The sequence below is a fragment of the Hippoglossus stenolepis genome, chromosome 10 (assembly GCF_022539355.2).
Source record: "Hippoglossus stenolepis isolate QCI-W04-F060 chromosome 10, HSTE1.2, whole genome shotgun sequence".
Lineage (NCBI taxonomy): Eukaryota > Metazoa > Chordata > Actinopteri > Pleuronectiformes > Pleuronectidae > Hippoglossus > Hippoglossus stenolepis.
In genome coordinates this window covers 16,553,996-16,698,174 of record NC_061492.1, presented here as the reverse complement: position 1 = coordinate 16,698,174, position 144,179 = coordinate 16,553,996, and the positions used below count along the sequence as shown (strand labels likewise).

Below are 144,179 nucleotides of genomic sequence, written 5' to 3'. Positions count from 1 at the left end.
ATACAAAGTGTGGTGAAAAATGCTGGAGAGAAAGGTTGCCTGACAAATGGTGGGAGAGATACAAAGAAGAGAGAGAGAGAGAGGGATCAACAGACTGGGACAAAAGAAAAAGGAGAGGCTGAAAAATAAGATGACGCAGCATGGCTGGCTGGTGAGCTGGTTCCAGTTGCCACAGTAACACCTGTGCGATGGACCATAGAAACTGAGCCTCAGTCTTCCTCTTCCCGTCACTGCATCACCACAGAGTTACTTAATACCTACGAGCCTGACTCACTGTAGCACTCGTCTCTTCATCCCACTGTCTTCCGTCTATCAGACTCTACATTTCCACTGGAGCATGCACAGAGTGTACGTTCGTGAGGGGAACGGCCGCCACAGAGCTCCTGCTCTAAGAGACTCAGTGAGCACAGGTAGTGATCAACTGATGGAGAAACTGTTCCCATCAACACACTGGTGTGTAAAGCTCAGCTAGTATATTTTGTGTGTAGAGAGAGTGTAAGGAATGAAGCTTTTTGAAGGTCACCTTAGCAGAAAGTCTTCTTCTTTTATTTTTATTCACTTTAAAATCATTATAAATTATATAAAGACATAATATTTGAGTCAGTTCAAGTTTGCATTTGTACTGCCATAAGCTGGAGATCTTAACTTATAATATTTCAACTATATTATGCCATTATCTAATTACATATCTGATAAATCGATTATTCTTTATTTAGCTGTTTATGATTTTCACCATTCATTTATTCCTTTTAATGAACTATTATGAGACTTATTTCCAGTGTTTCATTACAGATTACAGAGTGCATGCCCTTAAATGTAAATTGTGAGGTATTTCATTAGCTAACTAAAATTGAGGAACATATTTTATATACCTTGGACTTGTTCAACATAGTCTTAAAAGATAAAGCTCACTGAACTCATGAGTCACTCTGGTGAGGTTTCATCTGGCAGACTCAATCTTTTATTTTCCACAGCATATTTTGGTATTTCTCAAATGGTTGATTAAAACTTCCCACATTCCAATAGATATATACACAATAGAAATAATTGGTGGAAAACATAGTACACATCATGCATATTGTATATTGGCTTGTCTCCACCCTGGGCTTTCTTTGTGTGAGGTAGACCAACGAAGTACTATTCTGACAATGCTAATGGGCTAATCTATAGTCAGCAAGGAATTTAGCTCAGTGGGAAGCTAGGACGGCAATTTGACAAGAAAGCTCATCTCAATTCAACTTTTAAATTTCAAAGTGAATAATGAAAACAAAAAAAACCCGTATTTGTCTAATCTATTGATTTGATCAGATTACCACCTATTTAAATTGGAAATGTAACTTAGCCGTTGCTACTCATAGTTTGAATTCTAAATGTATTCTGTAGTCTAATTTATCTGATACATTTAACTATTTCAGCCATTTATTTGTTATTTCACTAAATATTAAAAGGATTTACATTTAGTTAAAATGTAAATTTTGTGCATTGTAATTTTTTATTTCTTTACTTTTGGCTGAATGATTAGACATGTTGATATTTCTTTCAATCAAAAAGAATAAGTTCTGTTTTCCCCACACAAAGAATATAGTTATTCTATAAGGTGTGCATGTTGCCCCGGGTTGGGGATCACTGAACTCTCGGGGTGGAGGGTGGTGGGAACCTTGGCTCCACTTCCTCACTAGCTGCCGCCTCCCGATCCTCCGTGTGTCAGCACGGTCAGCAGTAAGCTGACATGACACTGTTGGAAGTAATCGTGCCAGACTCAGCAGAGCCCAGCTCTCGCGCTCTCAGATCCCCACCTCTTAAACTTAAAGCACATATAGATCCACATGTTCTGTCCTCTATTGCTTCTTGTAAGGGATCATCCACTTCTGAACACCACAGCAGGATCAAAAGGAAGCAAAATACATTGACTCCATTAAAATCCATTTCTGAATCTCTAGATCTGTGTGTCCGTTGAAACCCCCCCCCACAAAACGAGCAATCATCTTCAGAGGGTGTTTCACATGATGCTGTTTACGCCTGCAAGTGATAGCTTAAGGAGCTGCAGCACATTCAGAGTGAGGGAGGACTGGGGGTGTACTCAGACTAACTGAGCAGACTTACAATGGGGAGAAAAATCAGCAGTGTTAGTCATTTTATTGCCCATAAGTGCTTTTGGCTCTGAGTGCCTTTCAACATACTCATATAGAGAGGGAAATCTCAATGGAAAGGTATTGGTGTTTCAAAAAAAATAAATAAAAGATTAACAAGCTGAGAAGAAAGAAGAGAACAGCTGTGATATGCAGGTATGTACAGTGAATGGAGAGGAGGCAAAGGTTGTGCATGAATGGAGACAACACACAACATTTAAGGACAAGGCAAACATGCTAAAACAGACATAATAAACAGAGGTAAAAAAAACAAACACCCAGCCCTCCTGTTGAGCGACAAGCCCTGCAGAGTGCTCTGTGCATCCTTGAAGCTCGTATTTCTGGACCAAGTGACTCACTCTCATTCACAGCTGCCTCTCGCTTTTTTTCTGGGCTAGGGGGGGGCTAGCGATAATAATTAGGGGAGGGAAAAAGGAAAGTTGTCCGAGGGTGTGCAAAGGATTTCTAATGAGCTGTTTAGATTCCCTCCTCCTTGGTGAAACACTACAGGCGGCACTCAGGGGCACTTGTAAACCGTCGCACTATCTCTTATCACATCTATAGATCCCTGTGTAGTCCAGGGATGCGTGGCTGCTGCTGAGTTTCCTGCCGCAGTGGCGTTTAATGGGACGGCAGTGGAGTGGTGGAGAGCGTCGACAGCCCTGAAGGCTATATGTGCAAATAATATATAGGAGAAAGCATGTAACTCCTGTGAGTGTGCATGTGGTATACAGCTGTGAAGATGATCCGATGCTTCATTTTAATATAGATTTTTGTCTCGTTAAACACAGTCTAATATTGGGTGATGTCTTTGTGGTTTATTTGTATAAGCTGCATCATTTGATTTGGAACCGAGTTTCGTGTTATGACAATTCGATTGCTCCCCCTGTCACGCCGACATGCAAAGCATTTTGGTCGGGATTTTCTATCTGGATTTGCTTCTCTCTGCGCTTTGGTGATGCAAGATCAGACCACCATCTGTTAGGAAGGAGCAATAAAAAAGGAATGCCTTTAATTTCACTCTCTGCTGGAATAATTAGGCCATTTATATTCCGCACTTCATGATTTAGGAGGAGCACGGGGGAAAAGTCGATATTGGGACTATACGGGCAACAGCATTTCAGCCATCAGCTTGTCCAAGTCACTTTGCTGTTATGATTTATGGATGGCCTTGCTACACGGCTTCACTAGGCAGCACCACTGTAATATATCCCGCTCGCTGCCATTAATCCTCCCCCTGATAACCTCAACATGCAAGGAAACTCCATCTTAAATCACACGGTGTCACCTGGGCCCTCCACCAAGCTGCTAGGAAACATGCCTTCACTCATCCACCCCTCCCCCCACAAAACCCCTAAAATACTCTGAACTGGGGTAGCAGACTGACTTATTGACCCTATTTGACAAGCTTAATATCTCCCCCCCCCCTCAGTGCAGACTCCTTTTCTCTCACCCCTACCCTCCCCTTCTCTTTAAAGGGTGGCAGTAGGATCATAAAGCAGACAGAGGCTAGAAATGCTCAGATGGTAATCACTTCTTGTTGGCTTGAGCAAGCAATCGTGTTTAGCGAGTGAATCATTACCACTAATTTGGCCACAAAATTAGACTGTTACGTAAGGACCTATACACAAGCTCAGGATAATTCCTCTTTCTCCGACTCTCGCAATCCAGCTAATTTCATCAGAGCTTTGTAAAATGAGGACCTCCAACATTCACATGGACTGAGAACCTGCTTCTCCTCCCATGTATGTAAAAGTAAAATAATTTGCCAAACCGACAGTGACTACGTTTACATGGACGCCAATAAGCTGAGCCTGTTTAAGCCAATAGTCTGAATAAGACACTGCCATGTTAACAGCATTTTCTAAATACCTTAAACTGAGGAATAATCAAATTAAACATGTGGAGTAATCTTATTTGCATTATCGACATGGACACATGGCAGTTAAAAACTACATGATGACGTATTCTCCGGTGGAAAAATAAGAAGGAGCTGTACCGTAAGCAAAATTAGAAAGAAAACAACTAAGTTGTATACGGTAGCATTGTACATTCAGAAATTTCAGGTTGAGGTTTTACAACTGGCGGTTATAATCAGGCTATGCTCTATAACATGTAAACAGGAATATGAATGTTAAATTCTATTAGGAAGTCAAGTAATAGTCAAAATATTGTCTTCTTGTGAATAAGGTCAATAGTCAGAATACTACTGTAAACGTAGTCACTGACAACCTTGCCAGTCTTCTGTAAAAATGTATTATTCTGCTGAATAGCCTAGTGGAGCTTGAAAAGGGCAAAATGTGACAGATCAATCTAAAAGTCACGTAACCACTTTTGTCCGCAACTCAAGACCTTTGCTGACCCAGTTGAGCACAATACTCACACGTCCATCTTGGGCATTACCATATTTCTTGTGTTTGACCTTCCCAAAGCTCAATGGGGAACTCTATTACCCCAGCTTTGCCCTGTGGTTCTCCCAGCTCCCCATTCCCCATTCCCACCTCCGATGTCTCCTTCTTGGCGAGTTCTTGCCCAATGGCATGTGAGCAGTAATTTGTCATGTCCCTTTAAGCGTAACCAAGATGGGATGGCAGGGGCCCTGGGGCACCAGCCACTGCGCTACCTGAACCACCGACACTTGCGCTTACATAATGGGAGGTTCTGAGAAAGAGCAAGAGGGGGGGATGGAAGAAAGCTATATACGGCCCGGGAATGCAAGACAGCTCACAACCAAGGGGGGAAGAGTTGCATTAATTATGACAATACCTCCATTACATCAGAGGAGCGAGACAGCCACTCAGAATGGAGAAGGCAACAGTCAATGCCGCTGAACACACCAGGCTGATGTCACTTGAGGCGTTTGGGGAGGAAAGGCTTTGGCATACTTCCCATGAAATCGCCCCCCAGCATGCACACAGGACACTCAAGCCTGTCGCCCTGGTCTTTGACAAGAGCAGCTCCTGGGAGAGACGCTTTCGTCATAGGAGGCCTGAATTATGCCCCAAAAATGCGAAGTTTACTGGACCAGTGGAAAAGACAACAAGGGCAACATGGGAAACATTTTTTTGATGGGATATTTAAAAACTCATAAATGCCAATTCACAATGTTCACTAGGGAGTTGATCTTATAAGGGAGTAAGCTGAGACTATTTCATCCAGCTAATGCCGGTAATTTCACGACATGTCACAAGTGTTTTGCCTGAGACAGGTTCACACCCATTATGCGTGGTGAAACTGAACCCGGGCCCTGCTCCACAACAAGATTGCATTGACAGCCACATCACAGCGATGACACGACACCTTGCATCACCGCTGTGAACAAACCGCCTTTGCGAGACGATGGGCGCAAAAAACAATTATGCAAAGGGAGGACATAAAAGAGAAAAATGCAAATGGCACGATAAAAAAAGCCTCTAATGTGGGCAAAAAGAAAAGCGTGGCTGGTCCGGCTGTGCCTCAAGAGCTGTGCTGCAGAAAGGGTGCTCTGCTGCGAGGTGATAAAATAAAAGGGGACCTCGCTTATAATAGTCCGCAATATCTTCACACATCACAGCGTCACACGTCTGCACTCACCGGGTGTATGTTAACTGCATTTTGCTTTTCTCTCCTTCCGTCTTTTCTATCCCCCTCTTCCTTTCATCCCTTCCCTCTATAGTCTATTTATTTATTTATCTTGCTCCCCACAGAACAACACCAGCATCAGCACTTAGGATCTCATCGGTTACAAGGAGATAGGTCACACACGCCATACTGTAGTGTGTCTACAAAAAAACAGGAAAAAACATTCTCCTGTTCCTGCTGCAGAGGTGTCCCAGGAGGAGGTCTGGGGATGTAGTATTGAAGGTCGACAATAACATCCCACTGGAAGGTGTGCACCATTTCTGCATGCTGTCCAGATCTCATTTTAAGAAAGGGGTCTCTGAGGGGTTGTTTATGGGAATAAATGGAGCGACCACTGGGCCATAGTAAACAAACAGATCAATAGCTGAACAAATCAATTGCTACCAACCTATCAACATGTAATGTCTACACATCAACCTGGTCAATGCCTGGTCGTTAAATTGCGAGTGGGTGGGTAGGCAAAATGATTTCCCCCAGCTGGCTGTTTTTGCCGATTTGCCCATGCAGCAAAAATAATAGCAACACACATCTGCTTTTCCAAGGTTATCAGGTCTATTAGTTCCGTCAGATTTTTTCCCCCCTCTCTCCCCGTTTTGTCCTCTTTGTCATTCATGAATCAGGGCCATGCTAGCCACTCCCTCCCTTGTTTTGTATGTCCTCTACAGAGAGAAGAGGGAAGACGGGGTAAGACAGGGTAGCAGCTGGGAGTTTTAGCCTCCTGCTGACTGACGCCTGATGAAGATGACGCTCCAGGGAGGGTCAATTTTTGGCATGGTGGGGTACTCACGCTCTCCTCGACCAACACATAAAGACACAAAGCTTTGTAGAACACAATCTGGTCGTAACGATAGCAGCTTTCCTTCTTCTTGTCTTAATGAGATTACTCTTCCCAGTTGTGTAGTGGGGCTATGTTTGGAAATCTTATCCAACTTTGCATCTTGGCAATTTCTTATCTTCATACAGCGTCAGTACTGTGTTATGATTACCGAGCAACTGGATGCAAGGATGGGGTGGGGTTCCTATGTGGGTTAGTTATTTTACATTACAGTGCAAAGGAGTTTTTTCTATCCAAACTCCGAGGAGGCAAAGTGTCAGTATTATTCGTGCAAACACCATTCTACATAATTTATAATAATAATCTTTATTTATAGAGCACTATTCAAAACACATGTTACAAAGTACTTTACAAAGGCAGCAAGTTAAAAACAGACGAAGAAAGCAAGTAAAATTAATTAGTGTATAAATACAGAAAAATTGTGTAATTTCTGTCAATTTTAGCTTTATTTGATGTAAAGAAATTACAAAAGGATCTTTGTCTTTGTTTATTCTTTATAAAAAAATATATAATATATTTTCATTTTATTACTTTCCTTTACAAAACTCAATTCTCCAGGTTTATAAAAATGTTTACTAGAAGTCTACTAATCCCTGCTTACAATGCACTGTTTAAATATTATATTTTGGTCTTTCCCCTAGAAAAATCATCACACAGCTGCAAACTGACAAGAAACGACATCATTTTAATACAACACAATTTACCTTGAACATAATTACAAGCTGGCTGAAGAGGTAAGGTAGCCTATATGGGCTGGGCAATATAAAAATATCAATAATTGCATGGTGTTACATTGAGTAAGCACAGTGAGGAACACTTGATTGATCGACCTCAGATGTTGTGCTGTTTGTCATTCTCTTTATATTTTGAATAAAAACAGCTAGGATTTTATTGGTCTAGACAAATTCCAGTTGAAATTTGTACAAATCATCTATTTACTTTAAATGTTTGTGACAAGGTAAACTGGCTCTTACAGCTAAAAAAAAAAAAGGTGATTCTTGAAATGAACTGTTCTTTTAGCTATATGCGCTATAACTGTTGTTTCTGAAGTTGTAGTGTTGACACCACACACACACACACACACACACACACACACACACACACACACACACACACACACACACACACACACACACACACACACACACACACACACACACACACACACACACACACACACACACACACACACACACACACACACACACACACGAGCGAGGGGGAGGGAGAGAGAGAAAGAGAGCGGCTCTCGCGCTCTGCTTCATTTCTCTCTGGCTCGTGCTGAGTGTGTGTGGTCTGTCTATGTGTGTGTGTGAGTGTGTGTTGGTGAAGATGGGGTGTCCTCCTCTCAAACACTGTTGCTAAGGAAATGGACTTGAATGGATCCGTGGCTCGGGCTCAATCCTCCCGCTCGCCCCCCTCGTCAGCCCGCTGCTGCTGCTGCTGCTGCGCGTGTCGGTGTGTGACTGTGTGTGTTTACAGGAATCACTGCGAACAGCGTGACGCGTCAGAGCCAGCTCTGCACCAGCCAGGGTAAGAGATCATTCCAACATCGCTTTCTTTCTCCCCTCTCCCTCTCCTCCCTCTCTCCCATCGCATCATAAAGCAACAGCAAACACTCAGACGAAGCTTCCAGGTTATTCATTCTAAGCTGTAACCATCTATTTAGCCAAGATTAGACCGATCACAATGTAGAAAGTCAGACAAAATGATAATAAAAAAAGAGCTGTACATCCACAAGTTTAATTCTAGCGGCTCACTAAATCGCAACCAGTGATCAACCAGAGGATAAGCAGCTATGATTGTTAAAAAGCATTCTCAGTTTGTTGGATAAACAGCAGTGGAATCAAAGTGCTACAACATACAGTACGTGAGAGAACTGAGGGCGCTGCAGCTTTAAGTCCACATGAGCATTGCAAATACCACAAACTCATTTCTCCCTCTCCAATAACACCTCTATGGGGCGCCGGTAAGGAGTAAGGAGAAGGCAGTAAGCACATAGAAAATGCACACATGCACAGCCACCCCCGGTGTTTTTGCTTACCTGTAGTCAGCCATTGAGCCAGATCTGATCTCCCCTGCCTCATGCTCCCCCTTTGTTTCCAGTCAGAAAAAAGTCTGCGCTTGTATGAGGGTGAATGAGGGGGAGAGAGAGGAGGGAGTGCAAGGAGACCCGCTCACTTCAGTTTCTCATTTCCATCACTCTCCTCCAGTCCAGTGGAGCTGCGGCTGAAGAACTGAGGAGCTGGGGGATTTGACTGGCAGCTGGTACACACCACCACCAAGGGAGGGAGAGAGAGGCGGCTGGGGCAGTGGGGTCGACGAGCCTGGCTGGCGCTGGGTGAATGCTGCCAAGCGAGGACAACGGCTGAGGAGGCGGCATCAGCAGCAGCAGCATCCACTTTTTTAAAAGGAGTATGGCATCCACGGGCATGCAGATATTTGGATTTGTCCTGGCTCTGTTGGGCATCATGGGTGCCATGGTGGCCACTGTGCTGCCCAACTGGAAGGTCAGCGCAGACGTGGGCTCCAACATCATCACAGCGATCTCCCAGATGCAGGGACTGTGGATGGACTGCACATGGTACAGCACAGGCATGTTCAGTTGCACACTCAAGTATTCCGTGCTTTCACTACCTGCGTACTTGCAGACGGCCCGCACCACCATGGTGCTGTGCTGCGTAATGGCTGCCATGGGCCTCTGCCTCGCATCCCTGGGACTAAAATGCACACGTTGGGGAGGTGGACGACGCTCCAAGCGACACGCTGCAATCGCAAGCGGTGGCTGCTTTGTTGCCGCAGGGTTTCTGTGTCTGGTTCCTGCTTCCTGGTTTACCAACGAGGTCATCACCAACTTTCTGGACTCCAGTGTGCCAGAGAGCAATAAGTTTGAGCCTGGGGGCGCTGTGTATGTTGCCTTTGTTTCAGCAGGATTCCTCTTTGTTGGGGGGTCCATCTTCTGTATGTCCTGTTCAGGGAAGCGGCATGGCCCCCAGGACCTGGTCCTGCTGCCTCCCCCTGACAAACTGCTGCTCCAGCAGCAGCAGCAACAGCTGCTTCAGCAGCAGCAGGAGCTCCAGCACCAGTACTGCTCTCTCTCCCCATTAGACAATAAGACGGGCTACAGCCTGCAGGACTATGTGTAATAAAGCAGCGCTGTGTATGCCACGGCAAAAGGGAGATGAGCCTGAGGGGAAACCATCACGGCTTACGTTGCACACTAGGCTCTACTTTACATGGAGGTGGAGAAAAGACGAGGGAGGAGGGCAACAACTTTGAATTCATTTTCCCCCCTTCTCCTTTATCTGGCTCTTCTCCTTTTCTTTCTGTTTTGCAAGCACAAGCAGTGGAGGTATTCCCTAAGCAGCGGCTTGGAACAAACAGCATGAATGTGTAAGGAGCCAGGATAAGGTGCTGCAGAATCGGAGGACGCCGCTAACCAAATGCAGACATCCTTCATCACAGAGAGAGTTCCCTGGGGAATGGATTAAGCAAATAAGGAAGGCTCCAGAGTAGATTTTTTTTCCTCGCCAAAGGTTTGAATTAAAAGAGAGAGAAAAAAAGCAATCATTTAGCTGCTATTTACAATCGTTTGGTACACTCCCATTTGACGAACATAGGCAATATAATGTCTGAGAGCAGGAGGTGGAAGCCCTCTCATTTGCAAGCCATTGTAGTTTTTTCGTATACTTACCCACTAGAATGCTACACGGAAATGACTGAAATAAATGGTCATACTTATGTTAGCTACTGATGTTGATATGTTGCCTCTAAAGCATGCTGTGTGGAGCCTGTCTGTGTATTAATACAGAGGAATGCCTGGTTAGAAGACTGAGACATAGCCACACAATGCCTGTGCCTGAAAAGCTGTAGAAACATTACCCTGCTGTAACTGTTCATAGAGGACTGTCAGGAGGAATAGATGTGGGCTGCCGGGCTGGGACTGAGACCCACAACGCAGACAAACAGATGCCTGCCTCTCTTTTTCTCTGCAGGTGGAAATATGAGAGAGATGGAGAGAAGAAAGATTGATAGAAAGATTCAATCCTCCAGCAGAGGGGACCATCTGATATGCTGTTTTCATATTTCCGTCCGCACCGAAAAGAAAAAAAAAAAAAAATAAACATCCTGCCTTTAAGTGACAGCCACCCATCTCAATCCATTCCTGCACCCCCTCCGTCATGCACGCCCACCCCGCGCACACTTACACATGCTCTTGTGCGTCTCCGTTTACACAGTAAACACTCAAGACACGCCGGCTTTTTGCATGTGCTCTTCACTCTTGTCATCCTCCTCCACACTGCCATGGAAACAGAATTCTGCCTTCAAATATCTTTATTGTCTGAGGGTATGTGCTTGTCAGTCAGTGATTTCGAAGTTGTTGTTTTTTTGTGAAGGGGGGGGGTGGTCTCTCTTTGTCTAGCCATGGCTCCATAAGCTTTAATCAGAGCCTCTGCTTATGCTACATTTACTAATCCCCCTCTACAAGTCAGGGACAAGAGGCAGCATCCCTGACACATGGGTTTGAAAAATGCTTTACTTTGCTGCCCACTGCTGCGGTGTCCATACCATAGTCTCACACACAGGGGTGAGCAGATGTTTAATGGTGCAGTGGCAGAGAGGCAAAAAATAAAATGAAGCAGAGAGGGGAGACGCTTCTTGAGTCATGGTCGACTGGGTGGCTGTGTGGCAGGCAGCTAAAAAAGGTTTGAGTCATTCTCCATATGTGACTTGTTTTCCAAGTGCGTCAGCAGTGCGCAGACGCCACCAGCCTGCACCTGCAAGAAGGTCTTCGTGACTTAAACTGTGGCCACTTGGCTGTGCCGCCGTTCCCTCCATTTCCTACCTGTCAGTCTCATCATTTCATTTTCAACCCACACCCTGTCCCTGCTTATGTCAAATGTCACATAGATGTGATCGCTGACAACAGAACGCTGATGCATGCTGAAAAGCGTGGCTGCCCAACGCACACCAAGCACGCATAAACAAAACTCGCACCTACTCATATGTCATCAGCACTGTCACGCTTGTAAGCGCTCGTGCTCCAGAGTGTGTCTGCTTTTTTTTTTTTTTCGGAGGGAAGGATATTGGAGGAATATTGTCTTTTTGTGTGTAGTCAAGTGATGTATAGAGGTGCACGTTCCCTCCTTCTCTCTCATAAACATGCTGCTTCCTGGGGGAGAGCAGATGGCTAAGCCCAGCTCGCCACCTGCAGGCTGCTTCCTGCACGCCACGGGCATCTCTGTGGGTAACACTGCCAGCTCTGGCAGCCCTATAAGGTTCAGGGTTCCACCCCACCCTGAGTTACACATCTTTGCCCGGCACAGACTTTAGAACTGGCCTCCTGACAATAACTCACTGCCCAGGCACCATTACCAATGCAATAAACAAAGTAAAGAATGTGCCATGTCATCAGCTAATACTGACACGATATGTGTTTGCAGAATGTGCCAAATCGTCTCATGATGACACGTTTTAATACTATCTGGAGTTATTTCTGTTTATTTTTTTATTGCGTTGTTTGTACATGAATAATACATTAGCAAATGTTTTATGGATTTGTGATTTGTTCTGCCAGACTAAGTCTCAAGTCGACTAGATGCTTGTGTATAGTCCAGCGCAGCTTTTGAGGGTTATTTTAAATCCTCTTTATTCATCTTTTTCCCAGAGCAGAGCGAAGACCACTCTCAATGAGTTTCATCTGGGTGACACGAGTGTGGTATTTTATAAATGAACACATGAAGAAAGTATTTTGTTTTAGGAAATCTGTGACATCTGTACACAAGTATCTAAGCGTTTCGATGTGTTTTTGTTTTTACCGAGACTACCCTCTAGATTATTTCAATATAAGATACAATACCATGTTCATACCATATCTTCTTTATAAGAAGACCTTTACTTGTGTTCCTTTATTTGACAGCAGTTTGTTTCAAAAGGCTGAGCTCCCTGGACCAGTACAAATTCATAACACAACTGGCACTCTGGAGAAAAAAAAAGGAACCATCTCTGTCTGCTAGGATTCAGCAGGGAAACAGGAGCTAGAGGTTTCTCTTTTTTTTTTGTGGCTGTGCAGCTTGATCATCAGCACGCAAATATCATTAGCTTATAAATGGCCAGAGTGCAAAAGTGACTAGGTCCTAAAAAGTCTGAAGAGTAACATCTCTCCTGCGTCTACTTGTACCAAGACACTGATTTATCATTTTGATAACTGCAGCTTATTTTTGTGGATGCTTTAGCACTTCTTACTTTGCCAGAGCATATTTGTGATGATGAACAGTTCACAAGTTCTGATACAGTTGTCTCAATGTGCTTGTGCAAGTAGTTCTATTTTTTACCAGTAAAACTATTTTGTGAAAGCAACGTGTCTGGTGTCTGATGTATGTTGTGTGTTTATGTGTGCTTTATGTGTGTGTGGCTGAAGAGGATGGAGATGGGTTTCATCTCCCAGCCAAGACACTGTTGGATGGTACAGGCTGTGCTGAGTGGAGGCTGCAGACAGGCTGCTGGTACGCGTGCAGCACCCAGCAAGAGAGCAGCATCGGTCCAACTAAAATATGTATCTATAAAACATTACTATGTGCAAATGGGTTTTGAAAGAGAGAGAGAGGGATTCTTTTAATACCACAGCCAACCTGTCCCTGTCATCCCTGACTGACAGGACAGCATTAGACAATAAATGAATTAAATTATAATGGCACCCAAGGGAGCTTCATGGAACGCAGACTATCCCAGTCGCCCAGTTCATCTCGTGAAGCCACGAGTTAAATGACTACATGTAAAGTAGCTGATATTAATATGCAATTAAATTGGCAGAGAAGGGAACAGCTGAAGGATCCACTTTGCCTAGTATAAATGACAAATTAAAATATAAATACAAAAAGAAAGGGTCTCTCCGAGAGTGAACATTCTCACAGAGCCAAATAACGACAACTGTAATTAATAATGATATTAGGGAGAAGCATGGATGAAATTAAAAGCCTGGACGTAAAGACAGGAATTATCTAGAAGAAATGTTTGGGTCAATATTGAAATTGAGCTGAAACAATAAGTCAGTCAACAGAAAACCTATCTGCAACACTTTTGACAACCGATTCATTGCTTCATTGGGTTTATTAAACAAAAAAGGCAAATATTCTCAGATTTCAGCTTCTCAAATACGAACATTTCTCTGTTTATTACTAGACGGATCAACATGAAACCTGGTGGAAGGATGCAGTATAGGTCAGAGAAGAACCCATTTAATTTTGGTATGATTCTGGATTTATTTTCTCTCTTTCTTTAATGTTGTGGGAAAGGGCCTTTTACAACAGTTTTGCAGATTTTCTATGAGAATAATTCATGGATCTTAATGAAAGAAAATCATGTTTAGAGCTATTAATATTTATGAGTGTGTGAAATGGGGTGCAGAGTCAAATAAAAATCTCTATATATCATGTACTGAATATAAATGTGGTTTCATAAGGGGACAGTTGGGCCGTGGCGGAGGTGCGCACACTACTGAGTTCTATTCTATTTTATCATCACATACAATGAAATGAGGCACATTTGTAACTAGGGAACATTTGGTATTTTTGCTTTAAAAAAAAATCAATTGTCAGATTAGTTGATTGTTTCTTTTTTGATCACATATCATAAATGTTGGTGTTGCTCAAACAACTATTCCAGCTTGTAAATTAACATAGCATCACATTTATAACATTTATTTGCAAAGGAGGAAAACTTGGATGTAGGAAAAAATCTGAAAATGTTGAAAGCTTTAATGCTTCAACCAGAGCTAGTTTCAAATCAGAATACTCCACAGAAGGTGCTTCAAATTTTATATCTGTCACATATAACCTGATATACGGTTCAGATGGAGCGCTTGTTAAATAGTTACTTTCCAAGAGAAGATTTGTGGGCTCTCATTACAGCTGATTGGACCCTCACTGACACCGGCAGAGTGAGAATGTGCTTTCTTGAAACAAACATGGATTATTCAAGGCTCTCTCTCTTTCTCCCTCTTTCTCCCACTCCTCTCAGTTACGCAACAAGAGTGCAGATCAAATAACTACTCCTCTCGTGGGGAAACACTAATAAGATCTGCTCCTCTGTGTATTTAACCTATATTTTCCATCAAAGGCTTTCACCCCCGAGTCGCTGCTACGACAGATCTGGAATGTGAGCTTAGATGAGAGGAGGTGAGCGCCTGTCAATTTGAGGCAGGGGTTAAGCATGTGTAAGAGTTTTTCCTTTGAACCACACTGCCACAACAGATTTACAGATTATTTACCCTTTTCTTTTTTTAGATTAGCAAGCTTCTTGACCAGCAGATACCATTTCAGAATGTCAGCCAAGGAAAAATAAATGGGAGACAAAAAAGAGAAAGACTGCTCACAAAAGCGTAGATGCCCTCCACCACTCACGCTCACACGCCGACACAGAGAGGGAGACATACTGCATCCTTGTATGTATGTAAAGGAACTCTCAACCTAAAACGCTTGGCGATCAGCTCATTGCTCAAAATGCAAGCACCCAAATCACACCAGTATGTCACCATACTTAACGGGTGTCTCTTTGTTTTGGACGGCTGTTACTCTGAAGAAGGTTCATGCTGAAGATATAATGTGGCCGTCAACGCTGACGGAGAATGACCTTCCTTTGTTGGAGCCCCCTCCTCTGGACCCAGCGCACATGTGAGGCTGTAGAAATAACAGCAACGACCTTGGCTGTGCAGTAAACTGCTGAGAAAGGCAGTAAAAGCTATGGAGATGACAAAAGGGGAGAGCTTGTAGGAAAACAATACACTCTGACAGTTCAAAGAAGGCGCTTTAATATTTCAGCTTGGCGCACGGGGCAGGAACGCGTGGCTGCGAGGATTCTGTAGGCTGAAGGTGAGTGAGGCTAAACTGTTGGAATGTGCGGACGCAACGGTGGAGATTATTGTCTTAGATTAGAGACGAGGAAAATGTATTCATGAGAGCAGAGAAATGCAACAAGAAAAAAGCTGAGGCACAGGCATTTTCACACAGAAGCAATCAATTCGATTTTTTCCTCTTCAGTCGTCTGTACAAAACCTTCATCAGCACACCCACAAAAATCAAACATTCTAGGGCTGGGCATTATGGCCAAGATTAAAATCCTCTTATTAGTCGATAATTATCATGATAAATGTCACATTATTATTTCTTTTATCGTTTAAAGACAGATTTTTGCTCCTGAGTGAAGGTTTGGGTTTTAAACTCTTCTTTAGAGCACAGTGGCCGAGAAGTGTCACACAAGCACATTAACGGAAAACACAAATACAAAAGCCACAACTCTGCTGCAAAAGCCACACACCGGAAACACAATCACAAGGCAAGTGATCGACAACAGATGATGACAATGAAAATGGCTTATTAAAATTTGATGTTTGTCTATTTGAGGTGTTACGGTAGACATGCTTGGAGCAGCCAAAAAGGATGACTGCACCTGTACTGCAACACCTCAAATAGAGAAGCATCAAATGTTAAGCGGCGGCTGGCTTGTCTGGGTTTTCACAAACGACAACCACAGCTGCATTAAGTTACTCTGCTCGTTTCATTCAACATCTGTTGTCGCTCACTTTTGTTGTGTTTCCATTTTGTGGGTTTTGTAGTTGTGTTGTCACTTTTGCATTTGTGTTTTTCAATAATGTGTGAGGCATCTCGGCCACAGTAGCAGAAAATGACAAACACTTAAAGAACAGCAAAGTATTTTAAAAGTCTAAAGTAGATAAATTATGGGCATTTTGTTATATTGCTATTAATGAAAATCATAGTGATAATTATATCGTTTCAATACCCAGCCGGACTGCAGCCTCTAGCTCTAAAGATTCTGAAATGAAGTCATGAAATCGCTCTATGTGACGAGTTTTCTCTTTCACTTCTCATCAGTGTGTCATTGCACCACTTGCAATTTAGTTCATTAGATTGGTTTATTTGAAGCAGACCGCGTTTCTTTGGGACATTGGTTTTAGCATCGCTCCTCAAAAACATCTGCGTATTCTCCTGACAGGCTCACTGAGTCAACAGAGCTAAATCTGCTAAACTCCGAGTGCGCCCGGCACACTTTCTTGTTAGGAGGAGAAACTGATCTCTGGAGATGTTCGTACGCCAACTCTGCCAACCTTGGCGTTTTGTTTCGGGAAAAAAAAAAGGAGGAGGAGAGTATTTTTAGCTTTTTTCTTTACCTTGGGTCTAGAATACATGGAGATTGAGCCTTCAGGCGCTTACTGCACTGGCTCGAGTCATTGAAATAACTTTCCCTCAATACTCTTGATACCGTGTTTGACCCCGTTTACGAGATAGGCCTAGATGAATTGTGCGACGGCAGGTGAAAGAAAAAGAAAGCACTAGGGCAGAGCAGATTCTCGCTCTTCACAGTTCAGGCGAAAGCTGGGCCACTTCGGGTCACAGTGAAGATATCCATCACTGCCAGAGCAGCACGCTGGACTGAGGCAGGTCACATTCAACACTGAAACACCCTGTGACTTCAATGAATGGACTTATTATGATGCTTGAAAACACCAGCTGACCCCATATAAAAAGAAGAAGTAAGAGAGAAAGAAAAATCATCAGCTAAAATGTGTTTATATATCTGCTAAATCTTTACAGCACAAGCCAAACACTCCCTGACAACTGCCGGCCGTAATGGATGCTCAATGCAGCATTAACAAATTTAATTTAGGCTCCACTCATCTGGCCTGTGCTCTTGGTGGATGATTGTGTAACAAGGCGAACATCTGTAGGGCTCTCCTCCTGCGAGGCTCAGTTAGTTGGTGGATGATGGCTGATGACTGGCCCAGACAACCATATGCTGGAGGTACGCCTCACTCTCCTCTCGGATCCATCTCTGCCATGAATCTGCTGCTCTGCACTGGTGTGGAGGAGGCTTTGCTGTGTATACGTCCCATTTATCTACTCCTTCTCTTCTCTTTTTTCATTCAATACATCACATCCAGGCCAAAATACTTCTTAATTTCATTTTCGTTCTCTTACATTCAGTCTCTATCTTATCTTGCCCTTTTTCTTTTACTTCGCTGTGGTTTTAGTCAGTTCCCAGTGTGTCCTCTCCATCCATCTTTTACTTTTATTGCCATCCCCCACCTGGTTATCGCTCCATTTTTCCTCCTTCGCATTTTCTTTCTCCAACTCATTTTCTGGAATCGGTTCTTTCAGCCATATCATTTGGTATATCTGTCTCCCACTACCCTTTTTTCTCATTATCTGCAACAATGAACACCAAAATTGTACAATATGGAGCATCCCTCCAGAAGAAACAACAGGTCGCTCATGATGGAGCATCCATTGTCTGATTTACAGCCCTCAATGTGATGGAGAGAACTTAATTTACGTAAATCACATTCTGCCTAGATACAGAGAGGCGCAGGGGAAGACACACTCTACTCTTTGCAAATTAGCTACTTTCTATGTTAAGAGCAAGTGACGATGTATCTGGATTGGATGATGCTGATGTTCGTGCTGAAGATGCAGACGCCTTGATGGCAGCGTGCACTCTAAAACTCCTTGACCCCTGCTCAGGCTAGAATATAAATTGGAAATTTGTATAATGACTAAAGCAGACGAAGAGCTTGTTTATACATTCAGTTTACTTCCTCACAGAGATCTTTCGGATATATGTACAGCTGTGAATGACAGAAGGGACTAAAAGATCTCTATCAATTTGTCCATTTATGTGAGAACTAGAATGTCTCTCAGAGGAACGCAGAAACGATTTGTCATAAAACCCAATCCTAAGCAGTGGAAAGTCAAGATCTGTGCATTATTCCCTGCTGGAGCAATGTAAGGGACTTTGTCAGCCCCAGGTTGGTAGATTTTGCGTAATCCTGCTAACAAATAAACTAACAAATAAAAAAACAGACCCGGGTGAAAACATAACCTCCTTGGCGTGGGTAATTAACAGGAGATAAGTGACTAATAAGAAAAGGGAGGCAGGTGTGATCTGCAGCAGCACAGATTGAGGGCAATCTGAGCCTGGGGGGGACGCCATCGAAGTAGCCAATTGCCACTCACTGAAACCTTCAAGGACAATCTCAGTCACTCAATGTGACACGCGTGAGACCAGGGGCGAGAGGAACAAGGCAGACGGATTAAACATCAAGGATAAGAGCCTATCTGCCCACCTTATACGTCAATATGGGCCCCAGCAGCTGCTAATGTAAAATGGATTCAACATTTCCCTTCTCATTATCCTATTAGCCTGCATCGCTCCGGTCCTATAGGTTCAAGTCAACCAGCCAATCAGCCGCTAGTTTTCCCCTTCCCCCCCGCCTTTAAATAATGCTATTTTCACATTTTAGAAAGGTTCAGTAATTCCATAGCTTTGTCCGTGGCTCTCTGTGATCTATGTTTGTCTGATTACAAAGTATTAAATGAACTCAGATGGTTTTTCACACTCCACTAATTGCCGTATGCGTAGTATAGCACCTGCTGCTGCATATTTTACCCTTCGCAGTGTTGGAGAGGTGCCATTGGCGATGTAGAGGGACGACACGTGAAACGACTGACCGATCAGAGAGGTTATTTTCTGACAGAGATGTTCAGAATTTCCACAGACAAGTGTGACAAAATCACACAAAAGGAAACAGAGCCTTAATTGACATGGCAAATACATGACGAGGGCAGACGGAAAGAAAAACCAACTGTGCTTCAAACTGAACAAATCCCTCTTCATTAAGACAATCACTGATGCCAAAGAGGGAACGAGATAATACGAATAATCAGACCACTGAGCGGATTTATTGGCTATAGGTATAAGGGGTGGTTACATATACGCTCCCTGAGAAGACATTGGAGGTAAACAAGAGATGCAGAGAGGAATATAGAGGGAAAGACCTTTGTTATTGGCAGTTACTCCAACAGTAAAATTAGCTTCTGCCAGCAAAAGGCGCCATTCATCCATTGTGATTTGTATAAGAAGCTCTATAAGCAGCATACAGTATAAACACTCAAGACAGAAAACATTAAAACGTGCCATGTCCTTTATGTATTCTGACAATATATAGGTCTGTTTGATCATTAACCCATTGCTTAAGCTATAAGTCTAAATTCATGTGTGTCACAACCTCAATCCCCCCTCCAACCAGCACTTTGATGTCATCCCATAAATCAGGCAGGACGTTTTTATTGTTTATGCAATTGTGCATAATTACTCTGGTGTGCACCAATAAACAATACAGAGCCATAGGGCTTTTCATGAATTATACTATGGCACATACGAGTAAAAAGGTTCCTGGACAATGTAGTAAGAGTGTGATAGTCTCAGCACACGATGTGCTCTCTGCTCTTTATAGGACGCCAGTAGCAGGAGGCCTGCTCATCAAAGAGCCATCATCTCTCCTAATGATATCAATTCGACCAAGTGCCCATTAAAACATTTAGAGGGGATAGATGGCCTGTGTGGGGACGTGGGAGGTGCTGATTCATCGCGTGTGCAGTGCAAGTCCGCTCTGTTCATGTTTATACTTCCAACATGCATGCGTGTCAGTGCACGATCACGGCACAAACAAAGCCTGCTGAAATCCATTAAGCTGCAGTTTGACATGCATACAAAAACAAGATTCAAGAGTAAAATAAAAACGAAAGGAATGGCAGCTTAGTGTGATTAAATAAACATGGCAAGCCATCTCTTCTAAGAGAATGAACCATCAGCTCTGGTCCTATTCACTCTGCTGGATTTCAGTCCACACAGGAGATTAAATATTTACCAACTGTGGGTCACCTAAAGAGCCACCACTTCTTCAAGGGACTGGGAGTCCGTCTCTGACATCCACCTAACACCTATCCTCTAATTCGGCAAAAGAAAAACATGGTCTCAGTTGTACAAAGATGTGAGTGAGCCTTTCAAAAGTCTGGCGTGTCTATCCTATCAAAGGAAATCTCTGCAGAGCTGTCTATTAGCAAACACTGATGTTTGAGATTTTGCAGCAGTACTTTTATATTTTTTTAATGTGGCCCCTTTGTCCGACTACAAATGCCAACCCCCGAAAAATAAAAAACATTGCATTCTCATGTTAGATAAGAGTGCACGCCTTTCTTTCACCGCCGATACAAGCACACGGGGCTGAACCACACACAGAGAGATATTGGTCCTAAAAAAAGAACCAGGCCCTCATTACAAGGCGCAGTGTGATCGTGACACATCTGAAATATCCACCAGGCATCATTACAACCTAGAAAGGGTCCAAAGACAGAACAGACACAACACTGATTCAACACAGTCTTAATGAAGCCTTGAAGCAAGAAGAGCGAGGGAGTGATGAGTGATTGTGACGTGACGATGGACTCTGACAGAACCAGGGGACCAGATGAGGAGCAGAGATGAGGAGATGCGAGAGGGTCCCGCTGTTATCACGGGGCTGAGAGCTGTGAAATAGTAATGTGTCCATTTGGCACTTCTCCAATGCTAGTACTGACAGCCGGATTCAACATTAAAACTTTTAAAGCATTCATAACTTTCTTAACATTCTTCACTATTTGTATGTGTAGGCAAAAAAGAAGAGAATGGAAGACAGAGAAATGTCTGGAATAGACAGTAATGGAACAGCTCATGCCAGTACACTGCAAAGGTCAGCACAAAACTAAATTCAAACACACCATCACACGTCGGCCAGAAGCACAATCTGATTTTCAGGTTTATGAAAGTGGTCCGAAGTGGAGAAACTATTTATTTTTCCAAATACAACCTAACAAATTAGAATCCCTGAATTAAAACTGCTTAAATACACTTAAAACACTGCTTGGTTGCTTTATTTTGATTCCTACCTCTGGTTTTGGGACGAAGGCCCGTCCGGGGATGGTAAAGCAGTTGCGGACAGTGCAGAGATACTGAGCCATGACGGACAGACGGCTCCTCTGTTTGCTACCCGTGCTCGCCGTCAACCTCTGGATGGAGAGAACAACTACTATCAATTGTTGCTACATATATTCAGTAAGAGCAGGCAATTTGTTAAAGTCACATGATCTTGCTTTAAGAAAAAACAGGGCCCAAGGTACGTAAAGACAAAACAAACGGAATTAACAGAATATTTAAGTTGAATAAATCCACCATGGAGGTTATGTTTCACGCCTGTTCATTTGTAAGTTTGTTCGTAAGCAAGATTACACAAAAACAACTGAATGGATTTCTATAAAACTTGGTGGAAGGATGCTGTATGGGTCAGGAAAAAAAGTCATAAAATGTTGGTGTCTTTAACATTGTGTTTTTTGACATTTTCACAGTTCTACCAAGGAATAATTTACAGATCTTGGTGAAAAAGATCAGGCATTTTAAGGGAACTGACACCTATGAGCAGCTAAGACAAAAAACAAGTCTTCATAATTAAATCCTGCTCTAAATGTTTTTGACTGACCTAAATAGCAACACAATGCCCTGTGTAGACTTCATACTTAGTATTAAATGGGTATCTCAGCTTCATCGGTATCTAGTTTTCACGCACCTCCGCCACCTCTTTCTGGAACGTGAGTGTGAGTCGTGTGCGTCCGTGCATGAAGGGCCCTGTCCTGTTGGCTATGTCCTCCAGCCACTTGATGATGAGGGGGGTGGAGACGCTGAATGGGAGATTCCCTATGATGTGAAGGTTTGGTGGATCTGTGGAGCCACATTTTCACACTTGTTAGTCACGTGACTTTTTTCCTTCACACCCCCCAGCAACAGCTTACACAATTTCCAATTCTCACCTCCTTCCCATGGCTTGGAGATGTTTGATGGGAATCCTCGGTCCATCCTGTAGGTGAGTATGTCCCCATGGACGATCCTGAGCCTCCCTGGCGCTGCCTCTGACAACAGCTGTGGAGACGAACGTGATATGACTGAATGAAAAGGTACTACGTGGTCATCAGTCACTCTGCGGGATGCTAATGATGCCACAGCTGAGAATAGATTAACTGGGTTTATGCGACTGACAGATGAAGTGGTGTTAGAGGCTTTTCAGGGGAATGACCTTATGACCTTGTGCGTAAGCGAGTATCGTTGTAGCTGCTCGTTTACCTTAAGCCCAGGGATGAAGCGTGTATCTTTCTCCACCACAAGCAAGTCTGTTGCACCAGCGTTGAGGATGGAGCGGGTCAGGCCCCCAGGACCGGGACCCACCTCACACACATGGGCATCCCTCAAACAGCCTGCCTGACGCACTATTTTGTCTGAAAAGATGGAGACACATGATCATGCTCGGTGATAAGAAGACATTTACCATCTTTGCGTTCAATCTGTTAATTATATACTCACCTAATTTAACTCATGCATCATATAAACTAGATCATACAAGTGGTTTCATCAGAGTCTCAGGTATCTAAATTGTGATTAATGGCACGTGAGGTTGCAATACCTCTCTGCCTGTGTGTGATGAAGATGGGACGTAATAATCTAACAGTCACCTTGTCCAAGGACAAGAGAGCAGATCAGACCTGCACTGCATCACTGGAAATTATATTAAGGTCTGAGCTACGCAGGGGGCTGCAAATAATTGGCTCAGTCCATTCACTTAAGAATGAGATCAACTCAACCTCCCTGTGTAGAAAAGCCTGTTGATTTTTGATGCCTTAAAACAAGGCTACCTGGAGCTGTGCAATCAAGTGCGCTGACAAAAAAAACTGTGTGGTGGAGAGAAAGGGGCAAAGAACACAAGCTCCCAGCGATTGGTGCATTGCAGACCGAGCGAAGGAAAAAGAGTGTGAGGCGAGAAGAATACTAACCTGTGAGCCTCAAGTCCAGGAGAAAGTTCTGGGAGAGCTGCTTCTCAGCTCGCAGGTTGTAGAGCTTTATCAGCTCACCCACAGTTGGCAAGGGAGGCAGACGGAAAGATGCCAGTTTCCTGGAGGCAGACATCGTTCAGGTGAACTGATAAGAAAAGATACAGACACACACGTTGAGAGGAAGAAACTGTGACTGATCAGCTTCGTTCAGAGGTTGAGAGAAAACAATATAATAAATGTGAGGCATTGATGGTGATAACAACCTGTCAGTAATAGCATTTTAAAGCTGTTATGTATAGCACACAGCCTTTTAAGTCAAGAGCGACCTTTTGAAATGCATACACAGAAAGTCAATGTATTTACAGTTGAGTAATTTGGTCCTTTTGCAACAGTGATTCTGCATAATGATAGAGTCAGCTTTGCTTTAACCTTTAAGCTCACAAACACATTCATGTGTTCCCACAAACATGACACAGGATGTTGCCTGGTTTCAATCGATAGGTGCCTGTCAATTCTGGCAAACTGTTACCAATTCCAATTACTTCTTCATCAGGTCATGAGATTGATTTCCATTGTGAGGGCTTATGATGAGTTACTGCTGAGGGCTGCTACAACGAGTCTTATAATAGGATCTCTGGCATCATCTAGTGGACAAGTAGCAGAAAACTAAATAACCAGGATTAAGACATAACATACAGGAGGCCTAGTTTTACAGCACATGGTGAAAACAAGAAAAATCAATATGTGATGTTTACATTTTAGCTGCTGCTATTGTTCCGTCAGTAGCAAATAACTTAGCACAACACCTGTTTGTTTATATTAGGAATGAGTCACATTATCGGTAAAGACAACAACAACAAGGGATCAGCGTCACACTGACGCGACAAACAATCCTTCAACCCTTCCATGTCCAGCTGAACACTTCCCTTCAAACTCTTGTTGGTGTTTTACACCACACAGTTGTTAGCATTTACAGCTGAGGTTAGCTTAAAGTGCAAACACCCTCAGCACAGCGCGTTATAAACGGCTCAGAAATTAACCGGGAGACTTCGCATTGTTTGTGAAAACCGACCAAAGACAGAGGACGAACTAATAAACACAACAAGGACACAAAGCAGAACAACACACATCAGTTACACACGTTTCTCACCGGCACCGCTCTCCTCACTCCTACATTTCCTGTTGCGTCACTCAGTTGACGTCCGGGTGTCCAATGAGGCTGCGAGAGGTCTACATGGACCAATCAAATTGGAGTAGGCGCGGCCGAGCTTTGCCCTTGAAAAGCCGTTCAGAGTTGATGTAATGAGACTTGTTAGCCAGTAGGGGGCGACATTTCAACCTTGATACTGGACTGCTGTTTTATTTTGAAGCTGGTTTGTTGGTTGGTGTATAATAATAATACTACTAATAATGATGATGACGGTTACAATAATAATAATAACAAAAACAATAATGATAACGAAAATGATAATGATGATGATGATGATGATGATGATGATGATGATGATGATATAATAGTAATTATTATTATTATTATTATTATTATTATTATTATAAGTTTTCTCTCTTTCTTAATGAAACCTTATTGCATTCTTGTGAAACAATTATATTTTGAAATAAGCTTTGAAAGCTGACAGAACTGGACAGAGGTACTACAATAAATAAAATTCCCTGTTCAATTATGAAAACCAATAAATATTATTTAAAAAAAAGAAATAAATTAAATGCATGATACATATATGCAAAAAACGAATAAAAAATGCAACTGATATTTCATATAATAACATTTATCTCCATCTTTAAAAGCAGGAGGTATGATGGCCATTATAAAGCATTAGGCCCACTCATGCTTGTAAACCCATGTTATCCATCAGCTTCCACTGTTATTGTCATGCCATAAATTCAGCTTTAGATGTCATCATCGTGTTAAACTAATCGAAACCTCTCAGCTCAATGTGATGGCCATCCTGCATGCCCATAATCCACTGCTGGCCACAGATTCATTGTTCAAGTATTTGTCATGCTGGGTGATGCACAGCTGCTGAGTGGAATGAACCTTGTTGCCCTGAGGTCATCTGGCTCAGCTCAGGCTCAAAGCTCACGGGTGTCGGGACTGGAAATACCCTCCTCCTACTCTGGGGTTTGGCAGATGAGTGGCAGCTCTGTCTCCTGGTGGCGGCTGCTCTAAACAGAACACCCAGAAAAATACTGGAGGTCAAGGGCAAGGATCATCCTGGGTCTCCTCCTTTTGGAGTAGTTTCTGCAAAATCACCTTCTCGACAGTTTACTTACCCAGTAATGAGACCAAGCTATCTCTGTGGTTAACAGAGTCATGAATAGATTGTCAGAATATCAAGATTCATCACCTGGAATTCTGTTCAACAACTGTTGAAATATGTCAGCTGTCATGGTTGTCATCATTCAGTGGTAATATGGAACACATACATTTCATATACACTGATAAAGGAACAATTTCATGTACTCACAAAGTCCCACATCTTTCTCTAAACAGGCTTTCTATAGTATATGAGGGTTTCATGTGATTGTTTCCCCATCTTACCAGAGGAAGGCGTCAGAGAGTCACTTCCTCAGTGCAGCTCCACAGTGTGTGATCAGCAAAAACAGGAAATGAACCGTAAGTAATCAACATTTCTGAGATGGTAAGTCATCACTATAACTGAAACACCAGAAGGAAAACAAAGACTGAAATACTTAAGTGTATATAATTTCCCAACCAATTTATACTTACATCAACAAATGTAACAAAACCACACAGGATGTGATGTCTACAGTGAGGTCAGCAACAACTCATGCTGTGATGATCATACCGAGTTGAGTGGGTTTAATGTTTCCCTGCATGGATGTGTTACTGATGCTGAAATTCAACAAGGTTAACTGCACAAATAGTTTCACTAGTTGGATACTTTTATGAATCCAGTCATTTGGATGAGTCATTTCCAGTAATATTTACTATGCTGCATATTCTACGGAAAGCAAAACTATTCTGATAAATTGGTGGAGTAAACCATAATAGTTATTCTAATCTAATACAAGTCAGTGATTGTGATGTATATTATTATATTTGGTTTCAATGTCGCAGTAGTATTAGTAGTAGTAGTAGTAGATTTATGCTGAGCAGAAGTTTGAAACCAGTTTTAGTATTAAAGTTGTGGTTTACCATATCAGACTATTTTTTAAATAGTTTTCTTTCAATAATAGTTCATTATCATACTTTAAAAAAAACTAACTAACTATATTTTCAACAAAACAAACAGCCACACTAAACAAACAAAAAAACAATAAAAAAGAAAGAAAATAATAAAAAACGAATTTACTCTGCACATCCAACAACCAAGCAGAACTTCTGTATCTCAACATCTGATCAACTAAAATAAAATATGTTAAATCTAAATAAACATACATGTACATCATATATAATCATAATATATCCTACATATAACTTCATATTTTATCCCTCAACAGCAGAACTTTAATCACAACTCCAACATTTGTTCCTAAATAACATTATAACATAAAGTTATATGAAATCCGATTCTCTAGTTTTAATCTGTATAATCTTGGGTTCAAATAGCCTAAGGTAGAGTCTGAGCTGAGCTTTGTTAAAATGTTGTATGAATGTAATTTTCCTTTTTATAAAAAAAAAACCTAAATTATGTTCATTTTTCATTTTGGACAGGACACTATTACAGTGTACGGAAGTGGAAAATCCAAACCCTAATTAGACATACTTGTCTGTCAACCTAGGGCACAGCACCACATAAAAGACGCTGTGGTACTTCAGCATTGGCATTCCTGTGGTCGTCATTGTGTTCCTGTGATACATGCGCTGTGGTGTTTCTGTGGTACTGTGAGATTGGCTGGCACGTTGAGGAGAATTTACTATAAGACGTTTAGTGTTCTGTGGAACTGCAGTGTTATATGAGTGCTGACATGGTACTTACTGTGAACTGAATAAAACTAGTGTTTCCTGTGCGCTGTGTGTTTCATGACATACAAAAGAATCATGTCTCAGGGAAAATCGTCCAAAAGTCTGGAAGTTCTGGTGACAAATAATTCAGGTCATTCTGCTGATGCCACCTGCTGGTGGTTATGTCAAAGGGATCATTCGATATGTTGGGGGAAAGGGTTTATTTGCTCTCATGCTGAAAGTTACATGGCCAGGCTCCATCCAAAGGTAACAAAATCTGTCATTACGTTGTATCTCACGTTAATCGGATTAAATGAAGGTTTAGGAAAAAACTAAAAATCACTGTATGTACAGATGGATGATGCGTCTCCACTCACTCACACTATCCACAATTGAAGCCTAAATATCCCGGGCATGAGTGCCACCATCTTGTGCATTTAGAGCTAGAGTACAGTAGCGATCAAGAGGTGGAGCTGCTGTAGCGGGGTCACGCCAACACACATGCTCAGCCAATCACGAGTCATTCTCAGCTGTTTAACATCATTTCCATAGCATCAAATAACTAATTAAAACCAAACTTACCAGAACAATAAGAACTTGAACATACATCAGTGTGATAAGAACTAACTAAAATGACAGGAACAATCTTATAGAAAATTTGATTGGTACTTTGTTTGGTCCCATCCACAAACATGGGGGAGGCGGGATTTATCTATACTGCAGCCAACCACCAGGTGGCAATCGAGATGCTCTGGCTTCACTTTTGGGGAGCATCATGTGGTCCATCTTTAAATAAAGATTTCAATCTTAATGCTAAGCTAGCTGGCTGCTGGTTCTAGCTACATATTTACATGATCTTATCCAACTCTCTGCAGAAAAAAACAATAGGCTTTCCTTTAAAACAACACGCTTTACAGAAGTGACCACAAGAATAAACATGGGTATAAAGATCTGCTCATGTCCTCTGACTCCCTGACTTTTCTTCATCATTTTTCTTTGGCCTTCATCTCCTCTGCTTAAATCCTCTGTAGTCCCTTTGTGGCTCTGGACCAGGAACAGCATGTTCCCTGTTGTCTGGTCTAATCTCACAGTGCTTGGACAGCTCTGGCTGCTAATGTTGCAGGCTGGAGCATTTTTGAATGGGACCTCTGTCGTTAACTTGCTTTGCTTCCACGCAACTGGATGACAAAGCTCAAGTCCCACGGCAACACTCTATCATCCATCTTGTGTTCATTAAATCTGAGTGCTCCTCATTCTGATCGCATCGCATAAGTGTGGGAATGGCAGCGACTTCAACCGACCCACATTTCTACCATGATTCCCAACAACCGCAGCCCCAATGGGCCCGGACAGCACCAGAACTGTCCTGTGGGCATTATATATACAGAGTGAAATCATAACAAACCTCGTTCTAAACTGGATCCCCACCACATGACTTCATTCTGGGTGTGGGAATCGTGGTGTTCAATCAAAATACACTCATGACCTCAGTTTGGACAGATCTTCCTCTTCGATACCACATGACTTCATATGTGGGGAGGAAGGGGTCTGTCAAACAAATGCGCTTTGTATTTTAGTTTATCTTTGCTCAAAATCACCCTGAGTGTCACACACAGGACAAAGAAAAAGGTAAAAAAGAAAAAAAAAAGTCTTTAAGGTTGTTCCAAAGCTGGAGAACTCTTGGATGACCCGATATCAGGTGCTTGGGAAAGTCAATTGACAAATGAACAAATGAGGTCAAGGAATGTAAAGAGACAGAAACTGTCCTTCCATTTTCTTCATGCTCATCTCTGGATACATTTGTGTCTGCTGAAGTGTGTTTTCATTTTACTGAAACATTACGTCAGACCCACACCCTCATATTTCAGCGGCGGCTGAACGTGTGAACAAAAGCTGCTTTTAGGTCAGACGTATGTTCACTGCAACACAAAAGAGCTGAGGAGGGAGTGAATGTGTCCGTCTGACATAATTCCTCTGTGAGTTTATCTGCGTCTTTTTGTTTGCTTTGGTTTCCACCTAGTGATAAGTGTCATAATGTTCGCCAGGCATCTCCCTCGGGTGACCAGACAAGACTTTGTCTATAAGGATAAAAATATACTGGCTGAGTTGAAATTCTCCTGCATCATATATAAACTATATAAATATAAAAGTCAGCAGACTGAAACCGTCATAATCATGAGCTAAAAACACGATAAACATGAAGCAGAAGCACAGAACGAGGTCCAGCTGGAAACACTAAGATTTGACACGCACATATTTTTTTTTTGCTTTAGTATTTTTTAAAGCCATGTCCACACACCAAATAATAAAACTAAAAGGAAAATCAACGACCAATTAAATCAGAGGCAGAAAGGCAAAACTGTTGTATTGTCTTTTCTGTCTATGATGATGAGGATGTAGAAAATTATTTTACCTTGAATATAGAACTCACGATATTGTCGATATATACTGTAAATCTCATAAGTTATTTGACTTCACAAAGTAAAATAACTTTCATTATGATAATTTTGACACAGCATTCAGGGAACTGCAACTTTATATCCTGACACATCAGTGTTAATGTCTGAAAAGATTAACAAAGGTTAGCATGCTAACAGGGTAAAGTAAGATGATGTAGTACATGGTAACCATTATGCCTGCATCAGCTTATATTGTAACTGTGAGCATGTTAGCATGCTTACTTTAGAATTAAGCATTTAGCACAAAACACTGTTCTTGGCTTGTTTGCCTGTGACATTTTAAAGCTGAAATGTTGTGTTTGTCAGTATGTCTTGGATCTCTTCCGGACCCTGGAGGCCCCAACATTCAACCTAGTAAAACAATACACTTCATTATCCTCACTAAATATTAACCTGTGTTTTACAGCTTCCTCCATTTTGGACTCTCCAGCTCTCAATTCCCACACATGTCAACACTTTCCACCAGGCTTGATGACTATAATTCCCTTTTCACCTTTGGTCCTGCTCTGACCTGGAACGTCCATCCTGAGGGATCTGGTCGCCAACGGACAGCTCCAAGTTACTGGTGTGAACAAGCTCAACACGCATTGGCGACGCATTTGAGATCCGATCACTCAGACCATATTCGGAAGGAGTAGCCTGATACATCCCTGAACCGCTTACATCTGGTTCTAACACAGAAGCAATTCTACTCCTCTGCTATGTCTACTCTTAAAGGTGCTATACATTTTCTGCAGAGGGGAACCTGAGCCAGATTTTTTCACCACCACAAACAAAGCCACTGATTGCAATTTATACTGCACATTTCTGGGATTTTAAGGACGGGGTCATCAGTCATGGTCTTAATTCTCTTTTATTTTAAGGGCCATTTAAGTAAATTTACCTTGTACTGTACACAACTACAAGATTTTTGTTGGCCTTAAAAAGTGGCTTAACATGATCCCAAAAGTAAAAAGGTAAACCAAGATTAGGCGTGTTTACTTCCCTTGAAATCCTGCACATATCTTGCCCAACAGTACCCTGGCAGCAACTGTTACAATTTATGCGGAGCACAATTACTGTACCTCAGCTTTAGCTCCCTGGCCTGATTTAGATTTCTACAAGCAGGGCCAAAAAGCCAGTCTAGCTCCCAAGGTCCACGGGAATTTGGCCACAATCACTCCTCCTAAGTCAGCAACTGGTGGTTCCTTGTACCACTGTTATAGGGCTTGAGTGGCTGCTGTCACCGGACTTTCCCGGCATGAGAAAATGGTACGGTAGGGTTCAGCTGTCACCAAGGGGTCAGCAGCAGTGAGGGAGAATTAGATGTGCAGCCAGCCAGCCAAGACATCTAGCATTCAGCTAGCCTCAGCTGCTAACAGCACCCGCGTTGGCAAGAGTGGACAAGTTAAATATAGGGCCATACTTTTAGTCTCTGTGTGACTCTGGTCAAAAAGAGCTGGGAGGGAGTATGGAGGATGCAGCTGAGTGAAAAGATCTGGCCCCGTGACAAGATCAGACATCACACCGCACCTCTGCTCTTGCACCGGGTAACGGCCCCCTTTCAACCCTGAGAGGCCGTGGAACAGTGCCTGCCTTTACCTCCTTCAACCCCCCACCCTGTTCTGCCTTTTTTATTCTCACACACTCGTCCACTGGCTTCTGGGAAAGATAGAAAGGGCGAAAGAAAACGAGAGGTGTGTTTAGTGCTGGGCAGAGCAGAACTGGATAGGCTGTGGGAGTTAAAGCAGAGAGGGAGGGTGAGAGAGAGGGAAGTTACAGTGCTGTGTTAGTTCTCTCTACCATTTCCTCCCTGACCTGAAGAACTGATAGAGGACAGAGAGAGAGAGAGAGAGAGAGAGAGAGAGAGAGAGAGAGAGAGAGAGAGAGAGAGAGAGAGAGAGAGAGAGATGGCTCTTGGCACCACTCAGTAGCAGACGCCACAAGTGGACCACACAAGCGAGAGGATATTAGTGGATACTCGACTCCTCCGACTGCCTTTTTTTTCTTGGATTACTAGTTGTGGCTGCTAATTGCTTAAACCTGGGAACAACACAACGGCAGGTAAGTCAGCTTCTCCTGAGTTTCTTAGATGATGCTCCTGTTCCCCTTGGCCTTGTGGGATACTGCCGGACCCGACAATGTGCTTCTGTCCATCTGGTCTTCATTACAGTAAAGGGCTCAGGTACAGGTGCTGCTGTGGCCGGACTGTCATCAGTTTTACGAACCCCAACAAAATCCAACCTCCTGGCTCCACTTGAGCTGAATTTGAGCCATGTGAATGAAACAAGTCTTCCCTTGAAGCGTGTAATCAATTCAGCCCATTTTAATATATTCAAATAGTATGGATTTCTACATTTTGAATTAATTACTCAGCCACGAGAAGACAAGGGACTACTCTTAGTGCTGTCAATGGCAATACAGATTTGGCATTGTGGCTATGAATGCATAAAAGAGAGCGGTATGAATCACATGTTATATCACTGTATGAATAAGACAGTTTAGTACGAGGGATTTTGGGCATTGCATGTGGGAAGAGAAACCCACAACGTCTCCAGTCAACATGGGTTATGGTGCACTGAGATGATATGATACTGAGCTTATAGGTTGGTTCATGTTTGGAAATCATATGCACACACACAAATGCAACCTTTGTCCTCCCACATCCGACCAACTCCGACACCTCCGCAGCACCATCCACCTCTCACTGTTGTACATTAGGAGGCATTCATGGGCTGCAGCGGGATGACATCTTTCACCCTGAATATTTATGGGTTGTAATGACCCCCAAGATGAATTCCATTTCATCAACGTGAGGTCATTGGCCTTTTGGAGGAGACACATGACTCCTGCTGCAGCCGCTGTCCGTTTATCAAGGCGCACATCACCTTATACCTCAGTGAGAAGACAAGAAGGAAATGTGAAATGTGCCTCACTCACAAAAGGGGAATGTAGTGCAGGTGTGGTTCAGGCTGCTGTCAGTGTCCAGGGCCTCACCCTTCCTCTCCCCCGCTGCCTCCCACCCTGTCCAGCTGATGTGGCCTCTTAGCACCCGGTGATATCACCGCCGAAACAAGACGAAGAGAGCTGGAGCAGAGATATCACTCATTAACATTTTTGTGCGTACTCCAGCTTTATCTGAGCACATCCTCTCTCGCTCGGCCCATGTACCCTGCGAGGTCGGCGGTGGAGCTCCGTCAGCGAAATGGCCACTTGAAAAAGACAGATATGTGAGAGTTGACTGGGCAGTTGGTCAGTCTCAGCATGTAAATCAATCAGTCGTACTGTAAATCAATATTACAGCCCCTGTTTAAACTGAAACCAAGCTGGCTGCGCATGGGTGTTTGCCAAAGCGGCATTGATTTGAGATGCGTTAAATGTCTCACTGGTTACATCATGACATGACTATAGCTCTGTGTCGCCTGACTTGTTGCTCATGCAGATGGTGACATAGTTTATCTATGAGGTGTAGCATTATCTCATCAAACACAAAATTTAGTGTCTGTGGGATTTCTGTGGATCTCTTTATTTGGGGGGGTTTCAATAAAGTTACATATATAATATGTGTATATTCTCTAAAGTTTATACAGAAATAAACAAAAGCAAAAAAATGATGTCATAGATATTTCTTTGCACACCATAGACTGTTTATATAGTTGGATGACATGACAGCTCCCCAAAAGTGAAGCCAAAGTGTTTCCCCCTAGTGGCTGGCTGCAGTATAGATCTTAAATCCCTCCTCTTGCTTGTTAGTGGAATGAACACTGACCAAACTAAAAAGTTACTCTACATCAAATAATTATTTCTCAAAGATTGGTTGTATCATTTTAGAAAGATCTTACCATGGTGATGTGCTTATTTTTCAAATACGCTGTTGATGCTGTAAAAAGGGGGTGAAGCAACACGAGCTGAGACTGACTCGTGATTGGTTGAATGCCTGTATCGACGACACCTCAATACCTCTGCTCCATCTTCAGATGGCTACTACAAAGACTCTGGCCACAAATATGTGTTCATATCCAGGATATTTTAGATGTGATTAGACTAGATAGTGGGAGGAACTGGAGACATGTTGCTTATCCTTGTTGCTTATTATAAAAGATCGCCATATGAGTGCTTCTTCACATCTTTTGGGAATATTGTGTGGGGTTGTGCGTTTTTCTGTTTCCAGTTCGACAAAATCAGTGTTCATGCTGAGGTGTAGTCTGTACAATACTTTGAAGTTCATCAATCCATGTGTGCAGCACAAAGAAGAGGAATGAACGTGTTCTTGAGCCTTTGTTTTGAGGAATTGCTCACCTCTTAACACAAAGCTTTGGACAATATACAAAAGAATATAAGTTCTAAAATTCTAACGTCAGTATTTTAGTAATAGTTGTTATTATTATTATAATTATTCTTTAACATACACATCAACCCCATTCCTTTCTTACTACTGTATGCATTTGTGTTGTATGCAGTTGTCTGTGTGCGCCCATAGGCCACTTCATTCAAGGACATCTCTATGTGCGTGCACAGAAACGCACTATAATGGGAGGTGGAGCTGCATCGCTGCCAGCATAGTCGGTGTCTTTCCCATACGTCTGGTGGGCCTCAACAACAGCTGTCACTGACATATGCACAGCTCCAGTCGTATGCAGGCCTCTGGACTTGAATTCCAAAAATGCAGTTTAGACACATTTGGATGTTTCGCAGAACTGCCGCGCGTATAACTCATGATCTCCTGGGTTTAAAAATAAGTCCTCAAACTCCACAGCAACCCAAGATCTTCTTAAGACCATTTGATATGTGGTGTGAGATACTGGCTATAAACAGTAGATTGGTTGTTAATTGGTTCTTGACATGGAGTAAAATTAAAAGTAGTGAGGTCATTCACCAAGTTCACGTGCAGGTTTATTACGTTGTGTTGCAAATGTTTCAGGTTCATTGAAGTTTGTACGTTAACAAGTATTTTCCATACACAGTTTGTGTCTGGCTTTCTCTTAGAAGAAAGGCTTGATATAAATTCAACAAGAGGAAATATGATTTGAATTCATTCCCACCCTTTCTATCCAACACATGCTTTCCTTCTATCAGCCATGTTTTTTTTCTCAGGGGAAATTACATAATCATGACTCTTCCAGTGGAGCAGTGTGTGATGATGACAGCTACCCCAACAGAGACCTCATCTGTCCAGTGATGACTCTGAGTATGGGATAATAAACCAGCGCATATTTACTGACCGCACAGTAACAGTTAGTCTCTGTGGTTGATTGTTAGTTTGTGTTGCAGATTCAACACCACACTGTTATTTCACACAACTGTCAGTGAGACAGAGGTGCTCCTTTCTATTCTACTTTATTGTTGTTCCACCTTAAACTATGCACTTCATTGTTTTTATGATAACTCGTTTTTGTCCAATACGAAAAAGGTAAACAACCAGAGACAAAAGACGAGAGTCACAATAGCAACACCAAACAATACAGTGGTTAAGATTTGAAAAAGTGCAGTAAGCAAGAAGTCCTTAAAAGCTCTCATGACGTCATTGGTATAACATTATGATTCCAAGCACAAAATGTTTACTGGTTGAACCAACTTTTAGTTTTAAGGCTGAATGTTCATGCCCTCAGGTTACTAAAGACGGACAAAAACAAGCTGTCAAAGATGCATTTTTCAACCTTAAAATCCAACACTCATGCAGCATATCATTTCCAAAGTTGTGAAGCCGTTGCTCAGACTTCGGTGTGTGCATACGCACTTTCAAGTGGGAATGTGGGAAAAACACGGAGGCTTAGAATTAAATGTGTTTTAGTTATGTGTTTAAAACATTTAAAAAAACCCTGTCCACTCTTTCCGGCGGTAGAACAGCATCAAAATGGGCAAGTTTATGAAGCCTGGGAAGGTGGTGATGGTCCTTGCTGGAAGCTACGCTAGGCGCAAAGCTGTCGGACATGCCATCGTCAATGGCACGGCTGACCGCCCTCACTGCCACGCTCTTGTCGCAGGTATCGACCGCTATCCCCGTAAGGTTATCACAACCATGGGCAAGAAGAAGATTGCCAAGAGGTCAAAGATCAAGGCCTTTGTCAAGGTGTTCAACTACAACCACCTCAATCCCATACTCTGCAGATATTACTCTGGACAAAACTGTCATCAACAAGGACGTCTTCAGGGATCCTGGTCTCAAGCTCAAAGCCAGGTGGGAGGCCAAGATCAAGTTTGAGGAGAGGTATAAGACGGGCAAGAACAAGTGGTTCTTCCAGGAGCTCAGATTGTAAATTCACTCCGTTTCACAAATACAACCCCCTGGCTCCACTTGAGCTGAATTGTGGCTATGAAGTTTTCACTGAATAATTATTAACATTGAGATACTTCAGTCTGGAGGACCAACCAAAACTGACGCTGACAAAACCATACCAGGTTCATTTAATTGTTGTTTTGGGCTCAGTGGTTTGGTTTTACTGAGACAGCATTGCAGCCAGTTGTTAATACTGTATGTGCTTTTCCTCCTGTGACATCTCAAACTGTCTGCTGTGAAAATGGACTTTTATCTGTTGGTTCATCGCCAGTTCCTATAAAACATCTCATAATTAAATTCAGTGTCTATAAAAACAATACAGTATCACGAGGGAAGAGAGTTCCATCGAATTTAGATGCAGCAGACTTTGCCCCTAATAGGGCCTGTATGGCCATAAGCAGAAAATGATCTCCCCACATATCAGAAATTGAGGAAGTGAAACCACAAAGTGACACGATCCAGAGGAACAAAAGTCCAGTTAACCCTCGGATTGAAACAGTGACAGAGATGTTGTCTCAATCTATGACCTCTAATGGCTGTGATATAGCTGTGGCATCGGCATAATATAAAATAATATTAAACAACGTGTCACGAAGTCAACAGGCCTTTCCAGTCAAAGAACTGCCCTTAATTGAAAAGGGTCATCAATCATAAGCTTAACGTTCCAAAAAAGTCACAAAAACGTCTATCTGTGAGCCAAGGATTTCTTTAGCTAACAAAGGAATTACCCTCAGTGGAATTCCGATCATGTAGACGTGGAGACAAGAGAGTTCAGACAAGTGGCTCGCCCCATGACATCGAACCATATCTCAGTCTGTTTCATCCATATGTTGTGTTGCTGCCTCTATTCATAGAAACAACCAGAACTTGATCTCCTACTTCATCTGCATGCTGCGAAGACGATATCCACTCAAGCCGTTTTGTCAGTTTGGTTTTTGGACCCTCCTGATAGAGCAGATAAAACACTGTTGCTATGGGGACCACTCCCTATTCTGAGGCCACAACTGGTTCAAGTCTTACAAATAACGGATGCGTTCATGTTTCCCATTATGTAGGGCCCACTGTATATGAAACTAATTTTGACAGATGGGGGTGACTCATGTATTCCAGCAGCTGCGGCGATCCATATGCTCGGTGACGGAGTGGCGCTTTAAGAACAATGGCGGTTGCATGTTTGTGCGACTGAAGTCACACACGCACTCCAATGTTCATAATTCACGATTGCTCTCATGACAAAATCCTAACCCCTAACCCTATACCTAACACTCAAAGTGAATATTTAACAAACTGCAACCAGCACAACTGTCATAAATATGTCATAATTCATATGTTACTGATTCAGGAACTGCTCAAGAGGAATTATTTATGATGCAAAGAGAGTTTTTTGCTTAGAGCAGTATGTAAGTAATTGCACATGGAGAATTACTGACCTTCCTCCTAGTTCACTCATTAGTGAAACCTTAACTGCTGAAGCTCCAGTCAGTGAGAGGATCAGGTTCATTTGACATCAGGAGAATACTACAAGATGAAACCCACCACCTCTGCTGACATTTTGCTCCAGTATGCTACGTCATGTTTGAGGTATTGTCGCCATGAGGTATTTATAGAAGCTTTCAACAAGCTGTAAATTCTTAGGTTCTGTCCATGAATGCTCTTGACACTTCAATTAGGTATAACTGGAGCAAAAAAAGGTCCTGAAAAGTTCAATCCTGAGGGAATGTGTGCAGTCTGAGTCGGGGTCAGGACAGAAAACACTGTCATCCTTCGCTGTCTGATATTTTCCTCAAACATGGCTGACCTCAGAAGTCATCGGCCGTTGAGTTTGGAATGTGCTGTCCGTCGCAGTCCGGGAACAGTCTGCAGCATTGTACCCGTGCATGGGAAATAGGTGTCTCACAAAACTTTCAATATCCAGACGGATTGTCTCGTAGCTTCGGAATCTCATCTGCAGCTACAGCTTTGATTGAAATTCCCATATCTTGGCGGCCGCGCGTGTTTTTCTTGTAAGGACGGAAGAGCCTCTCGAGCGTAACCGCACTTTATCAGTGTCCTCTGGCAGAGCGGGCTGCCAAACGCTCGCATGCAAAGAACATTTCTAACACCTTGTTTGGTCACATTAGGTCTGCGGCGTGAATACGTGGTAGCTCGCTGAATCAAACTAATCATTTTTTTCCCTGTGGCACGTTGTTGCTTTATTTGCAGCTGCTGTTCTCATCTTTCATCTCTGGCAAATTAATATGGCTGCACGCCAAAATATTAAGTCCTGACCTCCCCTGTTACTCGCGTCCTCTCTCTACATGAACTTCACAGACGTGGACTCGAGATTCCAGACCTCATCGTGATAACAGTGAGCATTTCTGCTAAAATAGTAATTCACATTATCTTCAGTTTTTTTTAAAGCTCTGAACAATAAACACACACAGGATTTAAATTCAGACTATCTGCGCAATGATACATTCGTCCTTCACTTTACAATTGAAGTCTGAAACACATAAACCTATTAATCATGTAGTTAATGATATATCAAAAAAGATAGGGATAAACACCTTTGATAATCTCCAAAATCCCAAGGGGACATATTCAGATGAGCAACAATCCAAAACCCATGGATACGAAACTTGAAAAAATATAAATGTAGTATTATATAATCTAATATAATACTACAACAGCACTCAGTAAAGCATGTATCTCTGCTAAAGCCCAACAGTCCCATAAATATCAATCAAGATGCACTAAATTTCTCACACTCAGTTCCCTAAATATGTCTATTCCATGAATTACTCTCTGAGAACATAATAAAAAAAGGTTGCTATCTCCCAATAGATGGATCCGCCCCCTAATCAAGACCAAACCAAAATTGAATGGGTCCTTTCCTGACACATACCACATCCTTCCACTAAGTTTCATGGAAATACATCCAGTCGCTTTTGTGTAAACTCATTTACAAACAAACAAACTAACAAATAAATGGACAGGGGTGTAAACATAACCTCCATAGTGGAGAAGTCAGTTGATATTTGCATTTTTTTCTTGATTAAATAATGTAAACACTTCAATTAATCATCTAATCATAACTAATTAATCTTCTGTTTGTCAACTAATCAATTAATCTGCCAATTGCTTCCATTCTGAAGCTGCGGGACTGTCACCGAAAATATGAGAGCTATCTGCCACATGCTCTTGTTGACTTGCTGACCAATGACAAAATTTATAGCCCCTTTTTTCCTGCTGTGGAATGGAGGCATATGTTTTTTGGTGAGGCCTATAAATACTCATATATGTGATGTGACAGCTGGACTAGCCCAAACCTTGGGATAGATTTAGGGTCCTGCTTTAAATTTAGACTTAGGCCTTGACTGGGGTCTCGCCGGGTATTAGGCCACCCTTTCATATTAGAAGACATCAAGGTATTAGACGGTGGGCGGTCGCATAGTGCAGATGGCTCAGATGCCATGAATATGTGTAGGCATTGTGGCGGGCATAGGGTCAGAGCTCGGTGTAATGGCTCATTGTCTCCCGGCTCTCCTTTATTTTCCATAAAGACAACTGGGAATGTGGCGTGTCAGACTGGAATTCTGGACGCGTGGCTCACGAATCCCCAAATGTTCCTCTGGAGAATTCACTACAATCGGGACAGCAGCGACCAGTCAATGTGGATCAAACAGTGACGACATCATATTGATGCAAAGTGCTGTTATCAATAGGCTGCGATGACAGATTTACTTTGCTGTCTGTCAAACTAAATCTCATCATCAATAGAGCCCATGAAACTGAAGTGACTGTTACCATCTCCCACAGCTGTCCAGGAAATGTCCTGTGTGACATGTTGTCGATATGTGCAACCTCAGGAAGGTCGGAGATGTATGAAGTCCTTTTAATGAAAAAACTCTTAAGGCTGCTATTATGAGGATTATTATTTTAATAATGCATCAACTGACAATGTGTGATGTGTCTGCACATTCCCTCAGTCTACAGAGTGTTTCAGTATGTTTCAGCTCATTGTTTAGGTCTCTCTTAGAGTCCGACCGATATTAATATTTTGGGGCTGATGCCGTAGAAAACGTCCGATACAGATATAGCGGCCAATATACAGATTGAAAATTATTTGGCAATGATTCCTAAGATGTCGTTATAGAACCGTTGTGACAAAGGAATGTAATTAAGGCTTGATATTTACTTTTAACTCTAACTCTGCAATTATTGACTTTGTCATCATACATTCCTGTATCATATATCATCAGTGTTTGAAGAGATTTCTATTTTATAATATTTTTATATTCATATAGCTCTCAACTGTATCGTTTGCCCTGGTGAACGTGAGTGACCCTGAAAACGAGGTGAGCTGTTACAGTAGCTTCTCTGGATTTTCATGGCATCAGCCAAGAATTTAAAAATAAAACGTGGAGTGCCTAACTAAGTGTCAACCATTTTGTCAGCTGTATTCCGTCATCTACAGTATGTTTCTAAGTTTCGTCACTGCCGTGCCCTCAGTGGTGCCCGTTTAAATACCCCTCCACCCCCGGTCGTCATTCAGACTCGTTGGCACTGTTTGAATGGTGGCATGTAAATTGTAGCCGTTCTGGACCACAACATTAGACTGTGTGACAGGGAGCAGCACAGCTGAAACTAACAGTTATGGGCAGGACAGAAGGCACCAGTTGAGAGCCAGATCTGCTTGGAACCAGTGTGCACTCACTGAACTCCCAGTGCTAAGATAGGGAATGTACCTGATCTGTCGGTTCGGTTTGAACCATGAGATGCAGTGTTATCTTCCACTCTTCTCTCTCATGTTTTCCTGGAAACAGGTGCAATTCAAAGAGCTGGTTTCAAGCCTCATTAGAATCTGCTTCAGTCTTAACTTTGTTGACTGCTATTACAGAAGAAGATAAACATTTTTTCTAAGCGAAACCTTTGAATGACTCACATCCAAGCCTCTCCACATTGCACAGAGAGTCCCATTCCTCTTCTGTAACAGCCATTTCACTTCTATCACGTAGCTGATCCCAGATTGCACTCTGAATATATTTGGCGGACTCGCTCAGGATGTCTCAAAGCATGAATCAGAGGTGAGGGTGCTATGACATCAGCAGGGTGCTATGGAGGGGATTTCAGGGGCGTGGGGGTGTTTCTCTGTTTGCAATTAACAAGTGCGTTGATGTCATATCTGAAACTGATCAAGTGCAGTTTGTCAGGGTCTCAAGGCTCTCGTCAAAAATGTTGAAACACACATGCGCACTCACACACACAGACACACACACACAGAGACACACACACACACACACACACACACACACACACACACACACACACACACACACACAGATGAAGACAAACAGCAACTACAACTTTGACCAGGGCGAAATTATCTCAGCTACAAATGTGTATAACAAGTATTTGCATATGTCTGGATAACAGAATAACAAATTGATGTGATGCTGACCATTAGTATTTGTCATTTGTGAATTGATAAGCTGATGAAGTCATCTGTTACTAACATGCATCAGCTGTAACATTTGACACTGAGAGTCTCTAGTTATCAAGCAAGCAGTGACATGTTAACATTTAGATAAAGATAGTGGATAAATAGTTTGCTAAAAGTACTTGAGAAAAAAATGAAACAGCTAAAATTAAATAATATACAGTTGAAAGAGTGACATAAATGTAGGGCTTGGGAACAAAACAATTTCAATACATATTGCAATACAATTTTCATCAAAAGCAAGATAAAATAGATTCAATATATATTGCTTGTGCATTAAGGAGTTATATAACACATGACTTATTGACCTCAGGTTTATAAGAGGTTTTACTGTTTATGAAGTGTCATCTCTGCTCATAAAGAAGAGATTAAAAACGAAAACCTCCCCTCAGGACCAAAAATACATCTTTAGACTTTTAAAAGAAATAATAATGTGACATTTATCACGATAATTATTTATATAAACTGACGTTTTTATCTTGATGTAATTTTTGGTCTTATTGTCCAGCCCTATGTTAAAGTATGGATTGTTTTATTTTGGTAACAAGTAATGGGTGGTCTCTCCATCTATCTCCATCCTTGAGCTGGGTTGTGGCCCGATAAATTATTTAACCGAGTTTATCAAATGTATGGACAATAATATATATTTACAACTATCCACATCTGCAATACTGAATAACATATAATTTCAAATGCAGCACTTGGAACATAATACATGTGAGAGGTACAGAGCCAAACTGATAAGGTTTTGTGAGGTCCTTCAGGTTACTTAAAATTGGAACCACTGATGTATTACATATAAGTGAAGAGTACATGTATGCACCGCTGTAGCTCCTCTGTGTTATTCTCCCAGCTCACTGTATGTTTAAGTAATCAGGTTTACAGCATAAGCTGCAGGCCCCCTCAACAGGACCTGTGATGTTATAAGTGATTCATGTGGTGTAATTAAATTCAGTCTGTCATCAACAGATTTATGATAAGGTTCTGGATAAAATGTTTGAGTCAGACTTTTTTAATATGAGCATAAAAGGTTAGAGCACCCAGGGGTGCCACAAATGTGCCTCCAGACCATCAACCCTCAGCATCAGATACACAACGCCTGTGAGGGGACGTGTCAGGAATGCACACACACACTCCCACACACCCACACAGACACACAGTGCTATGGATATTCATTCCACTATAGGAATGCTACACAGGTCAATATCATGGGTGCAGTATGTTTGTGTCTGGGTGAATGTATTGGATAGAAGTAGGTCAGTAAAGCGGCTGGGGAGTCACTAGATAAGGAAGGTGGTAAAACTCTCTGTAACAATCACAATCTGAAGTGTTACAGTTGACAGATAGTCAGATGCCAAACTTTCAACTGAAACTGAAAATGTTTGTTTAAAACAAAATGTATTTTTTGTTTAAAAATAAACTTCCTCCTGTCTCCTCTGTCCTTGGTGCAGGTAGAGGATGCGGTCCAAAAACAGCGGGGTGGAGAGAGAGGCCAACGGCGTCCTTGGGGTTCCGCAGGACGACCACGACAACAGCCAGGAACAGGAAGTGGGTTTGCCAGTGAAAAGCCTGAAGACCAAAGTTCAGCAGAATGAGAGCGAGGATAAGGTGGAGGTGGAGGTGATCACAGATAAAGAGAAGCTGCTGTTTGATTCCTCTGAGGCCAGAGAGAAAAGAAGGGACATCATGGATCTGTCCAGAGAGGATCTGCTAAAACTGCTGGGGATCATGGAGGGAGAGGTTCAAGTGGGTTTCAATGTTATTCTCACTTTGCATGTGACCTTTGACCTTTTACCCGCTGTAATTTGTGTAGGGTAAGAAAACATACCTGTGAAAGGCATCGTGGAGGAATACAAATATCAGTTTGTTTAGTAAGTGCATCCGTGTGCTTTGGATTGAGTTTAACTAGAATTTCTTGCACAATAGCTCTATCTTGTGGTTGAAAATGGCAACATGCAAGTATTTGCAGGCAGATTTGCAATGTGTTTAGAATGTGACAATATTGGGGGAATTGAGAGGCCAGTCTCTTCAAACAGGTGCCCAGTTGGAGTGAGTACAAACTCCTCCTCCTCAATCCAACAGCTAAAAAATCGGGCATTTAAAAATGCTTTCCTATGAAAATACGTTTTAAACAATGAATTTATCCTGAAGACTTGAAATATATATGGGATTTTGTGAAAGCTAGTTCAGAGATTCAGTGGTTTATAAAACAGACGGTGGGGTGAGGGAGTTTTTTTCCTCTGAGAGCCTCGAGCCCCTAACCCTAACCCCTGTTCTACACCATATATAAGTCTTTTTATGTCTATGTTATTTCAGGCCAGAGAGGATGTCATCGGCATGTTAAAGTCCAAACAGACTGAGCCAGAGGCCCTCGAGTCCCGTTACGGCTCTGCAGTCCCCAACTCGGCCCTCCAGGCCCTGCAGAGAGACGGCTTCAACACTGGCACTGAGCCACACAACCACAGTGTCTACCAAAAGCCTATGGCTGAGGTCAGTGTGCAGCTCTGAGTAACCGCAAGGCTTCTGCTCTCAGCAAACACATTCCAATGACAAAATCAAGTAGTCTAAAGAGAAACAGTAAAGAAGAGTTATCAGCTCTAAAAATATATTACATAGTATATATAGAATCAGTGTCACGTTTATAATTGGAAAATTAAAAATTTAAGTTTTAAATAATTTCTCTTTTAAATCTGTTACATTGCAAAAATAAGTCAAATATATTTCAGAGGGTAAAAGCTTGAATGTGAAAATCCTTCACTCTTTGTTGGAAGAAAAGTGTCATATTATATCACAGCAAAGTCTTTTTTCTGCTTCTGTGGTTGTGTCAGCTGGAGCGTCTGCAGGAGAAGCACAAGGACACGTACCGGAGGATGCTGGGTCAGCTGCTGCTCGCTGAAAAGTGCCACCGCCGCACCGTTCACGAGCTGGACACAGAGAAACGCAAACATGTGGACTACATGAACAAGAGCGACGACTTCACCAACCTGCTGGAGCAGGAGAGAGAGAGGTGAGGAGGGAGGATGAGGAGTGTGGGAACTGGGGCTTAGAACTGCTACGTGATATGGTCTTATTATTTAAATGATAGTATTTAATATCTTGGAAGGTCACTGTCATTTCAGAGATGTACCAAATCAAGGAAAAATAAGAAAACACAATAGAATATCTATTTTTGTCATAAAACGTTTTGTAACATTCATCGATATGTGTTAAAATACAGAATAATAGCAGGCTTTGTAGTACTGACATACATTTTCATCATGGATTGGATATGTATCAAGTGGAAAAACTAAAACATTACTTTTTATGTACAGTTTAAATTGTACTACACTTATAGATCTTACCATTTAAATTTAAAGTGTAAATATAACTTTATTTGCTATACTGATACAAACAAAATGGGTTTTTCATATGGAAAGTTTGTATGCATCCACAGACTGGTAAATTAAGTTTTAGGAGGAAAGAGGAAATAGGAAGCAGGAGAAAGCAGTAGAGGAGGAGAGGAGTGGTGAGGGAGAGGAGTGAGGAAGTGAAAACATGAGTTAGAGCCACCATGGATTATAAAAGCAGTGTGGAACATATAAAGTGGAGTGGGGGTGATGGAATGCATCAACTTTGGAGAATGTGTGAAAGACGGCCTCATCAACCTGGTGAGAGAGGACGAGAGGACGAGGGTGAGGATGGAGGGAGCTGGTTAGTGAAGTGATAACCTCACATACCATGACAGGGAGAGGTGCATATAGATCGGGGTTGGGAGGAGGGAGGGCGGAGTGGAAAACTGTAACTGGGGAAGGGGTCAGGGTGTGTAGAGAGGATGTGAGGAGGAGTATCGGGATGAAGGCCATTTCACTGGAGCTAATCTCCCATGACATCATCTGTAGAGTGAAGTCATCGCTGTGGGTGCGTCAGGGCTTGTTGGTCAACAGGGGATTGGGGGGTTGGATGAGGTTAAAAGTGGGAGGCGGATGGTTGCATCGTGTGTGTGTGTGTGTGTGTGTGTGCGTGTGTGCGTGTGTGTGTGTGTAGAGGGCCTCACGGGGATGAAACAAACTCGAGGAGTGGATGTGCGCTGAATGTCTATGAGAGAGGAGGAGGCCCTACTAATTAAAGTCCTCACACATGAAAGGGTTTAATTGGCTGCTGCTTGTTGAGGAATGTATTTCGTTGCAATTCCCAGTGATTAACACATCAGTGCCCATTCTCACTCAATAACCCTGAGAGGTGGGGATACTGTGCATCGGATGCAAGTGAATACGCGGTTCTCTGGTGAGGTTGCACATGTGAGTGAGGAGGAGAGCGACCTGCAGTAATGTACAGTACAGTGTATACAGCGCCAGTTAAAGGTGAAGCAGACTGGGAACCACTTACATGCCACATTTCATGAACTGTCTAAACTTCAAACAGCTCATTTCGCAGCACTGACCGAGCCGACACACACAGACACACAGACACACACACACACACATACACAAAGCTTCTATACCTTGGGCTTTTACTGCAGGACGCAGGAAACAGACCGTGGAAGTTAAATCACAGACATGACAGTTGAGCTGCCATCAGACGCTGAGGGAGACGGTGGGGAAATGAGCAGCAGACTTTCAGCTTCAGTGTTCCGGCTTCTCCTCAGGCTGGTTTCATGGGACGAGGGAACGAGGGCAGTCATGATTTAGAACGTTTCAATGAATAATTTGTTCTTGAGTGTAAATCAGTGAGCGCACAGGCCTAAATTAACTTGTCTTTAGAGTGAAGGTGGGTGTTTTATGATTTCAACAAACTTGCTGTGTGTGGAACTGAAACCATTTGGGTTTCGTACGAGAGAGCACATATTATGTTCTAGTGAGGATTTGGTTTGACTGACATCCTAATGAACTTTTACTTCCAAACACATCTATCCCGGAGCAAAATGTGTGCATGAGTGAGTGCAGAGAAGTTGAGCCGAGATAAAATCACGGGATGAAAGTCAAGAAGTGGGTTTTCCCTTTGATGTGCAAGTAAATTAGTGCCGTCTAGCATCTTTTCAAACGTCGTAGTGACAGTACAGAAGGGCTTTTGGGAAGCTGTGAGGAGAAACATGACAGCAGCTCTGTGAGGGTGTATTCAGGCACAGTGCTGCTTTCTGTTTAAATTATTACGATCTATATTGAGGGGGGAAACCATAGATACAATGAAACCAAAATATCATAAAACGCTGCCATGTTGCACATTTGGAGCCAGATTCTGTGCGGTAGCGATCAGGGGATAAAGCTGCCGTACACACCCTCGACCAATTGTGAATTAGTCTTAAGGCTCATTCCTGCTCAACTTTAGATATGAAAATGGATGTAGTCTTCTGTCCGTTCTCTGTGTAAATTTTGTCCGAATTTGTACACGTCTTCTTGAATGAGAACATAATAAAAACCTATAGTCATGGGTGGCAGTCAGCCTTGACTTCAGTTTGAAGCATATGACACAAATCACGCACTTCATGAACCCCCACTTCCCTTTCACTTGACTCTCAGTTTGCATGCTAGAAAGAGTTGACCTCCTTCTAATGCCAGGTAGTTTCCAGGAGGTTCCTTGGCTCACTCAGGTCAGCCTCTGTCACCACAGAGAGAGGAAAGGGGGCGATCTCTTCTCAGGCTTGATCTGTCAGTGCCTGCAGAGCCCAGGTTCTTTTATTTGTTGCCGTAAAAGGACACAAAACTGTCCTGAAGTGTCACGAGAATGAGGGTCGTGGAAGGAGAACAAACAGAAAACAGAAGGAGAAAAAGTGTCTAAAGCCACGTTTAGGAACTTGGCTTTAGAAACCTTTGTTGGATCTCCTTGCGTTTCTACTGCAGGGACCAGGGTCTAAATTAGGTTCCTGGTAAAACTTTTTACCCCTAAAAACATCCATGGTCAGAGTGTAGTAGCCTACTAGAATTCCCAAGCATTAGGGGTGGGCTTGCAGTGCTAAACATACCTGAGCACACATACCTCCAACAAGGCTAACGCCCTCTCTTATCGGGATTCTGCTTTAAATTAATGGGTTCTCCCTTGGGTCATGCTGTAATCCTCCAGAAAGTTTCATGGAAATCGTTTCCATTGTTTTTGTGTAATCCTGCTAACAAACAAAAAAACCCCTGATGAAATCTTAATACAGCACCTGCTCTGCATGAAACTATCAGCGGCTAACACCTCTACTGGGGTATGCACAAATCCGCCTATCGGGCACCGCTCTGTTTTGACATTCAGTCTCTCAGGTGAAATGGAGGCATGTCATCGTCCTCGTCCTTATCAATGTGTATCTCCTCCAGCCATCTGGGCGAGAGCGAAGAGAGAGAAGTCAGGGGTCTTGTGCCAAACAGCTGCAGGAATGCAGAGGATGGGCACCGAAGAAGCCGTTTCTGACAGACAGCCACCAGCCATTAACACCCTCTGAGACAACAGAGCACTTTATAAGTCAGGAAGTTTAAATATTTGAGTGGCATGGTGGTATGTGTCACAATTAAGAGGAGAAATGGCTGCCATTCATGAGGCGTGTTTCAAAGAGTGTATACAGTCACGCACACAAAATGAAAAGGTCTGAATGGTTGTTTTCTTTGTCATTTAAACCCAAACTACACATTATTCAAGAATCCGTTGGCAGATTCTGAGCACAGAGCAGTGTGTAGACCTACTGTGAAGGCCTGCCTCTGATTTCTCTCTTTTCGCACCATATCAGTCTAGCATACTGTACATTATCACCGACTCTCTTGCTCAACACTTAATGCTTTTTCTCTGTCAAGAAAGGTCATTACTGCTTTGACAGCTTTTTGGCAGCTCGTGTCTCCTTCAGTCCTCAGCCTCCTGACGTGGGGGGTTGGCTGCAGTGCCTCTGAGCACATTCCCAAGGAAACATGGGATGAGATGTTGTTCCATGATGAAAAAAAAGCCCACTTGTGGATTTTGGGCCTGGCTTGTACATCACACCTGTGTACCTGCATAAGAAATGTGTTTATGTTTCTCAAGCACAGTTTGTAGTTGTTGAGTATGCTGACACCCTCGTTCCGACAATTTCTTAAACCTGAAATGTTCTTCAAACAAGAATGGCGCTCAGTAGAGCCAAGATCCAATAGTTCACTTAAATTTGAACAAACTGCACCATATTTCACACATTCATAGATATCAGCTCCCTAAATGTACCTGTTTCCCATCAAGACCCATGAATTATTCTTTGGGAGATCAGAATCTCCTTGGTGGAGGCATTAAGGTGATAAATTAACATCTATTTAATGTATAAAATAGTAGGAACAAGGAGCAAGTACTATTATCATAGTAATTAGTATATATATATAGCATATCGCATATCGCATATCGCATTTGTATCTGCCACTGGATGCAGCCACTTAATCCATAGTTATTTCTAAATTAAACTATAGTTCTTACATTACCTGACCATTGGTGCCAAAACCCCCTGACATCATGACTTTGACCTTTGCAGGAAAGTAATTTTGGATTGCCAATTACTAGGGTGTCAGTGACATCTGACTGTGTAAGTATGCATTTTGAGAGCTGGATGGCTCCTTTGTACAGTAGCCAGGCATGCCAGCTAATGCTACTTGGCAATGAATCCTGCAATGAATCAGTGTTGGATGTTTACTGTCACATGTCAACTGAGAGACAACAGGATTTCAATTTGAATTCATCTGCAGAGATTTGTGAAACTTTGTAGTTTTTTGATTTACTTGATCTGCATAGTTTCATGGCAAGAGTCTGGGCATATAGCACTTCATAAACCTATCGTCATGGATACGCTCAATCCTTCTAGATCTTCTCTCCGCCTCACGGGAGACATTAGACTCATCCATATCTGGTTTTCTCATCACACGTAGACTTCGCAGGGATCCCCGTTCAGGTACAGTTGCCCCTGGAATAGAACCACGGCAGACATTCTCCCCTGTCATACCAGTGAGATCGTGCAGACGCAATATTCAGCATGTGCACTTTGGAAAATGGAGATATAATTTATTTCGCACCAATCTTGAACCAAACCAGATTTTGTCAGAAAGAAATGTTAATATTTATCATTCTTTCTCATCCTTTCTTTATACATTTGTAAACCTTCAGGATTAAAATAACTGTCCATAGTTGTTTTCCATTAAACAAGACATGTTTTATGAAAGCACGAAATTTGGAGAGGGGGAGCTTGCCAAAACACTCCTCCTGTGGCAAGGGTCCCACCCCCTTCACAGTGTCCAAACCCGGACAGCACGAACGCTCCCATACACACATTTCTGCCTTATATGGATGAGGTGACAACACACACAGGAGGTCTGCTTGTGCTCCACTGTATTTATTCGCCTCTCATTGTCCTGAGAACATGCTTGGAATGTAACAGTGGAAGGTCTCTGGAAAAGGAGGCTCCTGGTGCATCTTATGCATTCTGTGGATTTTATCTAACAGCAGAAATGTCCATGTGGTTGTTTGTAGAGCATCAATAGAGGGTAAGTTTTAGGTTCATTTGTTTCTGTGCTGTCAAACAAACCCCATTTGAGGTGACAGGACATGTATGTAGAATAGGCACCTGCATCCTTGTTGTCCTGCCGGTTGCAAACTCATTTGGTTTCTTTTACAATGCAAAATGTTCTATTAGAATATTGCATTAGTCTGAGTGTACAAGGAGAACACGCAGCTTTGCATTCAATCTGCTTTGCATGCATTTGGTCGGAGCCGGAGATGAGAATGTGCATGAGCAGCATAGAAAGAAGCTGAGAGAAAAGAGGAGCACTTGGTGAGGGGCTGTTAAACTTTCACGAGCAGTTTGTGTCCTTAGTTTCTATCCCATCAATGAAAACAATGTTTGAGTTGTGCTGTGGTGTAGATCCTTGCTAGTTTACCCTCACGATCTTTGTGTTTGTTCTGCATAGTAACATAGCATATAAGATCTTTTGTGCACAACATGCAGTATATCTATAACGAAATTGCCTTTTTTTTAAATCTTGGATGGATTCAAAATGACTTCAGTTACTGGATGTAATCTCAGAATCCTGAATTTCAGTTTTTACTTTCAATATGTATCAAATTTGTTTTATCTTGGATTTGTGTCTTACAGTGGTGTGATTTGAGATCATGACTTCCATAAAGAGAGAACACCTTCAAACTAGTCTGAAAAGAATCAGTAGGATCATTCACATCATTGAAACAATAACTGGAATAAAACATTACATTCTGGGGTACAAATAATTCATATTTCTGTGACACAGATGGCTAACACAGATACAAAGTTTCTGACTTTGACAAATACCAAACTAAAGCATTGCCTTTTTTCTCCTCCTACTTTTAGACTGAAGAGGTTGCTTGAAAACGAAAAAGCCTATCAGGTCAAAAAGGAGAAGGACCACTCTAAACGTCTGGCCAAGGTGCAAGAGGAGCTGGTCAAGCTGAAGTCCTTTGCCCTGATGTTAGTCAATGAGCGCCAGCAGCACCTGGAACAAATGGACCAACAGAGCCAGCGGGTCCAGGAACTCAGCCAGCAGCTGCAGCAGCGGGAGCAGGCACTGAGTGAGGCCAGGGAGCATGCCCAGGAGGATGGCCACAGGGTGCTGAGCCTGGAGGCTGAGCTGAAAGAGAAATCAAATAAGCTCACCCAACAACACGAAGAAATGAGTGCCAAGCTGGCCAGTCAGGAGAGCCACAGCCGTCAACTCAACGTCAAGCTTTTGGGGCTTACGCATAAAGTGGAGGAGCTGGAAGAGAGCAACAGGGCCCTGAGGAAATCTGAGGAGGAACTGCAGGAGCTCAGGGAGAAGATTGGCAAAGGGGAGTGTGGCAACTCCAACTTGATTGCTGAGGTGGAAAACTTGCGGAAGCAGGTGCTGGAAATGGAAGGAAAGGACGAGGAGATTACCAAGACTGAAAATCAATGTAGGGAGCTGAGAAAGAGGCTTCAAGAGGAGGACAATAAAAGTAAAGACCTTAGGCTAGAAGTGGAGAAGCTCCAGAAAAGGATGATGGAGTTAGAGAAGCTTGAGGATGCATTCAGTATCAGCAAGTCAGAGTGTGCGCAGTTACACACTGCTTTAGAGAGAGAAAAGGGCCTGAGCAAAGAGCTCTCAGATGAAGTCGTAGCTCTCAGGATCCGTATGAAAGAGCTTGAGTCTTCAGAACTCAAGTTGGAAAAGTCAGAACTGAGTCTTAAGGATGACTTGAGTAAGCTGAAGTCACTGACGGTTGCTTTGATGGAAGAACGAAAGACCCTAATGGAAAGAATGAAGTCAGATGAGAAGAAACAGGAGGATTTGAGTACAATGGTCAAGGTTGAGCAGAGTAAGGTCATGGAGGTGACTGAGAAACTGATAGAAGAAAGCAAAAAGCTCCTGAAGTTAAAATCAGAGATGGAAAACAAAGTAGAAACTCTTACCATAGAAAAGGGGGAGCTAAGCAATAAGCTAGCTTATGAAATAGATACATCTACAGATCTCAATTCTAAAGTCAGCCAAATGAAAAAGAGGTTAGATGGGTTTGAGCAAGCAGAGAAGCTATCAGTGAAGAATTTGGTGAAAAGTGACCCGGGACGAACACCTGACCCCATAAGAAAAGAAGACAACAAAGTTAACGAACTGACTTTTGAAATTGAGCGCCTGAAAAATCGTCTCAAACAACTTGAAGTGGTAGAAGGAGATTTGATCAAGACGGAGGATCAGTACGACATGTTGGAAAAAAGGTTCATGACTGAGCAGGACAAAGCCAACATTCTCTCCCGGCAGGTGGAGGAAATGAGGAATCAGATAGCTCGGAACAAAGCGATTGAGAAAGGAGAGGAGGACAGCCAGGAAGAAGACCTCCGACAACGATGCAAGAGAGAGGAGGTCAAAACGAGGGAACTGCAGGCGGATGTAGTTGCCCTCAAAGAGAAGATCCATGAACTGATGCACAAAGAAGACCAACTTTCTCAGCTGCAAGTAGACTACTCTGTCCTGCAGCAGAGGTTCCTGGAAGAGGAAGAGAAAGCAAAGAACATGGGAACTGAAGTTTTCCATCTCTCCAAAGAGCTGGAGATAGCAAAGCGCCACAGTCGAGCACTAAGGCCAAGCTTGAATGGGAGGAGAATGGTGGACGCGGCTGTGACTTCCACTGGAGTACAGACAGAGGCGTCGTCGTCTGGGCCAGCAGAGGAGGATACCCCAGCTGTGTTTATCAGGAAGTCGGTTCAAGAAGAAAATCACATCATGAACAACCTCAGACAGAAGTGCCTCAAGAAGTCAGAAAAGTCTATTGAGCGTTGTCCTTCATCGAGCAGCGACATGGGCTTGAAGAAATCCTGGATTCCCTGGATGAGGAAAAAGGACAACCCCCCTCAAGAGACCAGCTTGGAAAAGTCTCTGCACATTAATGGAGATCATCTGCCCTCTGAACTGACCTTGTCCCCAAAGCCAGGGCAGCCCTTACACATCCGAGTAACACCAGACCATCAAAACAACATGACCACTCTTGAGATCAGAACTACTGAGGACGTTTTCTCTAGCTCAGCTCCCCTCAGCCCCAACCCATCTCAACCTAAATCAAGAATCACAATCATTCCCAGCTACTCTGCCCAAACCCCCAAACGAAAACCCACCACTGGACATCAGGGTCTTGAAAGAGCAAAGTCTCCAGTCACCATCACAACTATATCCAGAGCCAAGTCTCCTGAGAGCAACCGACCTTGCTCCACTGCTTCAGGCAGGCCATTGTCCCCTGTCTCCATTATGACAGTCAGCACTTCTGTAGTATCCGAAGCCTCCGCCTCCCCAGAGCCGCAGGAGATGACTATGGGCCGAGCTGTGTTCAAGGTTACCCCAGAGAAGCAGATGGTCCCGGTGCCTATACGGAAGGGTCACAACAGCACCAGCATCATCACCACCACTGAAGATAATAAGATCCACATTCACCTAGGCAACAGCATGACCCCAAAGATGGTCATCAGGCCAGTGGCTGCTGTGACAGAGAGCAAGGAGATGACCTTATCAACTGGGACAGTTTTGCGCTCGCCCCGCCAAATCACCACCACTGCTACCAGGAGCTCACAGAGCAAAGTGATGAGCAGTATCACGATTTCCCCTGTTACATCCTGCACATCCAAACCAACACAAACCATGGTAAGTTTTATTTAGAGGTTCAAGTAATCCTAATTATGAAATAATGTTTTCCTCGATCCCAGTAAGACAAAACAATAATGTCACTGGCATTCTCCGGACATTTTGCTTGGGGGTTTCCAGGATAGTTCTGTTCAGAGCAATTGATTTAGACATTTGCATTCAGAAATTTCAGGAAAATGTCCGGACTTCAGTGTATGTCTGAAACTATCTTAAGCTAATTTCAACGCTTCCATGAAATAGTCGATAGTTCCCATAATGGCTAACTATTTAAAATTCCATCAAAATACAAAAGTAATTTAAATTCACACGATGCCCAGCAAAGTAATTTTTCCTTTTAATACGTCCAGGTTTAGAGAAAACTCAATACAGCAGAGGTAGTCCAAGTTTTTTTTTTTACTGATTTGTTTTTCTTTTTACTCTACGAGAGGTTTCATAAGGTGAATTAAGTTCACTCACAGCTTCATCTCACACGGACAGAAATGGGTCAGGAAGCAGCTCTGTGTTGGTGTTTCAGTGGACCTTATAACTTGCTCTTTGTGGATCAGATGCCTAGCGTGACAGAAACGTCCCTATGGGGAGGCCTCAGAACAGCAGAGCTAATGATGTGGCATTTTGCCACCCTGCTTCAGTCATGCTGTAATTTATAGTTGTTACACGGTGTTTACATACACAAACAGCCATGCAGGGCTCAGTGCCCTCTGGCTGACACAAAACAGCACTACACCAGGAACTGCAAGTCGAAACTTGGCCTGGACGAGAGCTCACCCACTACGATTTAAGTGAAAGAATGGATAAATATTTACATTTTTCCTTCACACACTTCCTATACTGCAGATGATCAGTTAAATTGTTTGGAAGTTCTTGCTTTTTTTCCTCTTCCTGTAATAGGGTTTTCCTTTATTTATTCGTTATGTTCGCCTCAAGTGCTCCCTGTCTTCATTTCCCTGTCTGAGAAACTGTACTCTTTCACTCTCTCTCTCTCTCTCTCTCTTTTGTCAGACCGGGCACGATGCCCAACAGCCTCGCACAGGGCTGACCCGCATCCCAATGTCAAAGAGCCTGAAGACGGGGAAAGCTGTGCTGGGATCCATGGGCATCTCAGGGGGAGTGAAGCTTGAGTCGCGAGCCGAGACACAGTCTATGAGGATAGAAGTGAGGAAATCCACTGTGAACAGCAATGCTCTACAAAATGGAGGAAAAGCCTGATTGACACAATAATAGTCTACACATACAATTTTCAGATATACATGTACATTATCTAAATATGGGGCTTAAGGGATTAAGACAACACTCACAATAAGAAAAAAAGCTCTGATGTCTCTATACAACTATTTCATAACCAAGCCATTTATTTTTGTAAAGTCTTTTATACTTGTCAGTCTCATATCTATTTCTGTGATATGGATGAATACATATTCTATGTATTTACAGTGTGTATTGTGATGGGCATTTGGGTTAAATATCATATCAGACTGTGCTGCTACTAACTGCCTCTTGCTTTGAGTGTTTGAGTGACTTTGTGGATATATTTTATATGGAACCATTATAGACCAGAATACTTTACTAATGTAAATTATGTTTATTTTTTTCCGTGAAAGATTTGTACTTAATATGTATTATAAAATAAATATGTGGTCAAAGGGTCGTGGACTTGCTTAATTGTACAGAAAAATTAAAAAAACATATAAATGCAGCAAATACAAAGGCACAACTGTGTACATCTAGTCAGATCAATTGCATGTGACTGTTTCCTTTGTGTGGTTATAGTAAGTAATGTGTTCACAGTTAATACTTCTATTATTTTTAGAAATGCACTCAAATGATGTACTGGACTATCATGGGCTGAGGGAACATCAGTGTGAACCTCAGACAAAATGTTCATTCTGTTATTTGAAATAATTTGAAGCAGAAAAAGGCCTTAATGATTTGAAGTGAAACTGAAGGCATATTCGTTTTTTCAGATTTAAAAACCACAGATGCTAAACACAGTGTTAAACATAGAATGTAAAATGAAATTGAATCATTAAATTCAAAACATTTATTTATTATAAATAAATATAACAGAATACATTTTAACCCTATTTATCATTATGATAAGAATTGAAGATGAATACAAATAAAATTAAGTAATTATATTTAAATGTCATTGACTTCAGATAATTGAAATGTTATTGCTTTGAAAACCATCTATCTGAATGTAAGAGTCAATTTATAGACACATTTGAACTTCTCTCTCTTGAATTACAAGAAAAATGTATGGCAGTATATCATTACCACCACAGCAAAATTGCTTTTGTTTAGGTTCTCATGAAGAGAATTTTATAGAGAAAATGTTTATGCTGTAACAAGACATTTGTCATGTTATTCTTTCATTCCCATTAGCAGACTATTCTGCATTTATGCTAAACTTTTGTTGTTATGACACAAAACTCACATAATTTTGAATCCATAATATACTATACATATTATACATACTATAATATCTATGGATTTGTAATAACTTCCTATATTTCACAAAGATCTTCTTAAAATTTCACTATTTAAAATTTACTTTCAAGATGTGGGTTCATACCACCCAAAGTTAAACAGGTTAGTGGTTCAAAAAGTAAATTAGATTGCCATAAATTCAGAATTCAGTTATTCAGTTTTTCTTTTATACTGTCATAGACAGTCTTTTTTTATTATCACAAATATTTTCAAACTATTTAATTAAATATTAACTTTCCTCAAACACATTGACAAAAATATAAACTTTACTTTCTACAACTTTTTTAACAAACTTGTATATATACATAAATGTTGTATGTGGTTGACATAGACAATGATCAGCTAAAGTGACAGTAAAGTTAAATAACATTCATATAGATGAAAATGTATCTGTTAGAACAGTACAGACATACATTATGTAAAAAAAAGGATATATAACATAAATATAAAGGAGAGAACATAAAATAAAGGGGGGGATAGTTTCTTATTGTTCATTGAACATTTATTTAATTGTAAATTTTGACATTTTTCTGACTTCTTTCGGAGTCTTTTGAAGCTACTTGATATATTCTTTAAAGTCACATAGAAATCCTGTCAAATTAACGGTACAGGATCAGACAGGAGGGGCGTCTGTATTTCCTCTGATCACGTCACTGCTACGTGTCAACATGCTATAGGCTCGGGCGCTTCCGGCTTCTTCCTCTGGGCATGAGATTAACCGGACAGATCAACAGTACAACAAGTGGAGATTTGAACCAGACTCGGGGGGTTTCGCTCCTGAGACAGTTCCACCATCTACCTCATCGTGTCGTCTCTGGTTTCACCGAGGAGCCGTCGTCCGTCGGGTAGAGAGGATCACTGTGCCCGGAGTGGATCGCAGCCATGATGGCGTCCAGCTACAACGCCAAGGAGGAGGACGGGCAGCACCCTGGCGCCGCGGGTCACGGCGGAGCGGCGGAGGCGAAGAGCAAGAAGCCGGACAACACGGCGTTCAAGCAGCAGAGGCTACCGGCCTGGCAGCCCATCCTGACGGCGGGCACCGTGCTCCCGGCCTTCTTCGTTATCGGCCTCATCTTCATCCCCATCGGCATCGGCCTGTTCGTCACATCCAACAACATCAAGGAGTTCGAGGTAGAGTAACTGTCATGTCTGCCGGACATTTAATCGGCTGTCACCTGTGGGAACTGGCTAAAGGCTTGTTCCCCCTCAGCCCGTTTAAAGTCACTGTTAGCAAACGGCAGCTGCTCCACAAACCACGTCAACCTGTTGAAATTACACGAGAACGTAAACAACCAGAGACATCTTGTCTTGTTTCTGATCCTCTAACTCTGCCCAGCTGGTCGTTTATCAACGGACTCGAGCTAGCTAGCAACTAGCTAGCTAGCTCAAACTAATAACAAGAATTCAAAAGTACTGCATGGACAAATACAAGCGCTCAGCTCGTGCTCAGGCAACTTCATGGACAGTTGAGACTCTGATTTTAATATTCAGATGATTATCAGGATGTTTTTCACCCGTTTAACGCATATGTAGAACAGATATTGATATAGTCAAATTTAACTATTTTCATTCAGACCACACAACGGGATGTTGTGTTGTTGAAATTGCGTTTCTTCCGGCTCCACGTGCAAACATAAAAAGGCAAATACACTAAATACAACAAAAAAAAGACATAATAGACAGACACAAAACATAAGTATAGACCTAAAGACAACCTGAGCCACAAAGAATGAAAAATTGCACGTCCTTTTCACAGTGGCTGGATTGTTCGATTTACTTCTTAGTATGTAGCACCAAGTTCTTATTTATGACGGTTTGCAAAATGTTAGAAACAACAAAGCAATGCAAAGACTATTTCTTTTAAGGGAAGTAAATAAGTCCTGATGATCGTTTTGCATCAATTTAGTGAAAAGTATTATAATTTACAACATCACACACTGGTAAGGAGATCTGAGGCTGAGAAGTAAAAGTAAACTCTGACATGGTTAACATAGGATTCTTAGAAATAAGAAACTCCTCGACACAACTGGTGAAGCTGTACACGACACAGACCGGGAGGAAAACTAGTACATTTGAAAAACTTCCATCTGGAAGACGACAGGGCACCAAAGAGCAGCAAAGAGAAATATTTTCAAGTGATATTTTGTTCCATTTTCAGTTGTTTTACTCAAAGAATACTTTTGTATGAGCTGTTAATACTTTAGCACCTTTATCTAAAATGTTTACCACCTCAGACTCATTTTATTTACTGCACTTATTCGTATTTCTTTTTTTATGTTTGTGCCTAAATGAATGAACTGTGTTTGCCATGTGCTATGTGAACCAGTGTTATCACAGCTTGTGGTCAACTTTGTAGATAAAAACAAATGTCCACACAAGTGGCCTAAAAAAAGCTTTCTATTAAAGTGTAACTAACACCCAGCTTGTATCAATGCGGTCGACAAGAAATTGGGAAAATATTGGATAAACATAAGTACAGTTCAACAGCATCACATTACAGCTTCCAGTGTCAAGTTAAAGTTGAATCCCTACTTCAGTTATATTCTTTATATTAAAATACAATATGCTGCATAGAAGTTCATAACACAGAATCATAATTTCATCTACTTGTACTGGATTAACGGTCTGTTAGTGTGTCTCAATATGGCCCAGTATGAAACTACATGCATTTATTTGAGCTAAGTGTAGTTAATAAATCCACCCCTCTTTTTTCAGATTGATTACACCGGTGTGAACAGTGAAAGTCCCTGCTACAGCTGTGCCAATAACATTAGCTGGAACAACACAACACCATGTCTCTGCTCTGTGAACTTCACCCTGGATCAGCCATTCGAGGTGAGCGGGACACCAGCTTACAGTATGCAGGCACCATGAATAATACATGACTTCCACTCTGATATTGACAATGTGGCTGGCGTAATGAAAGGGAAAAAAACTGCCCTCCTTACACTTAAGGTCCATTAAGATCCATTTTGGGTCCAGAGAAAAGCAAACTCAGGGTTTGTTTGGCGACTTCATTGTCATGGATTATTCTCGTCTGAGAATGTGCAGTCCAGTAACTCTTTAAAAGGCTTTTATTGATTAGTTATTAAGAGCTCAAACCCAGTTGTATTTCAGTCTCAACAGATTTCAGATAAGACAATTCCTCTCAAAAGATGTAAGGTTCCTTTTATAAATTATTAAATTTGCATTTATGGGTGCATCAAAGATGAAACTGGACCGATACTTGTTATCTATCCAGTCTGTAACACTATCTCTCTTCTCCCCTGCAGAGCAATGTCTATATGTACTACGGCTTATCCAACTTCTATCAGAACCACAGACGCTACGTGAAGTCCAGGGATGACAGCCAGTTGTATGGCGACCGCTCTGCTCTGAAGGTATGACACTGACGACATTGTGTGTTTACATCATGCAAAGATTTTAGATTGAAAACCTCTTGCTTCAGTGTTGCCTTCTCTGTTGTGTATAGAGCCCCAGCAAAGAATGTGAGCCGTACCGTACGAGTGGTGGAGAGCCCATCGCTCCGTGTGGGGCCATAGCCAACAGCCTTTTCAACGGTAAGTGAGATATGGTGAACAAACACTTTTGCAGCTCCTTTGTCCAACGTCAAGTCTTATCTCACCATTTCATCTCCAGCTAAAAGCTCTGTACACTCTGACATTAGTTTGCAGAAGTGAAACTCATTGTCTGCTCTTGCTGTGCGCTGGTATTGAATGTAATGCTTCTTTGTTTCAGACACTCTGGAGCTGTATCATTTTGATGTCAATGGCACCAGAAATGTAATTCCTCTGGTGAAGAAAGGAATTGCTTGGTGGACAGACAAGCATGTGAAGTTCAGGAATCCTGGTGTAAACAACAACCTCACTGTAGCATTCCAAGGTGGTTTCAGAAAACTGTGCACAAACCTTTCAAAACACTTAAAGCAACACTATGCAACTTTTTTTGTACCAGAAAATTACAGCTTCTAAATGAGTTTGATGGTCCACATAGGGACAATGATGCTGTTTTAATTCCCACTCCTCACCCTGAACACCTGTTGCTGCTCTCTGTAACTGTGGTGAGTGGCAACGATCTCCTGTGAGTGTGTAGCTGACTCATAGTCGCAGTTTAAATTGCCAGAATCAGGCCCAGCAAGTTCAGGAATAATGCTGAACTGTAGATCGGTTAAAATACTTTATCTCCAATATTCAGCGAGGAAACTTTACAATATCAAGAATTATAACACAGTTTGATTTAGTTGTTACAGCAGCACCTCTTTATGTTCAGGAAGCCAGGGATCATGGGTAATATCCACCGCTCAGCTGAGTTTCACTTCAGTGAGTGGGAGTAACCTGTCAATAGATTGATTGGCTTTGTTTTCTTCTCTACATTAAAACCACTTTGCAAAATTAGTCCCAACAAGTGGCTGCAGAGGGCGCTGTTGCTCAGTAAAAGTTACAAAGCGTTGTTTAGAAACCCTTGTCTTGCAGTGTCTAACTTGGTTTTGTCTTATTCTTTCTCAGGTACAAGTAAGCCGGTGAACTGGAGGAAGCCAGTGTACGAGTTGGACCCATCAGATCCTGACAACAACGGCTTCATCAACGAGGACTTCATTGTGTGGATGCGCACGGCTGCGTTGCCCACCTTCCGCAAGCTGTACCGCATCATCCAGAAGAAGTCCAGCACCACCCCCACTCTACCCAGTGGCAAATACGTCTTGGACATTACTTACAGTATCCTTTTGAATTATGGCCTGAAACACTGCAGCACAATCAAAACTAAAGATGGCTTTAAGCTCGAGGGTTGGCTTGTATGAATTTAATTTCCTCATGGAAAGCTACACAGGACACAATTTATTATCTAGAAGTATAATCTTAGATCATCATTAATCACATAGAGTTGCCTTTAATTCACAAATCCTGTCTGCACCGGGAAACTCGGTGAGCATGAGAACACATTAACATCGAGTAAATATTAGTTTTTGTCGTCAAATCCTGTTCTATGAGCAAACACCAATACACTTACTCTGCGACTCCAGAACTGTTTGTTTAATGTCCACATCAGGGTGAGTTATCTAAAAAAGTCTGCTGAGTAAAAGAAAGTTACATTTAGTTTTATATCAACATATGTTCCAGAGCAGAGAGGAGTCTGGGTTTACTCTGCAGAGTTATTCACGGCTTGTGGAAGTGTTTTGTGCTCCACATCGTAACATCAAAGTAACAGATAAAAGTCAGACTGTTTATCGACTTCGTAGCATAGTGCTTACTCTTCAACCACAACAAATCTTCGTGCTCAACTCAGATTTCCAATCAGCTGAAGCAGCAGAGGACTGCAATGCGCGTTAGAGCAAATTGCATATCATGTCAAATTTGTTGTAACTGGATATTTGTAAAGTATTTATAGTATTGGTCCAGTAAACAGGAGTTTCCTGTTAACAGGAGTTTCCTGTTTACTGATAGGACAAGTGCAATTTTTGGATAATTAGGTTCTGACTCTACTGCTGTAAAACAGCCCAGTTCAGTGTTACTGCTTTTGCTGTAGATTACTTCTAAATCTTATATCGTCATTTTCTCTCTTTCCAAAAGCTGCAGTTGTTTTTCTTTAACCATTTGTAATCAGATTACCCTGTGACCAGCTTTGACGGTCGCAAGCGAATGATCCTGAGCACCATCTCCTGGATGGGGGGAAAGAACCCCTTCCTGGGTATCGCCTACATCACAGTGGGCTCCATCTGCTTCTTCCTGGGTGTGGTTCTGCTCATCATCCACCATAAATATGACACCCGCAACAGCAGTGCAGATATCCCAAACTAAACAGTTCTTCTGTTCTCTCTGCATGCATGTGGGACCCTGTGGGGTCCGTTCAGGACTGCTTGTTGAATTTCTTTTTTAGTGTGAATACACTGTTATCTGTGATTGTCTGTCGCGTGTTTGTGGAAGGACAGAAGCGTCTTCGGTCTCATCAAAAGCCGTGTTTCGACGTAGGACGTTTATTTTAAAATGAAGATGCTAGAGTCTGTGTCTCTGTGCATTAAGCTTTAAGTTGGCCCCTGCGATCGTCATTGCCCGTCCTCAACTTCTTTTTTTTATTCTCTAATTTATCTATAAATCTATAAAGTGTCTATTTTAGCATCGCTTTGCAAATGGCTTAATTATTGAAGGATGTATGTATTTTTAAAGTAATTGTCTGTACTATTTACTGTTATATGTCCTGCTGATGAATGTACTGTTAAATTCCATTGACATACCTCTGACGTGACCTTGAATAGAGGATGGGATGAACATTGCTTGCATGCTGGTAACTATGATAAGCATTGATGTTTAACAAGACCTACTTTACTCTTGCAGAGTCAGAGAACATTTATAATTAATACCTACCAATCTACCCCCTGCTATGACTGGACGTATAAGAGAATGTGCCCATCATATTCTATATTTAATTATAAGAAATACTCCAATACGATCTAATTCTTATTAATAATGTAAACATGATTCTTTACAGCTACATATCCAGTGTTCTCCCTTTAGAAGCACCTCTGGCTGATCAGAGCACAAAATTATATTTTGGTTTTTACACTTAAGTGTGTAAAAATATCCTGCGTTCTCCGATGTTGACCAAATTATACTGAATGCACTTTAAAAGTGTCACATCTGTTAGTTTTCCTCTTGTTTTCACTCCATCTTCTGTCGTACTGTTGCGTTGCTGATTAGTAAATGATTCGTTAACTGTTTAAACTCAAGTTATCGGTTTTTATAAGGTTTATAGGGTCCAATTAAACAACTTGGTCAATGTTCTGGTGTCATTTGTGATTGTTTTGTTGCACCTCACAGCCACCACCATCTCTTCTGCTGCTTTCATCATTAATCTTTTTATGACTAAATAAGACATAAATAATGAATTAAAATCCCTCAAGAGGCCAAGATTCCTCATATTTTTCTGGTTGTGCATGCATTCCCAATTTTTGCAAGATAAACCACACTGAATAATATTGAACATGACAGGAGGGAGTTGATCTCTGCTTTGACAGTGTCCTTTGTTCTATTATTAGGTGCAAGTGCAGTAATGATAATTAGCCAGCAGATGTCACTATTTTGTTAGAATCAAACATGGAACAATTTTTTATATCAAGCTAAACTGGTTTATTTCCCTTTTTATATACAGTCTGTTTATTTGTCTTGTCACTAGTGGAAGACAGTTTGAGCTGAACAGTCAGAAACTTTTCCAACTTCATGTCACTTAATACACGTGTGTATTTGTGGGACTTCACTTCAGATTCAGTGTAAATTATCACCGTCATCGTGAGGGCTCTCTCTATTTGCTTTCTTTAACAGGAGGATAGTAGTTTACATTCATCTGGAGGTCGGGTTAAAGGACACGCGGCTCCACAGAGTCACTGTGACTCTGTGTGTTTGGTATTTCAGCATTCCTCTGAGATTTGATGAGTCAGGCTCACTTCAGATGTCTGTCTTTTTTTCCTTTTTGGATAAAACACATTCGGCTCCCTAATGTTATTACTGAAAATAAATAAAATTCCTTAGACTAGATGAATCATAAAGTAATTGTTTGAAGTCTTGGTCATTTGCCTGCAGCTCTGTCTAGGACCCATCTGTTATAGTTGATGTCTCCACAGGGAGCGGAAATGAGCTGTTTACTGCTGCAGTGACTAGGAAGTCACAGTGAAACAGGACTGTGCAAAAAGACTTTAATATTATTATTATTATTATTATATTTGTGCAAGATGCTATTTCATCAACTCTCTGCTTGTACTTTGGGAAATTATTTGTCCTATCAATGATAATATCATTATTTCATGATGGAAATCGTTACTTATTGATAGTACAAATATTAAACTGCACTTTTTAAAACCTGATTCCTGCTGTAGCTGTTTGGTAAATGTTGCTTTATATGCAGTTTACATATCAAGACATGTTTTTTATTCTATACCCAGAGTTTGAGTTTAGTGTGAGACTGTCGTCTGTTTTCTAACTGATGTGGTTTTAACCAGGTTAGATTAGATCTCTGTCACCAACCTCAACATGTACGTATATAGTGTAGGTCTTAACTGTGACCATCAGGGAGCAGTAGAAACCAGTCAGCCAGTGGTTGTGAGGAGCAGGATAAATCTGTTGCTGAAATCCTTTTTCCTTTCCCAACAAAAGTTCATTTTAAACCAACTAGAAGTAAATGGTCTCATGTGACTACTCTGTCCTTCTGTCTTTAAGTATTTAAGCTCTTCAAGATAAATAAACCTGCTCTAGGATTACACTGATTAATTTCTGTTTACAAAGCCAAATATTGAACTTTTATTCCAGTTGAAATGAAAGGTAATACATTTAAATTTAAAGCTGCCTGTTGCACATATGAAACACTTCCCCCTGTCAGTGTTGTCTGTGCCCACTGCTGTGAAGTCACGCTGCTACTGGAAACTCATTAAAGCCACCAGAGGAATGCAAGAGAAAAGAAAAAGTAAAGTTTCCAAACAGTGGATCAGCATTAGAGGGGAGGGGGGGACACTTGGTGACAGGCAGGTTTCCTAAGAAGCCCATCTGATGGTAAATTGAGAGCTGGGAACTGCCCCCCTTGTTAAGTAGCTGCTGGTGGAAAGATTCTTCCCACTTGGAGGCTTTTCCTTGTCAGACATCTGCTGGCGGAGAGGAGACCTTGGTTCTGCCTCAGTCTGTTACTCACTCTCACAGGAGGAGGCTTCAAACAGGCTACTCTCAACATTTGGTCTGTTCATGGTATTTTAGGGGGGGTTGAATTGGTGAGTAGACTAACTTTTCATTCACAGAAAATTATTAGTTACTGTGGCATTGTAAAGAAAAGACATTTTATATTTTGTAACAATTTAAAAAAAAAACTTTTGTGCCAGTTTTGTGCCACAGTGCACTCTGCAATAATTTGATATATGTGGGCTTTAAATGCATAATTTGACATCAACTAAATAACTTTTTCGTTTTCATTACACAGAAGTGAATTTAATGAAAATCACAGAGAAGCTAAATTATTACTGAAAATACACTTCAGTAATAATTTAGAATCATTGTAAGTTATGTTGTGTATTAGCATTTATTATTATTTATTATTAATTATGTGTAATTGAGTCATTTTTTAAAAAAGTTTTAAAGGTCCCTGCAGCTGCAGTTTTCTTGCCTTTGCACCAGGCGGGGTGCAAAGCCTGTGGTTAAAGGTTAGAGAAGCTGGGGTCAGACTAGAGTCTACTGTGTGGGTGAACGGGCTCAATTTAACATTTATAGCTAAAAGACCCCCTCTAATTATTTTAAAAATATATTATTAATCAACTAAGTCTGCTAATGGCGTTAGATGAGTACATGTGAAAAAAGTCAAAAATAAATACATGTAGAAAATAGAAATATATGTAGAGTTTAGAGTGTTTATGCTATAATGGCACAAAGTTGTATGCCTTTTTACTTAAGAGGCTCCGGTGAGGGCAATACATTTTATACATTCAGACGCATGAAACAAACCATTAAGTGACCTCTGATATCACAGTATTTCATGCAGACCTCCATCCCTTCAGGGGCGAAAGTCAGTGTGAACCATAGATGAGACGACAGTGAGCTTCAGTGTGATAATAAACTTTGTGAAAATAAACTTGTGCATAACAGGAAGAAAAATGGATGTTAAAAGTGTACAGGTAACAACAAAATAAGCAGTTGTTAAAACAGATGGGATCACACAGATTAAATACGGTATGCGCCAAACATTCATAAATGCTTTGCGGTTAAAGACAGCTAGAAAGCAGTGGGGCTCCAGTTAAGTCAAAGCAGATGAAAGAGTTTTTTTTCTCCCTATTTAAGTCCTACAGCTGTTAGTACAAGCGTCTACCTTTGGGTGTGTGCGTCAGCTGGAGGCAACAAGGTGTGGCCCTTGTTGTGTAAGCGAGTCTAGATGGTTCTTGCACTTTTTGTTATCATGATGGAACAAAGAGGAAATAATGAGAGCTGTCAATCTGGATTCCTCATTAAAAAGGCATTTCAGGAGAGCGTTTATCTCCACTGTGCATGTTGCATGTGAATACAATGGAATCTAAGTCCAAGGCATACTGTCCGTTCTGTGTGGATCTGACCGACTGGACGCTGCGGTGCGTACATGTGGTTGAGCGTCGGTCACGGCCCCACGCTGAGCTGCGGATCTGCAGCTCGAACTCATTGTATCTCTTTGTTCTCAGAGTGATTGATGAGCTGCTGACCCTCAGAGTCCAAACATGAAGATAGGGCTGTCACTGGCCACTGCGGCCTTCCTCGCAGCCTTGTTATCCTCCATAGATGCCCAAGGTAAATGAAACCACCTGGCCTCCGCCTACATACATACATACTACATCATCCTGTCTCTACATCTCTTCCCTCTCTTCTTTCACCTATTACCTCCACTGGTTGATTGCATTATGATTAGTTTGTTACTTTACGTTGAAACATTTGTATTAATAAGCTGAATAAAGTTATTCTTATGTCATGTGTATGGTATTTGACAATGTGACTTTTGAACTGTTTGATTGTTTGATGACTGTCATGACTTTATCCCTCATTTGTAGCGTCAGATTGATCTCATCACAGGCTTTGATGTAAACTCCAAATCCACTTTACACGTATTCAAGCTGCAATTCAAATCGTTTAAACCAATTCTGCAGCTGCAATTATCTCATTCCCATTTGGCGCATATAGAAGAGACCAAGCTCACTAACAGTTGTTTCGTTTCAATTATCTGATTAAATGTATTAAACACACTAAAAGTAGAACAAAACTAATTTCATGCTGTAATGTTTCCCTCAGAGATGTTTTAACAGGCCTGTTGAGCTTGTAGTAGATTCTTGGTTTCAGCACCAAGTAAAAACTGTGTTTCAAGTCATTAAATCACTTATGCAACAACCGAAATAGAACAATAGTGGAAGTGGAGGGCAGTGATTTAAATAATTTACTCAATAGGCTGTTAAAAAAAGATTTATTTTGATGTCAGTAACAAAAGTGAAAGTTGAAGCTTCAAGTTCAGAATTGTCCCTTTTTTTTTTTTACAGTGTCTCATTATGGGTCCAGTGTTTTATCTATAATTCAACACTGGATCCATAATGTAACTTTATTGGTAGAACACATGGAAACGTCTGAAGAAAATCCATTAACTTAAAAAAGACATTTACTTGCACAACTCTGTTTACTTTCCAGCTCTGATCTGTGCTCATACGTTTCTGTTTTAGTGGTAATTAAATACATTTTCTGTGCATGTCACAGCAGCCAGCCGCACACTGTTAACAATCTGTCACTAGATTTGACAGAAAGTGACTCAAAGTAATTTCATATGCAAACATTTCAGTCCGGATAATGACAATTATGGAAATATTGTATGGAAAACTTCTGATTTCCCCCCCTCCCCCCTCCCCTTTGAAAGCTCCCTGGCCAGGGCGAGAGGAGTCGAACGTCAATTCTCACATATCTCCGCTAACGGAATGGAAAGATGAAATACGAGAAGAGCAAATTAATCCTCAGACAGCCCGAAGACAAAGAGCCTTTCTCGGGCTTCTTTGCGGGCACCCACCAAAACGCTGAGTTGCAATACATATGGAAAGTTAATATGTAGTAATGTTTAATGTCAGCACATGTTGTGGAATTACTTTGGCGTCTGTCCTGCCTCTTTTGGGAGAGTGGGAGCTCTTTCCTCCTCCGTGCTGGTCTCTCCTCCTGGCAGGAGCTGCAGGCCAGGAGAGCTGGCTGGATGAAGACAGAGGTTACTAACAGAACAGTAGCCAGAGTCTGGCCCCTCGGAGCCAGGAGGGACCTTTATTAGGTCCTGATGGGACAGACATTCGTATAACAATAGCAACCACAAGATCCAAATAACAAACCAGAGATTTCTATATTTCTATATATATATATTTTTTTTTTGGACAAAAACCTCCTTTGTTCCTCGAGAATATTTTAAAACCAGAAGCACATGTGGTCAAAGAAATGATAACAAATTGAAACAGAAGTGGAAGGTGCAGACATAACGTTCAAGTGGGCACCGGTCGAAACTTTTTCCACTACCCAATTTGCTGCCAGCCTATGCTGCGACCCCCCCCCCCACACATACACACACACACACACTACCATTTGGTGTTGGAGATGAGTACTCATGGAGAGTTCAGTGGGAACACGGCCCATCAAGTTGATATGCCAGGTTGGTGATCCTCCAAATCCCAGTGTTTTCAATAATTCAGTGGGCTCCTGTTTGTCATCTGCCTGTGCATTCAGTGTGTCCCAAGCTGTGGCTTCATCCTCCGAAGTGTATTTTACAATGATATTCTTGCTCTCCCACTGCCCTTCTTCTTCTACTTTACAGCCACTTGGCAAAGCTCTGTGCTCACACCTCACCTATCTCCTGCATGGACTTGTACTCCTGCTGCCGCTGTGGATTAACCTCCTAGTGCTTAAGTTAGTGCAGATAACATCAAGCTAATTTCATTCACGGCTATAACATTCTTACGAAACTTCTTTTGTTTTTCAGAACAAATTTGATCTTTAAACACCAATTTAGAAAATTGGTGTTTCTCAGGGGCGGATCTAGGGCCAGGGCCAGGGGGGCACTAGCCCCAGCTGAGATCTGATTGGCCCCTGAGGTGCCCTAGAGTAGTCTTTTGAGGAGAATTGCATGTAACATATCAAGAATTTAGTTGAATCGTTAAATTACATATATGACAGCAGTTTATTTAAGGAAAACGTAATTTTTGCGATTTTAGAGTCAGCTCTGATGTGACTTTCATGCATGTAAATGTAGTGTAAATATAGTGCTAAATGCTAACACACTTTCCGCTACCTAACATGAGCTCCCAGCTGCTGAAGCTGCGAGACAGAAAGAATATCATTTTAAAATATGTTTGTCATCTCTGTCTATGTGGTCCCAACTGTACATGGAAACTACTGTCCAGTCAATCAAAGTTGTTGAACCAAACAACTTTATCATGTACATGATGATGCATGACGCTGCGATCACGTCAGCTCGGCGTGAAGCCGTGTGGTCTTGTCACACCGTTTATGTTCTTCCTGTGTTTATCGTAAGGTACACACTTCCTCTATTATAGCACATCTGGAGAAATACTGATCTCTCATGCCTTCTCATGCAGTATGCTGCCAATGAAAAAGTACACAAGAGTCTCCAGTGACAAATTGTGTATTCTTTTTAAAAGGTTTGCAATGGATGTGTGCCACTCAAGTGTCTCAGCCAAATAAGCTTCAAAACCACTTATTTTGTCTCCGAAATATGTTTATATACAACGTATATATAACATATGGTGTTCAATTATGTCAAGTGTTACTTCAACAACTTCATGGCAACCTTGATTCCATTGTATAATCAGTAACTGAAGAATGAAGTCAGTGTTGTGTTTTTTTTCTCCTTAATTCTGAGATCAGCTCTATCATAAAAGCGGTTTAGTGTGTGTGGTCAGGGCATGCGTTGTAATGACTGCACTCAGCATGTGTTGGATGGTTCAATCAGTGTTTGCACTTTGGTTAGTTTGTATGGAGTTGTGCACATGTCGGCATACACACACACAACGTGTATGCCGGTGCTTGAGTTGCTGGCCAATCTTGGTCGGGCAACTCAAACAAATGTCATTTTGCTCCAAAATGGCTTCTCACCCAGTTTTTATTTAATTTTTTATGTTGTTACGTGTTTTTTCTACTTTGTCACAACGGTGCTGTGTGTCTGTCCCCAACAACGAACAAAGTCCACTTCAGTCCTGAAGTGTTTGTCGTTGGGATCAATGTGAATGCTTGATTTAAAACTGTTTGATCTGATCACGACATATAGAACCATCACTATACACAACCATCATGTTTGTTGTGATATAACGCTGTGTCTCTCTTCCTTGCAGTGGAACCTCCCTCAGACTTGAAATTTAAAATTCTAAATGAAAACACAGTGGAAATGTCATGGGTGAGACCCTCGTCAAACATACAGGGCTTCAGAATACAAGTTGTGTCAGATGCAGGTCAGTATGGAGTCAATGTACACTGTATAAATAAACGCATACAGTATATGCACACAGAAAATACACACGCTGCAACCTGAGAGCTGATGTACCACTTGATTTCTTCTCCCAGATGAACCATCAAGAGACTTAACCCTCGATGCCTATGCCACTAAAACCTCAATCACTGACCTGACCCCTGATCTGGACTACTCTGTGTCCATTAACTCATTCTATGGGTCAGAGGAGAGTATTCCCATCTTTGGGCAACTGACCAGTAAGTACAGACTTCGCATTAGGTCGATGTAGGTAATTCGTGAAAAATATACCAATATGCAATTGTAAGTTATTTTCTTTGGGAGGAAAGAGTCTGTTTACCGACTTTTCAATTGCTCACTGTTAAAAGCTAATGCAGCATAAAGATGTGTGTTGTTGTGTGCATGTGGTTTTGATCCCTTTTACGAAGTGTTAATTTTCTTCCCCCCCCTTTTCCGCTGTGAAAAAGCACACAGTAAGCGTCAATGTGCTGCGATGTGCAAACTCACCAAGTGTTTCCTGTGTTTCAGTCCAGTCCAGTAACACCAGCACACGAGTCAGGAAGCCAAAGTCAGATGCCCTCAGTGAGTATGTTTACTGTGGTGTCAACCCTAATCTGAACAGAGATGGCTTTCCTATTTTTTTTTTAAAAAGATTTTTTTCCCCTCATCCATCATCATAGTATTTTTTTCCCTCTGGAACAATTTGTTTCAGGCGGATATTTTACCTTCTGCCAGGGTTGTCACAGGGTGAGCAGGCAGGGTTGCGACAGTGACTGGGAGGTCACACATCAGGTTCTTTTAATTGAAACCACCCGGCATTTGAACCCCTGTCTATATTAAAAAGAAATGGAGACAGGGGTTCTGTTATGTGTCACAGAGAGGAGGGGAAGAGGAGGAGGGGGTTGTCAGGCAATGATGTCTTCATTGTGCCACCTTTAGACGCAAGTTCTGTCCCTTAAACCAGAGGTTCTCAATTTTTATCTGAGCCAAGAACTCCCGACAAGATAGAAAACATTCCTGGGACCCCCTCATGTATGTCCCTTGGGATACTTTGGCATAGCCTACTGCCTTTACACGTCTACTTAGCTACAACATGAGACTTAGAAAGACATGAGACTGAAGACATAGATTCCTTTTATCCTGATAGTTTTAATGGATCAATTTTCTCTAGGACCCCCTGGCAGTGTGCCACGGACCCCTGGGGGTCCACGGACCTTAATCTGTCAAAGGATGTGGCAAAGTTCATAATCAGACGTCTCCTTTTCAAACTGTCTTCAGCTTATGTCATGAGACTTATCTGTGGTCATTGACATGGTCACTTATCTGATGATAGGACCCTGTAACCTCCCTTCCTCTGCTTTGAGGCCATTATTTTTAACGTTTAACGACCAGGGAACTTTAAGAAAGAAAGACTCCTTTTCAAGGCTAAGATGTGAATAATTGAGACCTACTGGAATGAGGATTAAAGTACATCCGCATAGGCCCAGCCAATTTATTTCAGCAAAGTTAGAATCTTTAATGTTTCAATGAATTCCATCTGTGATTTAAAGCTCTATAGGATTTGAACTTTACGGGTCTATAAAGCCACATTTTTGACTGCTGGAATGGGTTTACAGCCCGATTTCTTTGGCACTGGTTGATGTTATCTTTGATGTCAGAATGGAATGCATATCCAACTATCTGTCAAGGATCTGATTTCATTCAAACAGACAGGAGAAGATATGGACCAGTTTGAAAATATTGTTCCAAGATCGAGCTATTGCTGCTATACCTTAACTGGCACATTTTTGGCTTGAAAGTCCATCTAACTTGATGTGCACGTTAGGAAAACCCAAACTGTTCCTAATCTAAATCAGTCAAAATGTGTTGCATAACTTCTAAATGCTTCTGTTGGCTTCTTCTGACTGACTATCTAATTTCTCCGATATCAATATCTGTTTTGCAGAGTGTTCGGTCAGTGCAATAGCAGATTTGGTTTTTCTGGTGGACGGCTCATGGAGCGTTGGCAGGGAAAACTTTAAGCACATCCGCAGCTTCATCAGCGCCCTGGCTGGGGCCTTCGACGTTGGCGAGGACAAGACAAGGGTGGCTGTGGTTCAGTACAGCACAGACACCCGCACAGAGTTCTCCCTCACCCGTTACACCAGGAGAGGTGACCTGCTGCAAGCCATCAGCTCCCTGCCCTACAAGGGAGGGAATACAATGACAGGTAAGGTGCTTGCACATCCTGATATAACCTTAAAGTTGTTTAAATACAAATATGTATAAATGTCATGACGTCCTAAATGGTTGACTCTAAATGGTTGACCGTCTTGTACCTTGGTTCGAAATACCAGGTGGCGTTGTAAGCCATGTTAAACCCATAAATGTAGTTTTGTTTTTTTAAATCAATTTGGTAATAAATGATATATTAAAACCAACATTGATGTATTTTATCAGAGAACAGCCATATAATTTAGCTTACAACTCGAAAAAATACATTTAAGTGTGCAGTATTTCTTTAAATACACATTTCTGTCTTTAGGGGATGCCATAGATTTCCTGCTGAGGAACATCTTCACGGAGGCAGCTGGATCCAGAAAAGCTTTTCCGAAGGTAGCCATGATTATCACCGATGGAAAATCCCAGGACCCAGTGGAGGAGCATGCTAAAAGACTTAGGAACATCGGAGTGGAAATATTTGTCCTAGGTATGGTTTATTATTCAGGGTTTTCTTGAACTGTGCTCCACCATGTGAAAGTCAGCCTGTCCTTGGCAACCATTTGATTTTCCACTGATTGTTCTTTGTTAGATATTTAAAAGTGAGGAACTTTTGTTTTATCTATCATACACAATGCTCTTAAACTGTCCGTCAATGGTCCTCCACATCTGTAATGCAGACGGTGAGATGAAAGTTTAATAAAAAGTAAGTTGACATTGTTGTACTTCACATTTTCCCACTCAGGTATCAAAGGAGCCGATGAGGATGAGCTCAGGGAAATGGCCTCCACACCTCACAACAAACATGTGTACAATGTTCCGAACTTTGACCTGATCCAAGAGGTGCAGAAAAAGATCATCACAGAGGTGTGCTCCGGCGTCGATGACCAGCTCAGTTCAGCTGTCAGCGGAGAAGAAAGTGAGTCAAATGATCTTCCTTGAACATGTGTTATAATACATGCAGTTTTTCCATTTAATGCTCCTACTGTAGTTTTTACCTTATCCAACCCAACATTTTCTCATCTTCCTCTCAGTGGTGGAGCCAGCCGCGAACCTTCAAGTCACAGAAATCGCATCTAAGTCAATGAGAGTGACATGGGATCCCTCCCTGGGTGAAATCACAGGCTACAAGCTCACCCTTAGCCCCATGTTACCTGGATTGAAACGCCAGGAACTGTACATAGGATCGACTCAGACATCCATCAACGTCCGTGACCTTTCCGCAGACACCGAGTATGAAATCACTTTGTACGCCCTAAAAGGTCTGAATCCCAGTGAACCCATCATGGCGATGGAAAAGACCCAACCTGTCAAGGTGTCAACAGGTAAGATGAAGTGGTTAGGCATGACACATCAGAATTTCTTGACGATTCTTAGGTTAGATTTACTTGAAGAACCTCACTCGTCACCTTGTTTCATTATGTAAGCCATACAAAGCCTTTAATTAACCCATGCTTTCTTGTATTTTTCAAGAGTGCTCCCTGGGAGTAGATGTGCAGGCCGATGTGGTCCTTCTTGTTGATGGTTCATACAGTATTGGATTACAAAACTTTGCCAAAGTTCGTGCCTTCTTGGAGGTTCTGGTCAACTCCTTTGACATTGGCCCCAACAAGGTCCAGCTTAGCTTGGTCCAGTACAGTCGTGATCCACACACTGAGTTTGCCCTCAACACCCACCATCACCTCAGCTCAGTTGTGAAAGCTGTGCGCAGCTTCCCCTACCGCGGAGGCTCCACTAACACTGGCAGGGCAATGAGCTACGTCAGAGAGAAGATCTTTACCTCTGCGCGTGGTGCGAGGCAAAATGTTCCCCGTGTCATGGTCCTGATCACAGACGGAAAGTCATCAGACTCTTTTAAGGATGCGGCCACCAACCTGAGGAATATTGATGTGGAGATCTTTGCCGTCGGTGTGAAGGATGCAGTGAGGTCTGAGTTGGAAGCCATTGCTAATCCCCCATCACAATCTCACGTCTTTGAGGTGGAGGACTTCGATGCCTTCCAGAGGATTTCCAAGGAGCTGACTCAGTCCATCTGTCTGAGGATTGAACAGGAGCTACTCAACATCAAAAAGAGAAGTAAGAATGAGGATGGAAACTCTTAACATGCTAAGTGTTTCCAGCCACATGATATAACTTTTTGACATGTATTCTGGACGACTGCCATTTGCTAAGTTTGTTTGTAGCTCCATGTTGGTCCATACTGTCTTTATTAGACACTGCACCATTTGACTGTCTGTTGGTGGCGAAAAGCCAATGCAATCAAGAAAAAAGTAAAACACAGCATTATACAGTGTAAATTGCCTTCAGGCAAGGCACCAGCAAAATTTAATCAACTCCCCCCACAAGTAAACATACCACAAAACCACATGCATGCTTTTGGAATGATGCTATCATGCCATTTGTTATCACTCACAGTTCCAAAAAACAGCAGCGACTAGAAAAATTTTTTTTTTAGTTTTTCTTTTTACTTGACCATGCTTATGATTCAGAAGCCCCCTTCAGCTCTGAGAGAGAATGGAGCTGTGGTCACACAGTGGTAAAATTTCCTTACACTGCACAATTTGTTTATTGATGCTTGTAGTCTCAAAACACAGACCAATTACTGAGTGTACCATTCCATGCCCGATTAAAAATCTTTTTTTAAACTTTGCCATCTGCAACAATACTTTGCTATTTTCCCCCATTAATTAAAGCTAATGCCCATGCCCGAGGCAATGGAAAGAGAGGAAAAAAGAATAATAGTCAGCTACAGTAGCTGAAATATGATCATGGTAGAGTGACTTGCACAAGATTAGGGTCCATACGCTGCATATTTCTCAAATAAGTTTTATTTTTCAGGTTTGCTTCCACCCAGAGATTTGGGTTTCTCTGAAATCACCTCCAGAAGCTTCCGTACTACTTGGATTGCCCCTACTACCAATGTCCTGTCTTACCTGGTGCGTTTCCGTAAGGCTGAGGATGTCACTGGAGACTACATTTCCATGGCAGTGCCTGGTGGCACCACCACAGCCGTTCTTCCCCACCTTTACCCTGTCACTGCCTACGAAGTCAACGTCTTCGCCCAGTATGAAAAAGGAGACAGTTTTCCTTTGACTGGCGAAGAGACCACTCTTGAAGGTAAGAAAGATTTACTCTGTTTTACCTGATACAGCTAAAATAATCAAAACAAGAAAATTTAGCAACCGTAATATGATTTTCTTTTTAGAGCAAGGGACGGTACGAAATCTACGAGTTTCAGAAGAGACAACAAACAGTTTTAGGGTGTCTTGGATAAGTGCTCCGGGTTCAGTGATCAGGTATCGTCTCACCTACGTTCCACTGAGTGGTGGTGGGGAGTCTCTGCAGGCACAGACCAATGGACCAGAGACAGCCATAGTCCTCCAGGAGCTTTTCCCCATCACCACCTACCGTGTGTCCGTGGCTGCTGAGTATGCTAATTTTGTAGGGGACGAGATGCAGGTCGATGGGACCACAAAGGAAGGTGAGTCAGATAAGCTTCTGGATTTTGAAATAATTTGTTTACAGCATGTGCTAAACAGTCCTGTGAAACTTGTGTCTGATCCGTTTTTGTTTGACCCTCAGTCCGCGGCTCTCCTCGTGACCTCCGTGTTTTCAATGAGACCATATCTACAATGAGGCTGGCTTGGCAGGCTGCTCCAGGAAATGTCCTCCAGTACCGCATCGCCTTTAAACCTGCTGAGGGGGGCGAGAGGAAAGAGATATCTGTCAAAGGAGATACTACCCAGGCTATGCTGAAGAACCTCAAACCGGCCACTGAATATGAGCTGTTCGTCAGCGCTCGCTATTCCTCTGGTTTGGGCGATCCTCTCCTGGGCACAGGAACCACCTTAGAAGGTAAGGGAGGAAGTCACAGTACTAATGTCTAACTTGGAAGCTTTGAAGCATGATGTGTGACAAAAGTGTGAAGCATGCTTTATGGCTGTGGACTCAGTAAGTTGAACTTCTGAATAGACAAATGTAATTGTGTTCAGCTTCTTTTCGAGCGCCAAGAAACCTCCGGGATTCAGGCATGCATGTTTAGGAAAACCTTGTCCTTGATTAGTATTTATGAGTTTAAGTGCTGCATAGTGTAAAACTGCTGAAATTAGGTCATTTGTCTGCCACTAAGTCCTTTGAAGAATGTAGTATCTGGTATTTCTCACAGGCGACTCCATCAGAATTACTTTGCAAGCTTGGTCGAGTATATGGGATGTTGTTATAAGGGAAAAGACAGGAATGAGGCACTTAATGTAATGTTTTTTGGCAGAGACTGTAGGTTAGGGTGGTTCTACTGCCCATGAAGGCAGTGAAGTGGAAATGGGTGGGGGATGCTTGTAAACCTAGAAAACTTATGGAATAGCTTGGAACAGATGTCCATATGCCTGCCTAGTAATAGCTTCACATCTTGGCCTGCTTGGGACATATGATTTGTAGTTTAACAGTGGTTTTTAAGAAATGTGGGTTAATAATTATTAATGTAATTAATTGTCAACTCCACTTGTGGCTGCAAAACCAGTAAATTTTGTGTGAAATGAAAAGAGTTCACTTATGTGGGCAATTCATTATAAGGGGGGAGTTTGACCCAATATGATCCGCCCGCCTCTGCCTCTGAATCCGACTTCGCATTAAAATGGGGTCATTTGCTTGGTTTAAAGATAATGTTTGTTGTCGGATAAGCCTAAGAGGTAAAAACTCCAACAACAATTCCAGTACATAAAACAACTTTATTGTTAGAGTCACGCGCTTTGGCATGTGGCCTTACCAGGGTCATGATGGTCAAATGTTTTTGGCTTGTGGCCCTTGTTATGGTCCAGATGACCCCCCAAGTCAGTCTAACAAGTGGTTCTATTTACTGCAAGTGTCGCTGGAGCTTTGACCTCTGCAGACTTTTCTCCTCTTCTCAGTGCACCTTGGAAGCAGGTGAAGTTGTGTCAGAAACCTCTACTCAAGTTCTATTCTCAATTCAACTCTTCAAACTCTCAATCAATCTCAATTCACAAGCTTTTATTTAACCAGGTTAGTCCCATTGAGATTTCTGTCCTGGCAAAGAATAGCAGGAACACAGTTTCAACAGTGAAATAAAATAACAGACAAAGATATAGATTAATAACATTAACATTAGTTCCACTCTTCTAGGTTTTGAAGCTGAAAATCAGTCTGCATTAGGTGCCTAAAAGCAAAAAGCTTTCTTTCTCCATTCAGTCCCGACGCTGGGAACAACAAATCGTAAAATGTCCACAGAACGGAGTTTATGACATTCGTAATTTCATTTTAAAAGAGAAGATAAACTGGAATTAAGGAATTTATATTCTTGGTTCCGTGGACATTTTGTGATTTGTTGTTCCCAAAATCTGTCCAGTCCACTTGCCAGTGAAACCAAAGGCTTAAGCTTGGAGGTTATTAGTTATGACCGCTCTATTGTCTTGTCTTAAAAATCAGTCAGTTCCTGTGTTTTATTCATCTTTTTGTGCGCCAAGATAAAAACGGCACAGTTGCAGTCTTAGCTCGCCTTGAATTGGACTCCCTTCTGAAAGCAGTTTGAAGCCACAGACCCATCCAAAGATTTTCTATTCATCATAATGTGTGTTGAGTAGAATGAGTAGAGACAGTGTGTTCCTATTCAAAAGCGATTTATTGCAGACCACATGGACCTGTGCTCTAGGTTGCATAATACCACATATTGGCTCATACTGTATACTCTAGAATTGACTAAATTTCAACTCACAACCAGTACAATGGATCTTTGTTTACATTTTGATGAGTGTAAGAGTCTGAAAAAAAGGGATTTTCTTTTCCCACATTCACCAAATGGTTTGGGTTTGATTATACAGTTAATTTCCACTGGTCATTTCTGTGCTGTCATCGGCAACACACCCCCGCAGGAAAAAAGAAGCTCCATGACAAAGCACTTTGTTTAGCCAGCTCTGTCAATCTGTCATGACATCAGCAGGCTTCAACACTGATCTCATTGTTTTGAGTGCCACTCATGTTGGGTGCACCCCCCCCCGTGAAGTTCATGTAGGCGAGAACCAGGAGACAGTGGCTCACACAAAGCCATCCGTTGTGGCTATGACGGTGGATGGTCGCCAGTCCAGAAGCACTGAGTGGGACAGAATTAAAACATCCTGAAATAACTCAGAAGGAGGACAGAGAAGGTGTTAAGGGCAATGCTTGGATGAACATCCCAATATTATACACAAACATGGCCAAAGTTATTTACTTAGGAAGAAGCCGTTTTATCCGACATGTGGAAGATGTTACCTACGAGGACCTTGAAAAGGCGTGTGAGCTGTCTGTCTGGTCTCGGGGGAGAGCCGTCTGGTTGTCTTCCTCCAGGGTGGGGCAGAGGACAGGCAGAGGCAGAGAGAGGGTGAGGACGAATAGAAAAAAAAAGTCTGTTCAGAAATGTGAACCGGGTTGCCTCAGGGTGGCTTTGCGAGTGAAGCTCAGCCCATAAATCGAGAAGTCACATGTTCAAACCCCTGAAGGAGCCATTGTACCCATCTCTCTAATAACTAATTACTTAAATTGCACTGCAAATGTTTTCCCATGTGCCTCTGGCACAAAAACAAAACTGTCTTTAACTCGCAGAGCAGCACAATACAACACCAGGTGAAAACGTAGCATCTTGCTTTGATTTCCTCTCAAAGTGATGCCTTTGCAAACTTTTAAGCTGTGCCAGGCTCTTTTTTTCTCCTTCGCTCTGAAGGTCTTTTGAGGTAAAAAACCAGAGATGGGCAACGTTGGCACAGAGACACTGAAGGCTTCATTTTTGTGGCTCAGACGTACAGTATTAGAACCAAGAGCAATACAGTAAGGGAAAACTGAAGTGGGATGCCAGTGCTGAGATGGCAGTTTGAGGGAACAGTGCATTTCCTGCAGTGATTTTGGGGTTCAGTTTTTAAATTCAGCTTTTTCATACTGAGATCAAAATAACTCCTGAGTCTATTTTTTAAAAATTGGATATTGCTGGGAGGCTAGTACCTTAACTGTGCAGTTTATTCTGGCTGCTCACACTGATGTTACTTAACATGTGCAGTCATTTCTACTTTGAAGCTTTAGGCGTCTTCGGCTGCAGATCCGTAGGTTATGTCAGCACATGCTCAGCACTAATCTCTTTCTATCTCCTTGATGATTTTCAGTTGTGTCATATGTGGTTTTGTGGAGAAATGGGCGAGGCTTTTGTGTGAATTTGTGATCAGGCCTCGTCCAAGGTCTTAATTTGAGAGTGGCCCTCTCCTTGAAGGGCGGGATGCAGTTAGAGGGGCCTTGAGAAATAAACTTAGACAAGGAGATTCAGCATTTTTATTTTTGTATCTTCTTTATGGACATACTACATGGGGGCAGCATGGTGGTTAAGTGGTTAACACTGTTGCCTCAAAGCAAGAAGGCTCCAGGTGCAGCCGGGGTCTCTCTGTGTGGAGTTTGTTTGTTCTCCCTGTGGAGTTTCCGGCTTCCTCCCACAATCCAAAGCAATGCAGTTGGGGGGTTGGGTTAATTTTAGACTCTATATTGCATGAGGGTGTGAATGTGAGTGTGAAAAGTTGTTTGTACTGTGATATGCTGGCGGCCTGTCCAGGGTGTACACCGCCACTTCAAGGTCTGCTGGGATTGGGTCCAGCCCCCCCCCCCCACCCCCCGCGACCCTCAAAGGATAAGAGGCATAGATAATGGTAGGATAAATATACTACATGCAAGCATTTGTCTGCAGGTATCGAGAAAAAGGGAGCCACTGCCTGCAGAAGTCATTTTCTTCTGATCCTTTTGTCCTTGGTTCACACACAGTTGTGAAAGTCAGTCAGGTTCATCCTGTGCAGTTGGCAGTTAGAACCTTTTAGACAGAATGATCCGGGTATTTATTAGTAGTCTTCACTGTTTTCATGGTGCTCCAATATCTGGAACTCTTCATCAGTCTGATTTCGCGGCCATCACTCTTCCTATCTGGCCTTTGGTCTGAGGGATCAGTATGCTCTGCTCTGCTTGGCCGGGTGCTGCTCTGTTTTCTGTTCAGATCCGTTTCCAGTTCCTCTGTGATGGACTGATGCTGATGCGGACTCACAGGGTGACAGATGGACACAGTGGCTGCCTTTTGTGCTCAGAGTTCTCTTAAATTTTCCAAATGACAATCTGTGGGACTTGTGGAAGATTTGTGGTGCATCTCATTCTCTGCATTTGGCTTTAAAAAAAAAGAAAAGAAATCGTACTTATATCTGTCAAACCTCAGTCTGATGAATGGGGTTTGACAGAGACCACCCAGCGGGGCGCAGCCTCGCTCAGCCTGTGATTATTTTGTCATTAGGTGCTGGCATGTAGGGCCTGAGGGGCTCGAGCGAGGATCACGATCTCAGTGGTTGTGTAGGAGGATACGTGCGGCAAAGCCCATCTTCCTGTGGTGGATGCAGCTCCTCTATATGGCAGCCAGACTGTTGGGAGTCCATCTCAACATGGGCATCCCTCTCAACCAAGCATGTGCTGGCTGCTCAATACGAAACACCACCGCAAAATCCCCCTCCACCCTATTTTTATGCCTGTCTCCTTTCATGACGATCTCTCAGGAAAAGCGAGCGAAGGAGGGAAAGGAGAGAGGGAGCGCACCATCTGCATTTGTAGCAAGCACACTTTCGTGGCTCTGGTTTCCTCTGTTTCAATGGAAAAATAAAGTGCTACTGGGAGAGGCGCTGGGGTGGATATGGGATTTGTGATTGGTTTTGCAGATATTTTTCCAGTGGTCTCTGATTAAGAAGGGAGAAGATCAGGTTGTTCAAACTGATCCTGAGAGGTTATGGATGAGTAACTGTTGGTGGCTTATCGCTGGGGTTCGTTCCATTGCCCACCTTTGTGTCACACAACCTACTTCCTCCAACCTACAATATTTCTATATCTTCATTATAAATTAACACCACCTGGATAAAGCCCTCACTGAGCTGGAGGAGGGTTGGGGTATTTTTGTAGTTCGGCTTTAACACCACCATCTTAGTTCAATTATTATTCATCGCAATAAATCAAAACAAAGAAAATCCTGAGAAATTTGTTTTGGGAAACTAGATAAAACCTGCAGCACTACCAACTTTCCGTATCCAGTTTGCAAAGGCGTATTTAATACCTCTACCTCTGCTAATGTTTTTCCGTTTCATTTATCCACAGAGCTCGGTTCACCCAGAGACTTGGTGACCAAAGACGTCACAGACACCAGTTTTGCCGCATCTTGGGTGGCGGCTCCCGGCAACGTTCGTCATTACCGGATCAGGTGGAAGTCTCTGTTCACCGAGGAGACTGGAGAGAAGACAATAGCAGGAGACACCACCGCCACAGTTCTGGACGGCCTCACCCCTGAGACACGCTATCAGGTGTCTGTGTTTGCTGGCTATGGCCACGGAGAGGGCCAGCCCCTGGCTGGAGAGGAAACCACGGATGGTAAGTCACTTAAGCTGCTGTAGCTCCTGCACCATAAAGTGACTCCTTCACTTAATCGTTCCATTTTCCTCTTTTCTCAGTGCCTACATCTGCCTCGTTCTGAATTCGTTCTGAGTGTTTTTATTAGTCTCTTCCTGAAGCGCCTCCTTTCTTATGTCACCTTTCTCAGTTTCTGAAAGTCTCATTATGAAAGTGTGAAGTTGTGTTCATGCGATTTCACTCTGTGACCATAAAAGCCAATGAAAACCACAAAGGGACAGCTAAACAGTTTTTCATGTGTAACTGTCACAGTAATCGTTTTACAAGCCAAGAGTCCAGGTCTAGACTTTCTTGTCATTAACACGTTTTGTACCTCAAAGTTTTATTTGTCCGTTCCAGTCACAAATGGACGTTAGAGGATCATCACTGAGGAATCTGGGGGAGTGACGCAGATTAAAGAGTTCTTCATGAAATTCAATTTAGCTGTAGGAGACGTTTCTGGCTTTTATGTAGATCCGTCAGAGACACATATTCTGTTAAGGCCTTGGCTGAGTCATCAAGACGTCAGAGACTTTGCGTGCACATCTTTAAATCTGTGCATGTGTATGTACAGAGGTGATGTAATGTCCAGCGCACCTGCACCCTGTTTTCCTGGGATATGCAGGACAGATAGACGTCGGCCTCTCCCCCTTGTTAGACTGAACTTTGCTTGGATGAGAAAAGCACATTGAGCGGAAACTCTCAACATTTGGGGAGGGACATTGTCCACCACTTAGTGAGATGGAATGTCGTCAGGGGAAAAAAAAAAGATTTCCAACCATCGTTAGTGTATAATGTTCACTCTGCTCATTCCTTCCGTCACTCTGCACCCGCTATCTGTGGCTCTCTCTTTTCATGTGCTCTTCACAAATCACAGCTCTCTGGGGACCCAGCCACACACGGCAAACTTGGATGCGCTGCTTTTTTCCGTTAATAAAAATGAGCGCTTAGAATATTTTCCTTCGCTCGTTTTGAATCCTTTGACGATTCACACTTGCCCTCCCTGCTCCAAAAATAAAATTGAAAAAACACTGTAGACACACAATGGAAAAAAGGAAAACTATGGGGTTTGCTTAAATTCACAGGGCATCTCGGTCTGGCTCCCAAAAGCCACCAACTAAACACAATCAATCACGTAAATTTGGGCCTGTTTAATGTATCCCTCTGAAAATCGGAAATATTTGGGTGTGTTTGTGTTCACACGCATGTGGAAACTGAGCAGATATCCAGATGAAAGACTGTGAGGTAGCCAAGCGTGTTACTGTTTAGTTTACTTACCAGCAGGAAAGCCATGCTGCTTATATTTCCAAAGGTATATTGGAAATACATTCAGCACAGATTCCCATCTGAACGAGGCCCAAAGTCCACATTTTCCCTTTCCGCTTTAACCTTCATTCCCCCCCTCCCCTCTTCTATGCAGTCTCCGCTGCCGGCAGAGCAATTGTAGTCTCGGAGGAGACGGAGAAGAGCATGAAGGTGACGTGGCAGGCGGCACCTGGAAATGTGCTCAACTACCGTGTTACCTACAAACCCCAGGTTGGAGGGCGCCAGCTTGCAGCTAAGGTGCCCGGTGGCACTACCACCACCGTGCTGCGACGCCTTACTCCCCTCACCACATACGACATCACTGTCCAGCCCGTCTACCGTTTCGGAGAGGGCCGAGCGAGGCAAGGAGAGGGAACAACACGTACGTCAGTCTATCAATCATCAACACAAATGTTGCTCTGTCTATTGTCTCAATCCTGTTCTCATCCCAATCATAACCATCTCATACTAAAAGACAATATTAAAGTACATATTAGTATTTAGTTTATTTTTGAATATTCTTTGCTGCTCATTTAGTCATTCAACTAAGCAATCCTCTTCTCTCTAGTGTCACCATACAAAGGTCCTAGGAACCTCCAAACGTCTGAGCCTTCCAAGACCAGCTTCCGTGTCACCTGGGATCACGCTCCCGGCGACGTTAGGGGCTACAAGGTCATTTTCCACCCTGCAGATGAGGACATCGACCTGGGAGAACTCCAGGTCGGCCCCTACGACAATACTGTGGTGCTGGAAGAGCTCAGGTGTGTCCTCATTTTCATTCTCTTCGTATTACAAGCTTCAAAGAATGTTTTCTGGTATATCAAGTAAAATGATTGGGTTTTTTTGGTCTGCAGAGCTGGTACCAAATACACAGTGAATGTGTTTGGTATGTTTGATGGAGGAGAGAGCATGCCGTTGGCTGGAGAGGAGAAAACCACTCTTAGTGACGCACCCGACCCTCCACCTTATGTGGCAACAGGTGAAGTTATCCAATGTTCATCAAAACCTACATTCATATGATAAACAGAAAACAATGTTTTATCCTCAAACCAACAAGAACATGAACAACTGCAATTTCTTCAGTCTTTGTTCTGCTGTTAGTTATTCAACTGCCATGCCTGTCGTTACCATTAAGGTAGTGTCTCCCGTCTGAATCACGTTGTAAATTATTGCTTTGGAAAAAATGCTCTCTATAGACATGCCCCATAAAAGCTGAGGAGTTTCTCTGAATGCCTTTCCTCCAAGCTTTGTGTCTCACGAAATAACAGATGTAATGGCAATTCCATCTGTCTGCCCCTCTGGCCCGTCTTCGCTGTGTCACTTTGGGCTTCCGCTTTTTATTTCCAGTCTGAGAGCAGCCAGTGTAGAATCGAGCCATACGCATATAATCTGTTTGCAGTAATAAAATGTTTTACTACCTAGTGAGTCGGTGCAGTCAGTGCAAGAGGAGGAAAAATGGTTGTGATTGCATGGGAGGAACTGGAAAAGGTCAGCTCGACCGCTGCAGCTGCAGGCCTGGTCTTAATAGGGAGGCAGATAACGTGATAACATATTCAGTAACGTGCAAAAAATAAAAAGGGTGAGAAAATCCCAGTCTTCTTCCTGTTCTCTCTATTGGCTACAGGTCAGTTCTCAGACAGTTTAGTTAAGTTTAGTTCTTTGGCCTAATTTATAGATTCTAAATTTCACTAATCCAGTTTCCGTTCTAAACCTTCTGTTTGACCTGTAGTAACGGTGGTTGCAACTCTCTTTCTTAAAGTGTAAAAGTGACCTGCAGCAATTGAGCCGCGGCAAGTAGGGACTCAGTCTACTGACCCCGAAGCTACGTCACTGCAGCTGGACAAATAGCTGTTCACCTCTTTGTTCAAAGTTTGGTGAAGCTCGACTCAGTAGAGATCACATAACTCGAGAATCAGCTGGTGCTGGTGTTGTCGAGAACGAGCTGTTGTCATGATCGACAAAGTCTCTTACGTTGCTACAGAGCCCTGGTGGCGTGTTTATTCAAAGTAAATTAATATTGAACATGTCACGTGTCCAAATCGCACAAAATTTGACACTGCTCTTCCTTGGGTTTCTTAACACTACACGTACCAAGTGTGATGCTGATATGATGAACACTTCTAGGGATATGAGAGCCACATTCAGACTGACAGAGATTTCTGGAATTAATAGATTGATAAGAAAATCCTCTTTTTACGATATTGTAACTTTGTACAATTTGTCCCTTTTTAAAATTTGAATCCAATCCAACGTACCTGTGCATGCTCTCTCTGTCTCTGTAAGCTTGACAGCTGGTTCTCATTCATGGAGAATTGTCTTTGGATTTTCTGTGTGAGCAAACCAATGTGTAAATCATATATATAACCTGTTTTCAGTTGCAGACAGTGGCAGTTAGTGCAACATCTGCCTATCCCTGTTGCACATCTGCAGCTGTCTTTTAGGTGCCGAGGATCAGACGACTTCCATGTCGCCACCCAGCTGCGTGTTGGAATATTACCCTGCAGCTCTGGAGAACACACTTGTCCACTCTCCAGTGGAGGCCCTTTGATATGTCATGGGCGTATTATTCCTAATCTGCCCTAAGGGATGAACTCATGGATCCAAGAGAAAGAAATACTGTCTCCACACGCCACAAGACAAGAAGATAATAATCATGACACCTGGAAAAAAGTTATCTGATAAGAATTCCTCTGTGAAGGACAATATTAGTTCATAATGATTTACTGCTTATTCCTGGAGATGTGTTTAGGATTGTAGAATTTTTCTTGATGTCCTTGCCCTTTTTGATGTTATGAACTTTTCTTTTACTCTTTCCTTTTACTCTCACATTTCTTTGAGCACCTTCCACACCATTTTAATTCAGACCACACCTTTATTGTGCACATGATAGTTGAACTACTGTACATCTTTCCCCTCCGTCACATGATGACACATTCACTTCTGCCCGCTCAGGTGTGAGGTGTAAGACCAATTCACAGGCCGACATTGTGGTGCTGGTGGATGGTTCATGGAGTATTGGACGTCTCAACTTCAAGACCATTCGTGCCTTCATCTCCCGTATGGTGGGAGTCTTTGACATCGGCCCCGAGAGGGTCCAAATTGGTGGGTGTATCGGTCAACTGCTTACCACCAATAATATGAAAATGGTATTTTTGAGTTGGTCTAACAGGTGTTGTGTCGACAGGTCTCGCTCAGTACAGTGGAGACCCCAAGACTGAATGGCACTTGGAGGCTCACAGAACTCGGGACTCCCTCCTTGAAGCTGTGACTAACCTGCCCTACAAAGGCGGAAACACCTTAACTGGTACTTCCATCTATTCAGTCTAAAAGAGGCAGCACCACAGCTTCTCTGTCTCACTTGGAAATCAGCGTGATGAGTGCATGTTGTCTCCATTGCAGGTATGGCTTTGAACTACATCCTCCAGAACAATTTCAAAGAGGACGTCGGGATGCGACCCAACGCTCGAAAGATCGGCGTGTTGATCACTGATGGCAAATCCCAGGACGACGTCATCGTCAACTCTCAGAACTTGCGTGATGCAGCCATTGAGCTGTATGCAGTCGGTAATGAAAATTCACACCCCTTTATTTGCAGATTCATTATATGACCTAAGATTTCCATGTGTGTCAAGCTACTAATCGCTATCGACTTAATCACTGCGGTTTAGGTGTGAAGAATGCTGATGAGAACGAATTGAGGTCCATTGCCACTGATCCGGATGATATTCACATGTACAACGTGGCTGACTTCTCCTTCCTGTTGGACATTGTGGACAATCTTACAGACAACCTCTGTAACAGTGTCAAGGGACCAGGTATGGATGGGTTTAAATAGTTAATAATATCAATAATTTCACAGTGGAATCGTCAACGCCAACTGCTCTGCTCCCAGACAGTATGATATGTAGTGTAAACGTAGAGTAGATCATCCCAAACCCACAGACAGTTTAATGTCTGGCCCACCATGGAAGGCAACTCTAAAAGCTAAGAACCTGCTAAGCTCTTGAAAATTATTGCAGATCTGTTATTTTCTTCTTCCACTAATATTCTTGCCTCTGTGGAATAGGAATTTGTCTGCTCCTTAATCAAATCAAATAGCTGCTATTGGGAAACCTCTTGGAGGATGCGGCTTTAGTCTCATTCCATAATGTGGTGTGGACATGGTTCCTTTAGAAGTTTTTTCTGAATCAAAGTTGTATCTGTTGCCACATTTTATTTGTTTTTGCTCTTTCAGCTTTTTTAATTTGGGTTAATAGTTGAAATGGTTTACATGCTCTAATGTTCAGAAAACAAATCACTTTCCTCGGACTGTCCATTGCTGCAGTTCGTCCTGTCAGCCTCTGTGACGTCACATGATATCACAATGATGTGTAACTATTGGCTGGACTATTGAAGAGGTGTTTGTGATGCTTCAGGGCAGTGTTTTCTGTGGGGGAGAAGAGCTCCTGTCCTTTAACATTTGTATAAAAGCTATGAAACTGTAGTTTATGGTAATCCAGATGACTTTTGCATTAAAAGGAAGAAAGATCCAACATAAAAAATGTATAATGATCACTGTGATGGCCCATATTTCAGTTTCTATCTTTCTGTACCAACACCTGAATAGGAGGAGCACCGGGTGCTCCTACTGATCTTGTGACGTCTGAGGTGACACACCAGTCCTTCAGAGCCTCCTGGACCGCTCCCGATGGCCCAGTGGAGAGTTACCGAGTGGAGTACATGACTGTGTCAGGACAGCCACTGCAGGTAAAACTTATTCCATAACGTGCTACAACTCCCAAACAACGTCTTCCATTCCAATCACAGAAAAATGAGCAGTATGCGTAGCTCATCTTCCTGTGTGGGTATTAATGGGAATCTCCATTCAGACGTCTATCCAGCCTCCTGTTTGTGTTGGCGTCTTGCTGCGTGGGTGTCTAATTACATTACGATCTGACTTGGGGCAAGGAAACAAAAACACACACAGCTCTCAGTTTAGAAGATTAGAAAGCAAATAATGACATCATGAGTGATAGCCTTGTTGGCCAGCAGGGTCTTGGCTCCTCAACATGTGGCGAGATACGTTTTTGGTGTCTGAATCTCATTACAGTTGTTTGTCTTTGTCCAGCTCCCATGGATTTAATAGTGAACACAGTTGGTGAGGTTCTATTATTGTTTATGCATCTGGGATTGAAGCACATGTTGAGATTTAGGTCAGTAGAAATTGGTCAAAGGGCTTTCTGGTTTTAATTTCTGGCTTATAGTGAATCCGGTAAACAGATAGAGCTTTTGATTATTTTGCTCCTAAATGAATTATCGCTCCCCCAACAAAAACACCCTCTTTTATTTTGAGAAAGTATCTGCAGACACGTTAACTTCATCAAAAAGGTTTTGACTCTTGAAACTTCTGTGCAACAACACATCGCAGAGGACAACTACAGCTCGCTACTGCAGCTACATTCACCTAACTCCTCCCTTTGTCAATAGGTGGTCGTGGACGGCACTGAGACCACGGTGGTCCTCCGACAACTCAACCCTCTGACCCAGTACCTGGTCAATGTCTACGCCCTGTTCGGAGAGGATAGCAGCGAGCCTCTTAAAGGAACTGAGACCACACGTATGTCTTCTCTTTTTGACTTACTTCTCAGCCTGTATCATTTATTGAATATAAACCACCTAAAATCAACTCTCTAACAATTACAATTTCACATGAGTGCATTCATCTGCCAATGCCAAACAGTTCCCTTGAATTCAATCAAGCAAGATTTTTTTCAACATCCCTGAATTTTTACCAGGGAAATTCGTGAAAATGTAAAGAAAATAATAAACAACCAAAAAGAAAAAGCCCTTTTCACACAATGTTAAAAAAAAAGTGGTTAAAATTCCTGGATCTGCCCATCTATACCAATCTGTACCAAGATATCATGGGTTCTTTCTCGGCCCATGTCCCATCCATACATCAAGTTTTGTGGAATGTGCTCAATAGTTTTGCATAATACTGCTGAAACAAACAAGCTAACAAACCAACCAACCAAAAAACAAACAAGGGGCAAAGACATAACCTTGGCCGACTACATTTTTAATTAAACTGGTTGTCAGTGCATCGATATTATGGTGAACTTGCTCGAAATTGGATGAGACCTTCCGATTCAAGAAAAAAATGGGTTGTCTGGGAACTTCAGCCTTTACTTCTATGAGCAGTTTCTCTTTGAGTCTGCCACCGTCACTGAATCCCTCTGTTTCAGCCACATAACACACATGTAATATTGATTTCCTTGTGGGCTCCATTTATCAGATGTTCAAAGGAAATATATATCTTAGTCCTGTTTATAAATCCATAATTGGTAGCAAAATGACAACAATAGTACATTTTAAGTAGATGCAAAGTTAGAGGCCTTTTACATGATCTCACTGGTGTCCAACTCTGACTTCCTTCTTTGTTTCTTTAAAGATATTGTGAAGAGTTGTTTCACTTTTGCTCTCTCAAATAGCAGAGATATAATAGTGTTACATAACAGCTATAAAAGCACCAATAAAACAGCATTGATTTTAAGAGTGTGAATGACAAAAATAAGCCTGAGAAACTGTCTGAAGTCCAAGAAAACCAGGAAAAAGAAACGTGAACATCTACAGTTTGTATTCCTGTGAGCACATATGTGTATGTTTAACATAATTGCCTGGTTCTCCAGTGCCCCTGAGTGCCGTGAGGAGGATGGACATTTACGATGAACAGATCACCACCATGCGGGTGAAGTGGGAGCGGGCAGCCGGCGCCACGGGCTACATGCTGCTCTACAGCGCCATCAACGCCACAGAGCCCACCCTCGAGCAGGAGGTAAGAGAGCGGCATGCAGCCAATCAGCTGTGAATATGATGTGTTTACATGTGGAGAAAACGCATTCGTAAACACGCTGCTAAATGCTACATGGGACCAAACGCAACCTGCTGTCAGCATTTTTCTGACAAATCGCAGATGTCACACACTGAAATATCACATTACAAAGCGGCCAGTGTATGCCTCACCATTCAGCAGACAAGGCAGAAGGGACAACACAGAGGAACACTGTTAGTCACAAAGGGGTGGGCGAACCATGAGCTCACTCTGCCAAGGGAACATCATCATTTGTTCATGAGGTGTCAAACCCAGTGGGTCCCGACCGGATTCAGCAACAGATCGTTTGTCTCAATTTTCTTGTCCAAATGTTTCTCTCCATGACAGTGAGCGGTCCCTGTTGTCCACCTCCCCTCTGACCTCATGTTGTCTGTTTGGTCTGCTTCCCCCTTGCAGATCAGAGTGGGAGGAGATACAACTGACGTCCAGCTGGTGAAGTTGCTCCCCAACACGGCCTACACGCTGTCCCTCTTCGCCCTGCACGGAGAATCCGCCAGCGAACCACTGACCAAGCAGGGAGTCACGCGTATGTGCTCACTCAATCACGAGTTGATTTCATTGATGCAGCGCATGTTTTATGACGCTGATTTGACATAAGCTGCTTTCAGAAATGCTCTGAAGTCCGGGCATTTTCCTGAAATATTTCAGAGGGGCTGTACGTGAGAATATGAATGTCTTTTTTACTGACTCCTGCCAGTGAGTCTGGTAAGATGTACAGAAAATGTCCAGGTGAGGCCATGTGAGGGTGCAGAAGGAAAATTCATAGCGAGCGAGTGGGGGCGTGTCATGACATTTCTAGCATGCAATGGACGATACAAATATCTCAGGATGAGAAAGAGGAGCTATGCAACTAGAACTTTTGACGCCTGTGTTCATATGCTGTAGACAAAAACATGTGATTTCCGCGATAGAACTTATACATCATGTCCTGTATGTTCCACCCGGGCACCTCCCCTTGCCTGAAGTGGAAATCTCCTGCTGCGCTCTTCATATGTGAAAAGCTAACTTTTCGGAATATGTCCGAAGGCAATTTTCCTGACATTTTCTTGAGTGCCTGAAAGCAGCTTAAATGTTTATCGGTGAGGCCTGATGTGTTGGGGCCACTGTGACCTCGGGACTGTCTTCATTCATTTGTTCGTTTATTTAAATATCAACCTGTCCAGAGACTAACACTGACCTTCTGCTCCTCCTTCAGTGCCCCTACCACCTGCAGGCGAACTCAGGGTTCGTGATGTCACCCACAGCACCATGTGGCTTTACTGGGATGCTGCTCCTGGTCTTGTTCGCAAGTACATCATCACCTACAAGCCTGAGGAAGGAGATGCTAAAGAGGTTAGTTTAGTTCCACTATTGTTGCTTTCCTTTCCTTACGTCCCTAAACCCATTCAAACAGATGTAAACAGGCTGTTAGCAGCCAATGATTTACCAATCCATTTCCTACATAATTACTACACTGAGACTGTTCTAATGTGTGTTTGAGCCATTTGGTTTGATAGCGATGAACTTCTATAGATATTCTTTTGATTATTCCTTCAAAGTTTTGGCCTGGACCACATAATGGAGACGGCAGCTGTCAGGGGGGCGGGGGCATCAGGGAATATTCTCGAGTCCAGAATAGATCATGAAACTATTCGAACTTGGTCCCTCATGGTGAGGGATTAAAGAGGGGTTTTGGTGGTTGTAGAGATTGAGGATTACGGCTACGGCAGCAAACTCTTAACATCTGTCATTTACCATTTCCTTAGCCATAAATCAGATTGAGGGGATCCTCAAAACTCCTTTGGTGGAAACACACATGTGAAAGTGACTCATGGGCTGAGGATGTGATTGTCAGAAGTTGCCCAGAGAGTTGTAGAACATCACGTCTGACCTTTATATTAAGTGATAGAGCCCAATAAGTGACAGTATGCCCCCCACAGCACAGGCTGCAGGACATATTTCCACCAGCTGAAGCCCTGTGCATGCTTTTATGGTGCTGAGAGACAAATTAAGGGTCTGTTTATAATGAAAATGAGAGTGCAAACAATCACACAAGCATACAGCAGCTGGTATTGGTATCGAAAAAGATTCCCTCAAGTTTTATTTCTCGAGTCTCAGCTAATAAAACCTAATGGAATCTAGAGCAGTAAAAGCAGTGTGGTATTTCCTGTAAGTATTCCTGGTGTTCAGTCAAATTCTGCAGCTTGTTATTGTTTGTTGAGTGTTTTATTTGTTTCCCATTTTCCTCTGGATGAAGCACAGTTTTATACCTTCTGGTCAAGTTTCCAACCAAGTCTTATTTGGTGAATATTACCGCCGTCGCCAAAGCTCCTGGAAACGCACACTGAGAGCGGAATTAAAGTTTCACAAGACCTGGCAAACATCTGTCTGAAGAGGAAAACATATGGAGTCTTTTCTACTTTCAAATAGCATAAAGAAGCTCTGTGTATTTTTATATTGATTTGATAACATTTTTATATAACAAACGTGTTTAATTGTTCACAGCTGGAAGTCGGGGGAGATGTGACCACCAGACAACTGGACAACCTGATGTCACAGACCGAGTATGGTTTGACTGTTACTCCGATCTATGACGAAGGCGCTGGACAGCCAATGCTGGGAGACGCAGTCACAGGTAAGAGTGAAAACTATTATAACTAGTGCAGTGTCCGTTCTGAACCTGCCTGTTTGGAATGGGCTGTCTGCTTAGGCTGTGTTAATGCTAGTTACAGTTCTCGAGATATGTTAGCCACATACAGACAGACAGACAAAGATATCTAGTGTTATACTATGATGGCAAAGTGGATGTGGACTCGCAGTGATCATAACTAACTCCCCCCCTTCTCTGTAGATGTGGTTCCTGCCCCGAAGAACCTACGATTGTCAGAGGCTACCCAGACAAGCTTCAGGGCCACCTGGGACCACGGAGCCCCCGATGTCGCTCTGTATCGCATTGGCTGGACGAAGAAGGGAGACCCCAACTTCCAATATGTAAGAGAAAAGCAGCTGTGCCCCAGATGTTTACATTTCCAATAAATCACAGAGTTTCATGATGAGTCCCACACAGACTGCTGCACCAATCGAATTATGTTTTGTTTGCTTTGGATAAAGTTGTAGCCAAGCACCTTCCCACGTACTCTGTTTATGTTTTCTTCATCAGTCCATTCTCAACAACGACGAGACGACCCACGTCCTGGAGAACCTGGAGCCAGACACGCTCTATGACGTGACGGTCACCGCCATCTACCCAGACGAATCAGAGAGCGAGGATCTGATGGGCACTGAGAGAACATGTAAGATCTAGCAGCTCTGTGACGACTATTATCCAGTTTTTCTCAGCTCTTTGACAGAATCAGTGTTTACTCCTGACCCAAGTCAATAAAATGATTTAACTTTTGATTTTACCTTCTGTAAAAATGCTGTGTGACATGTTCAGTGAAGGGTACGACCATTATACCTTTCTATTTCAGCCTCTTTAGTGGGCAGACCAGGTGGTAGCAGAAGTAAGTATGTTTGTGGTAAAGCAAGAGGATGCTTTTCCTTTCAAGCAAAGAAAGCATGTTTTATCATTTTATGTATCATCCATGTGGTCATAAGCTATGCTGTTCTTTGGACAAGCATCATTTCATCATCAACCCATCCACTGCTCCAGTGATGCTACAGCAGAAACATCTGTTTCATCGTGTGTTTGTCTGTCCTCATCCGTTTGTCCCAATGTCCACGCCATTCAATCCACGGCTGTTCATGACTGTGTTCTTACTCAGAACACTGGATTTCAATTGTGCATGCCTTGCAAAACAGAGATTTGAATCCCTGTTTTTGCAGCCCATTCCATCATCCATCATCTGTTCCACCATCCATCCATCAATCCATTCATTGCCTTCATTCATGCATTAATCAGTCCATCCATCCTTCCATCAATCCATGGCTGTTCAACAGAATCCATCCCTGCTTCAGAAAAGACAAAACCCCAGAGGTGGTTTGTCTTTTCTTCTCTTAAAGCCACAGTCCTTGATACAAATGAGACACACCTGCTTTGTTGTAGTATGAGAAGTAAATTAACTTATATTTCAATGAAGTGAATCATTCAAGACTAAGAATACACAGCTGAACACAGACTGACCAAAATATCAAGGACAGTGTCTTTAAGATATTTTTTTATGTGAGTGAGTGTGCTTATGACAGATTAACATGGTTGTAATTGCGATATGTGTGTGTGTGCGTGCATTTCCCAGCCCCCAATGCACCTCCCACCGACCTTGTTGTGTTCAACGAAACCACCACCAGTATGAACGCCAGGTGGAATCCAGCTCCAGGTCGCGTCCAGAACTACAGGATCACGTATGTCCCCACATCTGGAGGCAGGACCCAGACAGTAAGTCTCACAACAGACCAACAGAGAGACACCAGTACACAGCACATTCATACTGCTTTGTGTAGAATTTTGAATAAATATCTATCCCGCGTATGCATGTCATTGGACTGTGGGAGGAAGCCGGAGTACCACCTGGAGAGCATACAAACTCCACATAGGCCGACCCTTCTTGCTGTCAGTCAACATTGCTAACCACTGTTCCACCCTGAAGGAGTACACTGCAGTTAAAATATGACTTTTCATGCCGTTGATGAAATCTTACTGTTTTTTGTTAAAGAGTGCAAATTGGCCACCTTGTGTTACTTTTCAAGTGGTGATCTTGAAAGCACAAGCAACAAAAGCTCAATTGTATTATCTATCAAGAGAACTCCACTTGGTTGGAAAGACAGAATACCAGCTGAAGGAAGAGGATTAGTGTCAATAAATGTCAAAGTATGGTATTGTAAACCTATTTTAATTTAAAAGGTCAGTAAATCTGATCTGGTAAATGCTGAAACGTTTGCACATCTCGATTAAATCTTTCCTTCATTAGCAGCACCAGTAAGCTTAAATGCTACTTACTCCTCCGTCTTACTCCTTGTCCTCTTCACTGGACTTCAGTCTCGCATTACTTGGCCAGACAAACAATGCTAACTCAGTCAGCGCATTTGTTTCTTCCTCCAGAGCAGCTTTGCCTCCAAGAAATATACACTTAACTAAACATCTGCTACTGGTATTGCATTATTTTAGTTTATTCTAAGTCTTCAAATCTCTTAATCTGTTGTTTGGAAATAGAGGCATTAATGTGGACAAAACCCCTTCCTAGTTTTTCTCAGTATTTCCTGACGCTGCAGAAAGTCTCCTGCTAGTCATACATTTTTGGCTGCCTCTCTGAATATGCAAAAGTATTTTTTGGAATAGACAGCTGAATGTTTGGTTTCAATTTGCTGTCAGACATTTCTCATCGCTTCCACGCGCAAGACTTAAAAGCGGGACTCGAGAGAGTGCTGGAAGGTGTTTTTGCACAAGCTCTTAAACAAGGTTGCGGCCTGATAGTCACACTGATAAGCTGTGAAACAACCACTTAAATCAATGTTGAATGTTCCAACCAACTTTAGCGGCTATATTTCACCCTCAATGTGAAGAGATGAGATAAAATGTTACCGTCTGATAATTTAACAGCTTTGTTGGGAGACAGTGAACAGATACTTATGAGATCAAACATTTCTCTGCACTGGGCTGTAATGGTCCACATGCAGTGTGTGCTATTTGATCAGCTGTGGAAAGCTGTGACATGGAATGCATGTGCCAAGTCAGGTCAGTTTATTTAATGAGGATTGTGTTTAAAGTGCTGCACAAAGCCACTGTGCTCACAAACCTCTTTCTTCAATGCTTCTTTTTTAATAAAGCCCAGATGGCAGGTAACATATGTAATAGTGGAGAAGGCAAGTACAATTTAAAGCACAGTAGGATTCTTAGGGATCTATTAAAAATGAACAGAGCCACGTAGTAACCAACAACATTCATGGATTCTAGTTTGACCAATGAATCACCAACCTTGCAGGTAGAGAGAAAAAGAGGTGATACACATTGTGCGAAGTGTATCTGCTCTCCATTCATATGCAGATAGCTGATAATAGAGATTAGCCAAACTGTTGTCTGGACCTAAAACACCTACAAAAAGTAGCACTGCTTGTATTTTGTGTGGCGAAACCTTTGACTCCTATGATAAAGAAACTAGTCGGACTGGGTATGGCAAAGGGAGGAAGCTGTCTTGGCCCAGATATCCACCATCTACACAGGAAGCCCCAAAATATTGGCTGTTGCCCCCAGAGGCTAATTTGTCATCAGACGTTAGCCGATGGGCTCAGAGATTGACAACAGAGAAACCAAACACTGGCTCCAGCAAGGGCCATTACTGGATGGCTACCGTAGGTTAGGGGAGGGCTACTCAGTTGGTTAGATTTATTCCAGAAAATCGTACACACTGGCCCTTTGAGCTAATTTTATGTACTTATTATTCACTCAGTCGTTTTGTGCAATATTCAGCTTTAGTTCAGCTGGTGTTACGTGGCTCATTTGTTGGCCATTAGTTTCTCTTTTAACACAAGATGGAATTTTTTCCACTTCAGTACTTGATGACATGTAAATGTGTTGATTGTATGGCTGATATCAAAGTGAAAGGTTGATGGAAAACTGGAGGATAACAAGCTAATATTAGCCAAGTCTTCTTGGTTCAGTGTCAGGATTCCAACAAGGACAGCTAGCCCAGGCTGTTTTGCATTACTTTGTCTGTTTTTGGGAATTTCTGACGCACATGTTGCACATGTTTTGAACAAGAAAACTATCGGGCCAAAGGATCAAACGTCCGTCTTTGCGTTTTCTATTTCATTGCTGATAAAAATAATCAATCGGTTGATTGAGAAAGCTTAAGAGAGCTGTATCATGCAAACGCACTCCCAAATCTCTTTTTTAATTATATCTGCAGTCCTTATGGCTCAAGCCAAAAGCAATATTGTAAATTCATCACCAGTCATGGCTCCTAATGACAAGACATCCTGCTGTTTTAGCCATCAGCGTACACATTTACCTTGGCCAGTGTGCTGGCGACTCACCCTGTCCAAAAACACTCAAAGCATTCCTCCTCTGATATGTTGACAGTCCGGTAGTTTTCCGGTAGAATTCTTTCCATCAAGTTAGTGTCATCAATTCAAGGAACACATGGAGAGTTGTTTAACTTTTTATCCCGGTCAAAACAAATCAAATATCTTTTCCGTGATAGCTGCAGATGGTTGATGGAGATATTTTAGGAAATGTAAAAAAGCTTGAGAAAGAACAGTTAACTGACTAACTAAACAAGTAAACTATTGATTAAGTATCTAAATCCATTATGTATCCAAATTATCACCAAGTGTAAACATACACTTTACAGCATCGTTAACATTACCTCAACATAACTCAACAGTCCCCTTATGAAACCACATTTAAATTATCTATAGATCCAGATTTATATTTGGATTCTGCACACATTAATAAATATCAGTTCCCTAAACATGTCTGATAATTTTCAGACCATATAGATCCATATATTACTCTGTGGGAAATCAGTGAAAATGTAAAAAAAAAGAAAGATTGAGTTGAGGAAAGTGATCAAACCTTCCTGGATCCACCCCTTTGTCCAGATCCAATCCGAAATGTAATGGTTTCTTCCTTGGCTCATACCCCACCCTTCCATAAAGTTTCAAGAAAAATCGGTTCAATATTTTTTTGCCTTTATCCAGATAAGAGTCAAATAAACAAACAAACAGCAATGAAAACAAAACCTCCTTGGCATAGGTAATAATAGAGTTATGCAGCCAGTGAGGCTAACATGTGATCTCTTCACTAACTAGACCCAGGTTGGAGGGAAGAAGACCACTGTCCTGCTTCCCAAGCTGACCCCTGACACCGAATACGACATCAATGTGGTGGCTGTCTACGCCCGAGGAGTCAGCGAAGAGCTTAATGGCGTCGGAAAGACCAGTAAGTTGTCTTTCACCTAAGATTCTCCCCAAATGAGAAGTCATAAAACCTTTGGTATCTTATGTCCCCAATATTAAGTGTATCATACCTTTATCTTACCTTAGAACCTCTGGGTGGCGTTAGGAACCTGCAGGTTACTGACCCCACCACCAGCACCCTGAATGTCCAGTGGGAGGCTGCTGAGGGCAACGTTCGTCAGTATCGGATCTTCTATGTTCCTGCAGCTGGGGGAGAGGAGGAGATGGTGAGCCGGAGAGGGTCTCTACACCATGCATAGAGCTTTCCTTCTGCTCAAACACAAACTGATGCTCGCCTTGTTGTTACCCTATCCAGGTGCAGGTATCAGGCAGCACTTACAGCAATGTGCTGAAGAACCTGCAGTCTGATACTGTCTACACTGTAACTGTGGTTCCTGTCTACCCCGCTGGCGAGGGAAGACGCATGTCGGAGAACGGCAAAACATGTAAGCACTGCATGCATTTGGTCAACTGATGTAGATAAGAAGTTAGTCAAGCGATCCATCCTGGGACATTTAGATGCAGTGGAGACGACCTTAGAAGACAGATTTGAGAGGTTTAGAAGAGCCCACGTAGACTTGGAAGAGATTGACAGCAGCGATTTTTTCAATCGTCAGGAATCAATTCATGTCTGTCCAGAATGAACTCACTGGCCTCAGCTGCTGGTTTTGCTGTTCCTCAGACACCTAAAAACAAAAGGCAGCCAGTCATTTCTAATTTATTTCATAAAATCATTCAAGGCCTTTTTGATTCTGTGATCAAACGCCGTTCATGCACACTCAATCAACACCTTACATGTAAAACATAACTTACAACATAATAACGACAGCGCTAAGCTCCGTCAGCTGCAGTGAGTTTAAAGAGCAGCAATTTTGTTTTTCATTTTTCTCCCAACGTTTCAAACCGCCAACCTCTGCCGGGAATGAGTCAGCATTTTGCGTGGGTGATTGCGTAGGAAGGAATTCCTCCGGGTTGGTATAATGGTGTCTCCTCTCTCTTTACCGTAATGTTGTCCATTTATAGGTTGGAGCGGAGGGTCGTGGTTGGGATAATGGGGGGAATGGGGGAGGGGGACCCATTGAGTAATTGGCTCCCCTTTGGGAAAAAGAAACAAGGGGTGGGGGGAGGGGGTTATAAATGAATGAATAGCATTATATGTTTTATGGCTCTCAACTTGCTTGGCTGGGGTCATGCTCCATGGCTGCTACTGTTACCCCCACTTTCCCTTCGGTGGCAATGATGCCTCATGTTTATTGGCCTTTTCCTGGACGCATTACCCAACAACTCTTGTACAGTATGTACAGTACATCAGAGCATACTGACCTCGTAGCATTGTTTCCTCTGTTGAAAATAACATTTATCCTCATTTTATCCTCTTTGACGAAGGATCACACTCCCACCACTTGAGCTCTACCATCGCAAAGTCACCGATGGTTAATTGTTCCTCCATGTTCAAAGCAGCTCCCTGGGCAACAGTGAAACTTTAACAGTACGGATGCTCGCTGACTGCGTTTGGCCCACTGCATTTTTCTCCCCCTTTGCATTTAGAGGTTTATAATGGGGAGCAGCACAAAGCCTCTAAACATCTGCTTTGGCTTTTTTAGAAGGCGAGCTTCACACGGGGCCACACATATGCCTTGTGTATCCGTTTCATTAACCTTTAGGGCGTTGACAGGAAGTTTCCTGTTAATAGCTGTTGTGTTAAATAAAGCCTTTAACTCGTCTGTTGGTTGCTGCGAGTATTGTTCTCGTTTTTATTGAAACATTCTCATGTATTTATTGGGCTGCTGGCTGTCTGCACAACTAGACCATGTTTTTTCAGTTGAGACAAAGAACGGCAGCACTACTATTCAGGAGATTCACAAAGGTTACATGCAGAGTCTTGTAAGTGCTGGGAAGCTCCACAGGATAAAAAAGCCTCTATAATAGAGCGAAACTAAGAATAAGTGTATTTGTATAGTGGTATTATGAGTGTTTTAGAGAACCTAACTGAAAAATCTCTCTCTGTTTCTGTCTCCTGTCTCTGACCTCGTCCTTTCTCTCCATCTATCCGTCCAATCTGCACAAACCACTCATGTCCTCGACCTTTCACCTCACCTTGTCATCACTCTTACCTCTCTGTCCACACTCCCTGTCATCACCACTTTGCACCCTTTTTTTTACCTTTTACCCTACCCTGACCCTCACCCCGACCTTTCGCTGCCTCTAACTGTCTGACATTCCTGGCTCGGCAGTGGAGCGAAGCCCCGTCAGAAACATCCAGGTCTTCAACCCCACCACCAACACTCTGAACGTTCGCTGGGAGGCTGCCACGGGCCCAGTCCTGCAGTACCGGGTGGTCTACGCACCTCTGACCGGCGCCAAACCCTCTGAGTCGGTGAGTTTCCATCGCTGTGTGGGCAGAAGTGTAGTTTAGCATATGTTGTATGCATGTAAAGAAAACACATTAAAATCATACAATATGCACACACAAACACTGAGGGATCCACGAGGAAAGAGGGTGGAGGTGTGAGCACATGTGGCACAAAGAGGAACCCACTTGGGCAGCTTTTACAGTTCACCATGTGTCATTAAGAATTAAAGAGCCTCATCCTGAACTATTAAAAGCAAATCATCAGTCTGTTCGCCAAATGGTGCATGTGTGCAGCTGAATTCTTTTCATTAACAGACGGATAAAGTTCTAAACGAAAACACTAAACCATTAATTAAAGCAGATTCCTTAATTACAACTTCTGTTCTCGACACGGTATGTGGCATCTGGCACCAGTGTGCCCACATCTTCATGTGTGAAGGACTTCTGGCTCGACAACTTTTGAAGTTTTGCCAGTGAGACTGCACCGTTAGGAACAGTTTCTACATTGGGACCCTAATAACATGCTCTTTGAAGAGTGAGGCATACTCCAGTTTATTGATAGAGACCTGCTCTCTGCCTCTATCCCTATTGGTTCGCACATTTATGGCAGACTCAAATCTTTTCCGCGCCCGGAACCACCGATATGCATCATTGGCAATGTGGCGTTTGTCAGTCAGCACCATCAAACTTAACACCATATGGAGATCAGCCGCATGAATTACCCACTTAGTTTTATACCGAGACTCTCATGCACATCAGTACGTTTTTAATCAGGAAAGATGGCAGCAGATTTAAAGTTATGCTATCAAAAGAGAACTGAAATAGACGGCCAGACATTGATCCATTTACATGAAAACATGGTGAACAGATTCATCCACCAGTCTGCAGGTCTGACACACATATGGCGCTATTCCTCACACGCAACCCCAATGCACAGGTTCTCCCTTTCCGTCGAAACCTCCAGCACAGCTCTTCATCCCTCCAACGAAATAACCCCCACACACACACACAGAGGGAGTGAGGAGGAGGTGTAACCAGTTGTCCTGACCGACAGACTGGGTTAAACAGCCGCACCAGACTGTCAACCCCCCCCCAGCCCCAATACCACCACAACAAACCCAAACATCAAAAGAATATCTGGCTCTTCCTTTCACTTTCTGCTGACAGCAAGAGGCTGCTGGGAAACAGGCAGGTGTTAGAGGGAGTGTGCAACACAAGCAGCTGTCAGAGGAAAGGGAGGGGGGGATTTATCCACATTATCTTTGTCTAATTTTACTGATCTGATGGTTTACATATACATACAGCTGTGTTAGTTCCTGACACGTTTGGTACCTCTGTGCAGGTTCTGGTACCAGGAACCACCACCACTGCCTTGCTGCAGCAGCTGATCCCAGACACAGACTACAATGTCGGGGTGGTCGCCCTGTACAGCGATGGCGAAGGACCCACCATCAGTGACAGTGGAAAGACAAGTAAGAACCTGTGCTAATACCATCTAAATACCCTTTGCATCATGCTTCCTATACAGTATAAATGCAGAATAAATGTTTGTAATTTATCGCACAACCTTTTTTCTTGTTCCCACACTCAGGGCCCCGCAGTGCCCCAAGGAACATGCTTGTGTTCGACCCCACCACCACAACTCTCTCTGTGAGCTGGGAACATGCCGATGGCCCTGTCACGCAATACCGCATCACCTACGCCCAGACCACAGGAGACCCCATCGAGGAATTTGTAAGCATGTGTATAATAAATGGTTTTCTGACCATAGTCCAAAGTGATGACCCCAACAATAGCCCAGATATGCTCTGGATTCTTAACGTGGCCTGTCTTTTCTCTTTTAGACCACGGTGCCAGGAAACAGAAACAACGTGGTCCTGCAGAACCTGGACCCAGACACGCCTTACAACATCAAAGTGACCGCCATCTATTCTGATGGACCAGGAGGGGACCTGGAAGGAGATGGACACACAGGTACAAACTGCTACATCCTCACAACCACAAGAGTGTTGCCTTTGTGCATCTTTTAAACTGATGCAGATTATATTTAAATACATGAAATCAAGCATAAAGGACTAATGCTTATAAAAGATATCACACACACAGACACACAGACACACATGCACTTACACTAGTGCTGAAAAATCTGAATAGACTGATCCACTGATTAGGATCTTAAGTCATTGCAGCTGAAATGGAATAAGTGAAATTCTTGATGTTTGCCAGAGAATCATGAAATGGCTGCATTCCACTCAAGGATAACTCATACTTGCAGTGCCGGCCAGTGTCTTACTCAATTTTGCCTTTTTGAACAAACAAAATCCTATTAAATATCGTAATGCTGCTCCCCTCCTTGAGGCGGCTCTTTTTTTCCCCGCCACAATATCTCTGATGTGTGTGAAGTGTTATCACCCTCTTGATCACACACTGAGATATTTTATCCATAATTCAAAATCCATAAACAAGCCCAGATACAGTAATTACCCCGCTGACAGCTCAATAGCAGCAAATAAAGTGAAATTCAAAAGGACCTGCAGCCATTCCAGTGAACTGAAGCTTTGTTAACTGTTTCTCACAGTCGGCATGCTCGGCCCCAGGAACCTCCGCGTTTCTGATGAGTGGTACACACGCTTCAGGGTGGCCTGGGACGCCGCCCCATCCAGGGTCACTGGATACAAGCTGATCTACCAGCCTGAGGGTACGCACGTGTTTTTACGTTGATGAAATAATCATAATGTTTTTGGTGGGGGAGATGGTTTATAAGCCGTTACATGTAATGATGACATTTTTACGCCTCTTCCCAGGCTCTGATGAGTCCATGGAGACGTTTGTTGGAGACGTGACCTCCCATCAACTGAACAGCCTGAAACCTGGAACCACATATGACCTGAAGGTGCTGGCACAGTACAGCACAGGCCTCAGTGCACCTTTGATTGGTGAAGGCACCACATGTAAGTTGATGATGTTAGGAGCTATTCTCATGTAAATAAAGTTGTTTAATTGGCCAAAGGAGAAATACATGTATGTGCTAATGGCCACCCTGCATGCATCCATTCAGTGTACCTGAACGTGACAGACCTGACCACTTACAACGTTGGCTATGACAATTTCTGCATCCGCTGGGCCCCTCACAGAGCAGCGACCTCCTACAGACTCAAAATCAATCCTTTTGACGGTAAGCGTTCCACTCAATGACATCTTGAAGAGGCCGTGTTGAATCAGACAATAGATATTTTTGATAACTGCAAGCTGGATCTGTCTGACGTGGATTTTTTCCTCTCCTCCAGCCTCCAAGAGAGGAGCTCAGGAAATCACTGTAAGAGGCTCTGAAAGCAGCTACTGCTTCGACGGCTTGTCCCCCGACACTCTCTACAATGCCACCGTGTACACCCAGACCCCCAACCTGGAGGGGCCCGGAGTGGGCGTCAAAGAGAGGACATGTAAGATCACATTTTCCAGTGACACTAATGTATGAGAAGATGGTAAAAAGTCCTGGAACTTTAATTTTTTGGGGCACTATATGAATATCTCCTCACCTATTACAGTATAGTACTTCCCAGTCAGTCTTGTGCATTTGTCTGTATTTTATTTTGCAGTGGTCAAACCCACAGAGGTGCCGACTGAGCCTCCCTCTCCCCCTGCTCCAGTAACGGTCCCCCCTGCGCTCGATGGTTAGTAGAACTTTGACATTTGCATCCTGTGTACTAACAAATAATAACTCTTACTTCTAAGTTGAAATCATTCTTCATATTAACACCCTTGTATCTGTGCCACAGTGTGCAAAGGTGCCAAGGCAGACCTGGTCTTCCTCATCGACGGCTCCTGGAGTATTGGAGACGAGAGCTTCAACAAGGTCATCCAGTTTGTCATGAGCATGACCGGAGCGTTTGACGTCATCAGCTCCACTGGCATGCAGGTCAGCACGAATCTCGTCTTTTTCTTTCCAGTGATATTTGTCTCTCCATAGATGTTTTCAAATGTTTTTTAAAAAAAAATGAATTCACCTTTTGTTTGTCTTTTGAACAGGTCTCATTCGTGCAGTACAGCGATGACGCCAAGACAGAGTTCAAACTGAATACCTACCACGACAAGGGCGTCGCGCTGTCAGCTCTGCAGTCTGTCCGCTACCGAGGAGGAAACACCAAGACAGGTACGCCCTGAAGTGTTGGCACCTCTAACTCCACATTTCCATCTCGATTGGTCTGTTCCCTGATGTCTCGCTCTCTCTGGTCCCTTTTCTTCACGCAGGCGTTGCTATGAAGCATGTCTATGAGAAGGTGTTCACCTCGGACAGCGGCATGAGGAGGAACGTCCCCAAGGTACTGGTGGTGGTCACAGACGGACGCTCCCAGGATGACGTCAAGAAGAGCGCAGAGAAACTGCAGCATTCAGGTCTGTGTGGAGTTGTTTATCATTATCTTTATATGTGTTTTGTTTTAAGTTTGTACATTACATATGTACAATATCACACATATGTCATGTTTCTTAGTAGAACTGTTTGCTCACACACGTCAATTTCCTTTACGTTGTGGCGGATTTATTAAACTCTTGTTAAAAACAGCCAGCGGTTATTGGAAGTAATACAATGGTATTCATTTTTTTTGTTTGTGTGTGTGTTTCCCCCACAGGCTACAGTGTGTTTGTGGTGGGAGTTGCCGATGTCGACATCTCAGAGTTGAGACTTATCGGCAGCAAGCCCAGCGAGAGACATGTGTTCGTGGTGGACGACTACGACGCCTTTGCCAAGATCCAGGACAACCTGATCACCTTCATCTGTGAAACGGCCACTTCTAGTAAGACGGAGATCCATCTACCATTAAAACACCTCTATGGTTTTCTTATATTTCTGCATGAGTGCGTCTGCAGAAGTAACAAGAAGTTCAATCATTTATCTATTGCCAGAGGAAATGCAAAAAGTGAAATGAATCAAATTCCTGAAACCCTAATCGGTTCCAACTCCAAATAACATCTCTACATCTACCTGTTTCAGCTTGCCCTCTTATCTACATCAGTGGATTCACAACACCTGGTAAGCATAAAACATCTCCATGAAACATACACATTAACTTGTCCTGCACAGAGTCTGCTGGCATTACTAAACTATAATTACAATATTCTATTCAGGGTCAACATGAGTAATGTTTCTTTATTTCAATCCACTCCAGGCTTCAGGATGCTGGAGGCTTTCAACATCACAGACCGGTCGTTCGCCGGCATGAACGGCGTGTCCATGGAGCCGGGCTCCTTCAACAGCTACATCGCCTACAGGCTGCACAAGGATTCCTTCTTGAACCAGCCCACCAAGTAAGAGCTGAGGCTGAATAATATATATGTGTGTGTGTGTGTGTACAATAGAGGGAGTGTGAGTCTCACTTTACACATATCCCCAGCCTATTGGCCTCATCTCCTGTGCACAATAATGGTGCTTGACCCACAGTAATTATTCATAATCATGTTCATTCACCTCTGTAGTCAGAGGGGTTTCCCTTCTCCCCTTTGGCACTGAGCCGACAGCTATTTGTTGTTGCAGCATGTGGAATAAGGGGTGCTAGCATTTAAAAGTCTCCTGGACCAGGCGCTCGTCCCTCCTATGGGAGCCGACATAGCAGCCCTGGGTGAGGAGCTCTGTCTCTTTGTTAGACCACTATTTATGTGGTGTTAGGCTGAGTATCCAAAGCTCTTCAGCATACTTTGTTAATATGTTTATAATGATGCGTATTTTGCGTGCGTGGGCCCAGCTGTTGACTTAATGTGCACAAATGGAAACACTTGGAACTGCAGCAAAAAAAGGAGAGGGGACAGAAAATACTTTCAATATGTGGTCAATTTCTGCAAGGCCACAGGGAAAACTGGCAATCAGTTCCAGCTTCTGCAGCCAGCGTGACACACTGGCTGCAGAATCACTGCACCAAGATTTAATACTTCTGGTATTAATTTCTAACAGGTGATGTTCCGACTGCAGGTGTGATGAGGGCACAGCTCGGCCTCATGACACCTCATGATGTATGTTTTTATTTCTAACACTAACAGGGAGATCCATCCGGAGGGTCTTCCCCCAGCGTACACCATCATCCTGCTCTTCCGCCTGCTGCCCGACACAGGCTCCGAGCCTTTTGATATTTGGCAGATTGCAGACAAAAACAACAACCCTGAGGTCGGGGTCACCGTCAACCGTAAGCCACCCATCATCGCGTTTCAGTGCTCAGCTTGAGGGGGGGAAGCTGCTTTAGCCGACCCAACACAGCAACGTGCACAGTTTATTTACCAACTTGTGCCTTTTCTATTTAACTTAACAGAACATTGAAGTATATTGACCTGTGCCAGATTAGATAGGCAGGACATAGAAAGCCTGCATTTTCTACTTTTTCTTTTCATACATTTCTAACACACATGGTAAATGCATGCACATAATCACGGCCATAGACCTAATCCCTCCAGGCCTCCTCTTCCTCCCTCTCCTCCCTCCACAACCATGTGTTCTCTGCTGTTCCGTCCCTGCTTTGCGTGCCACCGTGTCGTAACGCACTGTCAGGAATTCATCAAGGACTCCTTTCTCTTTTCAGCTTCCAGCAAAACAATCACGTTCTACAACAAGGACACCCGAGGAGAGATCCAGAAAGCCACGTTTAATGAGGAGAAAGTGAAGCAGGTTTTCCATGGGAGCTTCCACAAGGTAAACACAGAGCATGATTTCCTAAAGAGAAGGGGTGCTGTGTGCACCGCATAGTGATATCATTAAAGTTTGGCTTAGACAGGACAGACTGATCTGATTGTCCTTTATACGTAGATCCTTTTGTACACAGTGTGTTGATTCAACTTATTACTTCCTTCACATATATTGCTTTTAAATCTCTTCCTATGTCTGTGAATGACTTCTATACCTTTACCTTACCTGATTCTGCTGAATTACCTTTTATAAGGGTTATTTTCTCATCTTTATTCAAGAGCGTGGTCTTTCAGTTTGAACCCCTAACCCTGACAGGTCCTGCTGATTTAACGTTCAGATTTTGTAATGCCTTCACTCAAAATTCTGCGCTTGCACTCAAATAGCCCCTGCTTGTGCTCAGATATTTCCGTTGCTTTTCCCCTTAGATTTCCTGCGCTCCAGCTTCAGCTCTTCTCCTCATGCTCATGCTTCTTCTGTGCCCATGTGAGACGTCTGCTATTGGATTTCTTGGATTGTTTTATGCAATAAGTGTATCAATGTTCCCCAACCAATAGAATGCTAGGTGTAGTGTTGACAAAGGAAAGTTTCCCACCCTCGTTGTGGCTGTGTTTGCTTTACTTCTTTGAGAGTCCCGTTCAGGTGGTTACTTTACTCGGCCTCCGGGAGCACAGGAAATCCATCCAAGCAACAAAATATCTGAGTGCAAACACAGTTTTAGCACAAGCAGGGGCTATTTAAGTGCAAGCGAAGGATTTTGAGTGACATTACAAAATCTGAATTCAATCAATAAGTCCTGCTCTAAAAATGAAAGACCACACTCTTGAATTAAGAAAATACCCCCATACTTTTAATGCCAATGCCATGTTGCTGCACGTGTTACCTGTCAGAGGTTTCCTGCGCTCCTGCAGTCAAACTGGTCCTTGCACCTTTTTTACGATATGACATTAAGCTTTGTTTTTTTTTTAAGACCACAGGCACTTACTCTGATAAATGGGCTGTGGAGCCTATAAATAATTTTAAGGTGAGGTTGGAGGGAAATGCTGATACCTCAGCCACCCAGCGTAATGTGAAAACTGTTACAGTTACCTCCGGAGGTCTGACTACATCAGGACTAGTCTGCTCCTAACTGGATTGTATTTTCATTTGGCTTCGGCTTGAGTCGGGTTCAAGAATGTCCTGTAGCATTTTCAAGAAACAGGTCGCCTTATTTTTCATGAAATAAGCAGATTTTATTATATTTTCTTTACTCTCATGGTATCTCTGCCTCTCTTGCAAGAAAGTGAGATTGAACTATCTCAGGGGAGAGCCGACTAAAAGATTAATTATCAGCTGCTCTCAAAACCTCTGATCTAATTTAAAAGAACCACCCACAATGGCGTTATTGTTTTGCAAGCTCTTTGTTTCTCCCCAGTGGCTTAACCACCAAATCAGGCCCACATTGCCAAGCTTTAAACTGTGATAAACAGCATTTGTATGGTATGGATTCTCCTGGGGCCGCAGTGAGAGGTAAGAAGAGACATCCAATGCCTTCAAGTCCAACCCAAAGCAGCTGAGAATATAAAACATCCTCTGTTGTGTTCCACCACAGCAGGGTGTAGCGAGCAGAACAATGAGGGACAGTATATTTTCATACGGAGCTGGATCAACTTAAGATGCTGGATTCATCACTAGAGGAGAAATTGCTGGTTCCAATGTACTCTAAGTCACATCGCATTGGATTGCAGTTTGTTCCCAAGGACAGTGTGCTCCTTATGTAGTACACAGGTTCATTTCCCCCCTAATTCTAAAGTAATCCGAATGAATGACCCTTTTCAATGCAGCAGGGTCTTATCCGACATCAAAGTGCCCCCACTTCCTGACATTACAAATTGCAGATTTTTCTGGGACTGATGAGAGCAATAGATTGGCTCGTAGATCAGAGCTTTCTGTAAATGGATTTTTAGTTTGAGCATTTAGCATCCACACAAATAATTGCAGGGTAACTTCACAGATGAATGAGACCGTGGAAAATGTTTGGTCAGGTCTGGATGTACTGTAAATGACATCACTGCTGGTGTAGTTGGATAGCAGCTTGATCTGTGTGTGTGTGTGTGTGTTCGGTCAGACTGTGGCCATAGTGGAGACTGCAGTCTGAATGTACACTGGGTGGCTAGTTTGTGGTGCGGTAGTTGGTGTTTCATGAGCTGGCAGATCCACAGTGGTCTACCTAGCTGCTCATTTGCTGGTCGGCTGAGTGAGTGCCACTACTGTGGTGGTGTGTGTTTACATGTTGTCAAAGGTTTCCCAAAACTTTGTCCATGGCTATTACAGAGTGACCGCAGTGTGTGTGTGTGTGTGTAGTATGTGCGGCTAGTCACTAACGACAGTTGGGCTCACTGTCCATGTGTGAAGATAAAAACACATGTTGACCTTTAACCTTTAGGTGAACCAAGTGGAGCCTCAATTTAGGATCTTTTATCACTAAAAAAATCTATTGACATCTTCAGATGTATTGTTTTGAGTGAACAAAAGTCCCAAACCTAATAATATGCAGTATATTACCACATAAATAATAATGTAAAAATACAAGTTTTATTTAAATAAAATAAAGTATTCACTTCTGAGAAGTTGGAACAAATTAATTACATGAATAAATTACTTTAAAAAAATCAATCAGGTGTCACTGTCCTCGTTTCAGATTTAGTTTTTCACATAAACATCGATTTTGAAATTTGTCTGATGAATTTTAAGATTCATTAACTATTTGTAATACACAGTTAAACACTAAAGTGTCAGCTTGCAGATTTAGCTTCTCTACAGAGTAACTGCAGAGGTCGAGGTCTGCTCCTGACGAACATGTGGGAAAGCTCTCAGCGATGACTTGAGCAGATGCTCTAGCCGCTCACTACCCCACTGGGGAATCCCACCCCACACTGGACGGGTGGGAGTCTGTGGCAGGAACCTTCCTGTTAACCCAAGTGAAGAAGACATTTTCCATAAGCCACAGTGACTAGTCATGTGTTTGAGTTGTTGTACAGTCACTGCTTCAATATCCGTGCTGAAAAATGGACAACCCTGAGTGTTCCTCGAGAAGTCTTGAACTCGGCCGTTCAAACTTTCCTTTCAGAGGCTCAGCAGGGAGGCCTGTGCCAGTATATGCACACACTAATTAAGACTGAGGGGGCGGGGGTGGGTGAATGAGGTTCTCCACAAAGCCAAAGCTCTCCTTGATGCTGGCCTAAAGCATGGTTTGCCAAAATGTCCAGTGACTGCTCTCTTTGTTCATCTGACATGCTGAAGTCTTTTCTCTGTGTCCTGGACAAGTGGACTTAGTGACCCGAAATAAAAGCCCACTCGAAATACAGGAAATTATGAATTAACTTAATAAACAGACAGTGTCTGCTCACTCAATCTGTTTTAAAGAGAGGACTGACACCTGCTTATTAGTTTGTGCATGAAATTAAGACTGTGGGGCCTACAAGGTTGAGGATTATGAAAACGGAGGACAGGGCCAAGAAAAATAAAATCGAATCTGATAGAAATCATTGAAATGTGACAAGTACGTTAGAGCCGAGAGCCTGAAATCATATGTAGTGTTGACACAGGGAAGAACTGCTCTGTTAATAATTGATGAATGGAAATTGTTGATCTGTCAGCACCTCGCTGCAGAGGGACCAGATCACTCAACAGCACATATCATCATCTGAAGAAACAGTAGACACTCGAGAGATCCTGATGTCTTATTTTCCAGTGACTGAAGTGTTTTTTATTGTGTTTACTTATTGGTCAGTGAGGTAAAATACATACATGCTTATTATTTGCACTCCCAGAAGATCCTCCAATGTTTTTCCGGTAAGCACTCAAGAGCATCATGGTGTAATATATCCACGTCAAGCCCCTGGGACAAACGACACCCCTCTCCTCTTTGCGGTTCACCAGATAGTTTGTTGTGTTGCCAAGGAAGTCAAATGTAATTTTGTGATTGGTTGCCAAGAACTATGGCCGAGTCTGCGGTTGGTACGGGCTTTGTAGAGAGGAATGGTAGCTTCCTGACATAAAGAAAGCTTGTCTGACTGATGAGCAGGGGGGAAAATTTGCCACTGTGAAGGGGGAAAGTATGGAAAGTGTAGGACTGATATTGTTTCAAGATGTGGAGCCAGGTCCTCTGGACAGGAAACCTCACAATCTGGCACTTTGTCATCCCCTGTTGTTATACAATCACTGAGTGCAGCTTTAATGTTACACTGAAATGCCAACTCTTGTATATTTACTCTTTTTTTTAATGGTCCATTCATCTGCAGAGGGTTCAAACGGCAACTGTTTGCCAAATCAGTAACCGCTCTGGGGTAATATCAGAGCCTATAATTAACATGGGTCTGCAAAGACTAAGCAAAACCGAAATCTTGCAATTATGTGGAATAAATGATCAGCACCTTTTCTCAGACAACATGGTTTCAAAAGGTTCAGTTCAGTTGTTTCCAATTATGCCCCTTCCAAATAGAGACAAACGACAAACCTTTACCAAAGCTCCTGTGCTCTTACAAGTTTTTGCCAAGTCATTGTGTTGTGTTGTGTTTAATTAACGGGGCTCTCTCTCTCCATCCTCTCCTCTCTTTCTCCCGCAGCTCCACATCACCATCTCTCCGGAGAAAGTCAAGCTCAACGTGGACTGCCAGGAGGTGGCAGAGAAGCCGATCAAGGAGGCCAACAACATCACACTCGACGGCTATGAAGTGCTTGGCAAGTTGGTCAAGTCTGGAGGCGGGAAGAGGCAGTCTGCACCAGTAAGTAAAAAAACACACAAAAAAAAACACTTGGAAAACCACGTTTGGAAAAGCATTTCGCAACTTTCCAAATAGCGAATGTCCAAAAATCTCTTGTGCGTAGATGCAAATTTTGGTTTTAACTGCTCCCAGTGACTTCTTGAAGGACGAGTCCCTCCATCATCCTGTCTCTCTGAGGGTGGTGTTGTTGTCTGCTCTCAACATTGACTTTCATTTGTGAATGGGAGCCATTTGTAACACCTCTCCATGTTTTCTTCTGTTGTGTAGTTCCAGCTCCAGATGTTCGATATTATCTGCAGCCTGAGCTGGGTCAGCCGAGACAAATGCTGCGACCTGCCCGCCACAGTAAGAACAAGTGTCACTGTGAAGTCATTTAATACTGAAGTCAAGAGGTCATTTACAGGTGCAAGACTGGAGAATTTACCAGTTCTTAAAGAAACAGGATAATTAATTTAGATCTTAACTAAGAGAATATGTAAGAAGAGAGCCATTCCGATTATATATACTGTACAATTGCGTAACATCTCAGAGCTTCACCATCTATGTTATCTTTAAAATGGAATGTGGCCATTGAGTGAAACGACGATTACTTCTTGCGTCAGCCGAACTGAATAGAACCTTGTATCCTGTGTATTTGTGCTGATCGCACTGTTGCCGGCACAACCTCCCTAAAACACATGAAAACAAGCGCTCCTTTAGATCACAGAGCAGACAGTGTATTATATTTATTTGGATACACCATGTTAAATAGCGGATGCAGGCACATTTATCCAATTAGAGGTAATTCGTCTGTGATTTGCATCAGATATTAATACACCACATCAATGATCGCCGTGTTATATAATTTGCACAATGCCAGAGACTCGATTTTTGCAGCTGTCTCTGAGTCTCAAAGCCTGAGCACTGACTTTGCTGATTCCAGTCACATGTCAGCGTGAGCCACTGTTCCAACATGACCTTTTGCTGGGTTTCTGATCTGTCTCCTCTTCTTAAATGACGACAGCACAGCTGCATTTTGCCATGATACTGTCACGAAATTACATCAGGGATTTTTTGGGGTTTGTTTTACTCTGCAGAGTAAGATGTGCTCTCTGTTATTAATGGGTATGAAAAGGGACTCTTTTCTAATTTCTGTCTCCTCTGTCTTCCTTTCCAGAGAGATGAGGCCAAGTGCCCATCCCTACCCCACTCGTGCACATGCACACAGGACAGCATCGGCCCTCAGGGGCCCCCTGGACCTTTGGTAAAGACACTTTCCAAACAAATCCAATCACTGCACCTTCATGTCTTTCTCTACCTCCTCTTCCTCTGTCTGTCTTCACCTGATAATGTTTTCTCCTCAGTCCCCATGTTTCCATGATAATGTTAAAGCCTCTTCCCTGTGCTGATCCACACAGAAAGTTTTAACGTTATAATGACCATCTCAGCTATAAGTACCTTCTTGACATTGGCCTGCTCTACAGTCTGAACTTCAGTAGACCGAGGTGGTCCCTCGAATCAGGAGTGGTATTTTCTTTTCCTCTGGAAAGAGCAGTAGAGGATGAGACCAGTGGCATGCACAGAAATATGGGTTTAGGGAGAAGTGTCAAAAGATAAATGCCTGTTGGAAAAACAAAAGTGAAAATGTCTCAGGGAGAAGTCTGGAATATGTGTGCTTGGTAACCTCACTAAGCCCCAGCGAGGATTTCATAGGGCTTGTTTTTTTTTTTGGGCTTTTGGAATCTGCTCCTGTTGTTACACTCACTCAGCCTTTTTTGGATCTTTGCTTTTCCAGGGCAGCCCAGGTTCTAAAGGACCACGAGGAGACAGAGGAGAGCGCGGCAATGTTGTGAGTTTAACTTTACGTCACTTTAAGCATGCAAAGTACTATCTGTGTATTTTTTATTTTACAGGCTGTGATTTATTTTACTGTAAGTTAAGTGCTAAACAAATAATCAGACGCTGTTAATAGCCAATGAAGCTCGTTATACATTATCAATAATAGTAAATCTACACATAATAAACCTCAACTTCTCATTGCCATGGAATTTCAGAAGCTATTATTACTCTGCGAGGAAATTGCAAACATCTGAATTCAGTTATCAAACGCTGCTGTATATTTTTGCTCAACTTGATTTAAAGGGAGCCCCCTGAAGGGATCATTTGCCAACACTGCTAACTTTTCATTTTCTGTATCGGTGGATACTCATTTAGGTTTGTCTTGGGGTTGTTTTCCAAGTGAGTGGCTTTGTAACGGCCTTTATGTTGTGACTGGGTAATTCTGCAGGGTGGAATGGGTCCACGCGGTGAGCAAGGACTCACAGGATCAATGGGACCACCGGGTCCACAAGGCCCTAACGGACTGTCTCTACCTGGACAACCTGTGAGTTTACCTCCACTACAAAGCATTCATATATGATATTAGGAACACAAAACAAAGATGACAAGGGATAGACGGATTTGAATGTATATGACAGACACTGTCATGTATGATTAGTTTTCGTATGTGCTGATATGAAGGAGCAGTTTGTGTGAAAGTAGTTGAAATATACTGCAGATCCACCAGCGAGACGGATTTACAGCAACAGCCAAAACACATTAGATTCCCGTCTACAGGCAGCTAGACTGCTTCTTTATTTTCTTACCAGCAGATGTTCTTGTCAAAACATGAAATCAATCACAACCGAAGCCTGAAAAAAGGTATAAAACAAAGATTGAAGCATCTTGCAAACCTCTCTTTTCGTCTGTCCTCCGACTTCAGGGTCGCCAAGGACCAAAGGGAGATGCTGGAGACCCGGGCATGACTGGTCTGCAAGTGAGTACTCCCCTCGCCTCTTGTGGTTTATGAACAGGAAACAGGAGACTATCCATACAGAGCGGCGCTGCTGCTACTGGAGCCTGGATTCAGTCCATACAGCGAGATTGAAACCACACTCTGAGTGGGAGGTTTACCATGCCATCCTCCAGGGGGGAGACCCACACGCTCAAATCAGCCTGGTGATTGACAGACAGTATAGGCTCCAGTGATGCAGTTAAACTATTATGAAGTGTGGACTCATGTTACCAGAGGGGAATTAGGGAATGGAACATGTTCTTCTGCATTGTAACTGAAGACTGAAGTGAAGTTTGAGCGTCTTTGACTTACAGTAGTTTGCATTTGGGGGAAACTCCTTGGATGAAAGTTCAAAGTAGAGACGATTTAACCCTGAGCTTCTTCAGATTATCGATCTCACTGCTCAAGTCAGAGAACAGAATTCAATTTTACATCCCATGGGAACTTGTGAAAGTGCATTTTTGAGTGGGCTGGCATAACGTGGCCATCTCTTGGCCGAGCGAGCTTTCATTCATCCTACTGAGGTCATCCGAGCCAACTCCCACCATTCAACTGGAGAGAACATCAGCACTGGGTATTCTGGCCTCTGAATAAACAATGTCAGACATGGGAGAAAGTCCCATTCTGAATATTTAGAGCCTATTGGCAGCATTGTGTTGGCTACTTCACACAATAAAGCTTATTATGACAGCTCAGTTCAAGTCGATGTAAGAGAGAGATTGTTTCAGTTTAGAGTACTAGGGTGATAAATTATCTTTGGCCTAATAACTGGGAAACTTTTCTTTTTTTTCCCTGTAAATTCTGGTTAAACAGAGGCATAAGGGAGCTGTGTAAATATGTTGTTCCTGATCATTAGTATTTGATTAAGTGTGTCTGTTTCTTTCCCAGGGTCCTCCTGGGCAACGTGGTCCTCTGGGCCCTGTCGGACCGGGCGGAGTGCGGGTAAGTTCTTACTCTAGGCCTGCTCAGTGTACACTAAGCATACAAATGGATCCAACACTCACTTTACACACACTTTGCATGTGATCACCAGCCCAGCTCAGGGTATATACAGAAGTCCTGCCATTATGCTGCATGTTCTCATTTTCGTCAGCCAAAATAATACCTGAGAAAGTAATTTCAAACGACAGACTCGAGGCGGAAGCCAATGTAAAGTCATGACACTGATGTATTACATGAACATGGTCCCTGGAGTGTTGTAACACACGTGTGATTGTGTGTTGTTTCTACATAGGGGCCACCAGGAAAGGAGGGACCATCTGGACCCAGAGGCCCATCGGGGCCAATGGTGAGTGTGTTTGTGTTTGTGCCTTTGTCTTGTGCAGAAAAGAGCGAAATGATTATTCCTCAAGTGTGTTTTACCTCCTGGTACATATACGACTATTACTGCTCTGGCTCCATTGCACTCTGCTGGAAGAGCATGTTAACTGTAGTGTCTCGGCCCTGTTGCTGTTACGAGGATGGCACACACATCTCATTTTCTTCCTCTGTGGTTTTGGTGGAGGTCTGACTCTACTTAATACAGCCACCGTTCCAACAGGCAACACTCCAGCATAGAATTCATATGCACTATACCATCCAAAGTGCTCTCTGTTTCCATCTCCTCTTTAGTGCTCTTGGCAGCATGTGCCACAGTCACCAATCCCACCTCCCACCCCCCGGCAGCATAGATCCCCACTTAAAGCATGTCATGTTACACAACCATTAATACGGAGCAGAAGTGAAATGATGCAATCACTTACTGTGCAGTTATTTTAAAATAAACGCTATTTGCTCTTTTCCTTTTTTTCTCTCAGGGAAGCCCTGGAAATCCAGGTGTACCAGGAATCACTGGGAAAACAGGGAAACAAGGAGATACAGGAAATTCAGTATGTATTGAAATAACAAGGCTCAAAGTGATGGTTACATGAAAACGTTTAAGGACGGAGTTTAAGGATATTGTCACTGCTTAGTCTAACTTTGCTCCCGTCTTTGTCAGGGACCTGTTGGCATTAAAGGAGAGAAAGGAGAGAGGGTATGTATAGTTTTTCATTGACTGAATCATACAAATGTTTTATCCAGCAACAATAGAGCGAGTGCCATCTCTTAATGAAATTTTTTTTTTTCTCCAGGGTGACTTTGCATCCCAGAGCATGATGCGTTCCATTGCCAGACAAGTTTGTGAACAGCTTGTGAACAGTGAGCAAAACTTTTCTTGTTCCTGAGGGTTTATTCTAATGATGCCAAGGGGATAACTTTGATAGTCCTCAAAATCTTATCCAGATCCAACTTACTTTTTCCTCTTTTCACAGGTCAAATGAGCAGAATCGACATGATGGTCAACCAGATTCCTTCTGGACATCGTAGCAACACTCCGGGGCCAACCGGTCCTCCTGGACCCCCTGGCAACCAGGGATCCCGCGGAGAGCCTGGGCAGCCAGGTCGAACTGGTTTCCCTGGAGGCCCAGGTACACCTGGAAATCAAGGAGAGAGAGGTACTTTATTTTTCCACTTTTTCCAAAAATATACCTAAATACTGAAATATTTAATTTCCCCCGTGTTTCATACATGCTTTTTAGATATACGCTAATTAAAAAAACCTGCTTTATTGATGTAAAATATGATTTGTGGTCTTCTCCATGGTTTTTGTAGGTTTGTCGGGAGAGAAGGGAGAGAGAGGATCTGCCGGAACTGGTATCAGAGGACAAAGAGGCCCAAGTGGTCCACCAGGTAACACAGGTTACCTTTTCTTTAGCCTGTTTTAGTTGAATCTGTGTTCACAGTGAGGCAGGAACCATCGAATGATCCCCTCCAGAAACAGTTTGCTGGTGTCCCACTGTTCTCTTACTACAGATTCACTGTGACAGCAGAGTATTCCCGTATTCCAATTAAAATGACACATTGCTACCAGAGGCCAAAGTTTAGGACAATATATATGATTCAGGCACTGACGTTTGAGCAGCTGCACCACGACTCCTTTGGAAAAAAAACAAACACAATCCCAGTTCTTTCCTCTCTTGAGGATTTACAGTATGTCTTGTGTATACTGAGCTTCTCCAAACACTCTGCACATGTGAAATATTAAACAGTAAATGGAAGGTATTTACATCCAACATTAAGGAGATAATTTGTGTCTAGAGTTAAGACAGTGAAGGTCATGATGTGGTCTTAGAAACATTTACTAGAAAATGTTATTATAGACTTATTTATCAGATTAAAAAAATATCATGGCCTTCTCTCAGTTGTAGTTGATCTGTAAACAGCTTCAGAAGATTTCTGTTCCCCAGGGAAGGTATTGCAATACAACAGAAACCTTCTATTGATGTCTATCCCACAACACCAAACACTGTTTGTGAATGAAGTGAGATACAACTGAGGACCAGAAGGAGGAAGTCCACGCTGATGACTCATTTGTGTGTGTGTAGTTGGATTGTTGTGCAATGAGCTTTCTTTGGTGGCTTCATTGACAACACATGGGCTCACTTAAGGCAGAGAAAAAGAGAAGGGGGGAAATTTCCATCCTGAGTTTTTACCGTCTAGACACATGGGGCCAGGGGGTAACTCCACACAGCTCCAGACTTTTCTTTTTTTTTCTTTTGAGTCCAGCTTTTTAATTGAGCCATTGAAAAATTTAAATTACAGTGCTGGAACTCCATGTTACCCCCACCTTTCCAACTGAAAATTTACGGGGGGGATGCCTGTGGGTTTCTTCACTGAGCTCCAGAGACTCCCTTTTTCAAACCGCCCTCACTCACCTTCTCCTTCCTATTTGCAGGGCCACAAGGCGAGTCTAGAACTGGACCCCCAGGTACTTCTGGCTCCATGGGGCCTCGTGGCCCTACAGGTCGCCAGGGTACTTCTGGGGTGAGGGGACCACCAGGACCCACTGGATACTGCGACTCTTCTCAGTGTGTTGGCATTCCTTACAACGGACAAGGATACACAGGTACACACAGTACTTTCTAGGTCCTGCATGGTACTGCATAAGATTAAGGACTAAGTGTATGCAGACTAATGACATTTGCAACTCAGTGCACTACTTCTTTCTTTGATAATGTATGGAGGTATGGATGTTCCACAGTGATGATATTAAACAGAAAGCAGTTTTAATGCAATTACATAAGAATTTCGTTCACTAAGCTCCGCCCCCTTAGTTACAGTTACCATGCCAGGCTTTTCGTTAAATAGTGGGTTAAGCAGAGTAGATTTCTTATTTTTAGCTGACGACAGTTGATTTTGGATAAAATGACAACCGTCACTGGCAGATTTTGTTTTGCCGTAAATAGCTAGTGAATTAAGCAAATGTTAGCTTCATGGGTTGTTCGAAAACAGCTTGAAAGCTGACTTTTTTTTTATACCAGTTTCAAAATAATAATGCTTTAGAATGGTCTTCAATATGCATTTGATGGCTACATACATGATATTATTTCTAAAGATCCAAGGAGATAGCTAGCATATCAAATAGAGTTTAATATAGAAAACGAAATAAAGCCACAGGATCTTAGACACAGCATGTTTGTGCAAAACTAGTTAAATATATATATTATATCGTATGATAAGAAAAAAAAATCCAATATTGCACTATTTGTTGTTTAATCATCGCTGATTGGCTTAGATAATTGGACAAACAAGGCATTGAGAAATCCAAAACTCGACAGACCTGCCATGGCAAGTTATGATCACTGTTACCAACAATTTTAAAGCAACAGTATCTAACTTTTAGCAACAGCGCCCTCTGCAGCCACAAATTCGGTTGGGCTCCATGTCCAAGCGATTAAGTTGTTTTCACGTAGAAAAACCAAGCTCATCATTGTAGAGCTCGGACTGTGTAGTCCCAGTCACTGAACTGTAAGACAACTGATTGGTGGATATTATCCAGGATCCTCCGCTTCCTGAACCAGAAGAGCTGCCACTGTAACAAATACACCAAACTCTTTTCAGATTTATTCATATTTTAAAAGTTTACTCACTCAAATATCAAAGATAAAGACTGTTTTTTAATGACTTCTGAGTCATTTTACCTGATCTACAGTTCAGTATTGCTCTTAACTTGCTGGACAGGATTCTGACAATTTAAACTGCGACTGTCAGTCAGTTACACACTTCACTTCTCACAGGAGATTGTACCCACCACCAAAGTTACACAGAGTAAGAACAGACATCCGGGGTGAGGAGACTGATTGAATTCTCCTAATTTCAAGTCAGGGTACAATCAATATAAATTTGAAGCTGCTAGGTAAAAATGCATGGTGCTGCTTTGAGTGGAAAGTAGAGAAATGGAAAGTTTCAAGTCACGTTAATTCAACTTTTACAAAAAAAAAAATTTTTATAATTGAACAAGCAATGGAGCTCTGATTGGTCACGTGAACATGTTGCTGCTTTCCTTGACATAATGAACTAAGTCAGTTCGAATACACACAGCCACTGGCATAACATTCACTGACAAATTAGCATTTATCCTCCAGGGAAAGACTTGTCCGACTGACATGTCAAAACGCGTGAAAGACGCTGTTGGGAGGCAGGGGTTTAGTGAACGATCAGCATCCAATACCTCCATACATTTGATGTACGATTTTAAAACTGGCATGTACATTGCATTCTAGCTAGTGGTGTATGATGACTTGCATTAAATCGAGTCATATGCTAATAACTTTGTTCCACAGAGAAAACTCACACCCTCTTTTAAACTATTTTCAGGTATGGCATAGTAAACGCTCTGTCAGCTGTGCCGCTTACACTTTGAAGCCAAGTTTCTGAGAGGTTTGCCCACTTGCTATGGGGCATGTAAGGATAATCACCATGGACATAATTATTGAACATTGAAACAAAACATTACAAAAGCCAAAAAAATACGCAAAACGGAGCGGCACTAACATCAACTCACAGCTACAAGCTACAGCGATGGCAACCTGCTGGCCTGTTTGCATCTTGAGCCACAAACCGTTGGGAAGTTTAAAAAAAAAACAGAGACTGAGCATTTCTACGAAGGAAGAAGCATGTACAAAACACCATCCAAAACAACTACTAACAAAAAGGATTTCATAGCTGAAAGCAATGTTGATGTAGCGTTGACATGTGTAAATAAATCTAATGTTTTTGTTTTTTTTTGCCTTGTAAATGATTGTTTGAACCAGGACATTTCACTAAAAATCAAGTTAACATCTGTTTGGAGCTTGTGCCTCATAACCCTCCGCTTACTTACCACCAGCATAACCTTTGTTTATGACGCCTTAAGTGACTTAAACAGCTCTGGTACAGAATTAAGCATGTTCCATTTGTACTTTTAATCATCATGCTCATTGTGTAAATTCAGTGCCATTTCCATGTGTCATTTGTAGTTTCAACTGCTTATTTTACTGCGTCTTATATCCAATAGCTTGATGGATTTTATTGTAAATGTCAGTTTTTTTAATATTTAGCTTTTTTTGGTACTTTAAGAAGCAATAGTTTGACACGCAAGGCATTTTCTGAAAGTCAATTGTGCAATATAACTTAAATTTTGCATGTAAAAAGTTGTAAGAGGGAAAAAAAACGTTTATTTGATTGGCCGTCCCGAATACTTTTCTAGCCGACCGCTACCCGCCCGAAGCTGAGGTAGAGTCTATACCTGTGGAGCCAGCTGAAGAGTTTGACACAATACAATCGCCCGGTTACTCACGGAACCAACGAGGAAAGAGATCACTAACAAGAGACAATACAGACACGTCATAGCTTCAAGAAAGAGTTCTCAGAAAGTATAAGATTGAAATGACTTCCACGATCACTTAATGTGAGGATCATGTGATATTCAGAACAAAACTAGTACTTATATGGGTTTGATACCCCTGGTTATATTGAACATATATATTTTTCTTGACATGAGAAAGTTTAGCAAGACGACTACAAACCTACATGTTCATTCATTACAAACCTGTGTGCTTGCTAAGTGCTACCCTTTTAAGTGTCTGCTTGTAAAGTAACTGTAAGTGTTTATCAGAGTCCATTGTGTAAAGCACTAATCATGTGAAAACCAGCGGAAAGTGTGGCGAAGAAAGACAACCCGTGCTTTTTTTGTCTATTTTCAATGTGTAAAGCTGTTTCAGATACGCCAACAATTAATTTGGAAGATTAACTTGATTCCCAAAGATTTGTTCATTGTGATGTTTTATATGACTTGTAAACCAAATGATAATCTGACTTATTGTAACAAACCAAACTTTTTTCCTGTTACCAAAGGTGGAATTGCATGTTTGTGTTGTATATTTACTGAGGATTTCTAAGTCAGAATATAGTTGTTGTTTTCTATCAATGCAGTTTGGATTTGCTTGCAAGACTATGGACATAGAATTGCCTTTCTCATGTTTTAACTGCACATTTTGTGAATTCCACACAGCCTTATTTTCTTATTTATTTCTGAAACAGAAGAGGCATTTTTCAATAAAACTACTGAAAATGTAGCATTTGTCTTGGCCTCCCATTTGTACAGAACATTTCGTATAAAGCCAAATATATCGAGGGTCAGATCTACAGCTGTTAATCAAAACTTACCATCTTCCCTTTTCTACTAAAATCCTCTAAATGAAAGAGAAGTCTTCTGATCCGGAGTGACAAAACCTGTTCTTCCCAACATTAGGCCTTGAGGAGTTGAAGGTCTAGCCCTTGTTTATATTGACAACCAAATGGGTTGAGGACCGTCCAGAATGTCAGTTTGTGTCAAATCAACAAGAAGAGGAAGGAGGGAGTGTGAGCAAGCAAGCAGTCCAAAGTACCTAACTTTTCCCCCTTCTTTTAAATGCACTCAGTTTGGCTTTAGTCCTATCAGGTTGTAATGATTATACTGACACAAGGAAACAATACAAATGTAACTGGGTAGATACCGGACCTGGAAAGACTCACAGATTTCCACCCATTAAACATATCTAACGATGAAACAAGAGATGCATGAAGTAAGGAACAACTTATGCCATTTCCCTTTATTGTGATGAAATGAAAGCAGGTCTGAGGAGGTGCTCTGAACAAATGCCAGAGATCAATGAGTTGGGTGGGTGTGGGGAGTTGTGGGTGATCAAGGTCAACATCACCACCACACAAGAGGCAAGAAATCCTGTTTGGAAACCCTTAAATTTCTTACCCTGATTTCCTGAATAAGCAGCCTTGGGGCACGTTTGGAGTATCTCAAATTGGACATTTATATTTAATGAGAGCTGGAAATTCTCGCAGGTAAAGCACTGTATGTGTCTGACCAGCTGGTAAACTTAGGCCATAAAAGAGGCGAAGGCAAGTCTGTGAAAGTACATACACAAAAGAGCTGACATGAGAACACATGTAAACGAAAAAGGACCAGCCGCCCCGTAAATCTCCATTTAGCAGTGTATGGTAGAACATAAAACCCACAGCGATGGTCTCAGTGCACAGTTTATTTCTGACTCCTCTATAAACCTCCTGTTCAATTACAATTCTTACCTCTGAGCTACAACAGAGGTAAGAATTGTAGATGAAATATGTTCTCACCTCTTTACGCTATGTCTCAACATCAGGCTCTGATTTTTGTTGTGACGTCATCCTTTGACCCTGTCCAACGCAACACCGAAGCCTTTAAAGACCCTCCCTCCTTTTCTGTTTCAACCACAACCAATCGAACCATGCTTCCCTCCAAACTCATGAAAAGTTATGCCTGTTTATCATCCTCGTCGTAACCCAGTCTGCGTTCTGTCCTCTGACTTTGTTGACAATCCAGCATCCAGCTGTGTTCACTTTGTGGCAAAGAGTTGTAAGAATGCTGCTCCAGTTTGTGGTTGTTACAGATTTTAATTAACTCCTGTTCTATCTCCAGTTCTCCTGTTATATTAACTCCTGAGGAGATATTGGAATATGTGAGTAGGCATATTGTATATCAAGCAGTCTTGTTGTCCGCGATCAACAATCCACGATCACAATTCATCACCACAATCGTGATCAGGTTCCACCATGATCACGATTGACCACCACCATCCACCATCACGATCTCTGATCCACCATCATGATCACAATCTACATTAGCTTTCTTGACGAGAGATAAATGGCTTAGCTCTGTCAAAAATGTGTGTTAAAGGTGCTGGTTGGTGGATATTATCAACTTTGGTCAGATGTTTCTCTCTGTTTCCAGTCTTTGTGCTAGGCTAACCTGAGCTAAGCTAACTGACTGGAGGGTCATCTTTGATGGACAGATATGATAGCGGTATAAAGGTTGCTTATACTACAGTCAAAAATATATTTTTTAAATTAAAGAAATTGGAAATCGTCGTCAAGAAGCCGAAACAAGAACAATCCCAAACCCCTACGGTACAGTCAAATTAAATAATTGTACACGCTAAGACAACAATCGTGTTTTGATTAATTTCTTTAAAGATGTCTCACATTGTTGTAGCCCCATATTCATATCAGCTGTGGGACATAATGTGTTAGCACGTCACAGTAACGCAGACCGAGGTTTGAAGAAAGCATAACTCACCACAACATACCATCAGGTTTTGATATACTGAAGAGCCAACTACATTAACGTTTAATGAACTGAATGGCTTCTTTCTTGATTTACAATTCATCTAATGCCATCTAAACCAAACAGGCTGAATTCTTGAGTTGTTTTAAAAATTGAACGCTATGAGAGTGAATTTGTGCATGAACGCTGGGCAGCACATGAATGAGCCTGGCACTGAAACGTTAAGTAACTGAAAAATAAAATGATTTGCTCTTTGAGGAGTGCCATGAAAGCATGAGAGTTGGGGTAAGAGATGAAATAATGGATATCACATGCACTGGGACGTTGGAACATGTGGAGATTTTGACTATTTTAATTAAAACACGTTATAGCTCTGCTCATAATGTAACATGACTGCACAGTACATCCATCATTACAATGCAAGACTTACATAGAGATAGAGAACAGACATGAAACATCCTCCTGGCAACGGACAGCAAATATAAATACATGCTTCTCTAATGTATCTACATTGAAACATTAATCATTTACAGTGTGGACAGTCGCATTCAACACGCCTCATTAAGGGAATAGTTGAAGATTGCTGGAAAATTTTAGATAGAGACTCTAGTGTGATATCAACCTTAACATCTTAATCTCCGCAAGAAAACAAACCATATTAGTACAAGGAAAGTATTACTCAAGGTCACTTCATCACAGTGGAAACTTGAACTTCACAGGGTTTGAAGGATGGGATTCCTGAGAGAAACTAGCATATGGCATGAAGGAGCCAAGGTTTCAAGCCCTAGAGACACTGACCAACTTGGGTTTTAGAAGACCAATAACAGCAAAGATTTTTATTAGATGGCCTTTGCAACCAGCCAGTTTTCTGTTCCGATTTTAGATTTTTTAAGTTGCAAAAATGTCCCCTCTGAGTTCTACCTTTGGCAGCGTGGACGAGCCTCCGAACCAACATCTCGACGATGCAACACTCCAGCAAAATCGGTACAACAATTTATTATCAAAAATACTTTTGTGGCATTCCATCAAAAACATAATAAAATCTATTTACTTGAAGTTACAACCTTCATGCCAGCGGTACTAGCACATTATACTGTATGTAATCTCATCTTGGCTTTAACATCGCATCAGGGGAATCACTGCACAAAGGCAACCAGACACAAACAAATATTAATTGCTTTACTTGAAGCAGCTTGATTCTTGAATTGCCAATCAAAACCTAGAGAAGGCATGAAGTAGACCTTTTGAACATGAAGGAGGATTGACTCCTCCAAGGGCAAATATTCAGTCAGCCTGCAGACAGTAGGTTTCCACAGATGTGAGATGCCAAGAGCAACAGCGGAGCAGCACTCCCACTTTGGATATAGGAAGAGGAGAGTCAGCAGCTCGCCAGCTGTCCTTGTAAAAAAGGAGCTTTGGTTGTGAATTATTCCTCTTAAAACAACCATGTCCTGGTTTGCCCCATTCCCGGTCACCAAATGCATCCCAAACGGGAAACAAAACAAGGAACTATGCAATGTGTTTTATACATAAAGTCCCTCTTGATTCTCCTGGACTCAGCCTATAGTATCGTATAACTTGAAATACTAATGAGAGACACATGTAAAATGTTTTGAGGCCAAACATGGATGAGCTTGTTGATATTTCAGTCTTGGTTGATTTGGCAGCACCCAAGGTGAGTGGAGACAACGGCATGCAAGGTTCAACACTTACTAAGCAGCTTCTTTGTCAGGAATAGAAAACAAGTATGTGTTTACAGCGCAGAAAAACAAACTCATGTTGTTTCAATAAAGGAGGAAGCCAAGAATAATTCTTCCTGCGAACTGATGTTATTATGCTCACTCACTAGATGTTTTCCACGCCACAGCAGGCCAAGGTGAGGAGCTTCAAGTCTTCCTTTCAAAACCTAAACATGATCCGCTGTTGTCTGAGACTCTGATTTTGATTTGGGAGAGTAAACAATAAACAATGCAGCTGATTTCCATTGAATAAAATGTATAACATTAATGCTATTGTGTTCCATGAATGCCTCGTCAGTAGTTAGGCAATCTGAATCCAGCGTAGCACTGGCAGCCTTTGCAAAATACAATAAGTAACACTATATGCAGACATAATTACAGAATGTAAATAAATTGAGTGGTTGTTGCTGAATTCAGAAATAATAGTTGTTTACAGGTTAATAAGGTTTTTAATTTGGGGATTTATTTGTATAGGTTACATGCTATAATGTTTAAAATATGCATGATTTGTCTCATGTCATACATCGCTGCTCTTCACCCATTGTCTGTTATGCTCAGTGTTGCCCCAAAAAATCTCAACAGAAGTATCTATTGGCTCTCTGAAATGCAGCTAAAAGAAGCTAGATTGCATAAAGACTTTATATGTTACGTAGATACGTCTAATTTGCATACGCCGTGCTGCCAACCGGCAGAACTTTTGTAAGCACTAAATAGCTACATGTCACACTAATGGAAAGAAAAAACCCTGAAAAGCATAATACAGGCACTTAGATCCACAAGATCTAAAGGATTATAACTTATAATTTTGGGATCTCTTCTTTATTCCGCCCAGCTCAGTGAATGCTAGACGCTGTGCAGGGGGAGCACAGCTGTGGAGATCACTGACGATTAAAGCCAGTAAGTGTTTTGATTGCCTCGACTATCCCACCAATGGTTGCACTGATGTTTATGAACTGTCTGACCTTTTTCCAGAATGAGCTGTGATGGTGTATTTATTTAGAGATGACGGGTGGTCTCAGATGCTTTGTAGTTCTGAGGGTTTACTCATCCAGAGGATCTCTGTGAACAGAAGATAGTGGTCGACTGTTGCTGTTAGGAAGTGTTAACATTCTATTATACTGTATTTTCAATTCATGTATGAGTGTAGGAATGGATGGATCTGTCAATAACCTGAGTACTTCAACATCAATCTGCTTCTATTAGCACTCATTTATTTCAGAAGTTGGGATTTCTAACCAATCAGACATCATAACGCAGCCATAGGTTGAAAAGGAATTGTTTGGAATAGTCGTCTGTTTTGTCTTGTATTGATTTAGTTAGTTGTAAATATAGAAAAACCTGATTTGATGGAAGAACTGAGAAAAAGGTTAAGTAGTTTCATGAAGTTTGTGCCACAGGAAGTGTCTCCCCTGAAGTGGTCTGGAACAGGACACGCCATGAGGTCAGTTGTTGAATGTAAGATAAAAATGAGATGCAAATATAAATATGCTTTGGAGCACGGAGTATGTTCTGGGGACAAGATGCAGCCACACAACTTCAGAGTTTTTGTGGGGACAGAACACTAAACAAGCACCTAATGATGAACAGATCTCAGAGGCCGTTCCACAGGGATTTACCAAATTTGAATTTGCTGGAGGAGATTTCATTCCAACAGATCCTGGTGAGATCGAGCTTTGATGCTCAATAACTGTGTTATAACACCGTGTTTTTAGTCTAAAAGTCCGCTCATATCTACCTATGAGGTGCATTCACGACCATCGGACGTGCTAACGTCCGCTAGCTTAGCCACATCCAGTGGATTTTTAGGCTTAAAACATGATGTAAATTACTTCGTTTCAAGTCGAATATGAATGTCGGGGCTTGCGGACACTTGGATGACCCCACACAAGCAGTATGGAGGCAAGTTATGTTTTTTCTGTTGTTTTATTACGTCTGAAGTCTTGGTCACCATTGACTTCAATTGTATTAGATTCTGCTCTAACACCGTTTACCCCTGAGACTCCAGAAGGGTTTTGAGGACTCAAACACTTCACCCACCCCTCCATCGGCATAATGGTGTGTAGATAATGAGTGAATTTAATTTTTCCGTGAACTATCCCTTCAGTGGTTTCATATTCTAATGAGCCCTCAGATTTATCATGAGGCTGCTTGGTTGGTCCCCTCCTGAGGTTGGACACCACAAAATGATAGGTGACCTAGTGGAAACCATAAAATAAGTGCTAGCTAGTTACATTTCACAATAGCCACAACAGAGCCCCCCATTGTGACAGAGTTTGTTCAGATATTTGTGTGGGTGTAGTAGTGTGGGGGGCCTGTCTGTGTAGGCTCGGACAATCAGTGCCTAACCCCCCCCACCAGGGGACTGTGAGAATAAAAACTCTTGCTGTGTCATTCTTTCCTCACAGAGAAACTTTGAGAAAATCCTCTTCAATTTCCCCTCCAGGCTGTAGCAGCAGCTGGCAGAGCAGCCAGTCATTTTGACCCCTGAATCCCCCAACGGAGAAAGAGTCTCTGTGACTCAGCTCCCAGAGGTGTCTGTGAATGTCAGTGAGAGGAGGGATATATCCTGCTGTTCTGGGAAAGACTGACAAAAATATGGATAATGTCTTCAAAAATTCCTTTTTTGGCTGAAAGGATATTTGCAAAGTGTTTTGAGTTAGACATAATGGTCAAAAGTGGCTTGTAAGAGAAGAGACCTGTTAAAATGTTCTCATAGCATATATAGCTGTGAAATATTTTATATTAGGATTCCCACGTTTTAATTTAGCCTGAAAACTCGGGCTTTACTAACTTGAAGTCATTCATGGATCAAAAAAAGGATGAAATAAATTGTTTTGTATCATGACCCACCTCAACTTTCAGCACAGATTGCCGTGACACATTTTTAATTTGGCTCAGCTGTTGATAGTTCAATTTAGATTATATCACTTCAGTTAATCGTTTTAATGGAGAAGATATCTCATTCAGACATCTCGTGAAACAGGTATTTTTGGTTAAGTACTAGGAACTGACCAGAACGGGGTCAATGAAAACATTAGGATTCATCCTCTGGGAACATCAGACACCCTCTTTGACCCCAGCATCTCAGGGTACACCCAGAACACACCAGAGAGGTTACTAGTGCTAGGAATGCATTGGGACCTCCCAGCGAGAGCAGGATGTAACAGCAGGGGAGAAGGTGGGTGCCATAGAGGCCACCATGCTTAGCTTTCTGTCCATAAATCCATGGATGGGCTGATGGAAAAAAGGTCGTGTGGACAACAATAGAAGGATTCTCCCTCAGGGATTTACACAACCTACAGTAGATTTCAGGATAATAATTTTTTCATGTGCCAAATTAGTCAAGGGGAAACAGAGGGTCTCTAAATCAGTAGAATTGATATTGTAGGAATTAATCATAGCTATTTTCATGGCTAACTGATTTTGGACTTTGGACAGTAAGTGTTAGATAGAACATGTTACCTACCAAGATTATAGGCTAAACCAAAAGTCTACATGGGTAAATATCAAAGAGGTTCTTTTACTTTCAGACTGTACAAGTCTTTCAGTTTGAATCAGATATTTGATCCTAATCCATACATAACGTCTATCTTCAACAGAAGCCAAGTCATAATCCAATTGTCACTTCAACGTCTCATGAAGTGAAGTTCTGACGACATGACAGATTGTACAATAGGTTTGTTTTGACTCTATAGTCGAGGAAGCAGCAGTTCTCGCCCACAAATGTTTACACCAGAATACTTTGTAAGAAAACGGGCCTAATTCCATCCATACTGCTGCAGTTAACAAGAGCAGCCAACAGAATAAAACTACATTACATCTGTCCCTCACTGGTCATTTGGAGGCTTTTTACAACTTCACACTGCAGTCACTGTTGAACCTCTCGGTGGAACATGTTATGTTACAGAAAATACAGCACCAGTACGTACTCCGGGAGTCATATCATGAATCAAACACCTACAATTAAACATGATTTACTTTGTTTCTTCTTTGTTCCCTCTGTTGAGCTCTCCCCACAGGAGGACAGGAATTTCTTTTTCAGACTTTGGATGGGGGGGCGGGGGGGCTTTGAAGCCTGATGGTCTTCATCTGTGTGGGAGGGACATTCCAAGTGGATGATAGTGGAGTTTTTTAAATAATCCCACTCCTATCAGTGATGGATTTCACAGACGATCACTGTCTGCTTCTCTGCCGTGCGGTTACAGACGAACCGGATGACGACTGGAGGGGTTGTGGTCCTCCTACATCCACCCACCACCACCCCCTCACCAAATAATGTGTAATGGCAGCAATAGGTCCTGTTTTGAATTTAAAACACTGTTTCGGCACATTGGTTTTAATGGAAAACACACATGCTATGATTATATTGAAGAGGTGAAGCACAACCATATATATTTTGCCAGCTGATAACTGTTGCTAGCTGTGACTATCTCACCCCTTTACAATTTTAAAGTTTCCAGCGGACTCATTTTACAAGGAAACTGTCGAACAGTTGCAGTAATTTAAACCATCAGACACTTACTAATCCTCATTATGTTGGGTCATCACTGACAGCTGTATACATGTGTGGGACTGTGGGACTGTGGGACTCTGAGCTGTAGGCTGTAGTGTACAAGCCTCAGACATTTTCACTCTATTATGGACATTTTAGGGCATTAACCAGTGAACATATTTACACACTCAGACTTTGGATAGTCTGCATAGTGTTTGTTTACACTTTTTGCTCTTGTATTTTCGGTTTTTGAAAATACCATAGACTGCATCTAAAGATGGGCGACATGACAGCTCCCCACAAATGGAGCCAAAACCTCTTGATCGCCTCCTGGTGGCTGGTTGCACTATAGGTCATAAAACCCACCTCATCCATGTTGGTGGATGGGACATAGGCCAAACTTAGAAGTCAAAATAGAGATTGAATGAAGTTTTCAGATAGTTACTCTCATTTTAGGAAGTGCTACCACACTGATTTTCAAGATCAAAATTTTATGACAAATTTGATGCTATAAAATCAGAGTAAAATGTTATTATATGCAGCGGAGACCTCTGGCTCCAAATGTGCAAGATGCGCGTTTGTATCCAGGATATTTTACTGCATTTCTGGATAGTGGGACATGCTTCAACCAGATGTTGCTTCAACATGTGGAGAAATCCCTGACAGGCCTGCCATGCCTCGTTAGATTTGCTAAGCTATGATTGGACAATCACTGTTCAAGGGATGTGTTAACAAATGGTCAATTACCAAATGTACATTCCAATGAAATAAGATGTATGAATGATGATCCAATAATATTATGTTTGACCCCAAAACAAGTCTGATTCGTGCTGTTCTTTACTTGTTTTGGTATGAGGTGAATAGTAAAACCAAAACACAGCATAATATCCCTGCAATTAAGTCTAACTACTGCAATTAGGGCCAGGTCTTTCTTTAAATCAAGATTCATCGTTAATCTTTACTGGTCTAATAAATCTTCATCTCATCAACAAGGGTCTTTTCTTCTCATGCTTTTACAGTTTGGAAAGACAACCTCAGATCTGGATCTGAGGGATCGACACACAGCTGCAGGTCTATTAAAATGATCTGCAGTTACGTAAATAACAAACTAAAGATTAATCTGAAGTAGTCTGATGAATAAGATCCTGCTGTAGTCTCATATAAAGTTAACATTTTGTCTTTTTATTACATTAAAGACACTTATTTGAAGTCCAGCCTGAGGTTTCTCTTCACTTTGTCTCTCAACTTAATGCACGGTGCTTCATTTTTTGAAGTTAATCACATGCTGACATTTTCTGCATGATTCTAGGAAAAACGCCGCCTAGTAATCTCGTGGAAACTCGATCGCGGGTTTAAACTAATTATGTCTGAGAGCCTTGTGTCATTTTCACTGGCTGTTTGACCATTTTGCCAGGGTTAATCACATTTTCTGTTTGCGCTGCTGGTGAAGAAAATAGTCAAATCATTGTGTGATCTCATGATGCTTTTAGAGCGAATCATGGATGGAAGGTTCTGATGTGCGATGAAGTTTGTAATTTGTGTCTCAGCCTTAACGCTACATGTCAGCTGACTGGTGATTAAGAGGCTGTGTGGCAGCTCTGGTTTTGCCCTCAAATGTGTTCATATGGCACCACTCAGGAAAACATAATACTGTAAAATGAATGTCTTTGACTGTCTTCAGAATTTGAAAGGCTGCATCCACATGACCATCAATAATGTGCTTATACTAGATTTTCTTACAGGAAGGAATTTACATTTTTAAATCATCATTGACCCAATAATCGATCCAATAATTTGTAAATATTCTACCTTTATTTATTTTTCAGAAATCCCATCACAAGACCAAAACTAACAATGAATCATCCCCAAAAAAGGATTGCCTGTGTAGCCAGAACCTGTTATAGGGTTTTTGCTCTATGCCAAAGAGAATGAGTCAGACCTGAATTTTTCTTCATTACCATGAACTTAAGAATTGTAGTTTATTTTGACTCATTTCCAAATTCATCCTTCAGCTGAGCTGAAAACAAAGTTAGTATTATACTACAGATGAAAATAGCCTCTATAAAATAAACCTCTCTTTTCTATTTGGGTAATGTTTTCTAATCCTAATTTTAAACACTACTCACCCTTAATTTATAAAAACAAATTAAACTATTTATTTATACTACATTTTTAAAGATTTCAGTTTAATGGGCTAGCTCAAAGGATCATAGAGGGATAAGTCAGAAAGTTCTTTTGAGGGGACATTTCCATATTGACAGCATATTTCCTGTGTGTAGGTGGCTATGATGTCACATTAGCTGCTCTCAGACATGAACTCTGGAAAATGTCCAGAAAACTGGAATATTTTTTTTCCGAAATTTTCCCTGGGGACTGTATGTGAAAAACCGAGGGAGTGGGCATGTTGATCACTTTTCAATACAAGTAACAAAGTGCTTGACAACAAACTATTTGAAATTCACCAAAATCTGCGTAAAAATGCCAATTATAATAAAGATACAGATAACAAAAGTCATAGACATCATTCGATAAAGGCTTTTTTTTATAGAGATGTGTCTTAAGGAGAGAGATAAATCAAGTAACCTATTCCGCTGGTCTAATCTCTTCTGGCAGTTTGTTCCAGAGTGAATTTACATGTTATTTCCTGCCTCCTCCATGCTCTACCCTGGCGCCACCTCTCACCTGAATGTTCCAGACATTTTCCTGTTGTTGTGAACGCATCTGACGTAGATATCTCATGCTGCTTTCTTCATAGGTGAAAATACTCTGGAAAAAGTCCGGCCAAAATTTCCCACGCATTTCTTTTTCTTTGTCTGAAAACAGCTAGACAGACATTCACAGTCAATTCACGCAATTATCACTTGTAGCATAATCTAGTTTAAATTAGGATAATCAGTCTTTCCAGCGCGTCTTCACTCTCTGGCACTTGACAGGTAATATGATGTGATGGACTTCCATCTTGAAACCCTCATGGGCGCTTCGATTGTTCTGTCAACATTCATCTATTTTCTCTTTGCATTAGATTACTTTTGGCCAAACTGCACTGTAGTGTGGGGTTGTTGGGGTTCATGGAGCTTATTCATTGTCTCCTGTATAGATTCTGATGCTGTCTTCATGCTTTTGGAATTCAAAGGGCCAATATTTCCTCTGCTCCGGCAGAATTTAGTTACAGGCAGGAGACACCAGAGACTCCCAAAAGCGGAGGTGATTTTCTTGTCTGCAAACCACCTATTTTCCTTGTTTAGCTTATGGGTTTAACACTTATTTCTCGGTTGTCTTTACTGCGATTATATCTCAGAGGCTTTTTTACATAACTTGCCCACTGAAACTGATCCTGACTCTTCACCTTGTCCTGGTACTTTGTGGTTTTAAACAGTGCCCTGTGTAAAAATATGGCCCTGAGCCAGTGTCTTAAATCCTTCTTGTTTCCAGGGTTTTTCATGCATAGAGAAATTTCGTGCCACCTCCGCTTACAGACAAAATTCTGGTACAGTGGATACCGCATATAGTGATCATGTTTGTCCTGGGCCAAATTCATCACTGTAAGTGGTTGATTACTATAGAAGAATTGCTTGAGGAAAGGTAAGGGCGCGTACACACACAGCTGCTATATTTAAAACAGCAATTAGATGAAACAAAGGTGAATGTAGGAATATTTCTGCTTAGGCTAACATGACTCAGATTTGGGCTTTGCTTTGTTTCCATTGTCAGCTAAAACAATACAGATTGCGCCTTAAGCTAGGGCTTCATGTACTGAATCCTTTGTCATGTTTGCTTTCCTTATCAACAAAATAACACGCTCCCTCCCCACGAGAATGGGGAGAACCCAGTGTTTCTAGTTGTAGTATTCCAGTGTTGTGACTGAAGGTTCCGGCCAGATTTCAGCAGATGTCTTTGGTTTCGTTCCCCCCCACACCTCCCACCTCTAGAGGGTTTACTGTGCACAACAGCTCGGATTAGATCGGAAAGTGTGCTGTTGGAGTGTTTAGCGTTTCCCTCTCCTGTCTGGCTTCATTTAGGCCCCTGTGCAGTCAGATAATAATCGCGTTTTCCCAGAGACTGATGAGGGATGTCAACAATAACTCTTGCGTGATTGGAAGGTGGTTCTGGGCTTATCTTGAGGATTCCTCTGAGGTAATCCCCTTATTTTATTTCACAAGAGCACCTGCACACAGGATCTGCTTCAGGACAAGATGATTTCATTTTCCTGTCTGCATATTATAAAAATGATCATGATAAAACTGTTCCCACAATTTTATAGCAATTTCCTTATCATCATAGAAAAACACCACTGTTGCGTTGTCAGGTTTTCTCAGCTGGAGAGATGACCATGTGCTTCTTGTTTGAATACTGGGAGTATTACTTTTGCAGACAAGTGGCAGCATCTATAAAAAATCCATTTTAAGCAATGACTTGATGCATGTGTGATGTGCTCAACACTTTTCATAAATGTGGTAACATGTTGGCAGACAGTGATCCACAGATTTGTGTCTTCCTCCAATTTGAAGCAGATGCCACCTAAGTATCATTTTTCTACGTACATAACATCTTCGCTTGAAGTTCATAAAAATATTTCTCACAATAATCCAAATAATATCCTGATAATGACACTGAGGTTATTATTAATCCTTGATGGAGAGTTAATTGATAACATAGTAATTTCACATCACATCACATTGCTAATAATGTTAGCAGCAGTGATTGATGTTAAACAACAACACTAATGAAAGTCTATTCAGAATGGGTCATAGTGATCTTTGTGTACGTAAGTTTGAAAGGATCAAAAGTGTGGCCCTTGGATGCACTGACTACACCATCCAGGACATGTGTGACCCCTGAGAGGAGTTGTGTAGTTTGGATGTAGAGAGATCCGTTGGTTGGTAAGTCTCAGAGCCAAACCTGTCGGTTAGCTACAGTGTCGTACTGCTGTAAGTCAGCAGGCGGACATCCACCACAGTGTGAGGTCCTCTGACTGCGAACCACTAAGGCCAAGTTTATGCTGACCACTGAGACGCTGCTTGTTAGAGGAACAGTGCTGCCTCCAAGCGACTGGGAAAGTCCAGTCATCCAGTGTGTGTGTGTGTGTAGGGGCATAGACAGACATGGAAATTCGTAACACATAAGGTGTGCTGCCTCTCATCCAGACTGTCAGCTCTCTTTAACATCACTGCAAAGCCTGTCATGTGAAAGTCAAAACACTGAAATGAAAAAGACATAAGACCTTAAACTAAATCACAAAGTAAAACCAGATATTATGAACAGTATTATGTGGCTACTTGAACAATGTATTTCTGGTATTTGTCAAGGGACCTACAAGCAGGTAGAGGTTTATCAGAGCTCACCGGGACACACTTAAAGTCCATCACTCATGCAAATACAGTACATATATGGGGGGTCCCTGCTGTGTTCACACATGGACTTCTCCTGGATTTCTACGGACTTTATACTAGGAGGCCATGAGCGTCCTTTCCGGAGTTTAGCGTTCACACGTGCACCTCCTCCAGAGAAAATAGGAGGACCTGCGGAGTTCAGTGCATGTCTGAAAGCAGCTTTATAGAGTCATAGGGCAAATATTAAAGACCTAACCCTAATCTACATGTCTTTGGACTGTGGGAGGAAGCCGGAGTAACCTGAGAAAACCAACGCAGACACAAGGAAAACATGCAACAAGACCCCGGCCGAACCGGTATTGGAACCGGTAATCTTTTTACTAAGTACCACAACACTGTGCTGCCCTTTCTTCATAACGTCAACCCAAATCAGGCTTATTATGTTGCATAGTCACAATACATAAGCAAATATAGTTTATGAATGACACAGTAATGAATCATTACACCGTTGAGAAGACTTTACAAGGTTTACACTGTGATGAGAATGATGGAAAGACATAATGATCAAAAAACAGTTTACTGGGAGTAATGAAAGGCCACGCTTGGAAAAACAAACCTGGCTATGAGGTAATGAAGGGAAGATTTGTGAAGAGACACAAGAGTCATGTATTCTCACTACCCACAATCCAATGTGTCTGTCGGTTTGCCAGATAATGACCCGCCAGGCCACATAAAGAGCAGAGATGTTCTCACAGGGACCTTCTTCTTGTCTGCTTTCTGTTGGACAAGGCGGCCGTGAAGAGTCTGCCTTGGCCCTCTGCGGCGGTTTTACACCTTTAGGTTGTTATTGATTTATTTATTCATGGCCTGAGAGTCGGCCGTGTCTGCTGTGAAGTATGTACAGAAAATGGGATCCTTGTCTGTGCAGTCGGGGAATGTCTGCTTCAATTAGAAATGTTCAGACCATAGCCGGAAATTTTTCCACTGTTTGCTCTTCATCCACTCACATTTTCCATCTGCTGTGAGAGTTTAAGCTCCAGCGTTCGGGAGCACGGAGTTCTTTCGTTTTTTTGCTTTATTTAAGGAAGAAGCGGGAAAAAAGGGGACAGGGAATCTTTCAGCGGACATAATGGTGTTTTATTCACTTTCACATATCGGCCTTAATGTCATAACAATCTGCCGAGAAGGTGTAGTGTTCAATTATCATTTGTAAAAAGCTTGTGAAAATTTGGGAGCATGTTCTGATTCTTGGCCCAAACTGGCATTTATGAATAGGGTACAGCTGCGTGGCTCACTTTTTACAGCATCTGCCCCCTCTTTACATCCCCAACATCTTCTAACTGGCCATTTATAGCTGCTTTGTAATTACCATCTATCACATTATGCATCAGAGAAAAATCACTGGAAACCCTTTAAGACCCTCTCTACAGCAATTTTCCTCAATCATTCAATTAAAAAGCTCTTTTTTTGGGAAACCAGAAATAGCAGAGGAGTGACTGTGTCTTTGGCATCTATCTTACATCGTGATGTCGGGGTGCTTGGTACCAAATGAACCGTTGGGAGAAATGCGTCCATTCATTCCACTCCCTTTGGTGTCTTTAACTATCGCTCTCATGTGGAAATCTCACACACAACAGAGAAGCTTTTGTTCAATCCCGGCATGGTTTGGTTGCAGATTTGGCAAATTTGTGGTTTAAAAATTGCACAATTTCTCTCAGAGACACTTAGGTCAAAATGCCCGGGACTATTTGCTGCATAAATGGTTATATACACTTTTGGGAGAAGTGATGTGCACGCACTTTTAGGTAACTTTTACACTGTTATGCATTGGTAAATTCTCCCACGTACTGTTTGACCTGTGCATGCGATGATTAATGATGTACTCAATCGTCTGGGAAAATGGCAATGATGCAAAATAGGAGAGAGGGACTTCCAATTCCCTGTATGTAATTACATGCTAACCAATTCCTGTTTAACCCGATGACCCCTGACATTTGTGGAAAAATTCTTTAAAAATTACAAGGTGCATCCCAGCGTTACACCATAAACGACGGGGATACATTACCCACACTCCCAGAATCACTGCCAGGAGACAGGGTTAGGTTTTCTTTTTGTTTTAAGCCACAATGCTCTCGCTATTCTCCTTCCAAAATTAGCCGAGGCAACATCGAACAGAGGGTAAACGATCGCCCTCTGCCAAGCCAATACCATTCAGTGGCTGCACACAGGCGCAAGAGACGACCAGAATTTTTTCCTAATTACTTGAAACCTCTTTTTGAAGGATGACGCAGGCGGGGGATTGAGGTTTCCCTCTGACAAGATCTGGCGCTGCTGAAAGCTTTTTAGGAGAGGTCATGGAAGGAAGGACCACCTCCAGACAAGATAGTAATCGTTTTTTTTCCCTCAGATCTGAGGTTTAATGCTGGGCTCGCATGCCTTGGCTCCCTCAATAAAACAGACAGCACCTGTATTAAAAAAGTCCTAACACATAATTTGAGGCTCGTAAAACTGTTATTCACCCAGCGTGAGTACCGGGGTGATCTGAGTTTATGACAAACTTAATTCATGAGAGCAGAATCCATGAAACTGTCTCCATGACGTACATTTTGGATGTAGGCTAATAAAAAGTTAGACACACAGCTTAATTACCACAAACCTGTAAACCTGTCTGAAGCTAAGTGTTTTAAACAACGGATCAAATAAATGTGTGACATGTGAAAGCTCATAACAATGAAACCACAGACGATTATCCCTGGACTCTAGCAGTTCCACTCAGCTTAAACTCACTGCACACGGCCAGTTGGGCATCAGATACAAGAAAGACAAAGTTAGCGATTAGCTGGTGAACATAGTGGAACCTTAAAGTGTCAGAGACTTCCCTCAGGAGCTAAAAGAAACACCATTATTACAATCTTCATTTTGTCTGAAACATTTGATTCTTTTTCAGTTTTTCTCAAGTGTGTTTTTTGTCTCTTCTCTCTTACAGAAAATTCCTGAATATCCTGAAATGCCTCGTCAGTAGGTAGGTCAATATTTTTGCAGAATCATTATGTATTTGATGCCAGCGAGTCTAATAAAGCCATGTAATGCAAGAGAACCAACATTTCAGAGCAGACTGGGCTTCATCTGGAGAGGAAGGCCTAGAAGCTAAAACTGCAGAAATGGAAAATGTGAGGAAAGTGATTTGTGACTTTTTCTGAACATGTTTAAGTAATTCATAAAGTACACAAATTCTACATTAATTACTGCTCATCTAAAATGCTGCAACAATCTGATAAAAGAGAGCATATTACTCCAATTTTAATTAAATTTTTTTTCACAAATAAGTGTGTATAGATTAAACTGTTTAATTGGAAATTAATACCCATCTATTTTAACATAGTTTGAGTGTGAAAAATTAATATAATTGCTCCTCAACTGAATGATGAATAACATCATAAATTATAAATATTTAATACTACATCTGCAGTATTATCAGTAATATAGGGAAAGTGAAACTAAACAGTTGTATTTACAGTGTGAATAGAAATGCATGCATGACGACTAGCTCATAACATTACATGTCATTTGGCTGACGCTTTTATCCAAAGCAACTTACAATTATTGCATCATCATCTATGAGGGGCCATTCGGGGTTCAGCATCTTGCCCAAGGACACTTCGGCATGGGCTGGGAATCGAGAACCTTCTGAGGACGACTACTCTACCCTTTAGGCACAGCTCATATGTTTAGAAGAATTACTACATTTCAGCCGCAGGTTACAAGCATTATTTAGTGCTCAATCTTTCCACACAGTCATTTCACGAGCTTGAACATTTTAACAACACAAATATCTGTCACAAATGTAATTACAGGCTGTTACAGCTGCAGTTCACAATGAGTCAGTGTACCTGGGATGGAGGAATCCCTGGTGTTTTGGCTCCGACACAGTGAATGATAAACGTGACCAATCCTCCTTTTTTACCACAACCACAAATGTGCCATTCAGCAACATGTGAGCCTCAGGGCAGTCGTAGCTCATTTTCAGGGGTTTAATGGTTATGGTGGCCACAGAGGTTACTCAGCGGAACAAAGATGCCCACATGCTGTGCTGCTGCTCGGAGCCTAATTCTTCTTTGACCTTTGGACTCTTGTCTTGTTGCTTCCTGTAGTTTCAGATCACCTCCCTACATCACTAAATAAGGCTGAAGCCTCCTTTGAAGAACTTCTGAGATACAGTACTGCAACACCGGGAAAGTTGGATGACGCACAAGAGGCTAACTTGATCAAATGACATGTGATCTCTCTGTTTAAGTGACCGGCATGAAAAACCATGCAATTATGGGTTTAGTAAAAATGTCAGCACCTCATTGCACTTGCATTCTGTGACAAGGATAAAGAGTTTGCACTCTGCGCCACAAGCTCTGGCGTCGGAGAGATCTCTCGCAGTACTGTACATGTCACAGGCAGTGAAATCTAATACCTTCTCCTGTTATCACGATTATGCAGGATTACCGTGTCTTGCAATTGTGGTTTTCCTGCCTGAACGACCCAAACAACCGAATGTTTTGTGTGTCTGAGGCTGTAGGAGCAGTGTTCGAGCATCGCAGAGGCTGATTACTGTATCGGTCCGTACATGACATCATGTGTAGATTCAGAGTGCGGTTTGCAGTCTGCTGGCTTTCAGTCAGCTACAGTGTCGGGGGAATGCTTCTCATTACCCCGTGTAAATAGTACATCCTGACTCACTCTTTAATTTAACTTTAGGAAGCTGCGTAGCTGAAAATAGCACAGATCGGTCAAATGTTTGAAGGCAAACACAGTCAGCCTCCTTGTCCCTGAGTTGTGGTTTGAGGAATGTTCAGGCCTGATTTCTTAACTGGAGTTTCACACAATCTGGTGTTTGAAGGTTGTGCTGACGCCAGCACTGAAAGTTTAGTTGTGTACTCTAGGAAATTGATTTAAAAGAAGAAAACAAAAATCTGTGTGCAGTGATCAGTGTATTTCAGGCAAAAGAGGTATTGTCTTATTATTTTTATATTTATTAAGTTATTGGTGAAACCTTTGAGCCCTCCCCACATAACATTAATTGTTTTGACCCAGATTTGGCCCACACTGTCACTGCTACACATAAAGCCCATGTATCACTCCTGTTTGCCAGATCTGGGTCATAAGTAAACCATATACCAATACCACATGTCAACCAAAGGTGCCAAAGGTGGGCCAGGTTTGTTTTGGGCCATATTCACCATTTACCACATGGGTAACTTTAGGTTCACATCCAGATTAGACCTTGCTTAAAGCGCTGCATGTTTGGCAAAAAAAAGGCCCAGTTTGGGGATATTTGGCCCCATTTGCTTTAGGCTCACATCCGTTTTGTCCAGGCCAGAAAACCAGAAGTGCCGCTTCATTGCCTGAAGTGGCCCACATCGCTACAACATACAGTGTATTTACCAGATAAGGTAAGGCTGAACTATCAAAACCCACAGTAAACTAACAGCAACCGTCTGACAACCCTGGAGCTCTGGGGAAATATGAACAGGATGTTGCTTTTAAAATGAATAAAGTATTTACATTAAGAGGATGATTAATGAGAGCTGCCACAGTAGCTCTCACTGCTAAAGGATGATTTCACTTCGTGTAGATGACAACTTTCTCTAGTGGCCCTAATATCAGGCTTTAACGACCCATGGGAATATAATGTTTCCGAACACACAGTCATGTCTTTCATTACAAGTAAAAGAAATGCATATGAACTGTTGCCGTACTTCTCATAGCAACAGATTTTCACAGAAATTCCTTGTGGCCTTAAACATAACAGTCTCGTAACAATGTAAATACTTTAACACATGAAAGTTAAAAGGAATTTATTTCATTGGTCATCATTGTGAATGAACATTTGTCCCCACTTTGGTCAGCTTTCCATGTGCACAGCCTTGTAAAGTCTCAGATTCCACTGATTCATTGACTCCAAACAATGCTTTTGTTTCCTAGAACTGGATTTTTGCAGACGGAAAGTGTTTCATGAAAAAAAAATGTATGAGTCCTGGTGCATGAATGGCTCATTAGTGTGTTGTCTGATAATAACTTTATGATGTCCACTTTCCCATCTTTATCCAGACAGTGAATGTAGAAATATTCTCACACACACATACACATGCACAAACACACAGACACACTTTGTAACAACTCTAGAAATTAAGTCTATTGTAAGTTCTATTAAATACTTACTTGAAGTGTGACTTGGATTATATGGGATATTAAGTAATTAAGTAAATAAAGTTACATAATTAATGCACTGGGTGATATTACAGTAAATAAATGAATAATGAATGAATGTTTAAATTCCAGGAATCAAGAACTATGGTTAACTGTCTCTAACAAAGTAACAAAGAATCTCTCCAGTTGTCCAAACCGTTTCCAGGATAAATTTCCTTCTAAGTGTTCTGAACAACCAAAGCTGCAGTAAAACTAAAGGCACCTTTGTTGACCTTGCACTGTTGTCCTTTCAAATGAACCACAAAACCACACTTTCCATGGTGCCGGTCTCCCAGACAGCCAGTCCTGCACACTGCCGGCCCCACTACCTGTAGAGGAAGGATCTGAGGGCCGCCTGGGCTCCGTGACTCATAATATCCACACTTGAGATGCCTTCCACACACATTCATAGCTGCAGCGGTAAATCATTATGCACATGCTTTACACTACCTTCAGTACTATGCACCGTATAGCTGATGTTTATTTATCCAGACAGCTTGGACATGTTGTTTGTTTAGCACAGGAGGACATAAACACATATGGTATACCACATCTACTATAAAACTCCACAACAGGATTTCATTTTAAATAACTAATTAGTTGGAGATGGAATACAACAATGTGAATTGTACAACTGAAACAGAATTTTCAAAACCACAAACCACATATTCCATGATGCCAATCATCCAGGCAGTCATTTCACTGCTTATACTGTTGACTAGACTACTGAAGTTTCTGTTTGCTCAGCCAAAGTAAAGAAGATGCCAGTAAAAGATTTCTTGGTGTTAGTTTAACAAAGCAAATGCGAGTTTAGCCTGAATCCAGGAGGAACCTCTCGGATAAAATGTTTGATAGTGAACAAGCTTGATATGTGAGTATCTTAATTTAAACAATACCACTGTGTCCTCCTTTCTGTAATGCCAGGCAGAGGCAGGGTGATACAACTGGACAATCATGGATTCTTGTCCACTTCAGTCCAGTCATTACATCACTGCTTCCACCTGTCAACTAACCACATTAGTGCATTCACTTTAAACTGCAGGATTCTGACCAAAACTGCTCGCCATTTGGCCGAGCCCTTTCGTCTCTAACAGTTACTGGAAGGTGAAACTATGCAGAAACCGTTTTTTTGTTTCTGTCTTTTAAATCTTGCTGCTTAATTCAGATTTTTCCTGATGATGCACCTCCGATCCATTGTTGTCAAAAGATTGCCATTTCTTTCTAACTTTCAGTTAGTGAGTTAGTTAGTTTGTTTTGAAATAATTGGTTGGCTGGCATTTGTTCAAAATATGTATTGAAACAAGTCAAACATTGCTATGGTATGTTCCAAGAGAAAATCTGGGGTGGTGACAAGTTCAATAATGGGAGAGAAAAAGGAAGAATTTAAAACATATCTCTGTGGAACAGATATATGCTTAATAATTTCTGACTTGATTTTTTATCATATCCTAAAGATTTTTTCCCTTTAAACAAATTAAATAATCAGCGAAAAGAACAAAACTTGAACTGGTTACATCATAGATTGTGTATAAAGATAGACGACATAACAGATCCCAAAAGTGAACACAAATCATCATCTGTTGGCTGGCTGCATCCTTCTACTGACGTATTATAAATGAAGACATCGATAATTCACATTAATCTCTGGTCGAGATCCTGTTGACACTGCATGTCTTTGAAGTCATGCTGCAATTACAGCATCTTTGTAAACAACTCATTTTCAAGATGCATGGGTTTACATCTCCATAACGTTGGTAAACCATACAGCCTTGAACTCCAAGAAGTGGAAGGAAAAAGAAATGCATGACAGATTCTCGCACCAGTGGAAAAAGTTCTCTAAGCATTGCCACATGTCCATGTAGACATCAAGCAACCATCATGTAAGAGGAGAAATGCAGACAAGCACAGATAGTTTCTGCTTTGCGGTTCGCCATAAGATTCAGAAATGAAATTACAATACTGCTCCCTGCAATTGCTTGGGTAGCTATTCTGTGTTATATCCACGGAGGGACGCAGCGAAGGAGACGTCTGGGTGGGTCAGAGTCTTTTTGTGCATGCTGTGTTAATGTGCTCCCTGCTGTGTGGACATCTGACCTGAGTGAGCTGGATCTTCATGAAATGTTTGGTTGTCACATAAACACATAAAATGTAACTGCAAATGGGAAGGAAATAATGCATGTATACGTTTTACTTGTATTCATATGGAGTAGTTTCACTCACAGATTTACTGTAAATCACAGGTTTTCAAAGTGGGGGGGATGAGCCTCCCCAGTGGGACTCCAGACAGTTTCAGAGGACGCTCAGTGAATGGAAATGAAAAAAAGTTTTTTGTGGTTTGTACATTCGTTATCAAAAGGAGATCACGTCGAGGAGTCCAGATGTGTTTGTGTATTTTGTGGAATTTAATTTCACTGAGCCAGAAACCAAATGTGTTATACAACATTTGGTGTAGGCTGGATGTCAAAGAGAAATACAGGATTGGGTTATCTTTGTGAATAAAACTTAAACACGTTACGTCGTCTGTGGACATGTCACGCCAGGTCGATTTTCATCCGCAATGGTGGTGAAGACAACAATGATCATCCCACACTGCGGCATGACATCATCAAACTAGGTCTGTTGTAATTTTTTTTGATTAAGAGATTGCGTTACATATTGTGTGTTTAAATATTTTTACATGTTGATTCAATTTATGAATATCCATCAATGAT

General features: G+C 42.2%; 5 protein-coding genes and 1 pseudogene across 9 annotated transcripts in view; 5 read left to right on the top strand and 1 right to left on the bottom strand.

The window, feature by feature from the left end:
• Positions 1-24,571, bottom strand: part of tfb1m (transcription factor B1, mitochondrial) — a 26,711-nt gene extending 2,140 nt beyond the window's left edge. The window contains exons 1-6 of one of the 2 annotated variants that reach the window (XM_035169091.2): positions 24,445-24,571; positions 23,295-23,439; positions 22,591-22,742; positions 22,281-22,389; positions 22,040-22,191; positions 21,366-21,485 (exon numbers count right to left, since the gene is read on the bottom strand). In XM_035169091.2, coding sequence (XP_035024982.1) covers positions 21,366-21,485; positions 22,040-22,191; positions 22,281-22,389; positions 22,591-22,742; positions 23,295-23,427 — 666 coding nt within the window. In that variant the 5' untranslated portion in view covers positions 23,428-23,439; positions 24,445-24,571. Of the gene's footprint in view, positions 1-21,365; positions 21,486-22,039; positions 22,192-22,280; positions 22,390-22,590; positions 22,743-23,294; positions 23,440-24,435 lie in introns of both variants that reach the window. The other variant, XM_035169092.2, reaches the window with a different exon arrangement.
• LOC118117045 (claudin-20) lies at positions 7,862-12,945 on the top strand. Its single transcript, XM_035169096.2, has 2 exons — positions 7,862-8,118; positions 8,799-12,945. The coding sequence occupies exon 2, from the start codon at positions 9,003-9,005 to the stop codon at positions 9,729-9,731; it is 729 nt and encodes a 242-aa protein (XP_035024987.1). The 5' UTR covers positions 7,862-8,118; positions 8,799-9,002; the 3' UTR covers positions 9,732-12,945.
• A 6,644-nt stretch (positions 24,572-31,215) lies between the features above and the next one.
• On the top strand, positions 31,216-55,134 carry LOC118117041 (filamin-A-interacting protein 1). Its single transcript, XM_035169089.2, has 6 exons — positions 31,216-31,724; positions 42,868-43,162; positions 43,733-43,906; positions 44,245-44,423; positions 50,697-53,490; positions 54,490-55,134. Exons 2-6 carry the CDS (start codon positions 42,875-42,877, stop codon positions 54,694-54,696), a joined length of 3,642 nt encoding a protein of 1,213 aa, XP_035024980.2. The 5' UTR covers positions 31,216-31,724; positions 42,868-42,874; the 3' UTR covers positions 54,697-55,134.
• LOC118117046 lies at positions 31,733-35,999 on the top strand (annotated as a pseudogene).
• Positions 55,135-56,633: 1,499 nt separating the features above from the next.
• tmem30aa (transmembrane protein 30Aa) lies at positions 56,634-62,750 on the top strand. Its single transcript, XM_035169090.2, has 7 exons — positions 56,634-57,108; positions 58,693-58,812; positions 59,250-59,357; positions 59,450-59,537; positions 59,716-59,859; positions 60,483-60,692; positions 61,579-62,750. Exons 1-7 carry the CDS (start codon positions 56,860-56,862, stop codon positions 61,770-61,772), a joined length of 1,113 nt encoding a protein of 370 aa, XP_035024981.1. The 5' UTR covers positions 56,634-56,859; the 3' UTR covers positions 61,773-62,750.
• A 1,799-nt stretch (positions 62,751-64,549) lies between these two features.
• Positions 64,550-121,649, top strand: col12a1a (collagen, type XII, alpha 1a). 4 transcript variants are annotated; one of them, XM_035168049.2, is made up of 66 exons: positions 64,550-64,723; positions 66,152-66,257; positions 69,827-69,943; positions 70,056-70,199; positions 70,489-70,542; positions 71,906-72,169; positions 72,485-72,649; positions 72,905-73,078; positions 73,194-73,484; positions 73,633-74,235; positions 74,998-75,276; positions 75,365-75,640; positions 75,742-76,014; positions 81,304-81,573; positions 83,012-83,278; positions 83,465-83,657; positions 83,751-83,875; positions 85,849-85,998; positions 86,081-86,200; positions 86,296-86,460; positions 86,565-86,711; positions 87,503-87,642; positions 88,363-88,492; positions 89,565-89,710; positions 90,164-90,293; positions 90,963-91,099; positions 92,252-92,381; positions 92,598-92,737; positions 92,907-93,039; positions 93,217-93,249; positions 93,982-94,121; positions 97,493-97,622; positions 97,727-97,866; positions 97,956-98,085; positions 99,874-100,016; positions 101,335-101,464; positions 101,584-101,726; positions 101,837-101,966; positions 102,571-102,690; positions 102,797-102,943; positions 103,051-103,167; positions 103,280-103,432; positions 103,589-103,663; positions 103,769-103,908; positions 104,019-104,142; positions 104,241-104,384; positions 104,621-104,785; positions 104,983-105,021; positions 105,158-105,296; positions 106,023-106,165; positions 106,556-106,665; positions 111,264-111,422; positions 111,690-111,767; positions 112,579-112,665; positions 113,197-113,250; positions 113,689-113,784; positions 114,163-114,216; positions 115,123-115,176; positions 115,469-115,522; positions 116,031-116,102; positions 116,213-116,248; positions 116,346-116,412; positions 116,526-116,708; positions 116,866-116,943; positions 117,989-118,159; positions 120,782-121,649. In XM_035168049.2, exons 2-66 carry the CDS (start codon positions 66,188-66,190, stop codon positions 120,922-120,924), a joined length of 9,354 nt encoding a protein of 3,117 aa, XP_035023940.1. In that variant the 5' UTR covers positions 64,550-64,723; positions 66,152-66,187; the 3' UTR covers positions 120,925-121,649. The 4 variants fall into 4 exon arrangements, with proteins under 4 accessions (XP_035023940.1, XP_035023942.1, XP_035023941.1 ...); XM_035168051.2 differs by lacking the exon at positions 120,782-121,649 and adding an exon at positions 119,911-120,226; XM_035168050.2 differs by lacking the exon at positions 93,217-93,249.
• The last annotated feature ends 22,530 nt before the right edge of the window (positions 121,650-144,179 follow it).

Excerpts from the sequence above, each read along its gene's own strand:
- LOC118117041 (XM_035169089.2), top strand. The coding sequence starts at position 42,875 with ATGCGGTCCAAAAACAGCGGGGTGGAGAGAGAGGCCAACGGCGTCCTT. Across the intron at positions 43,163-43,732 it reads TCATGGAGGGAGAGGTTCAA|GCCAGAGAGGATGTCATCGG; the intron begins GTGGGTTTCAAT and ends ATGTTATTTCAG. Across the intron at positions 44,424-50,696 it reads CTGGAGCAGGAGAGAGAGAG|ACTGAAGAGGTTGCTTGAAA; the intron begins GTGAGGAGGGAG and ends TCCTACTTTTAG.
- col12a1a (XM_035168049.2), top strand. The coding sequence starts at position 66,188 with ATGAAGATAGGGCTGTCACTGGCCACTGCGGCCTTCCTCGCAGCCTTG. Across the intron at positions 66,258-69,826 it reads ATCCTCCATAGATGCCCAAG|TGGAACCTCCCTCAGACTTG; the intron begins GTAAATGAAACC and ends TCTTCCTTGCAG. Across the intron at positions 75,641-75,741 it reads CGATGGGACCACAAAGGAAG|TCCGCGGCTCTCCTCGTGAC; the intron begins GTGAGTCAGATA and ends TTTGACCCTCAG.
- tmem30aa (XM_035169090.2), top strand. The coding sequence starts at position 56,860 with ATGATGGCGTCCAGCTACAACGCCAAGGAGGAGGACGGGCAGCACCCT. Across the intron at positions 57,109-58,692 it reads ACAACATCAAGGAGTTCGAG|ATTGATTACACCGGTGTGAA; the intron begins GTAGAGTAACTG and ends CTCTTTTTTCAG. Across the intron at positions 59,860-60,482 it reads CCTCACTGTAGCATTCCAAG|GTACAAGTAAGCCGGTGAAC; the intron begins GTGGTTTCAGAA and ends ATTCTTTCTCAG.
- LOC118117045 (XM_035169096.2), top strand. The coding sequence starts at position 9,003 with ATGGCATCCACGGGCATGCAGATATTTGGATTTGTCCTGGCTCTGTTG.